At 39.1% G+C, this 112,874-nt stretch overlaps 3 protein-coding genes and 1 long non-coding RNA gene across 10 annotated transcripts; 1 reads left to right on the top strand and 3 right to left on the bottom strand.

Moving 5' to 3' along the window:
• Positions 1 to 8,094: 8,094 nt before the first annotated feature.
• On the bottom strand, positions 8,095 to 28,089 carry RIBC2 (RIB43A domain with coiled-coils 2). 3 transcript variants are annotated; one of them, XM_062634925.1, is made up of 7 exons: positions 27,905 to 28,089; positions 24,104 to 24,185; positions 22,281 to 22,625; positions 21,516 to 21,634; positions 13,101 to 13,328; positions 11,389 to 11,555; positions 8,095 to 10,433 (listed from the first exon to the last, which is right to left on the bottom strand). In XM_062634925.1, exons 1-7 carry the CDS (start codon positions 28,019 to 28,021, stop codon positions 10,352 to 10,354), a joined length of 1,140 nt encoding a protein of 379 aa, XP_062490909.1. In that variant the 5' UTR covers positions 28,022 to 28,089; the 3' UTR covers positions 8,095 to 10,351. The 3 variants fall into 3 exon arrangements, with proteins under 3 accessions (XP_062490909.1, XP_062490906.1, XP_062490907.1); XM_062634922.1 differs by lacking the exon at positions 24,104 to 24,185 and having other exon boundaries at positions 8,130 to 10,433; positions 27,905 to 28,032; XM_062634923.1 differs by lacking the exon at positions 27,905 to 28,089 and having other exon boundaries at positions 8,130 to 10,433; positions 24,062 to 24,160.
• Positions 28,090 to 28,200: 111 nt separating this feature from the next.
• On the top strand, positions 28,201 to 62,390 carry SMC1B (structural maintenance of chromosomes 1B). 2 transcript variants are annotated; one of them, XM_062634929.1, is made up of 25 exons: positions 28,201 to 28,456; positions 30,110 to 30,298; positions 30,828 to 30,940; positions 31,920 to 32,123; positions 32,479 to 32,717; positions 33,191 to 33,446; positions 34,823 to 34,963; positions 37,219 to 37,301; positions 38,298 to 38,505; positions 41,009 to 41,194; positions 42,749 to 42,928; positions 43,946 to 44,092; positions 44,702 to 44,839; positions 45,336 to 45,452; positions 47,719 to 47,825; positions 49,712 to 49,853; positions 51,270 to 51,415; positions 52,575 to 52,728; positions 54,155 to 54,253; positions 54,971 to 55,127; positions 55,860 to 56,014; positions 58,202 to 58,353; positions 58,605 to 58,674; positions 60,871 to 60,981; positions 61,256 to 62,389. In XM_062634929.1, the coding sequence occupies exons 1-25, from the start codon at positions 28,348 to 28,350 to the stop codon at positions 61,358 to 61,360; spliced, it is 3,708 nt and encodes a 1,235-aa protein (XP_062490913.1). In that variant the 5' UTR covers positions 28,201 to 28,347; the 3' UTR covers positions 61,361 to 62,389. The 2 variants fall into 2 exon arrangements, with proteins under 2 accessions (XP_062490913.1, XP_062490914.1); XM_062634930.1 differs by lacking the exon at positions 60,871 to 60,981 and having other exon boundaries at positions 61,256 to 62,390.
• Positions 58,309 to 71,090, bottom strand: LOC134172109 (uncharacterized). 2 transcript variants are annotated; one of them, XR_009967831.1, is made up of 5 exons: positions 70,965 to 71,090; positions 69,103 to 69,219; positions 64,056 to 64,255; positions 62,472 to 62,597; positions 58,309 to 58,428 (listed from the first exon to the last, which is right to left on the bottom strand). It is a non-coding gene; the product is annotated as an uncharacterized LOC134172109 (long non-coding RNA). The 2 variants fall into 2 exon arrangements; XR_009967832.1 differs by lacking the exons at positions 69,103 to 69,219; positions 70,965 to 71,090 and adding an exon at positions 66,559 to 66,627.
• Positions 71,091 to 81,552: 10,462 nt separating this feature from the next.
• On the bottom strand, positions 81,553 to 89,292 carry UPK3A (uroplakin 3A). Of its 3 annotated transcripts, none has more exons than XM_062634920.1 (6): positions 89,083 to 89,292; positions 88,104 to 88,259; positions 85,187 to 85,463; positions 83,929 to 84,011; positions 83,319 to 83,451; positions 81,553 to 82,470 (listed from the first exon to the last, which is right to left on the bottom strand). In XM_062634920.1, the coding sequence occupies exons 1-6, from the start codon at positions 89,132 to 89,134 to the stop codon at positions 82,386 to 82,388; spliced, it is 786 nt and encodes a 261-aa protein (XP_062490904.1). In that variant the 5' UTR covers positions 89,135 to 89,292; the 3' UTR covers positions 81,553 to 82,385. The 3 variants fall into 3 exon arrangements, with proteins under 3 accessions (XP_062490904.1, XP_062490903.1, XP_062490905.1); XM_062634919.1 differs by having other exon boundaries at positions 81,553 to 82,473; positions 89,083 to 89,291; XM_062634921.1 differs by lacking the exon at positions 81,553 to 82,470 and adding an exon at positions 82,530 to 82,887.
• Positions 89,293 to 112,874: the final 23,582 nt, after the last annotated feature.

Below are 112,874 nucleotides of genomic sequence, written 5' to 3'. Positions count from 1 at the left end.
CTGTGCCTCCCTCATCCCTGGCGGTGCTCAAGGCCAGGTTGGACAGGGCTTGGAGCACCCTGGTCTAGTGGAAGGTGTCCCTGCCCACAGTAGAGGGATTGGAACTAGATGATCTTGAAGGTCACTTCCAACCCAAACCATCTTATGATTCTATGACTTGCTTGTTTCCTATGGAAATAAGACTTGTGCAGTCACAGAGCCCACATAATCTATCTTGCATTCCTGCTTTCTCTTCCCAGTAACACACTGAATCTCTTGCCAGTTTCAACCGAAATAAAAGGAGGTAAAGTTTTCAAATATTAATTCCTTTGAATTTCACAAGTTGAGCTTGGAGAAGAAGAAAGAACAAAGCCAATTGTCCCATTTAGAGAAAAGATGCAGCAGAAATTCCACACTGCCATTCAGTGTAGCTTTGTAACTAGTTAGCCAGCACACTTGCAGGTCTGAGTAAACCACTCTGCTTGTGGTTATGTGGCACAGGAGGAAAAGTAGGAGTTTTATCACAAAATTGCATCATCATAGGAGAAGTTTAAATCCCATTATTTCATTTATCAGTGAAGTCTTTTCTATTGTTGTACCATTCTATCAAAGTACAGGAAGTCTCATATGCTGGAGACCTATTGTAAGAACTGACTTTTAAATGGAGATGTGAGCATTACTCAAATGCTTTCTCTTGATAATTGCCTTCAAGAAAATATCAACCATCCAGAATAGCTAGTTATAAACGATGAAGTTTTCCACTAAACTGAAACATATGAATTAATATGCAGAATACAACTAAACAAACATTTAAATTCGTAGTAAGGCAGGTCAATAACCCTGGGACAATGATTATTATATGAGCATCCTTAACAGTCCATTTTACTAAAAAATAATCTAAAATAACTAGAGAGAACTTATTTTTGTGTTGGTCAAACTAGGTATGTTTTTATTGTTCATTAGCTTTTTCTAATAAGCTATTCTTTTGTACTGAAATGTAACAATAAAACAGTCTTATAGTACTGAAGGAGGAAGTTGAGGCCTTTCTTTTTTCCTAAGCCTTCAGTATGTTGAGCTACAGATTATAACTTCAGAGCATAAGAGTTTTATCTAACAGAAATTCAAAATGTATTTTCTTTAGCACAAATCACATTTCCAGAAGACAAAAAAGGGGAATTTTCCTTTAAAATCTTTTCATCCTTAGTTATGACTGACAGAGGGGTTTTTTCTGCTCCACTCTGATGCATTTCTTCATAAACTGAATCATTTTACAGTTCTGTAGCTTATTTATAGACAGGTTAAATTTAAAACTGATGTATTCCAAACTGAATATGACAAGGGCTTTTGTCTTCAGTGAGGATGCAAAATCCTTTGCTTCCTCAAGGTATACAATTCAAAACTTGAATTTTATCAGCAAGGGAGGAAAGAAAATTCAAGTCAGGAGAACGGTGCTATGAGATCCTCTCTTTTTCTATACTATTCACTTTTTGTGCTTCATTTATTCTAACGTGGAATGTAATTTGAAATACAGGTCCATTTTATAGCCTGTGATTTTTCCATCTCTATGCAACCTAGGTCTTGAATATAATCATGCAGAAATAAACTTGAAGATTTCTGTTCAATGTCTGAAAAAAGCATCAAGATCATGTGAGGATTAAGTCTTTCCAGTGTGCTTCTGTGTTAGCTGTGTTAAGCCTGTGCAGAACATGCAATTTCTTGTCACACTGCAAGATATAAACCACTAAATCAGAAATGAGCAAGGAAAAGAGTAACAGAGGTGTGTGTCAAACCATGACATCTTTGCAGAATACTAGTGAAACAATGCACCTTGTAAACTACAGAATATCAGGGACACACTTCAGAGTGAAAAAGAAGTTACAGATACTGTCACCTTTCAATGTCTTGACTTTGGTACATGCTGCTTCTCATGTTTTGGGAGAGTGGTCACATAACTGTAAATTATTGTATTAAGTATTGTACATATGAAAATGTACTGCACATTTTCACTCTCAGATCCTGGCTGCAGCCAACAGTGTCCATAATCACAATCAGAACCTCAGCGATCTCTGGTCTATTTTGTTCATAAATTATATCTGAAGAGGCTAAAAATTGTATCTTGTAAGTCATATATGAAGAGGCTCAAACTTAGAAGTATTAATTTTTAGTTTCATAACTTACTCCAACTTTCACACAGCCATGCTTTGCTGTTTCTGATTTTTCATCATTTATTATTTACAAAATTATTTTTCTATTTTTTTCCATTCTGTTTCTTGGTTAGACATCTGAATATACAGATGATTTAGTTAACTAGCGTGGAATCGGTTTTCCCTTGTCTATTACAAACCTTGCCACTAATTCATGTCTCAGGGAAATTCTATCCCATCATCTTACAAAAAACTATAGTTATATTCTAAATATGATGCTAACAATGGCTTACAATCCTAGTACTCAGTGGCAGGTAGGAATGAAAAAAGCCTGCTGTTTTGTTAACTCCACAAGGTGTGCTAATATTTTTCAGGAAGCGCAAGTCCTTTATCCGTATACATGGGACCTGATGAAATTCATCAGCAGGTCCTGAAGGAGCTGGCAAATGAAGTTGCTAAGCCACTGGCCATTATATTTGAAAAATCGTGGCAGTCAGGTGAAGTTCCCAATGACTGGAAAAAGGGAAATATAACCCCCATTTTCAAGAAGGGGAAAATGGAAGACCTGGGAAATTACAGACCAGTCAGTCTCACCTCTGTGCCTGGCAAAATCTTGGAGCAGATTTTCCTGAAGGGCATGCTAAGGCACATGAAAATGACAAGGTGCTTGGTGACAGCCAGCATGGCTTCACTAAGGGGAAATCCTGCCTGACCAGATTGGTGGCCTTCTATGACGGGGCTCCAGAACTGATGGACAGGGGTAGAGCAGCTGATGTCATCTACCTGGACTTGTGTAAAGCGTTTGACACTGTCCCACACGACATCCTTGGCTCTAAATCAGAGAGACATTAATTTGATGGATGGACCCCTCGGTGGATAAAGAACTGGCTGGATGCTTACATGCCAAGAGTTGTGATCAATGGCTCAATGTCCGGCTGGAGACCAGTAACGAGTGGTGTCCCTCAGGGATCCGTGTTGGGACCGGTCTTGTTTAGCATCTTCATTGCTGACATGGACAGTGGGATTGAGTGAGCCCTCAGCAAGTTTGCCGATGACACCAAGCTGTGTGGTTTGGTTGATACCCTGGAGGGAAGGAATGCCATCCAGAGTGACCTTGACATGCTTGTGAGGTGGGCCAGTGCCAACCTCATGAAGTTTAACCATGCCAAATGCAAGGTCCTACACCTGGGTCAGAGCAATCCCAGGCACAGCTACAGGTTGGGCAGAGAAGAGATTCAGAGCAGCCCTGCGGAGAAGGACTTGGGGGTGCTGGTTGATGAGAAAATGAACATGAGCCGGCAGCGTGCACTTTCAGCCCACAAAGCCAACTGCATCCTGGGCTGCATCAAAAGGAGTGTGACCAGCAGGTTGAAGAGGTGATCCTGCCTCTCTGCTCTCATGAGACCTCACCTGGAGTATTGTGTGCAGTTCTGGTGTCCTCAACATAAAAAGGACATGGAACTGTTGGAACAAGTTCAGAGGAGGGCCACAAGGATGATCAGGGGACTGGAGCACCTCCCATATGAAGATAGGCTGAGAAAGTTGGGGCTGTTGAGCCTGGAGAAGAGAAGGCTGCGTGGAGACCTCATAGCAGCCTTCCAGCATCTGAAGGGGGCCTATAGGGATGCTGGGGAGGGACTCTTCATTAGGGACTGTAGTGACAGGACAAGGGGTAATGGGTTAAAACTTAAACAGGGGAAGTTTAGATTGGACATAAGGAGGAAATTCTTTCCTGTAAGGGTGGTGAGGCACTGGAATAGGTTGCCAAGGGAGGTTGTGAATGCTCCATCCCTGGCAGTGTTCAAGACCAGGTTGGACGAGGCCTTGGGTGAGATGGTTTAGTGCGAGGTGCTCCTGCCCATAGCAGGGGGCTTGGAACTAGATGATCTTAAGGTCCTTTCCAACCCTAACTATTCTATGATTCTCTCTATAATTTTCATATCCACACACAATTTTGCTAACTAAAACGTGCAGCAAGCAAACACTTTTTAAATGAGAACAAAGTGTTCTTCAGCTTTTAAAACTGAAATATACATTATATGACAAGTTTTTTCCTATTAGCAGTATTAGTGCTCATGTTAATTTAGTGGCTTTTTGAAACCTGTAGAGATTTTTCATTGACTTTTCAAATCTGTTAAAAGAGCTTCTTGCATTTTTACTGTACTGCCATTTGCTGACTGTTTAGGTCTGTTGCCTATTCTTTCTAGATCTTAGAATGCAACACAGGTCTGTAAAAGCAAAGCATTTACAACCTTTTTCTTATGTTTGTGTGTTTAACTTTTCACATGTTCTTTCATCATTTGATACGGGTAACCTAACGCATGAGGTTCTTGTAATGTCATCTCTTTTTTGCTTATATAAAATATACCTACCTTTTTAAGCCTTATGCAGAGCTTATTGAGGAGAGGGGCAGAACAAAGCAAAAAACAACTGGAAAAGATACTGGATGAAATTTTGGTTCCACTCAGAAGTTAGGTTTTCACATATTATATACCTTTTAAACATACATAGGTATACGCCACCAGAGATCACTTATTTGAGCCATACATGATTAATACTCTCAGGTTTGTAAGAAACGTTATACATTACTAAGCTCTCAAAAATAGAAAAGCTAAGAGCCTTTAGACCATGCCTTAATGCAGTTCATAGCTGAAATAAGCTATTTTCCATCTCTACAGCAGCTGTATAACACTTGGCTACCCTTGGAAGAATCTCATTCTTCAGTCATTTGAGCTTCCAATGAAAAACATTTTCTTTGTAGAAAAAAAGCTTATGATCTCTGTTGGAATGAGCTGTGTTGCTGGCCATCCTGCCGGAAAGCATAGTATTCTTTTTGTTGTTTTCTTTTTAAGTCAGCAGGAGCTAAACTTTGAAAATTTCACTTTCATTTATGTGTATGTGTGTGTATCTACACTTACACATTATAAACTCATATATACAGTAGTAGGCTAAAATCCTTGATCCACTGCAATTTCAGTTATCCTGAGTCTAGACTTGGTACTCACATCTCTCAGCTGGACTCAGATAACTACAGATATAGGAAGACCTGAATCTCCCAAAAACTTACAATTCAAACTGTTCATTGCTTGACTGGACTGTTTTCCCAGCAGGAGCTTGAACCTGGGAAATGACAACAGATCCTTCTGCATGTGGTAAGACAGACAGCATTTTCCAGCTAGATGGTTTGCTGGAAACTGCTGAGTAGAGTAGCAAATGGGTAAAATAATCAAACTCCAAATATTATGTATCTGCACAGTTTCTTTTACCTGAGTTTTCTCATATACTATGGTATTAAACTGTTCATGAGTTTCACTGTTTTCACATCTATGTCCTCACTCATCCTGACTCCAAAGCAGTGTCATTGCTTTCAAGTATTTGAACTGATTTTCATGACATCTATTTTAATATAATTTAATTGCCAGTGACAGGCATTAAAATAGTAACTAATATTTTAATATTACCAAAGAAATGTTTTGCTTTAAAAAAATGGTAGTGTTTTTATGTAGCTGGCCATTTCTTTGTCAGTTTTTCCTGTATATGCATTACTTTTCAATCCTCGTTCCTTCCTAGCATTTTCAATTAAGGAAGTGATATGAATTAACTCTTAAATTATACTGATGGAAAAAGGTCACATAAAATTTGATAAATCTCAAAGCAATTTTTCCTTTTTATATGTTGTGTTATAGATAGCTAGTACTTACAGTACTCTTTTAACATGTTTCAAACAGCACCACTTGTAACAGCAAATACTTTTAAGAAAGCCAGAGCACATATTGGAGTCCTGTTTTCTTTCAAGTTTCAGTGATGGTGATGTATCTGTATCCTCAGTATTTCCACTCTCTTGGATTATTGCAAAATGGCATAATTAGATTAGATCATATAATATTACAAAAGAATTACTTACCCTTATCCATCTTTTCTATGTATAGAAAGAAGGGGGCTATTAGGTTTTGGAGCTTAGCATGAGTATTTTTTGCTGTGTTAACTGCAATTGGGCAACTTTTACTATGACGTCTAGTGGCTGCTGTTTATTTTCCGTGGTTTCTTTTACAGGCAACATTTTTGTGGTTTCTTCTGTGAAGAATTAGGATTGCTAGTAAGAAGCTACAGGAACTGGATTTCTCAGGGTGAGAGTTTACTATAATTTTGTTAAGCAGCACTGCATTTCTGAGTTAAGAGCATCAATAGCAAAAAAAAATTTAACAGTAATTCTTCCTTTCCTGACTGGCAAATACTCTTGCCATACTCATGCATCAGTGAAGTAACTAGTGCATAGTTCTCTAGACCTGAGACAAATATATATTCAAACGGTACTCACTTTTCATAACTAGTCTCCTGTACATGTTTTGATCAATCCTCCTGGCTGACAGGTAATCAAGAAGAACTATGGCTTTAAACTGCAGTAAAAAGTATCTTTCTGAAGTCAACCGCACAGAACACAGATAGTACATAGTACATCAGTACATTAGTAACATGTCTGGCTGTGCAATGAAGTCCCATGTAATAACTATAGTAATAAAAAAAAAGTACTGAAAAATTATTCAAAGATTCACGCAATAGGCACAGCTATAGATCTGTAGCAACAGAAATTTACAGAAGAGTAGCAATATCTATTTAATAAACTAAAAACTAATAAGCTAAATTCATATTTAGATAAAGTTCTGCTTCCAAAAGCAGCATCTATCCTGATTAAACAGTCAACTGAAGTACTCCTCATACTACGTCATCAGCCTTTCATTGAGTAGAACGTCTACCAGATACTCAATTTTTCCTGCTTTCATGTGCTGTTATCTGAAAAGCATTTCACTCCATTAATAACTGCAACACTGTATGACAGAAACCACACATACAATTTACTGGAACAGACTGAACAGTAGATTTTTCCCTAATTCATAGAGGTTATTTTCTTGCTTCAAAAATGCAAAGTACAATTTTGTTGTATTACAGGGCCAGGAATGAACATTCCGTCACTAAATGCTTTTGTTTTTGTTTATTAGCATTACTGAAGTAACATTAGATAAGAAGAAAATACTAGTAATGTTTCACTAGTAGCTGCAAATAAAATTTATTTTGTCTTTGCAGCAGGAAAATTAGTAAAACTTAGTAACATGCAGTTTATTCTTTCAGAAACTGATTTTTTTCTCCCAATTTAGAAACTATTTTTTTCCAGTTTTAAAATCTGTGTCCCTTTGTCTATGAGTAATTTGCCATGTTGATTTGTAAATTAAATTTGTGATTAAGTAACAGATACCACAAAAAAAAACAAACACCTCAGTAATGGAAGCCAACAAACATTTTCAAACAGCACCTACTATCTGTTAATGCTTCTCTGATACATCTTGTCTACTTATTTCAGTATTCACCCGTAAGTGTGACATTTCAAAAGCTGAAAATACCAGTCCACATCTTTATTGTTATAGAACCAAATAAGTTTGAGAAGTCACCTACTATGTTGAGATACGTCTACTGAAAATATGAATTGTTTCCATGCAAAATAAAACAAGTTGGCATAAAATATCAACAACAATCTGACCTTTTTCACTTTATTTTAGGCATGTTTTCTACAACTTGACTGTGCTTTTTTGTTAACATTCAAAATAAATTTCAGGTTTTGCATTCTGAAACAAATAGAATGTAGTATGGTTGCTCTTGCAAATATGACTGATTATGCTAAAAGTTTTCCATGGAATTTAGTGATGGCTGATCCTACCCAATTATTGAATTGGCAGAGTCTCCTTACTTGAATTTCTATCTAAGGCCTATTCATAGTTTAACTGAGAAATTTATCATTTTTGTAAATTCACATAAAAAGTTTTTATGCTAGCAAGTAGGTAAATATAAAAAGGCTTTAATCATACAGTCCTTCCTTAAGGAATAAAAATGTCATCTGACTAGGTCCATCAGTATGTTAAAACTGTACAGCTGTAAACACATACTCGTATAAAGGTGGACAAAAGAAGACAACTTCATGAATTTTTCAACACTTTATTAGTTTTTTTGTTAGTTAAAAAAAAAAAATTAAAAATCAGAGCCTGAAATATTCAATGCAGATACAAACCAACTTGTGGTTGAACTGAGATTACCAATTCAATACAGTATTTGTTAATACTACAAAGACATCCAGCCATGTGTGAATCCCAGTCTGACAAATAACTGGATCTCCAAATGCTAACACATGAGAATCTCTTGAATACGATCCCTTCTTACTTCTTTGTAGTCTGGCTCATCATTAACAATGCAAGTGTGATCCTCTCTCAGCTTTATCTTCCAGCTTTTCTGAATAGCCCATTCTTCAGTTCCTGTTCTCCAGCAATGCTGATTTTCTACCTATTTCTATCTATACTGCAATTAGTTCCAGTTGTATTAATATAGTAAAATTAGGACATATCTTTTTGCTATAGATTATCCTGTCCCAAGACACTTTTTTATCCCTTTTCATGTTTTCCTTGATTTTCTTCCTCCTCTCCATTTAGAGGAATTAATGATGGTCTTTTCCAAACTCCTGTTGTTATCACCTGGTTCAGAATGGTAATTAGGCCTATCAGCCTGATCCCACAGGGCCACTATTTCAGCTGAGCAAGCAGACCTCTTTTGAAAGAGCTCCCTTTCAAGGAAAGTAAACAGACCTGTTTAAACAGTCCCCTTTCAAGGAATTCTTCCTTCAAACATCTCAAAATCCTCCTAATAATCTTGAGAACCATACAGTCTTCATTATTTTTACAAAGATGAGAATAACTCATTAGAGTTTACCTCAGCCTCTGTTTTTTTAAATGCCTTTTCTACTTAGCTTGGCATAGTCATCTTCAACCTGTTTCACCAGAATTGTTACCACTTATCCTGATGCAAAGAAAAGCCAGCAGACTGTATGCCAATGTCAACAGGATGTTTTTACCCCAAGTTTACATTCCAGATTCTGGAAAGCTACACAGACTTACTTTAAGATTTATTCTCATATATGGCCTCTCTATTTTTATTAAGGGTTGACAGTCCTAGAGGTTCTGGATGTTTAGCTGAATCTCTCATCTCTCTCTCATTCTTTTTCCTGTTTTAGATCACTAAGTCTTCTAATCTTTTTTCCAGTCACCTGTACGTCATCGCTTTCCTTTCTGGATTTCATTTTTTCGTTATCTCCATCATCCATTTCTCTTGTGCAGTTAGTTTCTTACATTGATTCTCCATATTTTCTTCCCATGGGCTTTATTTGCTCATTTTTCAAATACCATTGACTGCCTCTTCCATTGCTAAATAAATTCTGTAACCATGAAGCTAGGAAGGAAACTCTTTCCCTGAAGTACTGTGCACAAGCCGAGATTTTTCTCCTTGATTTTGTTTGGTGCATGCCTGATTCCTTTTCTGTCCACCTTCCATCACATCTGTAAACTCTTCCTACACTTTCCCTCGGAGGCACACTGCCCTTAAATATTCTCTGTTATTTCTAATGAGTGGCAGTGTATGCAGCAATACTTTCCCTCATTCTTTTCCCTACTTACTATTACCCACATTCCATTTCTGTGTCATGCCCCTGCTATAACCACCAGGGTAATTGTCAAAATCTTCTCTTCTTACTCCTAATATTCAGGAAATAAAAGCAGTAATTTTGACCAACTTCTCCATTTCTTTCTCTTTGCTTGCTTTTGTGTCTGGCTGGATATTTTTTTACTTAAAAAAACCCCAAACATATCCAAAACCCAAACCAAATGAACCAACCAACCAAAAACAAACAAAAAAAAAAACCAACACCAAAACCTAAAAAGAAAATCAAAACAAAAAGCCCCCAAGCAAACAACCCCAAAACTTTCTGCCTAGGTCATCTTTCTTCCCTCCCATAGAATCTGCTAAGTGTGCACCACTTGTGATCCATGTCAGGCAGCATTCCCCTCTGCCCAAGTGCATAAAGTAGCATCACATTTTAAACTGGGATTCCTTTACAGAAATGGATTTCCAAAGGCATGGATAATGTAAACCTCACAGTTAAGCCTGAGACACAACAGTCAAACAACCTACTACTGAACTATTAGCACTTCGTTAGAAAAGCAGTCAAGTTTAAAAATTAGGAGTGTTTTCCTCTTCTTAGAACACATGTGGCCTAGCAGACTCTCCTTTAATTTGAGTGCACTGTTTGCACAGGGTAGGAAACAGTTAAAAATAAAAAAACATGGGATTGCTCAAATAACAGTTTTAATACGTCTACATACTTCTCTATATTTCAGGTTGATTTACCCAGAATGTCATCGGCTAGTTGTATTAAACTGTGCGAAATACTCGTCTGTTGGATAATTTGAATATTCTTCTTCTTTAAGATAAATGTTCCTGGCAATAAATTAAAAAAAAAATGCAGTTAGTAAATTTTTTCTCATTATGATATATAGAAGTAACCTGAGAAACTTGAAGATGTTATGCATAAACACTCATAAATGATTATAAAATTCAGAACTAATAATGGAATTCAATAAACTAGGTCTTTCCCTCCAAAATGTATGCCACATCTCAATATAGGAAACTTCTTTCAATCCTAAAATAACCTTTGAAAAATCTCACAGTGAAAAAATAAATTAACACAATTACGAATTTTGCTTTCATAAGAAGAAAGCAGCAGGTACTGGAAATTCTTTTGTAAAACCAATGTATGCATGCATTTTGGGGAAAAAAGAAACAACCAAACAAAATCAAAACCAGAGAAGACTGAATCACCTGGAGTTTTTTTTCCTTCACGTATTATCTTCCTCCTTTCCCATTACAGCAGACACAAGACCTGTCCACCAAGGCATGTCCAGCTCTTAGCTAAAGAATCGCACAGTTTTGTCATACACAAATGGAAAAGCTCCATTTTGTTCCGGGCTATCAAAAACTGGCAGTTCTACTGATGCCCATCCTTTTTTGTTTCAGAAAACAAAGGCAAATTTAAGAAATACATACTGTTTTACACCTGATAAATAAACTTCCTACATAGACAACTGTATTTATTCTCTGTTTTGCTATCTACATAAACCATCTGTTGTCAGTGGAACACTTTTAAGAATTCCAACTATTAATTCATACATGTAAGTCAGTAAAAATCATAAGCTACTCTTTGAAGACTATTTAAATAGTACTGAAAACCACACTTAAGCTGAATTGTTCTTTTTTTCCTTTCAAGTATAAAGTTGTAACAAGAGTATTAAAAAAGTTACAATCAATACAAGTGAAAAAGCTCTTTGAAAGCCAAGGTACTGTGTTAACGGTAAAGAATTTTATTTGAAAAGAAGAAAACTCCTCTGGTACCTACTTTGATTTCTGCTCCTGAGACATGTCTGCATTCATGTTATCTAAAGCTCGGCGCCGTTCCCGATTCTGTCGTTGTAGATGCCGCTCTAAAATCAGCTGCGCTCTTGCAGTGTGTATTCTTTGCCTGTCCCATTCAGCATCAACTCGGCGTTCCTCCTGGTTTCGTCTCTTCAGGAATGAAAAAAAAATGCTTAATTTTCTCTTTGTTCAAAGATGAAACAGTATATATAAAGGCTGATTGGTATATTCCTCACAAACTTGCTTGCCTTTACTGAACACTAGGGGTAGCATTTGAAATAGGAAGAAAAAGCACTTCCAAGCTAGGTGGGAGCTCATGCATTATGTGGAAGTAGGATACTGCAGATGAGAAAGCCATCCTTTTCTAGGGAGCAAGACAGACTCCTACCTCTGCACAAGAAAATTAGGGTTTGCTGCCTAGCAGAAGTTAATCAATCAGTAGTCCTCTCTAATGTATGACGTCTCTCAAAAAACCCAGAGCAGCAAGACAGGTTGGTTTGTGTTTTTTTTTAAAGTTTTTATTAGCAAGAGTTGTAACTTCTTGAGGTCAGAAGTTAGTAGACATCAGTATGGTTTGTAATACAGCTAACATGGTGTAATAACTGAGCCACCGATGCCAGATGAGTAGACCCAAATTGTTTTCCTCTGCCCCTGTTACACTATCACTTCCTCACTTCTTGTCTGACATCATACTGAACTGATTCAAGAAACCAGGCTGCAAAAAACTCCCTTTTCTTGGAGGGGCTCATTTTCTGCTAGCTTAACTGCTTGAATGGGCTTACTTTAGGGTCACAGGAAAGCCAGGAAAACAACTCCCTTATCTTCATCGTTAAATTACAGCACTAGATAAGACATAGTGCAGCATAGGGCACTTTAGGGATTAAGAAATCAAAAATCAACAGCTACATATTAGCTGTTATGAATCCAGCCTCTGCACTCAATGTCTTATCTAGCAGTAGCTTCCTACTTCACAATACCTAGGCCTGTATGCTCATGTCTGCACAGGAACAATAGGTTTCTTCATTTTGACTGCCTGCTTCCATTCACCTTTAGAGCAGCAATTTTTTGGCAATATTTAGTTTTTCTCTTGTAATTCTATCCCAGAGCATGGCTCACAGTCGTGTGGGACAGTAGAAAAGAAATTCTTTCACATTTATGAACTTTTAAGACTGTGAAAAGTGCATGAGCAGTATCATTGGACCTGCTCTATTTGTCTTGCTTGAGCACCCCTGAGCCCCTGAGCATGAGAACACTGCTCTGGTCTGCCCTGCCTTCAGCCACTGCTCATGGCTCTTCACCTATGGAGCAGCCCACTCCTCTCATTCCTTGTAGGCAGCTCATGCAGTCTCGTCCACTCCTGAGCTGCACCATGAAGCCTAGTCTCGGGCTGTGAAAGAATTTTCTCCTCAGCTAAGCCACCACAGAACATGTCCTAAGATCGCCAGGTCCCTTCACTCTGGGCTGCACAGCAACCTTCCTCCCAGCACAACTCCAGTGCTCCAGCCCACTTCTGATACTCCATGACATTTCCCAGCCGCTTCAGAGACACTGTGTTCAGTTTCATTTGGGTAAAATTCATCTCAAAGGAAAATAGTCTTACAATGGGACACACAGGGCAAGCAATAATATTTTCTTCTACAAACATTGTCTATTATTACAACCAGGAATACAGAATGTGCAAGTAAGCTTAAATACCAGTTTCTCCAGAACTTGTTGCTGTTGAGTATCACGGATTGCCCTCAGCTGATCCTGATTCATTCCCTTCCATCGATCTGTGATCACACGATGTGTGCCAAAGGAACTGATTGCTTGGTCAGGATTTTCAGAAAGTAGGTCTCCTTGAAGGAGGCTGGAAATTTCATTCATGTCATCTTTCATTTTTTGATACTTTTCCAACTTCTTTTTCTCAGCTAGTTCAGCAGCCTAGAGTGAGTGAGAGAAGTAAGAGTTTTTCCAAGAAGGAAACAAAGGCATCAACAAAGTCAGCACTTCATAACAGGTTTCTTTCCAACTTGCATACAGTTGTCAATAGCATCACTATGATTATGGTACTACTGGCTAAGATCAAAAAATCTAATGGCATACATTTCTTCTGTATTGTCGTATCACAAATAGCAAGTAATTTGGGGAGAAATAATTTTGGTTTTTAAGAAAAGACAGGATTAATAAAAAATAATTTCACATTTACCGACAAGCAAATACCAGTTTGGATATTTGGAGGCCAGACACAATATGGAAAAAATTTATGATAAAAGTTCACAAACTTGAATCAGTGGCCTTGAAAGTCTCACCTCTGTGCCTGGCAAAATCTTGGAGCAGATTTTCCTGAAGGGCATGCTAAGGCACATGAAAAACAACAAGGTGCTAGGTAACAGCCAGCATGGGGGAAATCCCGCCTGACCAAATTGGTGGCCTTCTATGACGGGGCTACAGAACTGATGGACAGGGGTAGAGCAGCTGATGTCATCTACCTGGACTTGTGCAAAATGTTTGACACTGTCCCACACGACATCCTTGGCTCTAAATCAGAGAGAGATTAATTTGATAGGTGGACCACTCAGTGGATAAAGAACTGGCTGGATAGCCACACGCAAAGAGTTGTGGTCAATGGCTCAATGTCTGGCTGGAGACCAGCAACGAGTGGTGTCCCTCAGGGATCGGTGTTGGGACTGGTCTTGTTCAACATCTTCGTTGCTGACATGGACAGTGGGATTGAGTGAGCCCTCAGCAAGTTTGCTGATGACACCAAGCTGTGTGTTTCGGTTGACACCCTGGAGGGAAGGAATGCCATCCAGAGTGACCTTGACACACTTGTGAGGTGGGCTGATGCCAACCTCATGAAGTTTAACCATGCCAAGTGCAAGGTCCTACGCCTGGGTCGGAGCAATCCCAGGCACAGCTACAGGTTGGGCAAAGAAGAGATTCAGAGCAGCCCTGCGGAGAAGAACTTGGGGGTGTTGGTCGATGAGAAACTTAACATGAGCCTGCAGCATGTGCACACAGCCCACAAAGCCAACCGCATCCTGGGCCGCATCAAAAGGAGCGTGACCAGCAGGTCGAAAGAGGTGATCCTGCCCCTCTACTCTGCTCTCATGAGACCTCACTTGGAGTATTGTGTGCAGTTCTGGTGTCCTCAACATGGACATGGAGCTGTTGGAACAGGTCCAGAGGAGGGCCACGAGGATGACTTGGGACTGAAGCACCTCTGTATGAAGACAGGCTGAGAAAGTTGGGGCTGTTCAGCCTGGAGAAGGCTCTGTGGAGATCTCATAGCAGCCTTCCAGTATCTGAAGGGGGCCTAAAAGGATGCTGGGCAGGGAATCTTCAGTAGGAACTGTAGTGACAGGACAAGGGCTAACAGGTTAAAATTTAAACAGCGGGAGTTTAGATTGGATATAAGGAAGAAGTTCTTTACTGTGAGGGTGGTGAGGCACTGGAATGGGTTGCCCAAGATTTTTTGAATGCTCCATCCCTGGCGGTGTCCCTGCCCATGACAGGGGGATTGAAACTAGATGATCTTAAGGTCCTTTCCAACCCTAACTATTCTATGATTCTATATTAGATATTAAATCTATGTGAAGAGTATGGTTAAGCACTCAGAACATCCAAACAGAAAAGTGATGTCTATGTGAAGCCTGAAGAGGCAGCCTTGAATCTGTTCTCTTTGCCGACAGAAAATGCAAACTTGAATGATGATCTGTAGTACCAGAAATCACAATATGCACTTCCTATGGAAAACACTGTCCCTAATGACCACTATGAGTTCATAGCCTCCTATTCAGAGGAAGTTTTCCCCTTGGCAAAACTCCAGAAACCAAATATGGTGATTTTACTTTAAATTACCTTCCAAAGAAGAATTTGATTAAGTAAACTAATTTGAAGTACAGTGACAATATATATGCATCATCCATTTCTAATCATGTCTCATTCTTCTGTAATGCATGAGGTAAACCATCTGGAAAAATGTATGGTGCTCGCTTCCATCTGGACAGCAGACAGCTAATCTCCTCTTTGCCAGGGCTCAAAAAGCACAGGTTACCAGACCTGTGTCTCACATACGTAGCTTCACACATTTACCTTGACTGTAACAGATCAGTGAATACCTCTCTCTCCAAGTTTGCCCAAGATTATCTCATGCTCTGTTAAAAAAAAAAAAAAAATCACTGGCTTGAGAATACTCACTGTATGAGTTAAATACAACAGCTGTCCACTTTTCTTGCCAATTAGCAGTTCACTGTTTGGCATACACACTTAGGAAATGGATGAGGACAAATGAAAAATTAAGGCTTAGGCATCAAGAAGTCACAGTAGGTAAAAATAGCGTTCTGTGGCATATAGGTGAAGTTGAAAAACAGTAGGCAGAGTAACTAGAAGAGATAAACAAACATTATGGAGTAGAACCCTCAGCAAGCACACTGATCTATGCCACCAGAGGAGACTGCTGACCTGGCTTTCTCTCTACATTTATATTTACAGACTTTGAGTTTGGATGACAGGAGTTGTCCCAGGCATCAAGCCTGAATAGTCAAAGTGTGACTTCTATTTGTTCCATGCCAACATGCACAACCTGTCAGGGACCGTTCAGAAGAAGAAATAACAAATAACACCGAGAACTGTATCCTAGATTAATAAATTTGATGGCTGAAAACAGCCTTGTGGTTTCCATTAAAATAACAAAAGTATCTGATGCACAAAGAAACTAATAAAAGATACATCTATTATTTTTAGAAGTATAAATTACCTAAGCCACAACTGCAACTTCAATGATGCAGAAAACCTCATACTTAAAAATACTTAACAGCCATCTAATAGGAACATACACTTTGGAGCAGGAAAATAAAATGTCTACTTTTAGACAAGTGGAAAAACAAGCAAGTAAAATTTCAAGTGGCAAAGCATCAACTTCAGATCTAATAATTACTGGCTCTGCCATCATAACATGGAATAATACCTTGGAAACTAAAGGCCATGTTTTCGTCTCATTGAAGTCAGTGAGTATATTTTTTTACCAGAACTTTAAAGCTACACTTTTAAACCAAAATGTGTTTCCCTGAAGTTGGGTTTTTCCTCCAGAAGAGTCGATAATAACTTGAGAGGAACTACAACATTACAGCTTCCAAGAAAAAAACAAAACCCTCAAAGATTTTCAATCATCCAATATTTTGGGAACATGGAACCAGAACATAGGGGTATGTACTTGTAGCTTATTAATACTATGAAACAAGCAATTATTTTTAGTTCTGAAAACATTCCAGAGTAAATGACACTTAAAGTAATTTTGGATAGACCTTACAGAATTATTGACCCTGAAACTGAAAATGTATAATTTTTATTTAGATCATTTTAATGCACTTTGATCTAGCAATAGATCAAAAAAAAAAAGCATTGACACATTGTAACCCTAACCTTCTCAGTAAGAGGAAAAGCCTAAAATTTCTGAACTGCCTGGAAATCTTACTGGAGGAAACTCTCAGCTGTACACATAGCCATGACACCACAAACAAAAGATTTTAAACTCAGAAAATGTATCAGATTTCACTTTTCAAGTGGAATCCCTGATAAAATATAATCCACTGGCGTAGCATGGAAAGAAAACAAAACAAAACCAAAGAGATGCACAAATACACACTCATTTATTTTAATTTATGATCCAACATTATACATCTTCCCTACTACTAAACGCTTCCTTTTGCTGTTAGATTCAAGTCATAAAGTAAAAGAAGAAATGCACATAGAAGAATTAACAGGAATTCACATGCTTGTAACAACACCAAGCCATAGAATTATAGAATAGTTAGGGTTGGAAATGACCTTAAGATCATCTAGTTCCAACACCCCTGCCATGGGCAGGGACACCTCACACTAAACCATTTCACCCAAGGCTCTGTCCAACCTGGCCTTGAACGCTGCCAGGGATGGACCATTCACAACTTCTTGGGCAACCCATTCCAGTGCCTCACCACCCTCACAGCAAAGAACTTCTTCCTTATATCCAATCTAAACTCCCACTGTTTAAATTTTAACCTGTTAGCCCTTGTCCTGTCACTACAGTTCCTACTGAAGATTCCCTGCCCAGCATCCTTTTAGGCCCCCTTCAGATACTGGAAGGCTGCTATGAGGTCTCCACACAGCCTTCTCTTCTCCAGGCTCAACAGCCCCAACTTTCTCAGCCTGTCTTCATACAGAGGTGCTCCAGTCCCCAGTCATCCTTGTGGCCCTCCTCTGGACTTGTTCCAACAGCTCCATGTCCATGTTGAGGACACCAGAACTGCACACAATACTCCAAGTGAGGTCTCATGAGAGCAGAGTAGAGGGGCAGGATCACCTCTTTCGACCTGCTGGTCACGCTCCTTTTGATGCGGCCCAGGATGCGGTTGGCTTTGTGGGCTGTGAGCGCACACTGCCGGCTCATGTTAAGTTTCTCATCAACCAACACGCCCAAGTCCTTCTCCACAGGGCTGCTCTGAATCTCTTCTCTGCCCAACCTCAGTCTCAGTTGTGTGAGGAATTAACTGCTGCCAACACTGGACTAAAGGAACACACGGCTTCTGAAGTGCTTTTCACAGAATCATTAGGGTTGGAAGGGACCTCAGGAGACTGACCATCCAGTCCAAGCCCCCTGCCAAGGCAGGGCCACCTAGAGCAGGTTACATAGGAAGGTGTCCAGGCGTGTTTTGAATTTCTCCAGAAAGAAAAAGCACAAAGATCACAGATGACCAGAGTGACCTCTCCGGGATCTTAGGCACTTGTGAAAGAGTATTATTAATCTGTGTAGTAAATACAATTCCTTTGTATTTACTATACATAGACATGACATACTATACATGACATAGACATATTACATGAGATACTTATCTCATAGCAGCGAATTGCACATCCAGCACATTCAACCTAGGAATTTTGCTTAGCAAGGTCTGTTAAAAAATCAGTATGTGCACTATTTTCCCTCATGCCTGAAAATGTGATAAAAGTTGAAATAATGATGATTCTAGACAGTGACTATGAAGAATAGGATAAAAGTGATAAAAGATATTTGCACACCACACTTCAAAGAATGACAATAAGTTCCCATTCTTATTCTGTGTTTAGGCATTCAAATATTTCATTTCAACTGAAAAAAATGCTCTAGAGTTAATGCAAATACATAATTTACTCAAAGCCTGAAAAAAACAAAACAAAACAATTGTTTCCCTGAAGTGGCTGCTGGCTTTTAATGTGTTAATAACAGTGTAATGTTGAGTATATATGGAACCAGAATAATGCCATCAAATGTCTGTAATAACAACATTATCATAAAGTTATTAAGCTATTGTGGTATGCCCAGGAATAAATTCTAAGGACATATGGTCTATAAGACTGTTAACAAGTCTATAAATACAATGTCATTAAGAGATCCTCTGTAATAATATCCTCTCATTTTCTTAGCATTATCTACAAAGTGTCTTGGAAAGGATTCAAATCCTGTGCTATATAAACCAAAATGACTCTGATTTCAAGAACACAATCAGTGTATCTATCACTGTACTGCTAAACTGGGCATTTCCAAGTGTTATTATCCTTTCTGAAGAAACCCTTTCTGCAATGGTAAGATTCTGCTATGGAATCACATCAAAGGCAGTGAAAAATACACTTTCTAGTCAGGACTTCAGGTAGTCTTCCTTTCCGTTACCTAGCTTCCCAAATTAAAATGATTACTACTTCTTATGAATAATTTCAGCAGGAATAACTGACAGCTTAAGCTAGTAGAAGTCTTCTCTTATACCAAGGACAAAAGCATTATTGGTGTCCTGGTTAATACATACTTAGATGACAGAAAACCTGAGAAGAAGTATAACATTAATTTTCTAGAAACCACACACATATAAAATGTTCACAGTACAGGGTCCTTCACTACTGGGAAATATGGTACCAAATATATCAATTAATTGTCCTACTAACTAATTCAAGAAGAACAAAAAGAACCATTAAGATAAGCTTCTTAGCAAAAAAGTCACTGGCAGTGGTACTATGTATGGAAGCTGAACCACTGTCACAGCGGACAGCAACATCAAATCTTGTACTGAAGCAGGCTGTGAAGAACTGAGATACCTTCACCCATCTGCTGGGATTTTTCACTAACTGACTAGCAGATTGGCTAAACCATGTTTCTCCTGGTGTACATCACTTGCTGTGTTTTATGTTTTGTTTGTTTTGCCTTTTTTTTTTTTTTTTTGGTTGGTTGGTTGGGTTTGTTGTGTTGTGGGTTTTTTTATTTATTTTTAAATATTTTATTCTTTACACCCCCTAAAGATACTGGCAACTGTAAGGTCTACAGAGGATGGCCATGGAGACAGTGGCTGATCCAAAGTCAAATTCTAGGAAATTTCTTCCTCTCTGAAGATGCACTCCCATACTAGACTTTATCCAAATTACAATAACTGAAGACTGCCTTAGAAAGGGTAGTGTTACTTTCTCCCCTCCTTTACTGTCACCTCAGACTGTGCATTCACACCTCCCAGTCAGATCTAGCAGTCACACATTCTAGACCAGTTAATTTTCTTTTGGATTTGAGAAATGATCCAACACATCCTGAAGCTTCATAATCACAATCCTGAAGCAGATCAATTGGAAGAGACAGAGAAGAAAAAAATGAATGAAACTCAGAGAACAGGAAAAAGGAGTTCCTCTCTTGGCAGCCACCAACAGCTAAGGCAGATATGTGTATAGCAAAATGCAGTCTGAGACTGCACCCTCAAGAGGTTAAGGTCTTCAAACTGGCTGCTCAGAATGCTGAAACTGCTGGAGACTCCCGTTCAATACACTTGAGGTCAGATACAGAGATTTATCCTGTGGAGCGCATTCTCAGGCTGAATGCCTTAGTTTCCTGTCATGGGAAAAAGATGCATAGAAAATCCCTTCATAACATAGCTTTCTCTTAAAGTCAACATCACTGAAAGGCCTGGCAACCTGAAACCTCTGGTTTCTATGTTTCAATAAGAAGCAACAGGAGACTGTTGCCCTAACCTCTACTATCACACCCTTATACTAGAAAAAAACAGACCAAGACTTTTGAATATATTTAAAATGCACACCAGTTGTGTAGAATGTATATGCCCATACATTAAAACACATACCACACACAGACCTACCACCCTATCCCCAAACCATATCACAAATTCAGGAATTTTTCCATGGAATCAATTTATGTGACAACAATTATTTGGGATACTACTGCTACCCTAAATGTACCAGCCACTTAGGGTACTTTTGCAGCTATTCATATAAAATACTGTTCAGTAGCCACGACTTCAAGCAGCAAAAGCCTTTTCAATTACCATATGCCAAATGTTCCCTAAAAGGCTCAAGCAACACTTACACTTGCATGCTTATATACTTAAACAAAAAGATACTGTAGTTGATGTGGGTAATTTTAATATGGCTTATTTTGACGTGACCAAATAAATTTAAAGCTAAGTCACACCAAATACAGTTTAACCAAATTAAAAGCCTCCATGTAGCCCTCTGAGCTGTGCATATAATCTGCACATAAAAAAAAATGAAATATATCTTTGCAGTAAGGTAAAGAACTGAGGCATGACAGGTAATGGTACTAAGACAGATAAAAGTTCATGTCCTGTTTCAACAGGTTCCAAAACATGCTTGGTAAACAAGCAAGAGACGTGCACAAATATCAAGGAATAAGTGCCAAAAACAGTGGCTGAGGGGAATTAACTTCAATAAAGACAAAAAACCCTACTGGTAGCAATGGGTCCAAGCAGAAAGAAAAGCAGGCAGACACAGCTAAGATAATCTGACAACTGATATAAAACAAGAAGGAAGGATGGGAGGCTTTTGCTGTTTTGCTCAGTTTACAGACTGGAAGTCCCTGAAAGACTGGGGAGCTATTGCTGCCTTCTAGTCAGGAAGCTGAGAACTTGGAGAATTTTGACAGAGGGTAAGTAGCCAGACAATAGCTAGATCCTTGGAGGGGACAAAGCAACCTTGGTAGTTAGCTGCTAAGAACCTCTGTGAAAATACCATTACTCATTGTACTCTTGCACATCTTAGTTTACTTCTGTCTCCACTTAAAAAAAAAACACAACAAAACCAACCAACCCAACACTAATTTACCTGGCTTCTGTTGAAATCTTTAGTAGCTGCACAAACAGCACGCCTGTTTTCTTCTTCTTTCTGTTGTTGCTCCATAGTCTTTTGATCAAGTGCAATCCTGTATTTGTCATGAAGATCATCTAAATTAGATTAGAATTAAATTTAGTCAATATTCTTGGACATAATGTGCTAGAGAAGTAAGCCAATATAAGAGAGAGAGGGAGACAGACAGGGGAGTTCCAGGCATCGTAGGCTGAATTACATAGGATTTCCAAATCCTACCACCAAAGCTTTCCATCTTGGAATTTCAGATGACTCATTAAGTCATTATGTAACCCATCTTGTCTTAACAGTATAGAAGTTAAAATGAAAAAGTATGATAAGTACTGCAGAAAAAAATGTTTCACGACAAGCTAGAAAATTTGGTACTATTTGGTCTGCTATAGAACAGTAAAAACTGGACAATTTGGTCTGATGAAGTAAACATACCATCTGGCATGCAAAATACAGATGATTTTTCAGCATGCTCCAATACATCATTTGAGGCATGAAACAGAAATGAAATATTACAATCACATGTTATTAAATATAGACTTCTTAAGTGTGATAACTGAATACATTACAGCTTGTGAAGTAAAAACTGCTGCAGTATTTCTAAAAGTTAAATACTGAATACACTAAAATACTGCTATGTCAGACTGACACAATGGGCTAAACCATATTTTTGTCAGATACATCAGAATTTCAGAAAAAGGAGATTAAAACCTCATTATCTTCCTTTGTTACCTGCAAATTTTTGATCAGCTAATGCATTCTTTAAGTCTTTCTGTTGCTGAAGAGACCACTCTCTTAACTGCTCCTTTTGAAATTTCATCCTCTGATCATAGTTTAAATCTTCACCCAAAAACTTCTGCAAGCCAGATACAGTACATCGAGGATCATCGTCTGAAACTCGAGCAGGTCTGTCCTTCTTTAGGGCTTGCGGATCATTCAGGTCAAATTCACGCCTCGTTTCTGGCTTCTGCAAATTCTTCTGAAACTCACTGACAGCCTTATTTATGTTTCTGATATCATTTTTATGTCGTTTTTCTAACATACACATGATCTTGTAATTTTGCTTCATTTCATTAGCTAGAGAAAAACAAACCCAATGAAAACACAACTCTTAGAATTGTACATGTAAAACGGAAAAATAAAATTTTGAAGAGGAATAAATAGTATCTAAGTCTTCAAACTTTTATACCTTAGGAAAGAGTACTTCATCTATGAGTACCAGCCCAGCAAACACTCCAATGCTAGTTAACATCTACTTTCAACATACTTTCATTTTTTTAGGTATCAATTCTCTTATTAATGCTACAATGAAATATATGCTTGTGAAGCAAAGACAACAGTAAGAACTTCTAGAACTGTGAGGTTTCATTTGAATAAAACTTGTAGTAACTCATGAAATGGACTGTATGGTAATTCTTCCCATTTACTTTAAGTTTATGGTCACAACTGAGATAATACTTTTGGGCTCCAAATAAAAGGAATACAGATAGTTGTTTCATAGTTCAAATCATTTTTCTAACATCGCACTAAAATAATTAACAGGCACCAACAGTTTTTGAACGGCTTAATAGCTCTTGCTCATTTAACCTACATAATTTAGTTTGAAAGAAAAACAATCTCATGCTAGCCATTTTAGCCATTTAAATATAATTCACAAGAAAAGATCATTTCCTCTGTTGACAGACTACATATTGGTTCCGGCAGTTTCCTAGGAGTCTGTCTGACAGGTATTCTGCCAGGAAAATCACAAGCAGCCCTTGAAGTACAGCATGGAAATTGGCAGCTCCATTCTAGCTCTTCTTGGAACCCACAGAGACCTCAGTCTGTGGGACCTTTTCACATGATATCCCAGGAAAGCATTCCAAACACAGAGGGCCCCAAAGGGTTTTGAGGTCAGGGGACACGTATGAAATATTTGCATATCTGTGTGCTCTGACTTAACAAAGACTCCTACGTACAGCCTTGTTGTACATGACTTCTAGTAAGAATAATCTATAGAGAATTCTATACAGTCTGTATATTCTACTGAAGAATGGGCAGACAGAACACAGACTTACTCTGCAAGAAAGCAATCAAACAAATTTGCCACTACTGTTCTGAGAACAGTAGTAAGTTGTTTTTTTAATCCTCCCATATCTTCAGGTCTCTAAACAATGTATTTGACAATCACTAGTGTTTTAAAAGAAAACACTGAAAATTCCAGCCCATGAGGAAACGTATACCAGTTTAATCATCTCAATATAAATTTCAAGATACTGAGGAAAACACATGTTTTACCAATACAAATATATGAACTTAAATAGGACTACACATTACAGAATTCCCTTTGTATGTCTGAATTTAGAGAAAAGCCCACAAATTTGCCTTTTTTATATATATATATATCTATCTACCTATATATGTATCTTGATTGATATAGCAAGATTCAAGGAGAGAGGCTCCATTTGGAAATAAATATGGCAGCTGGAAATATATGAAGGCAAAAAGAAAGCAGGAAACAGATGTTATATTACATTTATCAATTCACAGAAATATCACTGTATCTATGAATATACCAAGTTCTTCATTTCGTGCTTTTTCAGCTGCTTCTTGAATTTTCCTCTCCTTAACCTGGGTATCCAGTGCATCTTTATCAACCTATTAAAATGAAAAAAAAAAAAGCAGCTCTGAAAGAGATGCTAGGATTGAACAATTACAGGCACTGTCAAGCTACACTGATTCACAGTTGCACAAGATAGATACAAAGGCACTACCAACGGGGCGTATACACAACACTATTTAATGTGAGTGACATAAAAAGAAAACACAGAAGCAGTAATATTCCTGTTTGCTTGCTTCACTTTAATAATGACAGGCATATTCTTGCACCAAATGAGAATTAAATACCATATTTACATGATATATAGATCTATAAGCATTTTAAGCTGCATTACTGAGAATATGTTTTCCCCATTATAACTGGCATTTTTACTTCTTCTTGTTGTTCTTTTGATTATAAAGCGGGTAAGCATTTTGACAGTCAAGATGACAGGAAGGTGTAATAGTTCAGATCTGAAAAAAATACAGGTGGTTCACTAAAAGCACTTTGGAAAAATAATGGGGAACAGAAAAGAAATTTTCTAATTTGATAGAGCTGCCATGTAGTTTCCTGTAGTTGCCAAAACACAACACCGGGTGCCATTTCAGATACATGCAGGCATCTACAATGACCCAATAGGTGGGGTACGGAATATTCACATCCCTGGACAGCTGTACCTGGAACAAAGCATAATACCCTAAATCGTACCATCAAACAGCAGCAGCCATCTACATTTTAGGCAAAAGAATCAGTATCTGTATTTGTTGACAAAGGTGGTAAATTAATAAGCAGAAACCTGGATTTTATTTCTTCTTTTTTTTTTTTTCTAAACTGGTCAAGTTACCTTTTGTCAACAAACAATGACAATTCTCCAAGAATATTTTGATAGTCTTTGCCTAAAACTGTTGAGATCAAGACAGTAAGGCCTAACCAGATTATGGCTGAAAATGCACATTGTTAATGCTGTAAAGGACTACCGATGATACCAATTAGGAAAAGAATTCTACAGAGTATCATTGTCCAAAACCAATGGTGTAGTAGGTATTAAGTATCAACTCATTTAGAGGTCTAATTTCAGAAACTAAGCTTTCAGTATAACTATAGGGAACATTGTGAAGAGAAATTCAATACGACTTCATTAGTAGTTTCTGGCAATGTGCAGGAATTCAATGTATTCACTTCTGTGTGCAAGTTTAGCTATGCCGTCAGCTCTCTCCCATTTGAACAGCTTTCACTTAGTAAGAACACAACCCTAAACCAACTATTCCTAGTCACATAAATCTGCAGGTTTAACTTTTAAACATTAAAATAACTAATCCCTTACTACAAACAGATTGAAGCAGCTAATTTCTAGGGTACTTGTATTTATGCATAACAGTTCATCTATAAATGGAAAATAAATTTTCACTTGGACTACTTATCTGAACTCTTTGAGGAAATGAGTGAGAGATTGAGGATAAATTATTAAATCTGCAAGTGAAGAGGGTGGCACCTTACTTTTACAATTATCAGATGAGGAAACAGATACAGAGGTCAAGGTAATAATAAAACTAGCAATAATCAAGAAAAAAAACCCTAATATCCTGGTTCCCATTTTCTTTTCCAGTCAGTATATCATCTCATGCTTTTAAACTACTCAATCTTTGCTTACGGATTTGTGGTGTCTAAGTCAACTATTGTTTTGATTTTTTGTCAGAGACAGCCGCCCAGCTAAACTTGTGAGAAAGAGAAAGCAAAGAAGCTAAAACCACACTGGAAATAATAATAGCGTGTCTCCAGATAAACTTGTTGACTTTTCATACTTTGGACTTGGCCCAACTTCAAAGCACTTCTTCTGTCAGCAGTCATTTTTCAGCCAATGAATAAGGTACATCAAATGATGTTAATAAAAATATTTACTAAATTTTTCCAATGGGCTCTCCTTGATTTCAGATGTTTGTATCATGTAAACGGATATATCAAAACCTGTCTGATATGTTAGCTCTGTGAAAACCTTTAGGAAAGTCTTCAGATGGTGTACTTCAGTATTGCTCAATACACCAAGATACACTATTTCTTTTTCAGCTATTCCATTAGTTAAGAATTTATGGTTTATATTTAGTTTTTAAAGCTCTAGTAAAAACAAAAATACCAGAAATGTGTTTCCTGATGATGAAATTCAAACTATCTTACTATACTCACCTCACATTACTTGAAAAAAGGTTATTAGCTCCTTCCATTTATTGTTTATATGCGTGTGTAAGAATGCTGTACCAGGTGGCTGTGTCCTGTTCGTTAACTGGTAACTGCTATATTGCTCTGCAACTACGATGATCCTAGCACAAGCATGACAAGTACAAATCCAAGGTGCTGTCAGAGATAAAGTGAAGATATCTTTCCACTGACTTGAGACACATTTCCATACTTGAGACAAGATGGATCAAAATGACATCTGCTGCAATTCTACCAGTCCAAAGAAGTCAACAGACTAATTTTTACCAGTTCTACATTTCGTCCTATGCTACTTAATTCTACAGACAGAATCACAGAATCATTAGGGTTGGAAGGGATCTCTGGAGAGCATCTAGTCCAACAGCTCTGCCAAGGCAGGGTCACCTAGAACAAGTTACACACGAATGTATCCAGGTGGGTTCTGAATGTCTCCAGAGAAGTAGACAACCCTCCTGGGTAGCCTGTTCCAGTGCTCTGCTACCCTCAACATAAAGTTCTTCCTCATGTTGAGGAGAAACTTCTGGTGGTTTAGTTTATGGCTGTTGCTCCTCACCCTATCACTGGGCACCACTGAAAAAGAGTCTGGCACCGTCCTCCTGGCACCCACCTTTGAGATATTGATCTGCACTAATGAGACTCCCTCTCAGTCTGCTCTTCTCTAGACTAAACAGGCCCAGCTTCCACAATCTCTCCACTTAAGAGATGCTCCAGACCCCTGATCATCCTTGTGGTCCTCCACTGGACCCTCATCAGTAGCTCCTTGTTTTTCTTGTACTGAGGAGCCTAGCACTGGACACAGCACTCCAGATGTGGCATCACCAGGGTCAAGTAGAGGGGGAGGATCAGCTCCCTCGACCTACTGCCACACGCCTCCCAGTGCATCCCAGGATACTATTGTCCCTCCTGGCTGCATGGGCACACTGCTGACTTACAGTCAATTTATCGTCATCCACCAATACTCCCAGGTCCTTCTCAGCTGAACTGCTCTCCAGTAGGTCAGCCCCCAGCCTGTAGTGCTTCTTGGGGTTCTTCCTCCCCAGGTGCAGCACCCTACACCTGCCTTTGTTGAACCTCTTAGGTTTCTCTCTGCCCAATTCTCCAGCCTATCAAGGTCCCGCTAAATGGCAGCACAGCCTTCAGGTCTATCAGCCACTTCCCCCGGCTTTGTTATGATCAGCAAACTTTAGCCCTTCATCCAGGTCTGTCTTCAGACATTCAGACAGGCACTCTCTCTCACACACACAGTGACAGCTGCCAAAAATAACTGCCGACGATACCTAGACGACAACAACTCGATTTCACCAGCGACTTTTTTACAAGAGCCTCAGCCCTCTAAAAGTCGCAAAGAGGCGTTTGCTCCCCGTTTTCCTCCCTATCTGAGGCGCTGAGGTGGCGCGCGCTCCCGCCACCTGTTGGGGCGACCACTCTCCTCCCTCGCCCGGAGCCGGGGCCCCCACTCCCTCTGCTGCCCCCTCCTTTGCCCTGCCCTAGGGTTTACCCCCGCCTTAGACCGCTCTCCTCAGAACCATCCCTCCCCGCGGTGCCGCGGTCGGGACCCAGCCCTCACCCCTATGGTCCGGACTCGAGCGTTGAAGATGCGGCTCTGCCGCTGCAGCTCCAGCTGCCGCCGCCGCTCTAGGGCAGCGGCCTCCTGCCGCTCTTGCTGCAGCACCAGCTTGCTCATGGTGCCGAGAGTGCGCGCGTGTCCCCGCACGGCCGGCAGCGAAGCGCGGCCGGGAGAACAACACACGGGGTCGCGATGGGAACGGCGGCTCCGCCCCCTCGAGGCTGCGAGCACGAGGCGTTGGGGGCGCGGCGTCGGTGGTGGCGGCTGAGGGGAGGCGTGTGGGGGTATGGGGGAATTGAGGGCAGAGTGCACGCGGAGGGGATTTTCCTTCTCCCGGAAGATAAACCAGTAAAATACACTGGTTGAGTGTTTAAGGCTTGGGGTTGGTGTGGAAAAGCGCTGGAGCTAAGGGTTTCAGCTCCTCGCCCCTTGCTGTTGCAGCGATGGGTTACCTCAAGCTGCTGGTGATGAAGGATTTCAAGTCGTGGCGGGGGCAGCAGGTTATCGGCCCCTTCATGAAGTTCAGCTGCATTATCGGGCCGAATGGATCAGGTAGCAGCGTGTGTCTCTGCGGGGGGCTGTTTCTCCAGTGTAGCCATAAGGATTGAGGTTTCAGTCGGGGGCTCTTACCACAGGCCTCATGGGGAGGAAACAGTAGGAGTTCAGGTGCAGGCACAGGAATAGGGCCAGCATGGCTGCACTGAATGGCGGAGGTGGTTACAGCTTGCTTGTTGAGGAATAGAGTTGCAGGGCTTGGTGAAGGAGAAGTAAAGGCTCATGGGCCTGCTTAAAATCCCTTTACATGCACCCAAGGGGATGGTAGCCCAATCAAAATTTTGAAGGCTTTTGATCTGCCATTACTTCTTCAACTGGAATTACAGATTTTTTTCCAGCATGGAGGGGCAGAGGTGGAGTGGTTAAAGGAACTTGATTAAAGGAATTTTAGGTTTTAGTTGCCTTCTCTTTTCACCCCTTGTAGAATGAGCTGTTTTGAAACAGTGCCCCATGGCTTTGCCACTCCAAATTGTAGTTTGACTTACTAAGGCCACTTAAAGATGGTTTACTTCAATACTTTAGGTTGTAAACTGTAGCAGTGGAAAGGTGCTGCTTTATTTGAGTCTGTGGGTTTTGCCATGTGAGTAAATGCCTCTGGGAAAGCGATAGTAGCTTTGTAAGATGGTAGCTGCTTTGTAGTTTAACCCACAAAAGCCATAGTTTTTACATGCGATTCCAGATCGTTATGGGGTTTTATATTATGTTTGCCAGAGAGCAGTATGGTAGGAGGTGAACATTGTCGTAACAGAGAGCCAAAATGGGATTAGCATTTGGTCTTACTTTCTCCAGTCTGTTAATGAAATGTTATTTTATGAGTTAGGTATCTAGATACTGTTGTTTTTTCACTTGCCTACTTAAGTCAGACCTATAAATGTAACTGTTATTTAGAATTCTTATATTGTTTATCATCCTGTCCTCACTGTTCCATACTGGAAAGTCTCAAAATTATAGATACTTTTCCAGGTACACTTCCTGGTAAATCTAAATACGTTTCATAGATTAATCTGGGTGAAAAATTATGAATGTTGTGCTATCCCTGAATTGTGTATTTTATGCACCTATTGTCCCCTTAGTATGCTTCCTTTTATGACATTTTGGAGAATTAAATCAAAATGTTGCCAAGTAGCAAGGCTGAAAGCAGGAAATAATCAAGCTCTCAGCAGAAATGCTCAAGACTAAAGGGGGAAAACAGAGAATTAAATGAAGAGAATTTTTTGCCAAGGAATATCATCAGAGAACTTTGTTGCTGTGGTGAATTGATCTGGGAAAGTATTTGCGTTCTCTAGAACACTGGGGTTATGTTGGAAAAGTTGTTATGTGATAGTTTATGAAGCAAGCTTCAGTAACTGCATTACATAACGGAAAACAGAAAATCAGGATTACGATGTTGATCGCTCAGTTTAAGTAAAAACCTCTAGGGATGGATGCCTGTGTAAGAAAACTTTGTTCAACAGATCAGTTTTGTGATTATTTTTATTACAGACAGGCTTATCTGCTGCCAGTGTATTATTTCTTTATTATGTGTAATATTAATATTACATTAATTAGTAAAGACTTTTGCATTTATGTATGTGATTTTTAGTTGATTGTTAAATGTCTCCTTTAATTTCTGTCATGTCAAAGCATTTCTTTTATTATTATTATTTTTAGGTAAATCTAACATAATGGATGCTGTTAGTTTTGTGATATGCGAGAAGACGTCTAATTTGCGAGTTAAAAGTGTTCGAGAACTTATTCATGGAGCGCATGTTGGAAGACCAGTTTCTTCTACTGCTAGTGTGCAGATGGTATATTGTGAAGAAGATGGGGAAGAAAAAACATTTTCAAGAGTTATCCGTGGTAGGTAGTAGATTCTGTTGCACATACTTTCTTTTGTCTGATGTATAAAAAATGGAGACCAAGAATATTCAACTTTGAAGTTCAGATGCCTAATATTGTTGTGTATTTGGGTTGATTAAGCCCATGAGTATCATGATACTTCTTACAGTCCTTCAGTAGCATTTTGATAGCCAAGTGTTATAATTGAAAAAACATACTGAGGCAAAGTTAAAAAATTAAACAAGTGATTAATACAAGTTCTTTGCTCCATACTTTGATCTGTTGATATTCACTTGAAATATGTAGATGGTATAGGCTCTAAAAAATGGGATCTGACACCTTGCTGCAGGCATAAGCACTTAAGCATCTGTTCATACCTTTTGGAAGTATGCAACCAGAATTTTTATTGACATGACTAAGAGAGTAATTGAAATCTCTTTTATTCTTTAAGGAAATTGTATAGCTAAATTGTTTACTAGTTTATTTCATTTCCTATGGATTTTATGTTGTATTCATTTTTTAGTAATTTCTTTTTTCTTTCCATCTTTAGGTAATTGTTCTGAATTTCTTTTCAATAATAAGTCTATCAGCCGATCTGCTTACATATCTGAACTTGAAAAAATAGGCATACTTGTCAAAGCTAGGAATTGCCTGATTTTCCAGGTAAGCATTTAAGGTACTTTGTAAAGAAAAGAAGATCTTCCAAGATTATTTCATAGGAATACCTAGTTACCTGTTTGACAGAAAAGAGGGCAGCCTTAGATAATTTCAAGCCAATACATCTTTTCCTGACCTTGGCCAAGATTACATGACTACAAAATGGAATTAATGGGGGTTTGTGTGTACATGAGCACACTGGTAAGAAAGAAGCTAGTCTGGAAGAAATTAAGTACTTGTGTTATCAAGACTACATAAGAAAATGTGGTGCTCTATTTATAAATGTTTAGTATATTAAATTTTCAGAGTATTACAAATAAGAAAAGATAATTGTATCTTAAACCACTCCTGTTAGTTAAGATAATGAAAATTTATAGTAATTTTTGTAAGGATTGAAAATCCTGCTGGGTTAGTTCACAAGTATTTAACAATATATGTCAGAAATGCCATATACTTTAAATTAATATATTTCACATGATTGTCTTCCTTATAGTTGCTGAGGAAAATTCCCAAGGAAGAACTGAGTTTTTTTGCTTTTACAAAAACCCTCTATATGGATTCCTACTGTGAGAATGAGGGCATTTGCCCACTGTAGAAACAGAAAAAAAGTCACAAACCCTATTTCCTGTACTTCATTGAAAATAGTAACTCCTTCAGATCAGTGAAGATTTGAGTAGCTCATGCATGGGGAAATCTGTGCTATAACTTTGACAGTTATGTAATCTTGTAGTGCATTAATTTCAGCTGGCTTTTGAAATACTGGGAGGGTGTTAATTTTTTATTTAAAATGAGATTCAGTTCTTTGAAAGAGTCTAAGAAGATTTAATCTTGTCGTTCTGCATATTCATATGTTAGGTTGATTTAGTTTGAAGGTGTTTTTCATAGACCTTCTAAAGCCTCTCTTCTAAGACTTCTAGTGACATTGTAAAACATTTAGTTTTAAACAATGCTGCTTTTTTTTTTTTTTTTTCCAATTTGTTTTTAGGGAACAGTAGAATCGATTGCGATGAAGAAGCCACGGGAGAGAACTCAACTTTTTGAACAGATCAGTAATTCATGGGAATATGCTGAAGACTATGAACGAAAAAAGAAAAAAATGCAGCAAGCAGAAGAGGATGCACAGTTTAATTACAACAAGAAGAAAAGCATTGCAGCAGAACGCAAGCAAGCAAAGATAGAGAAACAGGAGGTAGCTCAAAGTTGTTCCCTTTTTACATGTTATTGGATTTTACATCTTTTTATGAACTTAAATATAGGTTTTCTTAAAAACAAAAATCTTGTGTTGTTTTTCAGCTAGTATTTGTTTCGGTATGGTACAATAAGTATGAAAGGGTACGGTAATATAATTAATATAAAATATGAAGTAAATGAAAGTGTAGGTTTTCCAGTCTAATTAAGTTCACTTACGTAATTTTTATGATTAGTGCACATTAGTGGAATACAGTTACTGGTATATCATCTTATATTACTTTGGACTCGAAATTAAACTGCTAATGATTAAAAATCCTATTTATAAACCGCAAATAAAATTTTTATGTTGGTAGGCAGAGCATTACCAGACACTTATCAAGGAACTGGACGAAGAAAAGATAGAGTTGCAGCTTTTCAGGCTTTATCACAATGAAAAAAACATTTACTTTCTGAAAAAGAGTTTGGATGAAAAGAGCATGGAGGCTAGTCTCAAAAAAGAGTCTCTTTCTACAGCAGAGGATGCATTTAGAGCCAAGAAGAAAAGGCTTGGTGTACTAAACAGAGACCAGCAGAACATGGAAAGAGAACTGAAGTAGGTTTTCTGATCACATTCTTTGACAGTTGAGCTAAAGCATAATTTGCAGTGGGAATTGTTTGACAAGCGTGCATTTCCTGTTACAGCAGTTGGGTGATATCCCATGTTATGGAATTCAGTTTGGAGCAGTTTACTAAAGTAATATCTAGACAGTGATTTAATTTTTTAATTCCACCACCATGCCCAGGTTGTCAGTAATGTCATCATATAAATACTTGTTTTCTATTGAATTTTTAGAAGGTTTTATTTCATTAAATTTCTGTTTTCAGTGGATATTGAAAAAAAAATCAACTGTGGGTATGTGACTGCAGTGACAACTGATAATTTGTTTGTGTGGTTGGAAGGGGGTTATTCCATTTCTTTTTTGTTGAGCTTTTGTTGGTTTGGATGTGGTTTGTGGTAGTTAACTGTTTTTTTTATTCTGGTTTTGTGGTTTGGTTGTTGGTTTTGTTGTTTGTTTGGTTTTTTAGGACTCTGGAAGCATCGCTGATTCAGCAGAGACCCCTCTATATAAAAGCAAAGGAAAACACTTCCTACCAAATCAAGAAAGTAGAAATGTCAAAACAATTGCTAAGGGACAAGGAGAAATCCTGTGATAAGGAAAAGCAGAACATAAAAGAACTAGAGACAGAATTAAATGATATTGAGAAGGCATGGAGAGCATTTGAGAAGAAAGCTGAAGAAATATTGCAGAGAGCAGCAGATACTGAGCTAGGAGAAAGTCAGGTGAATTGGGAAACCAAAAAGTGCTGTTTACTAGTGAAGCTCAAAAATCTCTACTTAAGACAGAGAAACTGTTGTTTGACCAGTAACCTGTAATTTCTAATGATCCTTTTGTTGTTAAGCTCAAACAAAAAGAAAATTACAACTTTTATTTAGGGACTGTTTCATCAGCAGAAGAGAAATGATGATGCAGCCTGTTAGGGGAGTGGGCTGTCCCCTTCTGGGGGCTGAAGTCAGATCTCACAGAAGTTCCAAATCTGGAACACTTCTGGGAAGTAAATCTAAGATGCATAGATATTTAGAAATTCACCATTGTGAGATTGCAAATGATAAGCACCTCTCCTAGGGTGCGAAGAATGTCTGCTAAACAATGTGAGAAGATACCATATTGTATGAATAGTGAAGTAGTGAATTCTTGGTGAACTGGAAGTTGAGAAGGGTTTGATGGAAATTTCAGAAGGGTTGTACGCGGGAGCTGTCATCTGTATATTTGGGTTGTAGCTACATGTGGTTATCCATGGTTAGGTTGTTTGGTCTGGTTTGTTTTCCCCTTCTTCAGAGTAATATTTGATGTAATATTTGAGTAATGGCTTGTCATCTGGGGTACAGAAATACGCCTTCAATTAGGGAAAAAGAAGACACTGAAATTGTAAACAAGACTTTGTAGTGTGTGTAGCATCTACTGTGGGTTAGAATCTGGAAGTGAGCTATTTTAAGTTACTTTAGAAGAAAAGGACCGCATCACTTTGCAGTACATTCATGTTTGAAAAAGCTATTTTTGCAACCATGTGGCCAGAAACACTTTTAAAACTAAGTGCTAGCTTTTCTCCACTGCCTCTTCCTTAAGATTGTTTCTGATCAATCAAGGGAGAACCCAGCAGGGTTGTTTTAGTTTGTTAGTCTTCTCACTTTGAACTTTAGAGACATTTGGTCATCTAGAAATATCTTTGCAGTATTGTTTAAACTATTTATAGTTACCTTAAAAGAAAAAAGTATATATACAGATAGATACAACATGAAAATTGGTATTTATAATACCAAACAGCAAATTTGCACTGATTTTGGGCTGTGCAGAAACTTAGTGTTAGTCTTAAGATTTACTGTGAAGTACTGTAAAATACAAACTTCCCTGAAAAATAAGTCAGTAGAAGCCTAAAACAAGACTGTAGGCAAGAACTATTAAGTGCAAGTTTTGTATTGAATCTCTCATAAAGTATAACTTTTTATAGCACAATTAGTAGATAGGTTTTCTGGAGAATTGGGTGGTTTTCATACTCTTAATTATGATAAAGGAGGCAATTATTAATTGAGAGTATAACTGAACTTGAACCTTCCCACTTTCAGTGGAATGAATTTATTTGTTTATTCTGTTTGTCCAGTTGGAGCGTTACAAAGAGCTAAAGGAAATAGTAAGAAAGAAAGTAGCTACTCTAAACCAGCAGCTAGAAAAGCTTCGTTGGGAGCAAAAAGCAGATGAAGAAAGGCTGAAACTTAATTGGAGGAAGAAAAAAGAAGTTGAGGTATTTGCATCAAGCTAAAATTATGTGTTAAGGAGAAGAATGTTTCTCTACCTTTCCCTCTGGTATAAATGTCTGTATAAATGCTTTGTCATGAACACATCCTCAGTGAAGGAGTTACATTGCAAATGTTAGTTTAGTTTTCATGTTGCAACAGGCTTAGCAAAATGGCTTCTAAATTTGTTCTCAGAATGGCTGTGTGAGTCTGCACTGAGGATTTTGTTTTGAAAGCTTTGCCTCTAATCTGATATAGTTATGCAGAATATATGCTTGACTCTAATCAGTTCCTGGTTTTGTAAGTATATTTTTTGAGACGCTCTGCCACTGTTGGACCTCTGTATGATACTCACACCATTTAGATGCGTATTTTGATCACAGCTACCTTTTTGATGGAAATGTTTTAAGGTCAGTTGTGCATACAAGTGTGTTGTACTTGGAAAAACCTCCTTCTTGTCCACTCCTCTGTTGCCCTTCAGAGGCAGGGTTTTTGGTGTGAACACATATCATTGCTGTCATTTTGTCTCTGATTTCTTTTATCATTGCAGATCCACACGTGACAATAAAATACCTACATTTTTGACTGTGACTTGGTCACCATGCCTGAAGTTTTCTTAGAAAAAAATTATTTCCCAACTCATAGTTCAACTTTGCATGGGGCTTCTGATAGAAGTAGAAAGGATAGAAACTCAGTTGATAATCTGCCTTTTGCTGAAAAGGATAGAAACTCAGTTGATAATCTGCCTTTTGCTGAAAACTCTGCCATATTCAGTGTTCTGGGGGTTCTTTCTTCCCCCTCTCCCCCACCTTTTTTTTTTTTTCCCCTCCAGACTGTGCTAACTTTGCAGTTTTGTCATCTACTAAGGAGTCAGAGAGGAACATGTTTAATTGTAGAGTCAAGGTTTAGAGGAGTCTCTTTATGTTGAGAAAATTTACAAATCCATCAGATGAGACTTTCTAATTTCTGAGAGTTTCTAACACCTCATTCTTGTAGATATAAACTTGTTTGTATGGAAAAGTCTATATTTTACTGTGTATCTGTGAGGATGTAAAGTCATTCTTGCCATGATATCTAAGTTAATGATTGTACATCCTTTTTATCTTGATAAAATTCTACTTTTTGAAGTACTACTTAGCAGGAAAACCTGATTAGTATCTAGAAGTGAAATAAACTCTATTGCTTGTGTGTCTAAAACTTGGCAAATCCCTGTTGAGAAGGAAACAAGGAATAATTGAGAGTTCATAAAATGCATGCCTGACCATTCAGACTTGACATTAATTATCTGTACTACTGGCAGTTGGTGATCGCTCTTCACAATGCAGTATGTGTGACCACATCTAACATGCTCAGTCCGACTGTGGGCTCCCCAGTACAGGAAGGATAATGATCTGGATTGAGTCTGGCAGAGAGCCCCCAAGCTGGCTGGGGCTGGAGCACCTGGCTTATAAATAGAGGCTGAGAGAACTGGTTCTGTTTCACCTGGAGAAGAAAAGGTGAAAGGGAGACCTTATTACTGTCTGCAGCTACTTAATGGGAGGGTATGAATAAGAGAGTGTCACGCTCTTACTAGAGTGGTACCTATAGTGATAAGATGGGGGACAACAGGCACAGCTTAGAATTCTGAATAGCTATACGGTAAACTATTTCATATTGAGGGCAGTCAAACATTGAAGTGGGTACACAAAGAGGCTATGGACTCTCCAAATGTTACAAGGATTTCAGAATTAAGGCTTATTAAAATGTGTAGGTAACTATTTTTTTTTCTTTTACATGCTTTAGTTAATGTCTTTTTATTCAATTTGAGTAACTGAGAATACTTGTTTCACTCTTAGTTTTTTAGTACAGTGCTGTTGTATCAGGTTGGAACCTCTACGTCAAATTTTTAATGTGTCCTTAGGAAGAAGCTTCTGTTAATCTTGTGCCAAGAAAAGTACCTTTCTTTTTTTAACACCTGTAATTTACTAACAGTATGTTTAAAGTTGTTTTATTTGATTCTGTTTTATTTGATTCTTTGTGCTGAAGAGACTTTCTCTGAACTGTAGCCAAACATGAAAAATCCAACGACATTGAGAAAATAATTATTCATGGTGCAATATGGCATTTACTGTTGAAAAGAGGTGTTACTGCTTCAGCATGAAATACGAACAAGTGAGGAAAAAAAACTGTCTCAGTATTTGTTCTGAGTTCACAGTTTTGCCTTGCTGTAAAACTGTCATTTTCCTCTGGTTTGTTTTTAACACATCTGTTTGTGATTGCATAGGAAAACATAAACCAGACTGTGGAACAGGTAGAAGAGCATAAAAAACGGATAGAGAAGTTGGAAGAATATGCCAAGATATGCACGTATGTTTAAAAAATGAAAAGCTAATTGGAATTCTGGCATATTACATATTCTCAGATTGACATAACAGGTTTCTTATTATTTCTTAATTCTTTTCTGTGCTTTAAAATTTTAATCCAAATGAGAATTCATCATAGTTCTGATTAATATTTCAGTTACTTTTCCTGTTAAAATAAAGCAGGAGGTCTGATGCCTTATCCATATTTTGTTTGAAACTAGTTTTATAATTGCTTCAAATTTCTTGTAGGTGTGTAAATTGCATCACTGTGGGGCTATTTGTTTACAAATTTTGAGTAAGAGGGCAGAGTAATACTGCAGTGGTGCTGCTCTGGAAAGCATTAATATTTATGTTGCATATTAGCAGCTCAGGTCTCCGTTCCTGGGTCTTGTCTTTGACTTGATTTTTACTGTCTGAGCAACCTGGTGACTTTTGATGGTAGCCTGTGTTTTGTGCAGGAGGTCAGAGTAGATGATCTGGAGAGATTATTTATTTTTTTTTCCCCCAGCCAATCTTTTTCTGTGCATCTGGAATGTGTGCTTTGGCTTAATGCTGTCTGTGTACTGAACAGAGTTCTGTCATGGACTCAGAGCAGCAGACCCACTGTGATTGGTGTGATGTAAAAATTATTTTAATTAAGTACTTGTAGTAGAGTGCAGTAAAGTCTTAGTGATTTTGGCAAGTGTGTAAGGTGAGTAATAATTTTGCATGAGAATTCTCAATCCTTCTAGTTTTTCCAATACCAGACCTTTTATTGATGCAGGGTAAAATGATACGGTTGTATATTACACAGGCAAAACCTCTCACTTGAACTCAATTTTGAAACCTTAAAAATAGCTTATACTTCAGAATGCAACTTGTATAAGTAACTTCATACAGATACTTCAGGTTTTTAATGATTTTTGTAGTTTGTGACCATAGAATGCCTTTACTTTCATAACGTAAAAGCTTGTATAAATGAAATAGTAAATTGTTTTCCTTTTTTTGCTTCCTTTTGAAGTGAATCATTAGCAGAAAAAAAGCAGCAAGAGGAAGTACTAACTAAGGAAATCGAAAATGCAACAATACGAATGGCTGAAGTGAATGAAGAATTGAATAAAATAGTTGGTGAGCTGCAGAATGCCAGAATGGATTACCATGAAGGAAGGCGTCAGCAAATGAGAGCAGAGATCCTGGAAAGTCTCAAAAGACTATATCCGGATTCTGTGGTAATTGAATGGCCTCATTTAAAGCCTTATTTTAGAAGCAAGATTTGAGAGTTCTACTTTAGACTGAATAAGCAGCTAGAGTAAATGAGACTGTCTTGAATATTCTTTTAAACTTTATGCTTGTTAGGTGTACTTGGTGAAATAGTATTGCTGAAAGAATAGCACCATAAACTGTCATTATTTTTCACAATTACCAGAATATATTACTGATTTCATCAAAGAATAATTTTGATCTCTTGTGTGATTTTTGTGCCATTTGTTTCCTTTTTCTTTCTGGTTTTATATTCTTCTGTCTTCACATATATTTTTGACTGACTTATTTTGAACAAATGAATGGGAGGGTTATCTGAGAGACCATTTATTCTATAAGGAATGCTTCTTCCAAAGGACAATGTTGTGTAGGTGCATGAAATTTTTATTTTACCAAATGGTCTGTCTTTGCTTATCAGTTACCATATTTTACTTAAATTAGTCCTTAGTAATGCCATAAAGTGTTCTGTGTATTGATTTTGTGAATCGTGAGCAGACACTGATTGTGAGGCATATTTATACCTTTTTATTGACACTTAAAAAAGTATTTCCTCCAATGTAGGCAGCGATCCTAAATAAGAATTTTTTAATGAATCAATTGAATAGTTGGTCTCTGAGTATGTCAGTATAATCAATCCTTTCTGATATATGTAGTTGAGCTGTACAAGCTGGGAAGGTCCCCCCTCTTCTCGTTTTAAAGGTTACATATTTGCTTCCTAGTGCTGCCATAAGAACATAAATGAAAATGAAAGAGAATATTCTGAACACCAGCTCTCCTTTAAGCCAGCAAGGTGTCAGCAGTCTGATCCAGTTCTTTACAGAGCTGAAAAGCAAATCCTTAACCTCTTGAAAAAACAACAGGATCAGACACCAGGTTCTGAGGTTTTACAAAAGACCAAGGAGTGAAGAACAACAAAACTTTTCAGCTGTTCTTCAGAACCTTTTAATCCATGTTAATGAGATGTTAAAAAAAATTATGATTTTGATATGTGTCTTTTTGCTCGCTTTTTGTATTGTACCCTATTTGAAAAGAGCTGGATCAGACTGGTAATACCTTGCTGGCTTAAAGGACAGCTGGTATTTAGGATGTTTTCTTATTTTTCCTTCAGGAGCTGCAAATTTAAAAGTACTTACAGATATGATGGCTTCTAATATGTAAAAAATAGATGAGTAAAATTGGTTATATAATCTATCTGATTAGAGAAAGTCTAAACAATACTTGCTTCAATTACCCTTGTTCCTGCAATAGTTCTCCCAACACCAGCATATAAAGTGATGATGTCTTCTGAGCTGCTCCTTAGGCTCAGGTTTACAGAACTAAATACTCAGGCAGAACTGGAGGAAATCTTGGTGTCTGTCTTCTGGATTTCATTGGTGAAAAATGGCATACTGCTTTAAAATACCTAGATTTTATGTCCATCTTAAAGCTTCCGTTCTGATAAAATAATCTTGTAATGGTTGGTGAACGATCCAGGTACTGAAACAGCCGTGCAGTTCTGGGATTCCACATGTATGAGTGACGTGCATTTTCATGGATTTTTCTGATGAACAAAGTGACTTTTATAGCGGATTACTTTTTTTTACAATTTAATTTTCAGAATGGCATTCCTACATTGGTAGTTTTAATTGTAAGGTTGTGATTGTTACAGATTCAGTTGGGCTGTCAGCCCATCTACTTGGGTGTTTCTATCTGCAGCTCAGGCAGATGTTTTCATGTAAATATGGCATTCCAGCTGGATTTAAATGCCTGTGTCTGAAAGTATATAGATCCTCTGTATAGTTTTGAATGTCTTAAAAATCAAATTTATATGTTAAAATGTTCGGAATATACCTTTAATTATTCAGGGAAAGTTCAACTATACCTATAATTACAGAAATGGAACAAAACACCTTCAGTGAGAGCATGTATAGCAAAGAACCAAGTCGTTCTATCTGTGGTGGTGGTATATCAATATATGGCAAAACAGGTTTGATGCTTTGGACTATGCAGTAAAAGAAAAGCAATTCTTATTCTTTTCATGCTACTAAAGAAAGAAGATGCTTTTTTGGGTTAAAACTGGAACAGTGTCTCTGTTGCTACCATTTTCCAGCTAATAGTTCTATTTATTTAAGACCTTATTGTCATTCAAAGATCTTAGTGTCTGTTAGATACTTCTCTTCCTCTCCAGAAAAGAAACTTGGCCGACTTCGCTGTTGTCACTGTCATGCTTTTGTGTGCTAAGTCGAGTAAAACATTGAGGTGCGTAACGTTAATCTTGAGGAAAAAAGTTAAAACCCTCCCTTCAGATTTGAAGGCATACTTTGCAGTTTGGATAGATGACTACTACAATTTTTCTGATGTGCAGCTATTGTAGGAGAGTGCAGCTCGTAGATATGTGACATTTTCCTCTTAATACTTCAGCATCTTGCATGCAGAAATATTATTTGATATCTAAAGTAACATACTAATATTTCTTTGTATTTTTATCTTCAGTTTGGAAGACTGATCGACCTGTGTCATCCTATTCATAAAAAGTACCAGCTTGCTGTTACCAAGGTATTTGGCAAATATATGACTGCTATTGTTGTTGCCACTGAAAAAACAGCAAAAGATTGCATTCGCTTCCTAAAACAAGAACGAGCTGAACCTGAAACTTTTCTTGCTCTGGATTACCTCGATGTAAGTACTTTTTTTTAATTTTTTTTTTTCTTCTGTCATGAGCAAGTTAATACACTTGTAAATCTTTATCTTGGCTCATTTAAGCATAACTAAAATAGTCTTAACTGTTAGGGGAAAGCACTTAGGAGGTGAACTTCATGAGGTTTCTGTTGACCCATTTCTCCGGCCTACTGAGGTCCCTCTGGGTGGCTGCATGAGCCCCTAGTGTGTCAGCTATTCCCTCTATTTTTTTGCCATCAGCAAACTTGCCCAAATGTGGTTCTCCATCATCATTCAGATAGTAAAGATGTTAAACAGGATTGGTCCTAGTTCTGATGTGGCAAGTTACTGGCCTCCAACTGGACTTTATGCCACCAATTACCACCCTGTGGATCTGTCTGTCCAAGCCAGTTTTCAGTCCACCACACTGTTTGTCAGCCAGTCCATATTCCATCAGCTTCCCTATGACGATCATGCAGGAGACGGTGCTGGAAGACTTCCTGAAGTTTAGGTAGACAGTATCTGCTGCTCTCCCCTCATCTGCCAGGCCAGTCATTTCATAGAAGGCCATCAGGTTGGTCACACATAACCAACTTGGTGAATCCATGCTGAATAGTCCTCCAAGACTTTTGTTATGTTCCTGGGAATGGTTTCTAGGGTTAGATGCTCTATCATCTTCCCAGGGATCACGGTAAGACTGACTATCCTGTAGTCCCTTGGGTCCTCTTTCTTGCCCCTTTTTGAACACAGAAGTGACACTTAATTTTTCCGCTCCTTAGGCACCTATTTCACTTGCTATGATCATTCAAAGACTGTTGAGTAGCCATGCAACTGAGAAATACTAATATGTTTCTTTAGATACCAGATATGACACTGCTTCTAACTGCCTGTAGGCCTCATCCACTCTACTCATTCCAAGCACAAATAACAGGCTGGGCAGGGACTGGATTGAGAAGAAGGACTTGGGGGTGTTGGCCAACAAAAAACATCAGCTTGCAGTGTGTGCTTGCAGCCCAGAAACCAACTTTCTGTCGGGCTGCAGGAAGAGGAGTGTGGCCAGCAGATCGAGGGAGGTGATTCTACACCTCACTTCTGAGACCCCACCTGCAGTCCTGTGTCCAGCTATGGGTACCTTAACATAAGAAGGATGTGGAGCTGTTGGAGAGAGTCCAGAGGAGGGCCACAAAGATGACCTGAATGCTTTAGCACCTCTCCTGTGAAGACAGGCTGAAAGAGTTGGGCTTACTCAGCCTGGAGAAGAGAAGGCTCTGGGGAGACCTTAGAACAGCTTTCAGTGCCTAAAGGAGGCCTAGAAGAAATCTGGAGAGGGACTTTTTGCAAGGGCATGTAGCGACAGGACAAAGGGGAGTGGCTTTAAACTGACAGAGGGGAGATTTGCATTACCTATTAAGGAAAAGATTCTTCGCTCTGAGGGTGGTGAGACACTGGCACAGGTTGCCCCATCCCTGGCAGTGTTCAGAGCCAGGCTGAATGGGGTGTTGAGCAGCCTGGTCAAATGGAAGGTTATAACATTGTTATAGTTGTCTATCTAAACATTGCTTACTTGCTTTACAGGTTAAACCAATCAACGAAAAGTTAAGAGAGATAAAAGGAGCTAAAATGATGGTGGATGTTGTACAAACTCCATTTGCTCCACTGAAAAAAGTGATTCAGTTTGTGAGTGGGAATGGCTTGGTCTGTGAAACAGTTAAAGAAGCAAAACAAATAGCATTTGATGGACCAGTGAGGTTGAAAGTAAGAAGCTGAATTTTGTTTCATATGTTTTTCACTGCAGTTATGTATTTGATGCCATTTAAATAATTCTTCTATAAACATCCCACAAAGTATTGCAGAATTATACTATGCTGTCTAGTCTATTCCCACATAAATAAGCCACCCCCCAGATATTTCACATGGTTATGTTTTCCTCTGTATGATAGTAGGTTTTAGTGATTTCCTGGGAAAAGGAGGCAAATTAGATAGTGTCCAAGTACGTTTCTTGGTATGGTCCTCGGGGTGAAAAGGAGGAGAAGGAGGAGTAATTCTGTTCTTTAAACTGTCTGATTTAACAATACAAACAATCTTACTAGCTTTTTTATGAAGGAACTCTTTCAAAAATTATTTAAAATCTTTGACAGAATGTATTAGTTGTAAATGCAGACTGTGTTGTGTGGGCTGAAGCTTCTCTGATTTTTCCTGCACTTCTTTCTTCTTACGCTTATCACTGTTGCTGTAGATAGTCTGTAGAAACCTTTTATGCACTTGGTAAACCTTTTAAAATCTTCATTACAACAGTCTTAAGTCAAAGGTGACTGTGAAATCATTTTTACTTGGAATCAAGTCACAAAACCACCTATGTTCTTTACTAAAATTTCTCCTTTCTGTTTACAGATGAGCTGCTTTCCTCTACTCCATTATCACATTGCTTTTTTTACTCTACTAAGCCAGACATAGCCTTCGAAGTTGTCACTGTATACACAAATGTCTCATATTAATTTCCTAAATAAAATGAAGTTATACCATTTAATTTCCTTTTCTGATTAGTAGCAGTAACACCAAAATGTGACTAGTGCCAAGAAACAATGGATTTTTTTTGTAGCTTCATGTATCTCATGTTAGCAGGTTTGGAACAGGAAAGAATGTTGGAGTCCCACTAAAATGTGGTTGATGCTTGCTTAACCACCCTATCTGGGGCACTAGTTCATGTCATGTTTTGGCTGCTTTGTATTCAGATGTATTTGATTTTAATTTTATTTTTCTTTTGTCTTCCAGACAGTGGCTCTTGACGGAACTTTATTCTTGAAGTCTGGAGTGATTTCTGGAGGATCAAGTGATTTAAGATTTAAAGCTAGATGTTGGGATGATAAAGAAATTAATACAATGAAAGAAAGAAGAGATAGCTTGATTAATGAGCTAAAGGTAGGTCTCTTAAAAAGCACTTAACTGCAAAAAGCATAAAGGATTTAAATCATTTAATTCAGCTATGGGAAGATGATTTTCTAAAAGGTAATTTTCAAAACTTCCAGAAGATGCAGACAGGACGTAATAGTTGTTTATCCTCTTCTAGTTAATAATAATCAACTGGGGGTCTCTGTTATTTCCTAGTGGGTTGGTTCATGTATGACAGAGGTGGAGAGCCAGGACAACACTGAGAAAAGTTTCAAGGAAAAAAAGCTGTTGTTCAGAGTACCTGAAAACTTTTAGTGAAGAAGATGCTAGATGCTGTCAATGTAAAAATATTTGCACAAACCAAAACCTGTCAGTGTAACATGATTTATCATACTTGAGGTATTTTGGAAGAGGGATAGAGCAAGAATTCAGGAATTTGTAAATGTTTGCTTTCTTCTGAGAAATAAATCTGTTACAAAATTGGTATCTAATATTACAAATGTTCTCAGCATTTGCCTTGAATGGGGCCTATGTCAGTGAGGCTAGCTTTATGTAGTGCATAAGTCTGAAAAAGAGTAATTTCCAAATAAGTCATGGTTTGTTTCAAATGCTTTTTCTCATGTTGTAATATTTTTCTAGGACTTAATGAAGATCAAACGTAAGGAGGCTGACTTGAAGCAGTTGTATGCTCAATGCCATGGAACACAGACACGACTTAAATACTCACAGAGTGAATTAGAGCTTATTAAAAAGAAACATCTCGCTAATCTCTACACGGTATGGTACTAAGCCTTTATAATTTTTGTGTTTAATAGTTGCATTTTTTTGCCTAAGCTGTAATTACTAGTGAAATAAAAGGAATTAGAAAAAGCTACTTAAGGAAGTAGTATTCAAGTTCTACATACAGCAGTTATGACTGAGGAATTAATAAAATACAAAAAACCTCCACCAAGATTACAAAGTAATTTACGTGAGGCTTGTTCTCTTTTAGGTTTTAAATTTGAATTTCTGGTAAGATTGGTTTATCATTTAGTCTGTAAGTCAAAACACACTTTAAATGATACTTGGGTAACTTGTTTTTCTGCTCATGAAAACTGTAATGGTTGCATGCAGATTGGCAATAATAGTGGGTAAGTGGCATTGTAGAAGAAAGTATTCAGTGTTTTTAATCAGAAAAATACAGTTATTCTGGAACAGAACCTTCTCTTATTTTCCAGAAGGTTGACCATCCTATTAAGAAAAATTACCATCTTTTTCCTTTCTTTTTATCTAGGAGAAATCAAAACTGGAAAGTGAACTGGTAAATATTGAGTCTCAGCATGATATGCTGAAGGAAGCAGTAGCACAAAGAAAAGAAAAAATAGAAGAATTTCAGAAAAAAATTGATGAGGTAATGCTTCCTGTCCTAGTCATGACAGCTTATGCTGTTGTACTGCAGAAGCTTCCTTCTGTTACTGCTGACTTTTAGAAAGTGAGCAACTTTTAACTTTGTAAACAAGATGTATATGTAAAATTTGTGACTTTCTTAGCTTGATGTGCAGTGTTTGCAGCTCTGTTTCCCACCCCCCTGCCTTGCTGTCCCTTGCCCAACCAGAGTAGCAGCAAACACCAGGGTAGTGAGAGATCTCATTGGCAGCTCAAACTGAGACAAGTATCACCATCCCTGGAGGTGTTCACAGACTGCAAATGAGGCCTTTAGTGCCATGGGTTAGTGGTGGCCTTGGCAGTGCTGGGGAGTGGTTGGACTTGGTGATCTTGAAGGTCTTTTCCAACCTGGTTGATTCTGTGATTCTGTGAAAAGGGTTATAAGTTACTCCAACAATCTTCCTACATTCTTTGCCTTTCTTATCAAGGTAACTGTGAACAGAGGTGCAGTTGGATCTTCGTATGTATGTATCAAAGCTTTGCAAATCAGTTTCCTTAAAATCAAAATTCTGTGACTGTTACGTGCCAAACACAAACCACCCAAATCATGTACTTCTTGAATATTAGATTATTAAATTAAGCTTTATATATATATATGCTTAATGTATAAACTATAATTTCATTTCATTTGACATAGGAGAAAATTTTTGAGTTTCAAGAAGTTTGGTTGGTTTTCCCCCACCTTCTCCTGGTCTGCTAATAAATATGATTTACACTTCTTACTGTTGAGCAGGCACAGTCCATTGTAGTTTGCAGCTTTAAGCTCTAAGTTCAAGCTTCAGCTGTAGATTAAATCCCAGCAAATTACTCTCTAGGTTTTGGGGTAAATTTTGATACCAGTTTATTCTTTCTCAGGCTCCTAACAACCAAATTCTTTGTAAGAAACTGTAGTCACAGGACCTCTCCTTTTTGTGGAGAGATATTTACGCAGCATGATTGCTTGACTGAACTGTAATTTTCCTTTGGTGTGAAGTCTTCCTGGCGGATGTGGATCTGTGACAGCATGTATGTACACTAAACTCTGTAAGCACCCAGAAGAGTTGCAGATCTCTCAGTAATCAGTGCATCCACCAGTTAGACAGTCCTTGCATATGTGACTGTCCTCCTGAAAAGCATTCTCACTGCAGTCATGGCAGGTCCCATTCAGTGTCTTAATGGAAATCCTCTATTGATCTCTTTTAATTGGAAGATCCATCAGGTCTGCAACCCACATGCAAAATAGATCAGGCATGCTCATGCCATTAGGAAGAGAGCTCTGTGTCAGCTTTCTAGAGCTGAGAACGGTTCTCGGCACTGCTAGAGCGCTTTGTTCTGAATTCTATGGATGTCATGTCTAGATGATGACCTGTTATGCCAGTGTATACTAGAAAAGTAGATAAAGAGCAGCACAGAGTGAGGATTCCTTTCTTGAGAAGTAGCCAATATCTGTGCTTTATTTTCTGTGCACTCTTACTATTCTGAGAGAGTGGTATGCATGATGATTGTAAAGAAATTCCTTATTTCATTGGGTTTTGGGTTTTTGTTTGAGGAGGAAGAAGTTTTGAGGAAGGAGGGGTGTTTTGGGGCTTTTTTGGGTGTTGGGGGTTTGGGGTTTGGTTTTTCTTGGCTTTTTTTTTGGTTTTTTTTTTTGGGTTTTCTTTTTTGATTGTCGTTGTTGTTTGTGGTTTTGGGGTTTGTTTTGTTTTGAAGATTGTTGTATGCTTGTTTGATACCTGGTTAAACCTGCCTGCATATCAAAACAATATAAATAATACTTAGGTTTTGACCTATGAAGTTAACCCAATGGACTGAACAAAATTTTAAGTTGTCTTTCAAATGCTGTAGGCTGTTGCTGTTTCTTTGTTCAGTCTTGCCGTATACACTGTACCTACTCTTTAACTGCTGAAGTCTTTCATTAAAATTTTAAGATTGGTTTTGGCTGAAGCTTTTGTTAGTATTTGCTGTATAATTAAGAAATAAGAGATTCCGTAGCAGGTCTTTTGCTGTGGCTTTGCTATAAATGGAACATAGTAATTAACATTTATGAATCACTTGAAAGGACTGGAGCAAAGAACCGAGCTACACTGGGAAACCTGATGTATCTGATTAGTGTCCTGTATACCATTCAGCTTTCTCTTCCTCATTGGACGGAGAACAACAGACAGAAACAGTAAACTGAAGTGATTGTCTAGATGTTTGACTGGTTGCAGGATAGCATGAAAAATTTTTGCTCCATTTCTTTTTGTTTGAAGGTTGAAGATTCTGTTTTCCGGGAATTCTGTGAAGAAATTGGTATAGAAAATATTCGTGTGTATGAACAAGAACATGTGAGACAACAAGAGGAGATTGATAAGAAAAGGTGGTATCTGTAACTGAAATGTTAAAAAGTTATTTGTATTAGATTGGGCACACCGGCAAATTCCCTCCATCACAGGAAATACCACAAAAACCTAAAAGATTGTAAAAGGTTGTATTAGCACTGCAAGGATTAGTGAGCAGTAGCACTGCAATGGTTTGGGTTTATCTGACAGTTAAAGTCAGTGATAGTTTGCAACAACCTGGAAAGGTAACATTTGCTATTTTGGTAACCCTGTTGTAGGAAAATAAAGCAAAAAGTATTTTAATAAAATCCACATAGAAAAATGGCATAGAAAAGGATGGTGTTGAGGCTCACTTGTATATTAAAAAGCTTAAAGGAGAGCTGGGTGTGAGATGAAGTGATTTGGTAGAAGAATATACTATTAAGGAAATTAGGATATTTTCTCACAGGCAACCTCAACTGGTGTTCCCCTCTGACAGGCATATGTCACAGGCCAACAAATTTAAAGAATGAGAACGTTAAAATGAACTATTTCTTTGTACTACAGGTGTCATTTGTAGGAAATACGCCTTTTCAACATGACTAGTATAATGGGTAGTACTGAACTCCATTTTCTTTTCAGCTATCTCTTCAGCTGCTAAGAGATTCACTGACTGGTTTTCAGAAAGTAGTCCGAACATGTGTTTGGTTAGGGCTGCAGTGAGGTAGTAATGCAGTACGTTTAGTTCCAGTTAAAGCACCTGCTGGCTGAAGTGATTTGGTCATTTACTTATGTTTGCAAGAACTGAAGTCTGGTGAAGTGTATGAAGCTAGTAATAGAACAGTGAAAAGAGGAAAATTTTGCATGGCCTTGTCTTAGACAGAGTGCTTTGGGTTGGAAGGGACCTTCAAGTTCATCTAGTTTCAACCTGTCTGCCGTGGGCAGGGACAACTTCCTTTAGAGTAAGTTGCTCAAAGCCCCATTCAGCCAGGGATAGGGCAGCCACAGCTTTTCTGGGCAACCTGTGCCAGTGCCTCACCACTCTCACAGTGAAGAATTTTTTCCTAATGTCTAATCTAAGTCTACCCTCTTTCAGTTTAAAACTATTCTTCTTGTTCTATCACTACATGCCCTTATGCTATGCTGCATTGGCCTTGCTGCTGCCCTGCCTTGCCAACATTAGACCTGTAAGCCTCTGCTATGGTGTTGCCTTCTTGTCCAGGTTTAAAGAGCCTGGAGCTGGTGTTGGGCCAGCCCTTTTGCTCGAACAGCAGATGCAGCACCAGTAGTTAATCATTTGGTAAGCTCAGAGGCAGACAGTAACAGCTGAGAGGAGACCTTTCTGTAAATAGCTGCTTCCTTCAGTCCTTTCTCATAGCAAGACATGAAGAAGTTTCTGCTGTTGTACCCCTATAAGCAAATACAGATCTCCATTGAGAGATAACAAGCAAGGCTCAACATGGCCTGAAAAACTCTGGTCTCATGCTTCTTAATTGCCATCTATTAACTTGAGATAGTTTTTTTCCAATACTCAGATAAACATACATGCCAGCTGACCAGGAAGCTTGCAGTGGCTGAACAGGGAGCACAGGCATTGGGTAAATACGCAGCATCAGTGTAGCTTTTGCCCAGTTCATATCTACATTATTTACAGGTATATCATTCATGCTGAGATACTTGAACTTTTAGTGTCACTTTCCATATTAAACGTGGCCACACTGTATGTTGTATTTTTTTTTAAACTGTTACCACTGTATTTTTGTAGCTTTCAGTATATCCACAGGATGTGGTGTAGTGGAATCAATGATGCAGATGCATGCAAATTTTTGTGTTCATATAGAAGATATAAAAATGCTATCTAAATAGTCAAAATGAAAATCTGTCTTATAATAACTTTAAATAGACTTAGTTGTCAGCCTGTTTTGAAATAATGTACTTTGACTAGACTGGAATTTGAAAATCAGAAGACACGACTAAATATTCAGCTGGAATATAATCGTGATCATCTACAAAAGTTAACAAACACTGTCAGCAAGTTGAGGGAGACTGTTCATAAAGATGAAGCCGAGATTACCAGGCTACAGAAGGTAACTGTAACAGACATCTCTCTACCTGGAACTGAGGAAAGAGTGCATTGAATTAATAATCTTGAATAAACATAGTTAATGCTATTGAGTAATTTTTCTAAGGTTTAATTTAGTACTGACTTTGTAAATTTAGAAAAAATGCAGTTGCATATTGTCATTTTAACCTTGGATTACCTGTCATATTAGGGGACTTACAAATTACTAGTATGTAGTGTTATCCTGTGCTTAGTTTATATGAAAACATACCATATGACTAGCAGCAGTGGCTGAGATTCTTTAGAAGATTCTAGGAGTAATAGTAAACAAGTCCAGTGCTTTGCATCTTTTAAGGTACTTCACAGCCTTTATAGATGTGAAGTACTTCACAGCCTTAATAGACTTAAAATAAATCTGTGAAAACTAATTTAGATTTTTAGTTAAAGTAATTTGTATGGATTCCTCCTTATAGCGTTCTTTACTTGTAAGTAATTTTTTGTTATGTTGATGTTGCTTGTGGTGCACTGGAAAGTGAGGGAGAAAAGATAAGTAATAGTGCTTTCATAAAGAACAAAAGTGAAATGTGAAACTCCCCCAAAGTGGGCAAAAAAACCCACATGCATCATTTGAACGCTGTATTTTTTAACATTAGAAGATACGTATTTCTGATACTGAGGAAAAACAATAGACCTTTAGTCATGTACAGAAACATGTCTGACTTCATGCCTGTGTGCATAATTCTTCTGAAATATGACTTTGAACAAATTCAGATGGTTTTGTCCTGGAGAAGGATTATTGGTATTAAATTCTGAAGGTACTTCGGATACTGCAAGAGCAGTGAAGTCTTGTTTAGATTGCCATAATACTAGCCTCTTAGCTAGTCTCATAGTCTCTAGGACCATGTCTTCATGCATGTGGCATTAGATTTACCATAGTCTAGCACCTAATTTCTAGCTATTTAGCAATTTGCGTTATATAGGGGAAGACCCTTCTAGAGTACCTCCAGAGATTGTTTTCTTCAGGTTGCCTCGTGATTTCTCTTTAATGAACAATACTTTTTAAACGATTTCAGATTTCAGGTTACCTTAGGTGTTGCTGAATACTTTGTAAATGTATGGCAGGTGGGATCCTTCTTGCAGGGATAAGGGACTAAGAAAAAAGGAGTAGCCTACAGATTTCAGGATCCGTGCTTTGTTTGATGGCTGCATAGTTTACTCTAGTACAGCCACAAATCCGGAGCTGGCTGTCCCTGTGTATGCAAAACATCTGGATATTCCTATGTATAAGACGGGCAGTTTTCCCAGACCTTTCAGATTTTGTGTTGTAACACATTTGAATGTATTTTAACAGGTTTGAACTTTAACTCTTTCTTTCTGTATAATCAAAGCTCCGTATCAAGATTTTTGGTGAAAGGTTAAAATTGTAAATATTTCTATGCAGGATGAGGAAAAGCTTCTAAAAAAAGTGAATGAAATTGTGGAGGAGTGGCAACAGTTTAAGGATAGATTAAGTGCTCATAAATCCGAGGTTACAAAAGCCCAAAATGAAGTTGAAGAGTTCAGAAAGACATTATTAACTCTTAATAGGTAATTGCTAATTCTGCTCCTAGGAAAATGATAAATGTAATATTTAGAAGAGTTGTAGTGATCAGATGTTTTAATTTCTCTTGTTCTGTTTTCTTATGAAAGATTAATTAGAGACATGGTAATTTGCATTTACAGTATGCATTAGTTAAAGAGAGTTTCCAATTCAGCATTTGGTTCCCAAAAGTGTTGTGAATGAGATTATTTAATGAGAACCATTCCATAAACTGTATAGAAGAACATTATTATCTACCTCATGGTAGGTCTTGTTGTGATTTCTGATAAATACGTAGTGACTTCCAATAAGTAGCTTACAACTTGGGGGGGGGGGGGCATATTAAGTTTACTGGTAGTTTCATATTTTTCTTTGAGTAGTACGATTGGTTCAGTTATTGAGAAATTATCTTTTTTTTTTGGTCCAATTTCAGCATTCTCATTTTCTCCAGGCCTTTCAAGTGTTGGATACCTTAAACTAATACTAATTTTAGGTCACTGTTTTGTCCTTCCTGTTTTTCTAAACCAAGTGCTTTATTATTGATGTGTTTCATGTCTCTTAATCAGGAGCCTGTGTTTAAAGACAGACATGTTGGCACAGTATGGCTAGGGAAACTTCTGGAATTTTACACAAGCTTTCAGATTATGTGCCTAGTAATTTTATAGTGTGTAATTTTTACAAAATAAGGCAGTTGTGTCTCTGCCTTACTTAGCAACTTGATGCTATCAAAGGTATTCATTGCAAAGAGTCATGTATTTCAAACAGGGTAATGATAAAAGATACTTGATTAAATTTCCAAAGGGTCAAATTTCCATGCATATTCTGCAGAGCTGAACAAAAGAGAGTTAATTTGCAATTAGGAAGGGTGGATATTTGAACATGCTGTAGTGAGAACTTGGCAATATGCTGAAACTAAGTCTGTGCTTGCAATAGTGAAAGCTAATACAGAACAGCAGAGTGTTAACTTTGCCTGCTGGAATAGCTTGTGGTTCCAAGGTGTCTCTTGAGTGATTTTGGAGAATGAAGGGATTGGAGGAAGTTAAGTACAGTTTTCCTTTATGTTTGATGGGATTATAGAGGAAACTCGGTAACTGTTTCTCATGCTGTATGGCTGTGGATGTTAGTGGCTTCTGCTCTTTAATTGTTCTGTATCTTTTGTCTGTGTAGAGAAGCTACAAAATTACAAAAAGAAGCTACAACTATAGAAACTGCTCTGGAAGAGAAAAGATTGAGACGACATAATATGCTTCTCGAATGCAAGGTGCAGGACTTGAAAATAAAGTTCCTATCTGGATTACTGGATGACATCAGTGAAGTTGAGGTACATAAAATGTTTATAAAAGATGTATATCATGGACGAGCAATTATTCAGTCTTGAATTTAGAGATACTTAGTTTTTCCTTACAGGCCTGTTTATCTTGGACAGTAATATTATTTTCAAGGATTTTTTTTTATTTATTTTTGTAGACAGAAATATCGTTGCAAGTATTTTTTACTTTTGCTTGAAATGTGTTCCTGTGAAATATGTAAAATTGCTGTGGTAAAAGAAAATCAGTATGAAGGAGTATTTGAGATAAATACTTCATTTACTAAATGTAAAGGGACACACAGGGGTCACTTCAGAAATGTAAATAAATATGGTGTGTACATGAATTGGCATAATCTTTGGTTAATCATCCATAATATAAATGCTGTCTAAAATTGTCCTTTTGTCTTCAGTAGATACAAATATTCACAGCAACTGGGGGTAGGCTTAAATAGAAATGCTCTGCCATCAAGGGATTGACCCTCATTATTTTTCTCAGTCTTCCCGCTTTTTCCAGCATATCTTCTATGAGAGGAAGTTAAACTTTCGCCATTGTTTCAAAATAAAATAGCTAGGGGTTTTGAAGGACTTGTAGCTAGCCTGTGAATTTGAAAGGAGTCTTGCTGATACCACTCCTTAGAAAAGTAGCTTTTCTGGAGGATAGGTGTGAATGAGTGGGTCAGAAGACAAAATGAATGCAGAGATGGGCAGTCTCTGAAGGGAAAGGACTGCCAATCATCAGAGTATGTAGACAGCTGAGCTCTTGATGTTAATCAGTAAGGAAGAGATGAAACTGAGGAGATGGGCAGTAGGAATAACAGCTTAGATTCCTAATGAATATCCCTGAGAAAACCACTGAGATCTGGTTCTGAGAAAGAGTCTTGGTGGGGAAAGGGACTGACTACAACAGGCAGCACGTGTTCCATTCAGCGGAAAGCAGTTGCTTGAAATCCAGGTGTACAGTGTCCAGGAGATATTCTGCTTATGCTGTACAGAATTGATGCTACTCATTGCTTCTAAAGCCAACTCAGACTTGACTTACACATTTCAGAGGCTTTACTTAAAGGGGCTTGAATTATCATGGAAATGGAAACCTTTCCAATCAGAAGATTTAAAGTATGCACATTGTTATAAATGTATTATAAATAAATTACTGCTGCATTCCTCTAAGCTTCAGACTGAAATAAATTAGCAGATGTTTTCATCTTCATTTCAAAGGTATGGTTTTTAATTAGACTCTGCTGTTAATTCAATTTTGGCTAGGGGAGGAGCTATGGAGTAAGTTTACCTCATACTATGTTACCACTGTCTCTTTGTTTTATATCCTTTTAATGTATTGCTTTAATGGTTTAAAATTATATTTATTATATATATATTATTATATTAAAATTAAATTTATATTTGTCATATTTATCAACTGGAATGTCCTTCCTATTTATAGCTGGGACCTGAAACAGAAGACACTCAGACTACATCCAGTATCTATGAAAGGGAAGAGGCAATTCAGATCGACTACAGCAGCCTAGCAGAAGACCTGAAGGTAGTCTCTTTGTTTGAAGTTATTAGAGATTAAGTTTTTATTTAAAATACTTTATTTGTTGAAATTATTTATTCTTCAACCTAGTCTCTAAATCACTGTTACTAAAACCACTGTTAAGCTTAAGTGCCTGTGTATTTGCATTTTGCTTTTGCAATCATACATAGTACTAACTGTATGGGATTTCTGGATAGATCAATTTCCCATATAACTAAATTTAATTTAAAGCTTTTCTAAACCATAAAAAATAGAATGATAAAAAGTAAATATAACTGATTTTTTTTTCTTCCTCCTTCTGCATTAAGTTGCAAGACTCTATTTGTGTCAGAGGCTGGTTACAGAGCAAGGGAAGAATCTGTTACCACTGGAACTTGTTTGAAGACAGATTTGCAATGAATTAATCAAGACGTTTTCTTCACAAATAAAGTAGTGAAGCCAGCTAATCCTCCTCCTGTGTTATATTTTAACCTAGACTTCTAGGCTGAAGGGAATTTGTGTCTGTTTCTAAAGGTCTTTGTGGAACAATACTTAAGACCTTGTAAATTTATTCTGAGAACTAAGGCTCAGAGTGGAGTTTCATGCTTATTGTGTTTTTTAGTTAAAGCTATTGAGTGGGAGGGGGAATTCTTCCAGAAACCATGGGTGCTTGCTGTGTATGTTGAAACTTCTTGGAGTAAAAGCAGATTTTACTGCTTTGGTGTTTTTACTTTTTTCCATTAGGACCTAGAAACTGATAAAGATATACAGGATCATCTGAACCAGATGCAACAAGAAATAAAATCTAAAGAGAGTACTTTAATGAAGACAGCTGCTCCAAACCTGAGAGCAGTAGAGAAATTACAGATAGCTCGGGACAAGTTCCAAGAATCAATATATGGTAATGCTGAGTCTTTCTTATTAACCCATGAGAGTTTTTACTCTAACTGAAATTCCTCTTTCCGGGGTTGGTCCTGCTGCCTTTGCTTCTTTCAGGTAGTAAGATACCTTTTATGCTCAAGTGTTCATCCTCAGTTGTCATTATACGTAAACTGTTTATTAACATACTCTTAACACTGCAGTAGTTTATTGAAATACGGTTTGAATGATTGGAAAGGTATTTTGTTTGCTAAATGACATAAAATATTTTTACTTATTTTCTAAATAGTACTCACTTTAATCATAAAATTATTATTTTTTTTTCTTAAATCATTGAAGGAACACATACATGTTGTCCAGAAGTCAGATATGAGCATTGCTGCAGTTACTGTTTCCCTAAAAGAGCACTGCAGACATTACATATTAAGAAAACCAAGGAGTTCTAAAGCTGCAAAAAGCAAATGCTGGTGCTGCTTAAGGGTGCCCAGCTTACAGAAGGAATTGGGAGAAGAATTTTATTCATTGCTCCAGACATAAAGCAGATTTAATACATCCCAGCTGTTCAGTTTTTGGGGCCTCCATTTGAAATCTAGAAGGAAATTCAGAATGTTGGTATATTCCTTGTATCTGCATTAGAATCTTTTTCTTCAATAAGTATTTTCCTTGATGCTTATTATGGTACACAACATATATTCCTTCTGTGTATTTGCTCAGAGGCTTACTGTGGAGTAATTTCAGTCATCCTTTTTCATAGCTTTTGAGACCAGCAGGAAGGAAGCTAGAACATGCAAGCAAGAATTTGAACAAGTGAAAAGAAGGAGATACGAGCTGTTCAGCCGGTGCTTCGAGCATGCCTCTGTAGCTATCGACCAGATCTACAAGAAACTTTGTAGGAACAGTAGTGCTCAGGTGTGTCATGGGCTTGGCTTCAAAGCCGACTTGATGTTTTGCTATCTAGAATAAGAGAATTAGCAACACTTTTGGTTTCCAGTGACATTTTCAGTCCTGAAGAAGAAAATTACCCAAATACAGACTTAGAATTTTAGGGTCAGAGAAGTAATAGCTGCATTTGCAGCTCCTTATACCCTACTTAAATAGTTAAAAAAGATAAAGCATTCACAACTTTTTAATCTTTGGAACTGTTCCAGTATTACTGCTGGAAATAAAGAGGAAACTCCCAAATGTTTTGGTTACATCAAATCATGTAGGTGGTTGAATGTTTAAAAACTCAGGCTTGAGCTCTTTTCTGTCTTAAACGAGATTTTGTGTTCTCCTGTCAAAGTCAGATACTCAATGAACATCTTAAGTATCTTTAAGTATATCCTTTCTGCATGTAGGTTGGACAGGATAATAAAGCATTTCCTTCTTCTTGATTACTGGGCACATACCTTCTCCCCTGGACTGAACACCAGTCAGATCTTGACTTTGCATGACTCTGAAACAATGAGTATTTTCCAGATGCATTGCCAAAAATAATTAGTTGGGTGCTTGCTTTCTGAGGTTTGGGATGCTGTGCCTTGAGTTGAGCCATAGTGGCAACGTGGTCAAGAGATTATCCTGTGATTAGCTGGGAAGCTAAAACTGCCTACTAGATACAAACATAGCACCTGAAGGAAGCTGATCTGATTGAGCTGGGAGAGAAGTGATTGCTCTGTATGCTCTGGTTAGATAAAGAAAGGATTAGCTCTGAGTTTTGCCATCAGAGGAGGTGGCCTAGGTTGCAGCTTGAACAGATGCTTTTTAAGGAACCTTAACAACTATTAACAGGAAATTGCCTTTAATATTTCTTAATATATTAATAACATTTATTAATAATGATTTACTGTCCAGTCTACAAAAGAGAAGCTTTGATCAATTAATTTAACTTCCAGAGATTCTGGACTTAGAGCATTCATGCACTGAATATATTGCTCAGTAGAATTTATTTCATCAGCACATTGTGTGCTAGGCATAATTCAAAAGAAACTACAGCCTGAGAAAGTGCTCATAGACAGATTCAGTCCTGGGTTCGACACCAGTTCTCTTCCATTCCGCTTCTGTGAAGAGAGAAATGTCTTTCATATCTTGATGAGCAAAAATATATGTACCCTAGTAAGCTATAAAATGATTTTTTGCTAGTAGTGTCCATACATCTGAAAACTTCCATTGCATAGATAGATGCAGTGGCACAGAACTGGGAGATGTGTTGCAAAATATTTGACATGCTTACAGTCTGAAAAGCAGTGTTATTTCAATGATAGGCATTCTCTCAGCAGAGAAAGAGGGGAATATAAGTGTACATCAAACAAAACAAAGATCCTGCAAGCACTGTATCTTGCTTCCACCACTTTTTACCACAGAAATTGTTTCAAATTGAAGTATGTGTAGTGGTGTGGGGTTTTTTTGTTTGTTTTTCTTCCACTGTAAATATGAGAAGAGTCATTTGAAATGAGTGTCTCTTACGGAAATTTTATCTGTATCCGCTTGTGCAGAAGGGAAGAGACTGAATTATTCTCGTTTCTTCTGTTAAATGGGAAACATAAACCATGTAACAACAGACTTATCCATCATTCTTTTTAATGGTTTCATAAAAATGGCCATTCCTTTAAGATAATGCTTTTAGTTTTTGAACCTGGGAACAAGGATACAAAGAGGAGAGAAAGCCTACCTATATTAAAATCTTTCTCCACCTCAAAGGAAGATTTTGTAAAACTAATTTTCACAAAAAAAAAGTGTAATTTTGGAAGTAGATTTACTTCCAAACAAAAAAGAAAACTCTTTTGGAAGTCTAAATTTTTAGTAATTAAAAAATTAAAGCATTTATATGAAAGGTAGTAAAATTGAGCTTATTTAGTGGTTGAGAGTTTGTAAATAACAGATACATGGAATTGCTCCCAAGGTGGTCTTGTTAATCAGCCTCCTGGCTCATGGTTCATTGAAAAAGGCATATTCACTGGGGAATTTTATAATGCTGCTCTCCAGTATAGATGAACAGGGGTTTCCTACTGTAGTACTGGTAGTTCCAACACTACCTCAATCAGTATTTAAACCTAAAAAATACCCATCTTGATAATTGTATAGCTGTCACTGTTAATAATGAAATATCTGTGTTTCCAGGCATTCCTTAGTCCTGAAAATCCTGAGGAGCCTTACCTGGAAGGCATTGGCTTTAACTGTGTGGCTCCAGGAAAACGCTTTATGCCAATGGACAGTTTGTCAGGAGGTGAAAAATCTGTGGCAGCCCTGGCCCTTGTGTTTGCTATACACAGGTAAAAGTAATACTAGGCTCTTACCCAGGTATGTGGCTAAGTAAGTGGCAGGAAGATAGTGTTATACTTACAAACCTGTTGGGAAAAGAATCTGCTAATAGCGTAGTCAGACATTATTAAAGTCCTTATTCTTTACTTGTCATTACTTCTTACCAAAATGTTATGATAAAGTAAGAGAAATCTGTAAAGTACTTAGAATGTTCATTAACGTTTTTGCATCTAAATGCAAACTACTATCTTGTTTTCTACAGTTTTCGGCCAGCACCTTTCTTTATTTTAGATGAGATAGATGCTGCCCTGGATAACACAAACATCGATAAAGTAAGTTGGTCCCTTTCACTTTATCTTTCTATCAACAATATAGTGCTATCTTTTTGTATAAGGATGGCTACTTTTCATTATAGGTTGTTGGTATAAAGAGATTGGTTACGCTGTCTTAACCTGTTTTAAAATATACTGAGTTTATTTAAATCCATGAAGGCATGCCATGCTGTGCCATGTGTGATACAGTCTGACAGGAAGGTCACTGGTGAAGTGCTGGTGGGTTGGTTCAGTTGGAATTTTTAAGGCCTTTGAGTTCCCTTACCTCTAAGAAGTATTAAAGAGTGCATGTGCCTGTTGGAATCGAGTCATTCTATCACTGGAGTATTGCTCTTATCTAATTGGCCAACTACACATTAAAACCAATGGGAGGCTATCATTCCCATTGGTTTGGCCACATGAATTCTTGCTTGATTAAAATACCTTTCTGTCCTCCTCTTAATTTCTCTTCCCCTTTTTGCTAACAACTATTCACTGCAACAAAGCATTATGATAGAATAGAAACAGTACATTGGCAAGTTGTATGTTTATAAGATGTATATCCAAGAAAATAAAGAACATCAATGCAGAAGTTTTAAGTATTTTAAGTTCTGGTCTAATGTATATTTAGGAAAGTATCATCTATAAATAATACTTCATGGCCAAAAGCAGTTAAGCTTGGATTATATTACATATCAGGGTTAACCCTGAAATTGCCTTAGTACTGTCTGTATTAGGCCTTTCATTGAGTCCTTGGGGCCCAGCTAATCTGCTTCCTGCTTTCAAGTTGAATTGTGCTTTTGCCTGTTCTGTGATCATCCTGGCTAGAGCCGCTCGTCTGCCATGAAGCTGCAGCACACCAGCTGCACCACCCTGGGTGGTGCTTGGATTACTGCCCTTCTGCAGTCCTCTGCCTGCCTGCTCTGCCCTGGCCAGGTGCAGTGCAGAGGGACTGGGGCAGAATGACAAACAGAGCTGCTCTTTTCCCATCAACAGCGTGCGATACAGGTGGTAATGTGTAATGTGCTTGGAGAGCAGCTGCCCTTGAAATGCCGGAAGACGTTGACAGAACATCTGTTTCCTAAAAAATTCCTTGAATTGGCTTCAATGTTTATCTAGGGATTCTTATAAGGAGAGTCACATTATTATTTGAGCATGTGTGAAAAGTGTTTTAAATTGCGGAATGAGCAAAAGCAAAATTGCCGTGATCTGCAGGTATAATTAATTTTTCCCTGCACCCAGAGTCTTTCATATCTTGTTCCTTATCTCTGAGATACAGTTGTTAGTGGAAAGTACCACAGCCTTCAGACAGAGGAATTAAATACTTCAAGTGAGCAAAAAGGATGCATGGTATATATGTTGCTAGTACTCACTGGTATCCAGGTTTTCTGAATCACAGAATCACAGAATGGTTTGGGTTGGAAAGGACCTTGAAGATCATCCAGTTCCAGCCCCCCACCACAGGTGGCTCAAAGCCCCATCCAGCCTGGTCCTGAACACTGCCAGGGATGGGGCATTCACAACTTCCCAAGTCTTTTTCTGCCCATTCTTACTGTTTATGTTGAAGTAGATCTCCAATAATTTACTTGTAATTGCACTGTAAAATGAATGTGAATCATGTAACTCCCTAAAGACAGTGCTTCCATTAAGAAGATGACTTCTATATCACATCAATAAAACAGTGCAGGCAAAAGTTGCATTAAAAATGTACAGGTTTTCCTTCATTCAGCATTTAATTTATATTGTGGGACACTGCCTTACTCAGTCACCAATTTATCAGTTCATGTTTGTCCTTTATTTTGCTGGTAATTATAAAAAATGATGCTTTCTGCAGTGAACTAATACATTTTGAGGACCTTAGTATACTGCCAGTAACAATGTTTTCACGCTTTTTTTTCCTGTTTGGGAATTTCCACCTTTCTTTGTTGTTCTGTGAAGTGCAATATTTTGCATTGACACTGGCCTTTTTCTGTACCTTTACTCATTGGAGTGAATGATTATTTTCTTGAGCATTTTCACAAAGCAAATGTGAGGGGTTGTCTTAGGAACATGCAAAGTGTCTGTCGTAAGACTATTTTATTTCTCATTTTATCCATGCTTCCTAACTGAGTTACTGAATTCTGGAGCTAATGTAGTTTAGTTCTTCCCTCATCATTCCCTCATTACAGCATGGTTTAAGTCTGCCAGAGCTAACTAATATTTGGCTTCTTCCCAAAGGTATCAAGTTTCATTAGAGAGCAGGCACATGAGCAGTTACAAATGATAGTTATTTCTCTAAAGGAAGAGTTTTATTCCAAAGCAGACGCATTGATTGGAGTGTGTCCAGAGGTAACAATTAATTATTACCAACTTTTGTTAAATAGTACACACTGGGGTTTGTTGAAGTACTGATTTACACTTTAAGTGTTACTCCAGTGAATCATGTATGTAATTGTGTTGCTGGATTTGAACTACCCTATGTTCAGAAGTAAGTGCAGGTGCTGGCTTGATGAAAAGATCATTTTGGTAACTCAAGCTTGTTATTGCATCTCACAGTAATTTATGAAATGCTTATTTCAAATGACAGAAGTGTTTTCAATTGTATAATCTTTCCTTCTTTTAGCGTGATGACATTATGTTCAGTCGAGTCCTGACTTTGGATCTTACAGAGTATTCAGACACTGATGACCAGGAAAGAACAGAGACGCACAAACGCAGTTCAGAATAAGGTGTGGATGATTGCAGGGCCAGGTGACAACAGCGGCAACTGTGTTTACAGGTGCCTGTTATAAAGCTGAATCTGCATGTGGCCATTAGAGGTTGTTAGACAAATGTTTCCCTTTCAAATGAAGCAGTTTTCTAGAATGTTGAAGTAACTGTTATTCATTGATACAGTTCTGTTAACAAGAGAGTGCCAGATGTTGTTCCTGAAGTGCAGGTAAGCCTCTCGCTTTTCTCATGAACAGTAACCTGCTTAGCCGTATCCCCAGTGCACTGCTTAGACGCGCACTACCACTGGTCAAGACCTTTTGCAGTCTGGCTCTTCTATACTGCAGCTCCATCCATCTGCCTTCATATAGGATTATTTTCTGTTTCTTAAAACAAGTTACTGGAATCTGCCCGTTGTCTCAGGTGATTCCTGTGCTGGCCAGTAAGACTTCAGTCTTCCGCTGCAACCTTATGAAAATACTAGTTACTTTACAAAAGCACACGATACGTCTCTATAAGCATTATGCAACCTGGAGATATTTCACCTGTGAGGTATTTCACCCCACCCAAAAGTGGAAGAAATAAAACAGCCTTAGAAAAAAGTCTGTTGGTTTGCAGTTAAGACTGTTATTACCTAGTTATCCCAGTGAAGCCCAGTTTATTTTGATGGCCATGCTTCATCCAGGGAGCCAAGTTAATGAAGTTGGTTATGGAACACTGAGAGAGGCTGAATCACTTCATCTGGCTTATGTTTCACCTCAGTGTATGCTGAAGAGCTTCATTTGGTTTATGGTTGTTCATAATTAGATCTTATGTTCATATACTAGCTTCCTTGTGTAAGCAGTACAGCGGACATCTACTTTGTAATGTACCCCTGATACTGTGCTTGTTGCACACAACTGGTGTCTGGTCAGGTGGGGTTGCTGCATGGAAAGGAATGATGTGAGCAGTAATAACAGGTTCCTCTGGGAATGTTTCAACAATGTAAGTGTGCCAACTTATATTGTAGACAGATGTATGTCAAATAGTAATGTTACTGCCATAGTCTATTAAATAAAATAATTTACTCTGTAAGTCATGAATTAGCATCAGTCCCTTAATTCAGGCTCCATTGACAGATGTGGAAATACTTATAGTAGTCGGAAGGATGAACAGAAGAGCAGCCTCTGGTGATATTTCAGAGCTCTTCGAGCTACATCAGATGCTGTATTTCAAATACTGAAGTTTGGGTTGGTTTTTGCTTATTTAACTATTTGCTGAAATAGGAAAATACAGCAAAGAATTGAATGGTCTGAAGAATGGTGAAAGGTACATCTTTTAGGTACTATACAGCAGTGGTCTGTTTAGCTTTAAGTATTTTATTAAGGGAGTGAATGCCATCATCAGAAATGTCCTATCACCATCATTACACAGGACAAGAAATGGTCAACAAGTGGGTTTTTTTTACTAAATGTCTTCCATTTATACTTATTTTTAAAGAGCCACCCCCAGTAGAATTGGCAAACATCGTTTGACATACCACTTTGTAAGTTAGCTCTTTCACAGTGCTCAGGTAATAGTAATGGGGCCTTGAACAAGTTACTCTTTAATTTAACAGGTAAATGGAACAGCCAAGTTTCAAGGTGTCCCTTTTGACTGTATTTCAAACCCTAAGGTAGCTACAAAGCAGTCCCATCCCTAAGATTCTTTGATGGGGGAGGAAACCAAAACCAGGCACTTCTACCTTCTTATGGTGCATGTTAGGAATTAAAATAACCCCTTTACTTACGCATCATCTACTTTTCAGCATACAAGTAAGTGGCACTTGAGTCAGGGGAAGCTATTGTACAAGTTGCAGTGCAGCAGTGACTGCAGGGACAGCAGAACTGCCAATGCTAGGCATAAGCTTCCCTCACCAAAGAAGGGAATGTGATTTCCTACCCTGGATCTGACTGCAGGCACAGGATAAGGAGTTACATAGGCATAAATAACTGCAGTAATCAGTGTCATAAATAGCTCATCTGATTTATTTTGCTGCAACTTGAAGCAACAGTTTGTGTTCCAAGCTGATCCATCAGCATCCAAAATACCATGACTATCACTTCTCAAAAAAAACACATTCATGTTGACTAGAGAAGCAAATTGTAGAGGTGAGAGTCTTTTAGTGCTGCCACTAAAAGACTTAACTTTCAGAAGTAATGTATGCATAAATACAGTCTCTCAAAGGGAAAGGATGAGTGTGGTCTATATTCAGGCTGGTCTTGCTTTTGATTTTTACCTTTAAAAAAAACCCAACAGATCAAGCCTTGAGAACTGATACTTGAGATCCTTAGCAATTGTACCGCATATAAAAAGCCAAGTATGGGTTTAGGAGAGAGGAATACAGTGTTCATGTGGTATGTCAGATCACTTTTCTTGGCATAATGTCTTCAGGTCTTTATCTACTTAAGGGACAAAACCCCACACACCACAAAAACTTGACCCATCTCAGTAATTAGTCCAGAAAGAAGCATGCACCTTACTTCTAAGCTCTTCATTCTGTACACATACATACTAGAGAACAAGCAGAAGCTGTTTCTGTGACCTGGGAGTAAAGAGTTGACATACCATGATTCAGATAGCAAGGTCGTGACAGGCCCACCACTTCCACTCCCTGTACGTCCACATTTTGGTGGTGTGATGTGACCTCCGCAGGCATAACAGATCAAATCCATGGGGAACATAAGCAGAGATACCTGACTGAATCAACCCTCCAGGACTGCCAGATACAAATGTGTCAGTGTCAAAACAATATGGCCCTGAAGGTGCTCGCTTGCAGACACTGAGGTAAGAGGCAGCTTAGAAAATCCAAGATGATTACCAGTGCTGGCAACTGGGTTGGTAATTTTATCATTTTAGGGCTGAGACAATTCAGTGGTAGGTGAAGTAACACCACCTCATCAAAAAAAACCCTAAGAGTTAATGTGCTCAATGATTGGAGTAGTTCAAATTAGGTAAAACTTGCATACTAGAAATTGTATCCAGATACATACTTACATACTAACTGGGTTTAATTCTGCTGCATTGAGACTATCCATTATCTGCTTGCTGAGAGAATTGGCAGCATACTATTTGGATTTAAACAATGTTTAAACTATTTCCATAGAAACCCACTTCAAACAAGTCAGCTCTTGTGTATATGTATGTCGTGTCCTTGCTGGTACATCACTATTGCATCCTTTTCTCCCTGTATGATCTCAACATGCTGACAAATGCAAACAAATACTCATGGTAAAGGTGTAAAATACGCACGTTATCATGACATGAGTTCTGTAACTGTGACACAACACTTCTGATGGCTTGGGAAGCTGCATCGAAGCTTGTAAGCAGCCTTGTGCTGACAGAGCCCTGAGGAGTTCAACCTCCAACTGCCTAACTGCCGTTCAGCTGATGAGAACAGAAAGCCCTTCATTTTAGAGAAAACTAGAGGAGAGTTGTGGGTATGACACAAGTAATTCCTGAGAGATTCAAATGTTACCTCTGTTGAGGCTTCATGAAGAGCTTGGTCCAAGTGGCTTGAAGCACAGGCAGAGAAAACTTGCAACTGCTTCTGGAACAGTTTTAGTAGTGTGGAAGTGCCCACAGAGCAACGTGTGTGACTCTCAATCTTTACATACACAACACATTTACAGCTTTAAAAAAGAGAAGGCTACAATGCACAATTTTTATTCCACTTAAAACCATGGAAATTCTCAGCTCAAAACTTTCTAAGCAGCAGATGTAAAACTGTAACTTGACAATTACTAATTGTCAGTCCGCTGGGCTTGCCAAACACCATTTCAAATGAATTTTTGAAAACAGGACTGTCCAATCATTTACCTAATACATGTCTGATGGAAAGTAAGCACAACTGTTTCAAAGAGACATTTACAGTACTTCAAAAGAAACAAATTCCTGGTTTTCTGGGAAAAGCAGTAATATTTATTCTCATTTGTTTTTACTTTAGGAGACACAACCATAAGAACATTTGTGCTTGTTCTGATCAAGGGTTCATCCTGCCCACTCTTCAGGTGTTACTGACCACAGATGACTCTCCGAGGTGTATTTGGTTCTACGTCAGTATTCACCACACAAGCTAGCACAACAACTGTTGTTGAGAAAGTCTGGCTTTTATGGTTACTTTGCAAATAAGTGAAAATGCATTCAAATCATACAGTGATGACACTGTACACAGTCAAGGATTTAGTAACACCCTTGACTTGCAGAACTACCTTTACAGATTTCTGATTCCTGTTAATCTGGTAATATGGATGTAATATGGAAATAACACCTTTTATTTCACAATCCGCTGAAACCATAATGTTTTACATGAAACGGCCTTAGCCAAAGCAATTAATAGACATGTAGATAAGGTTGCTAGCTAATGCCTACACAGGACACATTGCTGAGAATCCCCATGCCCTCCTGCTACATTCAGCACAAACTGTTTGTTTACAAAGTGCTTAACCAAGTATGAAGCACTCAGTTGAGAAACTTATTTCTGGGATTAGTTCAAGTTTTCAAGCATGATGTTCATCTCGTATCCAATTTTCAGGGATGTATTTCCACTGTATTTTCAGATTTTCGTTAAGAGTCACTTTTGTATAACCTTTGTAACATAAGTTACCTGGATTTCTGTTCACTTTCAATTGTTGATCATTCTGATGAATCCATTGCTGAGCCCTAAGTAAAACAAGCCTAATTCTTAATGCTTCTACCTTAAAAAAGGTTATCCATGTAGCTGAGAAATACTTGTGTCTTTATTCAAGATAAAAATTGTCATACTCACTAAAAATTTTAAGCAAATTAATGCATTTCTTGAATTCATTTTTAATTTGACCACATTTGTGGAAGACAGACTTCTGCAACACGTGATGGTGAGAGGCTCTGTGGCAGCCACCTGGCTGCTCCACCTGACCACATGAGTTTTTAATTTGCAAGTATTTTAAATAAAACTTTATTTCTGTATCATCTCTACTGTCTTATGTCTAAAGCACAAGAAGGACTGCATCTTGGCACGAGAACCTGGCTACAAAGTTTGGCTACTTAGAAATCCCCAAGTTTCATTACATTAATTATTGGGATTAGTTTTTATGAGGATGTATTTTTTGTTTGGCTTTGAAACATATCTTAGTTTGTGGTTGTGGACATTGCAGGCTCCAGACCCTAATCCCTCAAATAAGCATTCTGCCAGACCCTACAGTTTATAAGGCCACTTACCGACTGTCAGGTTCACATGCTAGAAGCTAGTTTGGAAGCAAGAGGCCTATGGTTGGAGACTGGAGAGAAACAAAACAATCACCCTATGGCAGAGGTTCATCAGCATGTGTTTTTTTTTTTTTGAGGAAAACAACAGATCTCTTCTGCAGATGCACCCAGCATGTCTTCTCAAATAGAAAAATCTTTCCTCATCTTCTCCATGTTCCCTTCCTTCACCGATAGCATCCTACAAAGATGCTCCACCATCATCTGAAGAATGTCAGCGCTTTCAAAATTCAGAACAATAACCTATCTAGAGCAAAATACTTCAAAATCTAGAGAACAAGATTATATATGGAAAAGTTATGAACTTGCTTTTTGGAAGCAGAAGCTGTGCCAATAAGTGGCAGCAAATATCATTTAGTAACGGCTAAATGGCTACAAATGATCAAGTTCGAATCTCCATGCCTTTGAATACTGAGCAACTGTGACGTCTTGAATATTCCCTTATTAGGTACAATAAACACTTCTTCAGTGATCATGCCTAGAAAAATAGGTTTGGGGCACCAGCGTTCAACACTGGTTTCCTTTTAAGGCACACTGGGCTAACAAAAGGTGTGTGCACTAGCTTTTCAAAGAACCTTTCCTTGTGGCAGCCTGGAAATCGTAGAATCACAGAATGGTTTGGGTTGGAAAGGACCTTAAGATATCTACTTCCAACCCCCCTGCTATGGGCACGGATGCCTCGCACAAGACCATGGTACCCAAGGCTCTGTCCCCACTGTAATCCAGGAATGCCTGGAGGCACTGAATGGGAGCCGGGTCTGTACTCCAAACACAGGGGGGTTCAGACCAAATTCTAATTGCATATGTTTCTTCCTGGCCAAGAAAATTTTGTTTAAGCATCTACCCATGAAATAACAGCTCTTTTCACTGACTGAAACGTCAAGGTAGCGCTTTGACTGAATAAAACGGTTTTCCCAGGCAGTTCAATACAAGGAGACACCCCAGAAAGTTGAATACGAAGAAAGCTCCAGGCAAAGGTAAAACCACTTTCCCCCATCTGTCCCACTCCGGACGATCTCTGGAAGCAGACGGCGGCACCGATGGTCCGTATCAGCAACCCAGATCTGATGCTGCCGGCGCTGCGGGAGCATCCCCTCCCCACAGCTTTTACCGCCGGCTGGGAAACAGCTGCCCCGAAGCTGGAGTCCGCCCGGGAACGGTTCCCGCCCGTTGATCTGCTCATACAAATGAGCCCGCTGGGAGTCTGTATGGAATAGAAGAACCTCTTCTCAGCTCCAGGAGAAAGGGAACCCATAAACTTGAAGATCAGTGGTGTTAGTGCTTCTGACAGCATTCAAGATGACAAATTATTATTAGGGAAGGAGAAAGCAGAACAAAGCTCACATGAAAAGATAAATAAGCAACAAAAAGAGACTGCAGCTACCTTCTGTGGCTATACAGCACGCTGGGCTTGGTTGCCTGGATTTATAGAGGCGTAAACGGGGGCTAACGGTGTGACTCGCAGTGACAGCAGAGCAGCCCTTTACTTGCAATTCACTTTTGAGAGCCAATAGCCAAAGCTCTCTTCTACTTCAAACTGCTTGTCTTTTTGTTTTGGTTGATTTTTGTTGTTTTTTTGTTGTTTTTTTGTTTTTTTTTTTTGGGGGGGGGGGAGAGGGTTGGTTGGGTGTTGGTTTTTTTTTTGGGGGGGGGAGGGGGAGGAGGGTTGTTAGTTTTTAATCTCTTCTAATTGCTTACACCCAAATTCCAGTTGCAAAACTGTGTTGAAAATGCGCCATTCTCTTAACTGGGGTTTTCAAAACTACTCATGGTACCATCTTAGAGACTTTTGAGGACTTGAAGTTCTTACTGGCATAATAGGTTGCCCAGAGAAGCTGTGGCTGCACCTATCCCTGGCAGCATTCAAGGCCAGGTTGGACAGGGCTTGGAGTAACCTGGTCTAGTGGAAGGTGTCACTGCCATGGCAGAGGGGATGGAACAAGATGATATTAAGGTCCCTTCCAATCCAAAACCTTATATGATTTTGCATATCTCTAAGCTTTCCAAACATAGATCTTAAAAGATTTTCTTATTTTCTCTGGTCAGTTTCTTCAATTGTTTTGGGATGCAATCAGGATTCACAGGTTTTGCATGCCTGAATGGTAGATTTGACTGTTCTCTTTTGTTCATTAAATGTTAGTGTTTTATCGATATAATGGTATAGTTTCAGGAAGAGTTTTGGTGAGGATGGCCAGTTTTGCAGAGAAAACAAAACCCCGCTGTTTTTACTCCATATTCGCTATTAATTTTGGCAGGAATAGTTGTGCTGGCTGAACTGACTTCACGAACTTCCAATTTGTATATTAACATTGTGTCCTTGTGAACTGTCCATGTAATAGTCCCTAGACATCTCTTCTCATTTTGTCATATTTTCTTACATTAATATATTGCAGTGTCCCTTAGAACGCTTCATAAGGATTTGGAGACTCATAGTGATAAGGAAGATGGAGAATAGGATTAGAGAGAATGGGAAAGGAGATAAAAAAAAATGTAACTCACCTGAGACCCGAAGTCTGGTTGAGCTAGCGAGGCTCTGCAATGCTTTTAGCTCTTTGCCTTGCACCCTTCGCTCCTGCCAGTCAGTCAGCGAGGTATTTCGTTCAGGGTTCGGTAAACCTGAAGGTCAAAGATGTTTTAGGAGCAGCAGATGATATTCTTCTAGTTAAGCCCCAGTAACTATGTGTGAAATCCAGCTTGGAATTCCGTTTGACACTGTGTTGTAATAACATTAGAATATATTACTAAATAATTTACTGAATACTCATAATATTTTTTCAGCTGTAGATAGGAGTCACAAAGACTTGCTAAATATTTTGCTGAGCCTGAGACTCAAGGTCAGACTCATCCTGTAGATTTACAGTACCTAATACCCTTCCTTGTTTCACACAGATTTTAGAAGTAGTATAAGAGGAAATATTTGTGAGGAAAGGCCCTTGAAAGCTTTTCCATTTCTCAGTCTGAATCAATTCCTCTGCTAAATGTTATTACCTTTTCCTGGAAGTCTTGCTTCTTCCATATCCTTAGACTACAATAACCATTATTTTAAAACCCCAACAGTGCCCCCAACAATAATAAATTACATAAGCTCTGGATTCTTTTCTGAGGGGTTAGGAAAGTCACTAAGGACAAAGATTGTCATCACTTGCCAATCAAATAAGGTACAAAAGTAACCATATAAAATACAATCAAAAAGGAGGTTTGCCATGCTTTTCCAAACATACAACAAGAGGTAACAACATTATTTTCTATTATATTTCCTTGTCATTGTTTGAAATATATATGACAGAGACAAGCAAAAACCATTACAAGAAAAGCAGCATAAAGTTTGGTAGCAAAAGTGGCAGGGAGAAGAGGATGCTGCAGTGTGTTGAAACCTGTAAGCTTTGAAATAGGAAGGAGTTTCTTTCAAGAAGGAATAAAGAAAGGCAAGTATTGTTGCTACAATCAAAAATATAATCATTACAGAATCTTACCACTTATTCAACCTGAGATTTCTCTTTCACATTATAGAAAATTCAGATATTTCTCTTAAGTATACTAAACAATAAGTTAATTTGGTTGTTTATTTTGGGCTTTCTTGCAGACTTTGGAAATACTACTCAAAGTGATGTAATCAGGATAAGAAATGCAGCTGGTGGGTTTTGGCTGGAAGGAGCAACGCATCTGATTTATTAGTCTGTGCTTTTATGCACTGAGATGTGATGTTGATTTACTTTTCACATCTTGCTTTTTAATAAGTTATGATAAAGTAAATATAAAGTAAATCCTAGTTTACATTATGCCAGAACCTGCTGGTTTGAAAGAAAGCAAGTAAAACTTGTAATGAAAGTTTATTGAGCTTGCTGAAAGGTATCTTAAAGATACTAACTCATGTCTTCATTTTTTTCATAGCAGGAAGCTGATTTGCCACTGTTGATTGAGATAAAATTCCTTTTACATGAACAATGGAACTTCTAGTTACTCCTTGACAGGTGATTATTTTTTTCTACCTTGGAGCTGACTGGATCTTACTAATTTGTCATCTTTGTAAACAGAATAATTTATAAAATGTCTTGAAGAACAAAGATACTATCAGAAATTTAAAGTATGTTTTCAAAGGCTAGTGTCAGTTCACTTAGAGTTTACCTATGATTAATGTGGAGATTAATTTTCAAGGGCAACCTTTGACTTCCAGTACTGTTTGTGTATAAGCCCTGTAGAGTGACATGATCTGTAAAATGATTTGGTATGTAACTGCAGGTGTACTCTAGAGAGAGATTAGTTTTAAAACGGCCAAATGACAAGCACATCTTCAGTGACAGATACCAACAAGGCCTCTCCCTACTTACAAGAGCTTTAACTACAGGCAAGTTCTGCATTACCTTGTGGCCACCTCCCACACCATCAGAATTGCAGTCAGTATTCTTCCGTGTGTACAATTTCTTGCTGCTGTCAGTGACACAGGGAAGGGATGATAAGTTACAGCTTCTCAGGAAATTTTTTGAGGTCTCTTTTGCACAGTAGTATAAGATTTAATAGTATAATAGTTAATAATTAATAAATATTATTTAATAAATAATATTTAGTAGTAAGATTTAAAAGGTTTCAGGAACAGATTTTACTCTACACAGAACACAGGACAAAATGCCAGATTATAAATTATTGTATTTAACCCTAAAAGGGAGCATACTACCTGTTCAATCCATTTACCATGGCTTTTTTTGCTTTTCCCCACAATAAATTATTCCAATAATTAACAGTTATTAAATTATTATTGAAATGATAATTGTAAATTAATATAAGCCCCCTTTTCCTGTAATAAAAATCCATTTTCCTATAATAAAAGTTCATACAAATAAAATGGTTTTATAAATAAAATCCAAGTAACATTAGCATCAGCAAGAGTGTATTCATTTCTGTATAGGCAAATATGGAAAAATACATATTAAAAAGGTTAAATGATGTGGGAAATTAGCTCTGTTAGCTGCAGTCTTTCTGACCTTGAATTTAGTTTGAACTGTTTATAACAAAGTCTGAATATATGAGTTTGCTCTGAAAAACTAAGGAGTTGTCTTTTGCATCTCTCTGACAAAAAAATATCCAAACCAAAACCCAACAAAACAAAGGAGCTCTGTCACAAGGTCCTGTTCTGTTGCTGTTCTGAACAGCAACAATGTGTGAAGCAGCGTGAAATGGAGATAAGCCATTTTGAAGGAGAGGCAGAACTGTAATGGAGGAAAGAAGAAAAACAAAACCAAAGAAAAGACAGTAGAAAGAAAAGGGGGGAGGGGAGAGAGAGAAGAGAGAAAAGGTAAAATTAAATGAAATATTATAAAGACTGGAAGGAATGAATTTAAATCAAGCATATTACTATAAAGAATGGGCAGAGAGGAAGCCAGACAGGAAGTTGCAAATACTCACATTATATACCTTTTTTCCCCAATTCTCTTCCCCATCCCACTGTGGAGAATCGAGCCAGTGGCTGCCCAGCACTTAGCTGCTGGCTGGGGTGAAAGCATGACAGGGGTATAGATGAGGTTATATGTATTTGTAATTCATGTGAAGTCAGGATCAAGTCTACAAGGGAAGCTGCAAATGTAGCACTTAAGTCCAGGGATGTAAGCCAAATTAAATCTTACTTAAGCAGCAATGTTCTTTTTATCCAGCCAGCTGCTATGCCTTGTATACTGCAGTATGCCTAAAGGGAAATGAGGCATTATAGAACATTTACATTATGTTTGCTTGGATTAATATCACCGACAGATGAGAACCATATTATATATCATATATGATTTTTGGTGTGAGATCTCAGTTACAGATCCTATTTAACGCATGTTGTAACAAAGTTTTTCACTATAATGTATGCTATCATTCCAATAAAGACTATAGGTCCTGGCCCAGGAATATTGGAACACTTACCTTCTATTTTTTCATCTGGGAATTTGGGCCTTCATGCAGAACACTCACAAGAAAGAAGACATTCATGTAGAATTATCATAGCAATGCCTTCAGGCCTCAGCTTTTAACTATTTGAATACTGTGTAACCCATAAATGCTTGAAAAGTTATATTATGAAGGTCCTGCATTTACAGAGAAAAAAACAAAAGCTATATGGTTACTTTTGAGTTTTAATATTTTACTAGAATATACTACAATAGGAAATTTCTGTAAGAAATTTTCAATATTATTTTATTACGTGCATTGAAGTTTTTTTAACTAGATGAGGCATAAAAGTTTCCAGAATCTCCAGTTTTACTTGATTTATTGTGCAAGTTATCAACGCCAGTACTGACTCACTTTGCAATATGTCTCTCTCTGGAATTCCTCATTCTTATGAAGAGACAAGTTGAACTGGGTTTATTCTGCTAATGCAATCTTAATTATAGAAATTGCTAGTTAGTTTGTGGGTAACTTTTTATGAGTCAGCTTTCTAATAAATGGCTGCCTTCTCCTTCTATATCCCTTCCTGGGACTCTTTAGCAATAGAGATGAAAAAAAAATTAAAACAAAAATAAAAAAAAAAAAAAAAAAATCAAACCCAATTTACCTCTCAGAGTGTTCCAGGCTGAAAAATTTCCTTGTGAGAAAATGCAGACGCCTAAGGTAGTTTCACCTAGGTGTTAGTCCCTTTTTTTTGTGGGGAGGCAAGATAGTTAAAAGGTTTTAGTAACAGGAATGTCCCAAGATTTCAATCTCATTCAGGCTCATTGTTCATTTTCACTCAGTATCTCCTCACCTGCTAGCTAGAGCAAATACTCCACACCAGGAGATGCCAGAGCTAGAAATCCTGTGCACTGGCACTCTTATATAAAAGGCTAAGATAAGATTTGGTGTCTTGAAGTGAACCAGAATTGTGATTAAAGCTTTTCAAGAGTTTTAGTACAAAAAGCCGTTGTCTTCTCTACTTCACTCTTCAACTTCTCAGCAAACTAAAAAAAACCTCAAAACCCCATAGTCTTTTGAGTCTTTCTCCACAACAGAAAATCTGTAGAATCAAAAAAGAAAATCTGTATTATCACTAGACCAGACAGTATAAGGGTATACACTCCACAAATACCGGTCTGGTTAACATTTATAAAGAATATTTACAAAGAGGCATCCCAGAAATATTTCCCAGAAAGGCATCAGAATATGTTGTAGCAAGGCAAGGCTGTTATTCACAAAAGCTCAAATTCAGTCTGCAGTCATCATGTTGTGGGCTGTGTTCCTGTTACACTACAGAAACTGGTATTTGAGCAACAGGTTCAAACACAACAATTAGTATATGGAGAATAGGCAAGTCAGTAAGATCTTCTTTTCGCCCATACTAAAATAAAATTCAAGGGAATACAAAAAATGGTGCTATTCTCCTGGTAACACAGAAACTTAACTGACACAAGTATTAATACTTGTGACTCAGTCAAATCCCTTTAATAGTTTAGTTCTGTTTAGCTTCCTGCAGTAGTTTTAATTAAATAGCTCCTGTCTGTGTGCCTAAACCATTCCATGACTTTATACAGGAGCATAGTAGGTTTACAAGTCCAGTTCTGTATTTTAGCTGTATTAATAAGTAGTAGAAATCTGAGCTGCACTGATGGGCATAGCACTTGCTTTCCGACGTAAAGGCTTTGCAATGAAAGCATTATGTAAATATTCTCATTGTTAATATAAAAAGGGTCATGTCTTTCAAGTGACTGAAAGCGAGAACAAATGATTTAACTAGAGGCTGGAAGAGCATTACAGACTTGAAGAAACCTACTGCAAGGTTTGTATACAAACAAATTTAAATAAATAATTTGCATAAGGATTAAAAGAACAATACAGTAAGGTTTAAGCCCAAACACTAAGAAGCCAGAAAACATAAAGGCAAATATTGCCTGTACATCCCTGATTTGCTTCACCATGGACTTGCATTATGACACCTCTTTATAAGAATACTTACTTCTTTCCCCCATCCTTTTGGGAACCAAATGAAAATAAATTGCAGTAAATTACTTTTTAATCAGCGCAACTAACAAGTGTCTTTCCAATGGGTAGTTACAGCCACTGGCTTAAAGCTAGGTTCATGCTGCTTCTACTGCTAAGGGGACCAGCAACAGCAACAGCAACAGCAACAGCAACAGCAACAGCAACAGCAACAGCAACAGCAACAGCAACAGCAACAGCAACAGCAACAGCAACAGCAACAGCAACAGCAACAGCAACAGCAACAGCAACAGCAACAGCAACAGCAACAGCAACAGCAGCTCCTGGCAAAACACAATTTCCCTCTATCAGAACACTTCCCTCTACCCAACTGCATCCATGGCTGCTAATTAAATGGAATCGTAATTAGCTTTGAGATTACCATGCTTCACCCAAATCTGGCTGGAGGTACCCCACAGCTCCAAGAGCTGTTGGGGGAGCTGGCCTGTTTCCTCAAGTGGTCAAGCTGAAAAATAAAGGTGGAGTTAAGCTCCTGGCCCAGGTATAGGCAGGGACCATTCGCCTCAGCAGGGTTCAGCTGTTCTTGATATGTTTTTAGCCATGGTGGCTGCTGGTCCGCAGCTGGAGGCCACAGGCAGGTGTGGGCATAGTGGTCCTGAGCTGCCCACCACAACAGCCAGCCCCTCAGGGGCACTGCCAGGGGCTCTGGAGCTGAACTGGGCGCTGCAGAATCTGTGGGTCTGGAGCTTGGCTGCCCATCACAGCTGGTAACTGCTCTTGGTGCCTTTCTCTTACAAGATTAGTCCCTTCACTGCTTCTGTACTGGTCTGCCTGAAAATCAGCACCCACACCCCAGCCTGATGGCAGGAGCCATCTTCCCCCTGTGCAGCCACAGTGCCGCCATCTTGGGAGAAGGAATCGGTGTCCCTGTCAGCCCACCAGCCTCCTCTGCAGCCTGAGCTCTCCACCCCTGCTTCTTAAAGACAAGTGTTTTGTATTTTATCCAAAACACCAGAAAAATAGCTTCCCCAAGACCATCAAGTGGAAGCTGGTCGTGCAGCAGCCTGGCATGAGGCATATAGAGGAGCCATCTCACCTTCAGTCCCCAGGCTGCTGGATTTATTGTGCCCAGTGCTATATGTGACAGCCATAGTGCACCTCTGGTGTCTCCAGCTGGCTCTTCTATCCCCATTTTGGAGAGGGGGCACTTGAAAGGTGAGAGCAGAGTTGGATGACGGGATGGGAGATTGCTGGGTCTTACTGGGGGCTTGCTTAGCCCTTCCCACATAGAAATACATTAAAATATGGTTTAGCTTGTTATGGTTTGCTTTTATGAGGAGAATAACCTGAGGTAATCTGTGCTCTGTACATATGCTATGTCTTTTCACTTGCTCACTAACGTGAAATTTCAAGCTCCTGTGCCCCAGGCACTGAAGGAAGAAACAAATAGGACAAAACTATTTTCATTAGCCTTGATCTTGGAACATGTGTTTAAGTCTATTTCATCGAGAATTTTTTAGTCTGTTGCAAAAAGCCTGCCAGAATGGTTGGATGTTGGGAAGATCATAATGTAGCTAAAACAAGGTTTCTTTAATAGAAAATGGTGGGAAAACTTAACTAGGTGTGTTATTGTCAGTGCTATTATAAAAGAGATAGCACACTGGGTGGAGACATGGTAGAAATTCCAAATTACTTGTGAAGAAACTTCAGTCAAGAAGAAACAGTGAAATATTTTACCTGACTCCTACTTTCAGATGATCAATATTATACATAATATGTACTGAAAATACATATAGGTAATACATGGAGCTGATGCAAGATATAACTCACTGGGTATTTAGGGCTTCTTACTCTTAAACAGATGCCCCACACTAGGCTACAGCATATGATCCCATGAATCCTGCATTTCTTTCCTAGCTGCTCCTGGAGGAAAGGCAGATCCAAGTTAGTTTTCCATCTTGATCCCTTGATTTTCTTTAGCCTCAGGAACAGCAGGAACTGGGGTATTTTAGGCTGAAGCCTGAATAACACCCCTCAGCCTTTGCTGGCAGCTCCCAGTTGTCAGTTTGAAGCAGCCACACAAACCATTTGTGTAACACAGTGTAGTAGGGGTGGCAGTTCTTTGAAGAGGAAGAGAGGAGTAGACATCACTGTCCCATTCTTGGAGGGCTTTTTTAACTGGAAACAGCTAATAGAGAGGCAATAAGTTCTTTACAATGTTGATAATTTTTATACCTTTCTTATAGATATTCAATGAACTTTACCAGAGTTCATTGTATCTTTATTTCTATATAATTTCACTTACTATGAGAAAATTGTTATTTTGACAATAATGTGACTTGTGGCTAGGAGAAAATTCACAATTTTATTAATTAAAAATTAACATGATTAACATTACTGCAAGGGTGGTGAGGCACTGGAATGGGTTGCCCAGGGAAAAGTTGTGAATGCTCCATCCCTGGTGGTGTTCAAGGCCAGGTTGGACAAGAGCCTTGAGTGACATGGTTTAGTGTGAGGTGTCCCTGCCCATGGCAGGGGGGCTGGAACTAGATGATCTTCAGGTCCTTTCCAACCCTAACTGTTCTATGATTCTATGATTCTAAGTCAAACTAGAGCACTAACAGTAAGAAAACCATAAATGTCTCCTGGTGTTTTATCTTGTTGACTAAATGCATTTATAGATTTACTGGGTTGTCTGTTTTCCAACAGCTCAGAAGTGGCCTTAAAATTCTCCCAGAAGCCAGTGCTTCTCTAGGCAGAAGTCCAGGACTTGTGGGATGAGTGCCCAGGGGGCATTGTAACTGAAACAATATACAGTGGTTCTGTTACACATGATTCAGTGCTCAGTGTAGGTGGAAATAATGATGTTAATATTCCATTTCTTAGAAAATGGTGCATAACATTGGGAATGTGCCAGGTATGTGCAATACCTCAAGTTTCAAACACAACGGAGGAATAAAGAAAAGGAATATATGGGCTTGAAGTAATAACATGTATGATATAAATGTTTACCTTCAAGCACGTCTTCTTCATCCTGGGATAAAGCATCTTGAATGATATAAATGGAATCCTATGTTCCTTTTATGATATTTAATTTCATGCTAATAACGTGGTGTATAAAAGCACAGCAAAAATCAGTCTTCTCCATGTATGGGATCTCAATCTTTTCTCTGTTGTGTGGAACAGATTCTGTGGTAGCAAACAAAGCAGCGCTGGGCTATCCTAGTCTCAGCAAGATTTGCTGTCTGTTTGCAGACCAGATAGCACAATGAGTTCTTGTTTTTTGCAAGAGGGGATCTCTTAAATGTTACACAGTGCAAATAAGAGGAACAGTATACACACAAGTAGGTCAACTCTTGATGCCTTGTGTCGCTTCATAGTTCCTTGGAAGTGTAATTGTGTACTCAAGCAGAAATAAGCCCCTTTAGAGATGAACTCTGTGCAAAGTGCGTTCTGACTTCTAGGACAGTTTAAGCATTGCCTGTCATAATACCCTGCAGCTGAGGCACCTGTCACATCGTCTTCAGAGAAAAGTAAAACTTACCATGTTGTGATAGTACTTGTGTGGAGGATGTACTTTGTATTATAGTTTATATGTGTGGCAACTCTACTGCATAGCTTATATACTCTATCCTATATGTATTTTTTACTGTACAACTGTGCATTTGTGAATAGTTTATTTCTGTGTTGCAAAACACGCTTGGCTCCTGGTGTGTATATATGGGTATGTAAACAGTGCGATATCATAAAGCTTAGGTTGGAAGAGGCTTCTGGAGATCTAGTCCATCATCCAAAGCAGAGCTATGTCAGACTGCTCATGGTTTTGACCAGTCAGGTTTTGGATATGTCCGAGGACTGAGAATCCACAAACTCTCTGGACACCTGTACCAGTGTTTCACCCCCTCATGGAAAATGAGGGTTTCCTTATATTATTGCATATACATTCCTTATCCAGAATAATTAGTTGGCTTATCTTCAGGTTTTTTTTCTTTGCTGTGCCCTATTTCTGTTTGCCATCTGTGGGAGAAAGCCTTCTCTTTTCATCAGCTTTGTAGTTTTTTCACCAAGGTCACATATTCTAACTGTGGCAGTTTTTAAGTGATTAAGCCATTGGACAGCAGAGTTTGGGCCTAGGTTTTAAGCAGAAAGAGAACTGCTAAGATGCTCCGGCCTTGTTATATTCGTCACCAGCAATGCAAAAACCTCTGCTTTGTGGCAGCAGTCACACCACCCAGGGCAAGGGTCCAGGCATCCCAGCCCACAAAACAGAGCCCCAGCAGTCAACATGCTAGCTCCATCTGTTGGTGAGGGCACCATGGTCTTACATGGGTCTGTCGTGTCCGGATCACTGCACTGGGATCTCCCTCACCTGAATGCTGGGTAAGTCTCAGAAATAGAGAACGCACCTTCCTCTCTCCAGACTCTAAAATGCACACTTACGCACCTGAGTGGACCATGGTTTTCATGTGATGTGCAAGTTAACCTTTGCCTTCCATAGGTACCACTACTCCTCCGATTCCAGATCGGCACTATGAGAGCCAGTTGTACCTTCTTCTCTTTGGATGGGTCTCCCTGCCCTTACCACCAAGGAAATAAGCTATTCGGATACTTCAGGGTTAATCTTCAGGTTTTCTTCATTAGGTAGAAGGCAGCACTATCAAGACTTGTGCCAGGTGGCTAACACTGACCAGTCACCTGTGGTTTGACTGAATTGTAGGAGAGTTCAGGTGATGACTATACTATGTTTTAAGAACGTATTTGCATTTAAAGTTTGCAATAACAGCCAGTTTCTGCTTCACCCATGCCTTCACCAAGCTTTCTGCTACAGCAGATGCTACTAACTGGGATATAGTGCTTGTCAAAGCTGCTTTTCAATCACTGTTTTACTAAATACTCTGACACTATGGGTGACCCCATCTGGTACCCTAGGAAGCATATTTGCTATGCATGAGAGGGCCAATCTGCAGTAATGTCTACATAAGGGCTTTTGCTTGTAAATATAGTTTCAGAGGATTTTGTTTTAAATAAAAAATGATAGCCCACTAATGTAGGTGCATTTTGCAACTATTGAGCAGTTCTATATGAATTTGGAAAGCACATAAAAAGTATTAAAAAATTCTTATTATGCTTTATAATGTGGTTCTGACTTCTTTCATAATTCACCTTTACAAGCAAATAAGTTGTATCTCTTTTTTTATCTTTATTAAAGAATAGTCCTCCTTTCATCCAAGTTTCAGCATTATTGGAATTTTAATTCAGATGTATCTTTAGTTTATGACCATCATTCATTTTTATTTGACATTCAAAGTAATGGCCAGAGTGGGCGGGGAAGAGGAAAACTGGAGTGGGAGAGGAAGGAAAAGGAATTCACCTTTGTTGAAAGCCCAACATCATAATTTATCAAGACCATAAAAAGTAGTTTATTGTGCATTTTTCAGCTAAAGATGTGAATGCCTAGTGAAAATCTGAGTAGTGAAATAGTGAACTGTAAATAACAGCACCAGCAAATATGAGACAACGCTCATTGTTAACGTATTTCAGATGTATAGCTTGTGGGCTTTTTTATTTCAACAAAAGTGTAAGCTTAATTTGCATTGGATTTATTGCTTTTAAATCAGTCATCACATTCTATTGAGTACTACAGAATAATTTTACCCAGCATAGGCTGGAAGAGCACCCTTTTCCTCACTACGGGTTATCAGAGAACTACAGCTAAATTTCTATTATCATAACTCATTTTTATTTCTTATTGTGGGTTGTCACATATTTTGACATACCACTGTCGCTTTTATGAAGGTACTCACAAATCACTATCTTTAGCTAATTCCCAGCTGTTGGAAAAGTTCGTTTTCTGAAAGGTAAAACCAGAAAGAGTAATTTTAAGTACACTGCATCTATTCAGAATGTTTTCTATATGAATTCAGTAAGTTTTGGAAGAACTCCAAAGTAAGTCTGGTTGTGCTTAAACACGTGAGGGCCCATTTAATTCAATGGGCCATTGACGAGTTGGATTGAGAACGGTCAGTTGAAGCTGAGGGCTGGCCAACTCATAGACCAAATGTTAAGTATAATTTCTACTTAATTATAGGCAATACCTTATGTGCAAGTTGTTACAGAATTTGGGAGAGGCTTGCTATATTACTGTTTTATTCACTCAGACATCACCGTATCAATTTTCAACATTGCTTTCTTTTGCAAAAAATACCTTACTTTCCCTCCCCGAGAGCGTAGCAGAAGCTTTTTAGTTGCAAGTGCAGCTGTTAAAGGATCAACATAAATTCTCATCACTGAGATCAGATCTACAAGCAGTAAAAACTTATCCAGGTGAAAACTAATCAGTTATGTGAAAAGTTTAAGTAGCCTCAGGCAAAATATTTCAAGTCATAATGGTCATAGAACATTTAAGAGATTAAATTCCCAACGGCAGTATGGACAAGGCCCCTCTGCTTCAAGAGGAAAATGATCGGCCACATGGAGGTGAGCCATGCTATGTCACTTCTTCTCAAGGCCAAAAGAAAAGGCTGTGATCTATTTCATTTAGAAGTGTGGATGTAGCCAGGGATCTGACTGTTTGCAAATTAAATGTGCCATTTGGGTATAGTCAAATCTATCATAGAATGGTTTGGGTTTGAAAGCACCTTAAGATCATCTAGTTCCAGCCTCCCTGCCATGGGTAGGGACACCTCACCCTAGACCATATTGCCCAAGGCTCTGTCCAGCCTGGCCTTGAACACTGCCAGGGATAGAGCGTTTACCACTTCTTTGAGCAATCTGTTCCAGTGCCTCACTACCCTCACAGTAAAGAACTTCCTTATATCTAACCTGAACTTCCCCTGTTTAAACCCATTACCCCTTGTCTTACCACTACAGTCCCTATAATGCATTCTGAATTCTATAAAGAAAGAAAGTTAAGATCTTTTAAATGAAAGACATGAGAAGCACAAGAAGAAATATGAGCTATTGAACCAGGCCCATTAGCAGGATTAAACTAAAATCAGCTCTCTTTTAAGAGAGAGACAAACTGCTTGATGTGCATGTCTTAATAGATACTGTCAGAAAACAGACTGGATTATTCTAGTGTTGTATTTTAAATGATAGCTGTACATGCTGACACACAGACTCAAGCAACTCCTTTAAACAAAATGGAAAACCTTCAGTTATAGAATTATGGCATCCAACATAATGTATAGACTGTCTACAGCTGAAAGGATACTTACATGGCTTTATTAATATTATTGATCCTACTGTTAGATAGCCTGATTTTACACTGGGTCAGAGCAAGGAGTTAGAGTTCTCCGTTACATACAGGGCAATTGGAATTTGCTTGTTTTCTTTTAGGGAAGGAGATGAAAAAAGGAAATTCTTGTGACACAGATAGTCACTAAAATCCTGAGGATGTAGTAGTAGCTCCCCACTGACTAACCCTTAATCTCTAGTTTTCTTCAAGGACATTTTCTTCTGTAGCAGCCTGGGTTTTATGTTCCTAACCAGTTACTATAGCAAAAGGTTGAAATACAAACAGCAAAATCATCTCATTGTGAGAAGCAGATGAGAGGTCTGCTTACTCCAGATAAGACATATGTACTAGACAGCCTCCAATCACACTAGTGAAGTTGAAGGATCTCATGAAGATTCTTTTCTCAGTCTAGGCGTTTGATATGTGCTTTACAAGGCAATTAGCCAAATCAAATCTTGTTAGGACAAGACAAACTATCATGTACTGAAAGACTTAAAAAAAAAAAAAATTGTCCTTATTTCATCTGTGCCATTTATCTTCCATTGTCTGGTTGTATTCTGTAGCTTGTTTTGGACCAGTGTTGCATAGAAGAGACAGTCCCATAGGTCTAGCACCTGTAGCAATTCAGTGGCAATTCCACTTTTGACTTGAATCAGGTTGTTCACTCGGAGCTTAACTGTGGTTTTGGTTCACTTTGTTGGATAGTCTGAGACATTCTCCTTGTCTCTGCAGAAGAGTCTTCTGATCTCCTGGTGGAGAAGTGAAAACCTTTATTAAGTGTCAGTAGAGACTGAGCAGAGCCTAGAGCCTACTGTCACAACACTTTTCAAAGGCTGATTGCTACTGAAATAATTTAGGATCAGAGAGGCCCATAGATTATTATTTAATTTTTTTTTTTAGTCATTTTCAGTGCAGTTTTTGCTTTCCACACCTTTAATCCAGGAGAGCCTGGCAGTGCTGACTGAATACAGAGCACTCATCACTTCCAAGTAAATGAAATAAGTGGGTGTTAACAGCCCTAATATTCACCATTTCTAAAATTCACTTAATTCTCTCAAAAATTCAGCTTAGGTATATAAGACTAAAGAACATGCATAGACCAGTTGTGTTAGACAGCTCCAGCACAGCCTTGCTTATTAAATGAAAGGGGTAACTCACTTCTCCTGGAGATGAGGGAAATAAATTAAAAATCAAGGTATTAATTAGGACATTATGTAATCTTTGCAAACATCTGCACTCCTTAAGACGGTTTCCAAACTCCTGACTGGATGGAAAGCTGCAGCATGTAAGAAAGAATGTACAGGCTTAGAGTATGTGAAACTTTAGTAAGAACTACTGGGGAAAGAACTAACAGAAAACCAACAATAAAGTCTGGCTGCTAGTAAGCTTAAGGCTATATAACAATTACAGGATCTGCTGATCTTAAGGAAAATTTTGATAAAGTAGCCTTTTCCTGTTAGCAGCTTCAAAATTTGGAGGCCACCATCTGGTCTCATCTCAAGACCAGCAACAGTAGCTTGGAGACTTGGGAAAGAAGGCTGGTGACAGAGTTTAGGTATTCTTACCAGAATCTGTAAAGAGTAACAGTACTTACATGACAACAGAGGACACAGAAGCAAGAAAGCCAGCAAGCAGAAGAAACATAAGAACACTTAGGATCGATGTAATGACAATCATGCCTCCACTCCTTCGACCAGGCCAGGTATCAATTTTCGAGGGAAGTTTAACTGGAACAGCATGGAAATAATGTTCCTATGATCTATTTTTGACCATGAACACCACTACCAAATGTGAGAAAGCCGGTGATTTAGGAAAGGTTAACTGATTATGTCTCTATCTGAAGTCTTAGATGATTTATGGGAAACAGGTTTAAGAGTCAGAGTCAGCATTTAGGGTTTATAAGCTTTTCTCAGCAGGTTAGCCAGTATAACAAGTATCTGTATTACTGAGAAATGTCAACAGCACCAGATACCACAACACACATCAAATCTGAGACCACATGTACAAACTTTATCTTTACTAAAGGAATTATTTTGAAGTACACAAAAGTAGAAAAATATTCCACATTTAAATCTGCTAACTCCAATACTGAATGTCTGACAAAAATGTTCAAACTGTAGGAAAGGCTAGGTGTTGCTTATAGAGCAACAGTGTCCTAAGGCAGCACAGCTACTCAGGAGAGCTGAGCAAAGCCAAAGACTTACCTCGTCTGGTTTTGATTGGGTCAGACCAGAGAGTTTGCTCTTTCACAGTTCCTTCTGTGGTATCTAGCAACAAGTATTTAAACCTGTGAGGAGAAAGTGTTAAATTAGGTATTTGAAATTTGATCTTCCTTAGTAGCATTTTTAAGGTACAGGATTAGCTGGTCAGACTTCAGGATTTGTCAAAGCAAAAGACTGAGACCGTCAAAGGTAACAGAATATTTCCAGACACCTTTTAAAAAAAAAAGATAGAATTACTCATGGGAGAGCATTCTGTGCCATGTCATGCACAGTTTGCACTTCATTCCTGTGGGCCTCGGCAATGATAGCTTTCCAGATGATAGTTTTTCCCAGCTTGCTATTCCCTGTTGTGAACAGCCTCATTATTTAGGACAAGTGGTTTTGATTTCCGTATGGAAGTCAAAGGTTTTGTCCAACAACAGAGATCTTTGGCACTTTTCCTCCTAGAGGAGAGACTTGAAGAGACAGGATAACGCTGTTTTGGCAAAGAAATTAAGTTTCCATTCCACAATAGTTTGAGATTTCAAAAATATCCCAAAGAGACAAGACAGTTTTTGCAAAACTGAGAGCCCATAGTGTTTTGTTTGGGAAGCATATTAGGTCTCCACAGAAGATGCAGCTCCATGTGACTACTATTTTTACTATAGCTTTTAAGTAGCTGGCAACAGCAAAACAAGTGTTTTGTGTAAGAGCTGTCATGGTGCCTACGTTTCCTAGACGGCCAGCTTCATCAGGCAACAGGGGTCAGACTAGCCTGCAAGCCACCTGGCCTCAGTGTGAAGTCTCCTGGAATATTAGGGCTTCCTGGAGCTGGAGACCAAGGAGGACTTTGGCTCTCCAGGGAGCCATCAAAACAAAGCAAGCAGAGCCAGATCAACCAACATGAAATACATGGTGAATAATCTCAACATCATTTTCTAGTCAAAATCCTTTTTTACCAGCATTTTCTAATTAGAGGCTGTCACTGGATTACCTACTCCAACACACATATAGATCCAGCAGTTCACACATGGATTTTCCTACTGATCTATGAATTTAACCTGATAGAGCTCACCACTGCAAACCACCTGCAGGGTGCTAGACCAAAGCCAAGCGATCTTCATATAACTACCTTCGCAGCAGATCATTTCAGTTAGGGACTGGTAATTCACATAATACCATCACGAACATTACAGACTCAGTGTTGCTTTCTGCTATGTTTTAAGAGCAGTATTCACTTTGTAAGAAATGAGAATTATACCTGTATGTTGTGTCTGGTGCAAGAGGTGGGTTACAGATACCTAGGAAGTTTGGGTCATACAAACAAGTCCCATCATCCCCGACTCTGAAGAGGTATTGTTTTAGGACATCAGAAACTTTGTTAATGTCTCCTACATCAGCAAGTTTGGGAGGCGATGCACAACTGGGCACATTGAACAAGGCAGCCTTGTAAGGTCCAAGCTGCCCCCCTCTTGTCTGTTGGAAGGTGCTGTCAAGTGGTTTGCTGCTGTTGATCACCAGGGAGCTTATTGCACTTGCTGCAAGAGAGAGGCATTTTAACAAGGCTGTTAGAACTAGTTCAACCCTTCCTATTCACCCTGTATTTATTTGGAAACTTGCACTTCTACCCCAAAAGTCTCAAAAGGGAAACCAAAAATCTGCTGTGTAGGGATCCTACCTTTTCCTCCTTATTTGTTGCTGAAGCTCTTTACACTTGTCTCTCAGAAGCTGGGAAGGATCCACAGCGTATCTTAAAGAAATTCTTTTTTAGTAGGCACCCTCCCAAAATTCCTGTTTTCCAAGGAGAATCTGGTGGAGCAGGGAAGAGGATGGCAAAGGCTGCTCTTCCACCATTCCACACCTGGCTCCAATAAGCATCCATTAAGTCCTGCCATTTCAGATTTGATACTATAGCCAGGGCAGAGCTCCTACATAGTCACAACTCTCCTGTTTCCTGGAGCAGAAACCCTTAGACCTCTGGTCACACAGCACCTGGACCTCCCAGAATCACACAGTATGCAGCCCACTGGGTAGGGACAGCATAAACAAACACAGTATCTACATTTCTGGCCAGCCAGGCATGTCACTGCTTCCAGACAGCATGCCTTAGGAAATGTGAAAGTCCTCACAGCTTCAAACAAAATATGCACCTGCACCCAGCCCTACAGCATAGCTCAGAAGCCCAGCTGCAGCTCACAAAGCTTTCCTGCTGCAAAGCCAAGGGCCAAGTCCCAAGAGATGCTCCCAAGTTCTGCAACTGCAGGTTAAATTTTCAGGCGGGGGAGGGCCAGGGCACCCCCTCCAGCTGTTCAGTACCGTCAGCAGCAAAACAATGGCAGTTTTTCCAAAGCTGTGGTACATTGGGAACTACTTCCACTTGGAAGCATTCTGCTGTGCTCCTGGAGATGAGTTCTTGCAATTGCTTGGTTATAGAAAACTTTTAGCTATGACCCAATGCAAATTTAAGCCTGTTAAAAGGGAAAAGTTTCTAACACAGGTTAAAAATACATCTTAAGGATCAGCGCTCAAGTTAGTTGAGCTCTGGCAACCTTCTCTTCAATGGGAGCCAATCTGCATGAAGGCAAATACTAAGATATGCTCTATTTTTAAGCTTGCTTCCCCAAATAATTATACTTCTCACAGATGGGTTTTCCTGCTCACCCAGTGTCCAACCCTGTAACTCTTAGCCTGGCTCTGGTGATAAGTAAAGTTGGGGTTTGCTGCTGCTGGGTTTTGGTTGCTTTTTAAACTTCACTAGGTAGATTAAATGTGATGGTAACATTAAGAAGAACAGAGAACAAATTTATAATATTTCTTCAGAAATTTGCTAGACCCTTAGCTTTGTAGTATGCTGACACATTTCCATACTAGTAAAGCTGAACATAAGGTGTTAAGAAAATCAATTTCTCTTTAATCTTCCTTCTCCCTGCTCCAGGAAGCATCCAAGGCTGAGCCAATGTGCTTCTCTGCAGACCAGATACAAATCCAAACAAAATTCCTCTCAGTCTTCCAAGTAACAAGTTTGCATCTGCTTGCCTTAAATACAGCAGAAGAGATTTCTCCATATAGAACCCCTTTTGCTGAGATTCACTCATCTGTGTAGGAAGCTTTTGCCACAGAATCAGCATAAGTGGGGTGGTTGATGTAATTTGCAAAACAAAACATATTTGCAGGTATAACTAGACATCACTAGACTTTTATATGATTATAATGCACTTAGTCTGTTTTAGGCTTATGCACACTTGAGTCATGGGACATGTCTCAGGTGGCCATGCATTCACAGCTGTCTATGTTAGCTGTATGGGATGGTGTCCCCGGTTACAGCTTCTACCTGTCCACAGCCACTTCCTACCACCTTGTACATAGTGGCAACAATGAGCAGTGAAAATTTTTAAGACTGTTCTGTCTGCTGGCCAATTTTCACTACCATTCTTTTGCCTCTCCCCAGCAAGATCTCTTCTTTACGCCTCTCAGCAAAGGAGACTCCATACAGCTCACAGGGGAGAAGGTGTGATATAAGGAAATAATTTATTTCTATCGGCTTATGGAGTAGCTCTAGCTGCTGTTCAAAACAGTCTGCCAGAACAGCAGGGAGCAGACAAGGCAGCTCTTGGTCACTGCCAGCAACATTTTATTGAGAAGCAGTTATGAAATTCATTTCATAACTGAACAAATGGACCAGACATATTTGACCACAAGTCTACCATGACTACAAAAAAGAATGAAGTCATTGCAAGGGCTGGCTACCTCAACTATAAAATAAAGTTACCCAGTTTTTCTCAGCAGGTTTACTTAGGGGAATTCAAGCTTTTATGCAAGAAACTTGTGTTCAGACAAAGATAAGGTACTGGACTGTGGACCACTTGGTTTCATTAGCAATATTTGGACAAACATCCATAGTTAACAGTTCTGCTCCACACCTATTGAGAGTCAACTAGCACAGTACTAACACTTGCTATCATTAATCAGCCCCACTGAAGTACTAGTTATTTGTATTATATTTTTTAATAACACTTCAGAGAAAATTCAGACCAGAGGCTCACCTTATACATAGCTTACACCTATAGATTTTTCTCTTTCCCCCCATTCAGATTCACTTCCATCAAACTGTTGGGAGCTGCACTCAATGGCCACATTATGCAGTTATCTTCAAGAGAGGCATAATACTGGATACTCACCCGATTCCTTCATTGCATATAAGTAGATGGCATAAGATTTATTTGGACGCAGTGAGCTGTCAAACATACAGAAGGGTTTTTCTAGAGAAACTGTAGTAAGTGTGGGGTTATTTGCAGCAAGCCGAGAGGCTGCAATCTGAGGCTTCAGGCTTTGATCTAGAAGAGAAAGTTACTCAAAAAAAAATATGAAAAAGTCTTTCTTCTCTTGCCCCACAAGCTCTGACACAAAAAGGAGGATCTGAAAGAGCTAACTACATCCAAGCATAGAAGAGGGGTGTGAACTGCAGATAGGCAGGAAATAGCTTACCTGACCTGTGAAAGTTCGAGATTTGGGAGTTTTGCTTTAATGCAAAATGGGGAACACAAGGATTTAGGGAGATAAGAAATGTTGCTTCTCAAACATACACATCCAAAGGACAGAAGCCAAGCCTCATTATGGAGGAAACTTGAACTGCTGTCTTTAGTGTCCTATGTACAGCTGCCTCCAGTGGCAGCATCAGAAGTTCTACAGTCAGTTCTCAAATCCTTTGGCAATAAGGAGTCCTTAAGGTTTGAAGACCAGACTTTTTAACATACAGAATGAGAGATTTAGCACAGTTTTACGCAAAGGAAAACTGTCTGGGTGAGGCACTGGAAGGAGCAAGTAGTACTAAAGTCTGTGTCAGAAACTTCGTCCCTCCCCACACAAATTAATCCTACCTCCAGTCTTTGAGGAAGGATTAACTAAAAGACTCAGCAGCTCCTTGTCCTTCCCAGCCTATCTGCAGTAGAGTCACTTCAGCAATCTTCCAGCAGAATAAATGTTTGAAGCCCTAAACTTCCCTCCCAACACAGGTCCTAGAGCAGAGTTGACACCCAAGACAAAACAAAAAAAAAAACCAATCCCAAACCCCAACAACATAAGATAATCAAAAAGGGAAGCAATACAAAGAGAGGGACAAGAGAAATGGAGGAAAGACTGCAGATAGATGCCTTTTACCTGCACACAGCTGTCCCAAGCAGAATACTAGCACAACCCAAGCGTTGCACATGCTTCAGCCCTCCAAAAACTTGCCACAAAAGGAAAACCAATGTTTTGATGTAGCTCCAACTGAAGAACTCCCACATTCACTCCTTCCCTGAAATCAACCACACCTGCTCCTTCCCTCAATGTCCCTGTGGTTAGAAGTTACCTGCCCCTTCAGCACCTCTTTATATGCTTGTTGCCCCTCCTGCTCAGGTTTCACCAATCCTCCAGCTAGTATCTGCTCCCAGGTGAGGCAGCTTTGTGGCTTTGATTTCCAGCTCATGGGCATTAGTTTTTCCCCCTCACCTGTATCATTGGTAGGTGGTTTTGCTCTTTACCTTCTTCTGTCTAAAAACTTCTGACATCTCTCATGGAGGGAAAATTCAGAACCGAGTATCTGAACCCTGCATCATGAATGGTTCTAGTTCAGAGCTCTAAATCTGAGAGCCTTAACAGAGGCTAAAATGGCCATCTGAATTATGTTTCCTGGGTTACATCCTTAAAAACATAAACCTCCTGCTTCTGGTTAACCCTAATGCGATTCAAGGTAACTTCATGAAGAGCAAATCACTGGGAAATCTGAATCTGAACTGTTGTATCAAATTGTTCAGCTAAGAATATGCTTGATGAGTAATTGCTGGTATGAATGATCTATTGTATGAAAGCTCAGCTTACAAAATTCTTAATCACCCACTTAAAACAGGCTGAGGGGAAAAAAAAAGTATCAACAAGATTTTACAGAATTAATGGGGCTAACATGATGTCACTGCAGCAACTCTAGGTTTACACTAATATCACTAAAGTTACCAAATGCATGTCCTTTATGGTTATGCCATGGGCCTCAGAAATCTGTTTGAAATATGTAATCAAGTGATTATAATGCAATTTCCTCCCCATATGTGTTTCATTTTGTTTCAAATTCTGCACGTCATCTTCAGTGTTTTTGGTTTGACTTTTCTTACACTGCTTTTGAGGGAGAATATTGAATACAGGAGTTACTCTAGATTTGCACTGCTGTAGAATAAGTTGCATTATTCCTTCTCACTGTACAATGCACTCAAAGCCTGTGCTGGCATAAGTACTCTGGCAAATCAGATTAAGCCAAAAAAGAGCTTACCCTTCTGTCTTTTATTCCTTGGAATTGGATTTTTAACATTTATACTAGGGGGGTTAGTTGTACAAATTCGGTACTGATCAGCTCAAGAGTGAGTTTATCCCCTCAAACAATATGGTAATATACAAACCTGTGAGATTTCTGACTCTGCAGTAAAAGCAGAGCTTAAGAACAACAAGATCTTCTTTCTCCATCATAAAATCAATACTTTCTCCAAACAGTGATTCTTGTAAAATAGGATCCTGAATTCTTTAATTCTTCAGTTGTTTGGGGTTTTGGTGTTGTGTTTTGTTTTTTTTTCCTTAAGACAGAAAATAGGCACATTATTTGCCTAATTTAAAAAAAAAATAGACATCAGGACATATTGAATGGCAGAGAAAAAGAAATATCATGCTTCATGGCAAGCATGCCACTTGCATGTGTTACAAAATACTCTTGCAAGTTTTATAAGAAGGTGCTGCTCCTTCATTCACTTGTTAAAGCATCAAAATGAACAACAGAAAAATAAAATCAATTTTAAAAATCAACAGATTAAGGCCCAGAATCACAACAACATTTTTGATTTAAAGGTAGCAATTCTTGATTTTAGATTGACAGCTCTCAAACAATAAAACCAGCAGTTATTACCAGTCAAACTCCACATGAACTTCTTGGAGTCTTGCCGGGTGAAGAGCTGGCAACTGCTCTATGGGCTACAGTCATGCAGGTGATTAATTTTACAGCAGCCAGGAATATGCCATAGAACTGCCCATCACAAAAAATTAATCACCTTGCAAAGTTTCAGGATGATAATTTTAGCCATTATTTTTCAAGAGGTTGCTTTTTAAAGCCATCATGATTTACCTGAGTTCAAAACCGTCTCATGTTCTGGTGGAATTCAGCAGCCACAATAAGGGGGGATAATGTTGCCTGTGCTGCAGGATTTTAAAATGGTTGGGTTTGTTCCATGCTCAAAAGAATCACAAACAAAGGTAGGAAACTAACATGACAATAAACTCTCTCAGCTCCATCTGTGCTGGCAGATGTGTCTTAAATTAGGACCAGATCTCATCCTTGCTAACATTTGTGTAATCCGTATTATCTCCACTGAAGTCAGGGGAGCTGGTCTGGATTTAGAAGATGTTTCCTTGAATAAACTTAACCTCAGCATAATTACAGTATTCCCTGAAGGAAGCACAAGAGAAGAAATAAGTGTAAATTCCTATGTCTTTGTTTAAGCAGCAGTGCCAATTTTCATGCTGTATGTTGCCTTGTGGGTAATTCTGGAGTAATTTATAGAATCCTATAGAATCCAGTTTGGATCGATGGCTCCATGAGAACAAAATTTGCCTGTATCCTTGGCTTTCCGGGGCTGTGTGTAGCCCATAAGCATCTGAGAAGGAATCATAGAATACCATGTTGGAATGGACCTCAAGATCACCTGCTCCAACATTTCTAGGCAAAGCATGACCTAGGCTAGATGTCCCAGTACCCTGTCCATCTGAATCTTAAGTGTTCAACATCAGGGAGTCCACCACTTCCGTGGTAATATTATGTGGATGCCCCATCCCTGGCAGTGTTTCAAGGCCAGGTTGGACAGGGCTTGGAGCAACCAGGTCTAGTGGAAGGTGTTTCTGCCCATGGCAAAGAGGTTGGAACTAGATGAGCCTTAAGGTCTCTTCCAACTTAGGCCATTCTGTGATTCCGAGTCTATGTCTATTCTAATGGCTGATTGCTCTTATTGTGAAAAATTTTTCTCTTCTGTCCAATCGGAGTCTCCCCAGGAGTAACTTGTAGCCATTACCACTCATCTCCTCTTCAGAATGTAGCCTGAAGCCTCAAAATGCCATGAAATGTATGGAAACTTCCAGGATCCAAAGTCCAAACCTTCTTTACATTCTCAGTTGTGGGTGTAGTTGAGATAATCTTGCATACTCTGCTGTGCTTCATCTCTCTGATCCACTACAAGGGCTAAAATATGTCTGTAGAGACATTAGTGTTTAATAAAGAGATTAAAAAGCATGGTGGTGACATCTACCAGGCAAGAGATAATCTAATCCAAAAGGTGAAAAAGACAAATAAAACGTGGAATCTGTTTTAAAGTATTTTGAAAATCCTCATTAGTTTTCTGCATAGCTACTATTAGTTTGTAATTTCCTGCAGACATCCTGGTGGGTGTAGACCTTGAGGACTGAGCTGAAAGAGGAATAATGCCTTTGTGAATTAATTCTTAGGAAGTATTCCACAAATATAGAATGTCTTGAAGAGAATGCAGAGATGGTTTAAAAAAATTCTGATGAAACAAGTCAATGTTTGTGAGAGTGCTGGATTGTAAAATATGTGAGAGTGAGGACAAGTTGGAATGAGAAACAATGGAAAAGTTTTTCCTTCCATCCAGTCACTTTTCTTCAGACATAATCTGGCAGGAACTATAACCACCTCTACAGCTCAGTCTTAATGCATCATCTGGTCTGCAGAGGTCAACCGCAAGGGAAGCAGCTGTCTACTGGTGTTACAATAAGAGCATCTGTCCGTCTGAAAGTGGCACTGGAACCGAAAAATCTATTCAAAGGAGTTACTAGTTAGTGACTACCAGCTTCAGAAGTGGTTGTTCTGGTGGCTGGTATTGGTAACAGATTGTCATGGGCATTGCTGGGAAAACCGAGCTATCCTGGCAGTGGAAAATGTCATCTAATGGTAAATAATTTTCAGCCACTTCCACACTGTATTTATAAGGCAGCAGATGAAAGGGGGAAATGTCCCATTTATTTAGGGAGAAAACTCCTTGCTGAAGCAGGAGGTGAAATACCTCTTATGACATTTCTTTTTAAGTCTTTCCAGAATACTTCAAGGCAGTAGGAGATTAATATCTCACAAGATCTGCTGCACAAAGGCCACACGGATGCCTGGTACTGGCATCCAGTTCTGAAATCTCTTTTTGTCTTTGGTTTCATGGAGTATTTCTGTCCTTTGCTGCTGCCATAGGGGGCATTCACTTCTGAACATAGAATCTACGCACCTATTAATATGGCCTCAGGATTTATTTTCAGGGTCTCTCTTCCTCCTTTCCTAAGAAAGCACGTACAGAGAATGAATCTTCGGAAGAGGCCAGCAAACCACTTTCTTAAAAAGGGACCAACCGATGTGATGGAGATAACCCCATCCTACATTCACTCAGCACAGGAATGTGCTGAGTGGGGGTCCCATCTGTGCACAGATCGGAGCAGAATGACTCACTGAGCCATTGATTTCTTTAAATTAGAAATCTTTCATGTGTCCATAAGGAAATATGAAGGCTCACTTAGAAAAATGAAAACCTGGAACTTATTTCATCATCTGGTGACAATTAATTTTGTGCAAAATCTGAAAGGTCAAGCAGTGGAAACATCAGGAAGGTTAAAAATAACTTTCTACTTAGGAAATCAGGGCCACACCGTTGCCTAATATAAATTGGCATGGCTCCATTGAGGTAAATTTCTTACGAACAGAAGAACCAGTCCTTCTTGCATTCCTCTCAAAAGTCACGTATAAGATCTTATCACTGCAGTAAACCCTGAACAGTCACAGAACACTGAAACATCTGCAGCTTGGAGGAGCCGGGGTGAAAATGAAAGGCCTCTTTGTTACACAGAAGTTATTGTTTTCTTTGCTGAGGAAATGTCCTACTATCTACAGTTATCTGCTTGAACTTTCCTCTCACACTGTAAAGAGCCACAAAGACATACTTCTTTTTATGAAAGTCCTGCAGTTTGCTGCAGCCTTCTCAGAACTGCCTCTTGTGATGTATCATTTGTGCCAGGCAGGTCAGAGTAGGTTGGTCCCACATCTTTCAACTTACAAAAGGATAATATTTTCCTACTTCAGTGAATCGACTGCTGGTTGAGTGGCTTGCTCTAAACATTAGTTATAATGAGGAGTAATACTTCCGTAGAAGAGGAAGAAGAGAAAGGGTTTTGGTACTTCAGAGTGATTGGTTAACTGTGTAGTACCTATGGCCAAAGTAACATGGTTTTTGATGAAGAACTAAGCAAAGATGGCAGGGAATGGAGTTAATATTCCTGGCCTGTGAATTGGCTGCATTCCCTAAGCTGCAGTTTCTGTTAACTGGCTTTGTGCAGAAGTAACTTGACGGTGTTGGCATGATGTGGGTCAGCACAGTGACCCTTTCCGTGGCTGATGTGAGGAAGCAGGCCTCTCTAAGCACTGGGTGTAATCCCTCACCTTTGTCCTTAGGTTGCTCTTGAGTATTTGTATAATGGAGCCCTTTTAATTTAATCTTACCAGATAAATAAAATTCAGCTAGAGTTTGCAGGCAAGAGTGAATTTTAAAGATATGAAACTTGATTAACATTTGAGGTTTTGAGAATGGTCTCTCTGTGATGGCTGATGAGTAGGCTCTTCCCTCATAAAGATTTTTTTAGAGCTTCAAATACCTCTCTAAATCTAGAGTCCTGAAATATCACTTCATGAAGCCAGTTTAATACTCTTGATACTCAGCTGAACTTAGGTGCCACAGCCATGGTTTTATATGAATGTGAAGTACAACATGAGGATCCTGTACTGATCAGTGTGCCAAATTCCACTGCAGTCAGACCAGGGTAAAAGTTTTCTAACAAAATGGTGAATTAAGTTCATAATGTTGTAATTGAAAATAGAAAAAGCTTTCTGTTAGGACTTCCTTTACTCTCTGAATCGTAACCCACTAGCTAATTCATCATTCCCAGAAGGGCAGAAAGTACATGCTGGTTTTGACTACAGTCTTCATGTTGAGCTGAAATGGTTTATGATAAATTCTGATAGATGCTGTTTGAAGTTAATCAGAAAAAAAAAAGCCCAAACCTAAAGCAGAGCTACTCCTCAAAAGAGGTAGATGAGTTAGATGTTGCTTGGTCTGGATCCTTGTTCTTCAGACAGTATCACAGAAATGCCCCAGTCATTTGCCTTCCAAGAGGTGTACAAGGACCCCACTACCTATAACAAGAGGTAGCCAAAGGCAGCAGCACATGGAAAGGCTGGACCAAATAGAGTTACTGGACTCTGTACAAAGGGGTGCCTATCAGCAGTATATAAAAAAAAAAAAACCAAACAAATAGGTAAAGGCTTTTTCACAGACTCATTCCAGTGATTTAGAAATATTTCATCAGGAAGGCTACAATGCAGCCTGATGTGAACTTATTTTTAAGTATACCGCAGTCAGGATAATCAAAAAAGTCAGATTAGAAAATGCCTATGTGAAGCTACATGGATCAAAACTACTGTGATCTAGACCAGAGATGAAGCAGACTATGTGATTCACAAACTCAGGAATATAGCATGCACAGTTTTATTTGAGAACAAATTTTTGCTCATTTGAAGACAAGAATGGAGTCTGATCTCTAGTGCTGCTTTTGGTCATGAAACAAAAGCACGGATGACTTTGGCACCTCATTTGCTGTGCTGGATTTGGGATTAATAGCAAACATTCATACACACTGCCTGCTAAAGCACATCCCTAATTAAAAACTCCTGAAAATGAGAATGAAAAGGTACTAAATAGACTTTTTCAAATGTGTAAGAGCTTTTCATCCTTTTCTATTCTGGCTGTAGTTCTTGTTCTACCAGACAGGCCAGAAAGGTTTGTTGCTGTCTTCTGCATTTCACGTATTTAACATTTTTTTCCCCCTCTCTCTGTTGTTAAGCATTCAAGAGAAAAGCATAGCTCCAAGAAGGCATTTCTATGTGGTAGAGTTATTAAATTTCCGCAGAGGTAACTCTAGAAGTCCAGCATCCCAGGTCATTATAAATATTAAGTGGCCATGTGTTATTCCAGCCTGAAATATTTTTAAAACTGGGAATGAAGTATACCCAGATTCTCCTTTCATGGCAACTGGTATGATGAATGTGTTACCTGGTGACTGTGTAGAAGTAATAACAGGTAATCAGTAAGTTGCTGTAGTTTACCAGCTTCCAGCTCATCAGCTGAGCCACCTGGGCTGGATCTCCCAGGCCTTTTTAGAGTGAAATGAGTTAACTTAAACCAGTTAAGTTAGCCAGATATGTCATGTTTCATTACACATCTGCAGCAGTGTAAGGGCACATTACACTGCCAATTACTGTTTATTATTTGATGAATGACAAGGCTTTAAAATGGGGAAATTTGATCATTTGCAACTATCTGTACATATCAATCACAAATCAATCCCACTAGAAATCTGAAATGAAAAGTTCAAGCAAGCTTGACTCACTTCCTAGCTCTTCTAGCTTAGAAAAGGATTAAGTTTAGCTTAGCACTCATCCAACCTGATGACTTCATATCAACATCTCTGCTGTTTCAGTGCCCTGACTAGTAGCGGCAAGACTAAGGTAGCTACAAAAATCCCAGGTAAAAGCTCCAAACTTGTACCCAGATCTCAACCAGGTAAATCTTCTGTCCTGATGCTTATCTACCATGCCAATCCTTTAGTTTGTTCACCTACTAGAGGGCTGCATTTAGACTCATGTTATTGACACATTTTGCTCTACTTTGTATTAATCTCAATTCTTCTAATTGCACATCCCAAGAAAGATTGCTTATTACAGATCAAACTTTCTGTAAGTGCATTTATAGCTCACATAAGCCTAACGTCTACTCTTTAGAGTCAGCTCTCCTAAGTGCAATGGATGTACGGAACACAACATAGGTACTTAATGAGAACCATCCAGCAGCTCAGGCATTTGCAGCTGTATTACACAACCATAGTCCTCCTTGGTCAAAGCAATTTTTCTACTAAAAGCTGATTAGTGATACTGACATGCCAGAATTTAGAGAACATTTGTATCACAGGCCAAATGTTATCATGCGTGGCTTTCTACATTAAATACTGAAGTACCTTACTAATCAGAGCACAAGAAAAAACCCAAACCAAAACAAAATAAACAACAAAAAAAAAAACAACAAACCCAAACATTTTAAAGCAAAGCATATAATCTATCTAGTTTTATAAGAAGTCATTGCCACCATCCCAGTTGTATTACCACAAGGCAATACACATCTGTCATCCAGGAGGACAGCATCATAAATCCAACATCATGAACATGAATACCACTTACAAAGCCAAAAGGAGATGAAGCCAATGGAGCTACATAAATTTATACCAAGTGTTATATCTGTAAGTCTCATCCAAACAGTAATCCCTCTTAACTGACCATAGTCCCTCTTGAATGTTCTGCAAACAATGACAGAGAAAGACACAGGGAAGGGACGGGCAGAGCTGTGTTTCTTTTAAAGAGAAAGGTTAGATGAAAGACATGGTACAGCACATATGTGAGGAAGGCAGATTTCTCAGCTTGCTAAGACTCCCATGAAAACTAGCGACTGTCAGAAAACGAACCTCCTTCATTCCAAGAACACAGCATAAATAGCAGCATCTATATAGGAAATGCAAGCAAAGCCTTCCTGAAATAAAGCGCTACTCTGCATGCACGAACCTCTCCTTGGGGAAGGAGTGAAAAAGGGAATGAACCACACATGACAGATGTTCCTTGGTACTGCCAGTATTTCTTTAGAATGGACAGTTGACGAAGAAAGGAGAGAATGGATCTTGCTGAAGAGAAGGTGGGGAGAGAAGGTGGTGGAATAAAAATTTTGAAAACACAGAGATGAGAATCAAAGCAAATCGCTCCATGGTGTCAGAAACATAGAAAGAGACAAAGCTCTCCATGACTAATGTGAAAAAAAAGCCAGCACATACCAAGTCAAACAGTTTTTCTCTACCTATTTGTCAACAAATTACCTTACACATACCTGACACAGGGACTTGCTCTGAAGCAAGTGCTGATCTCCTAAGCAGCATGCCTGTGACTGCCACTGCAGTTCCCCTATGTCCCTTTCTGCTATCAGGGAGCAGAGACTGGGTAAAGCTAAAGCAGTGTTGAGCCTTCAGCAGGCTGTGAGAAAGTGACAGCTCAGGTAACGTTGAATAAAAATAGGGCTGCTGTAGGAAGCATTTGAAACTTACAAAGTGGTAAGATGGTAAAGGTGGTTTTGAAACAAAATTAAAAAAAAAAAAAAAGAGGAAGTCAGGATGGTAATCCACACAAATACTGAGTTACAGAAAATTCCACAGCAAAGCAAGTTGTACGAGCATTCATAGGCAAGGACAAGAGCTTGGAATTATATACATTTTTAACTTGAAGCCACAATCAGTAATAGAATAGAAACAAAACCCTTAAAAGTTACTGGAAATTCTAATCTCTATGCAGTGTTCCTGTGTATGTTATCTAGACATGGCCTGTCCCCTCCATCTGCCACACAGTTCAGAGATGACTTCTAGGTGCTCCACGGCCATCCTTTCTGACGCTTGCCTGTACTCACACCGTGCCTTAGCATTTACCCACCAGCTGGCACTGCAAGTCCGAGGTTTGCCTGTGGCTCGGCTGTGGCCCAAGCTTTGCAGCACAAGTGCCTTGGAGGTCGGGCAAGGACAGTTCTAATGCCTCTTTCCAAGTCCTCAGCTTTGAGATCTGCTTTACTTCATTTTAAATAATTAGTGAAACAGGCAATAGAAAAAGGTTTCTGAAGAAAAATCTAGGATTAAAATGGGTTGAAAGAGCATTGATCTCGGGACTGAGAGCAAATGATTGCAGAATCCTGTGATGGTGACAGGAGAGAGCAGGTTACAAAGTATAACACTGAAAAGCAGGGTAAACAAGTCTTTTTCTGCTGGCTGCAAATGATGTTCCAATGAATTTGTAACAATATGGCATTCAAACTATGTTTTTAATGGTTAAGAAATGATACTACACATTTTTTAATGGAATAATTTACCGATGAGTAGGTGCTTTATGTGAACTATTTGTCATTATTACTACAGATGAAGACCTTGTGACTGTACAGATTTTGTTCACTGACATTTTTACATCAGTGTACCATGCTCTGGTCCGATGATCTGAGCCACAGTCTGAAAGTCAGGATTTTGGAATAATCTCTTTGATATTGGTTAGCTGATAACAGAAGAATATCATTTCAAGACATATTGTAATTACAGTTTTATCGGTGTAAGGGGGAATTCAACATTGTCAGGAATGTAAACACACATTTTGTGAAACTGTATGTTAGAATTTGACCTTTTTTCTTCCACATCTCAGTCTGCTGAGAAATGGCCCTTGTTTGATATTCTTCTGGTTTACAGGCATCCAAGGATATAAACCTAATGAACCATTTCATGTTGGAATTTACACTGTAATTGCAGAATAGGCTAGTATCTCCCAGGAAAAATCACGTATTTTCTTCCAAAAAATCTTTTCTTTGATTGAAGTAGTGACATCTGATCCAAAGCCTCCTAAAAGAAGAGAGTCCTGCATCTTTAAGGATATGACAGTCTATTTTGATTTGAAAGACGTGCACTATTAAAGGTGAGCTGTAATTCATCTTACCAGCATCCTGAAAAGCTTCATCTAAAGAAAAAAATAGTCTGAGGAAAGAGAGATTTTTGTTTCCTACAGGGCATATTAACTGCACTGACCATTTTAAAGCATTCTTTCATCCACCGAAATATTTATGAGTGAAGTTAACATCTCCATTAACATTTAATATTCTCCCTCCCCTCTTGCAACAAAATACTAGATGATGGATGAAGCTATAGCTTGAGGGCTGAAGACACAGGTCTTAGTGATAGCAATCTCTCACCTTTATATAGCACTTTCTCATCCAGATGAAACTGGGCACTAGAGCCAGCTTGCTTTACAAGCTAGCTCAGAGCTCTTGAAATTGGCCAAGTTTACAGTGACTTAAAGAGAATACTTGCTGTCAGTTCTAATTTAAGAGCATATTTGTGTGTGCTCAGGTGTACACATGTTTATTTGCTCATACTTCAACCTAGCCTGCAAGAATTCAGTTCTATTGGCTGGCTATATAGCTCCTTTCAATCTTCCGGATCTTTGAGATCTAAAGTCATTGTAAACCTGGGCTTCTAGACTTATATTTACATTATTTTAATGAAATACAATAATTGCATTTGTATCATGAGTTAAATGGGTAAAAAATGACTTCACATATAAAGCTTAGTTATCTAAGCCAGAGAATTTTTAATCTGTCTTTACTAGAATTCTATTTTGGACATAAAATGAGTTATACAAGCCTTGAATTTTAGGATGGAGGTCTTTCTGGAATGAAATAATGTTCATGATATAGAGACATGGCACAGAATACAAATACCGTCTAAGTAACAGGGAAGGAAAAAAAACAACATTGAATAAGATAAACTGCGTACACTTCTCCATTATGTATATCTGAGGTTGCTGCAATTAATATTTATCTTTCTATTATCTTTCAGCTGGACACAGAAATCCCATGAGGGATGCTGTCTTCACTGTGCAAGTCTCTATACAAACACAGAAGAATAGCCTCTCCCTTGAAAAGCTTGCAGCATAAATAGGTAAGTGAGGAAGGAAAGAGATGTGCACAGAATATAGTTGCTACCAACAAAGAATGATGTTCTTGAATATTGTTGTCCCATTAGTGACATTACCAGAAAAGGCCTGGATGTCAGAAAATGAGGTTTGATCTCCAAATGACCCTTCAGATTTATGGCTTGCTTTAATTCTGATCTCTGAACAGTTTGGTCCATATTTCTCCTCTCCCATGGTAATATGGTCTGTGTCTGTGGGAGAGCTGTGCAGGCAGCATGCTTCTCCTTTCATGCAATCCAACTCCACAATGCCACACTGGAAGACAAGGTATTTTCTCCTTTTCCCCATAAATGCTTTCATTCCAGCTCAAGCTTATAAATTACTCAGATTAGACAGAATGGCTTTACATCATGCATGCAGAGAAACATGCAGGGTTCATAGTCTCCATTTTGTGCACAAGAGACCTGTTTTATTGATCCAAACCTGGATTTCAGGCCTGACCTTATTAATCTCTCTCCTCAGGACCCATCTTTCCTATCCTTCTGAATAAACCCTGCAGAAGGTAGTGATTGCAGGTAGTACTTGCAATTTGCTGGTATTGCGAAGATAAAAAGCAAACAGGAGGTGAAATATGGTGCTGGGAATCTGAGAACAGGCATTTCTAAATTGCCGTCTTCCCACCAGGGGAAGCAGAGGGTCCAGGCCATTGGGTAGAATCATGGTGATGACACAGGTCCATCATCAAGACAGGAAATCAATCCACAAGTCAGGATCAGGTCTGGTGAAGATAATCAGGGTCAGACAGATCCCAGTGACCACCAGGCAAGTCCATGATGATAGAGCAGGCATGAAGTTAAGCCAGAAAGTCAATACACAGGTCCAGTTCAACAGGGTCCACGGTCAGGTAGGAGCACAACTAGGCTGAAGACTAGCATTTCTACCACAAAGCTCAAACACAGGCTGATGCCACAAGGCCAGGCTTAAATAGATTCCTAGGCCAATGAGCAGGGGGTGTGATGGAGACTCCAGGTGAGGCTGGCAGCCACATTAAGGCCTATTTGTACCCTCAGGGCTTTGACACTTCCACAGAGTTGTCTCCATTTACAAAGAAATGAAGAGCATGAAGTTTGATTCATATACTGATATTATTTCTTTTTATAAATGGCTCAGTTCAGAGATTTATAAGCAGAAGACAAAAAGTGTATATTTCAACTGGAAGAAAAAATATACATTTAAACTGTGTGCCACTTTGTTTATTGACTTATAGCTGCCATTACTGTAGGAGTACAAGGGAAGAGAAAGACTATGTCTCCCTTGGAAACCCATATTCAATAAAGTGGGAACATTTCAACACATGTAATTGATTTATACTTCAAGCAAATGAATTATATCTTTTCTCCACACTCCTAAGCTGCTTGATTGTAAAGTAATTGCTCTGCTTTCAGGAGGCAAAGAGAGTTACAGTTCCAAGGCTTACGTCAAGGCTGGTAGCCTCAATGCCACATCAAAGCCACACAAAGGTGGCTGTGAGTAAAACCAGATAAATGCAGTGATAGTCGGTCAGCATGAGCGCTGGCCAACTGAGACAATATTTATGCATATGCAGGGAGTGTATTGATTTAATGTTTAGAAGGTGGTCATTTGATCAACCAGAACTTGTGTTTGTTTGGTGAAGATGAAGGGATGGGGGGCTGTGAAGGTCCAACCAGATGCTCTGGCTGAAGACACTAGCTCTGATTTCTTACTCCGTGTTGCCACCTAGTGAATCCAAAGGTGATTTCATGTCTGCTCTGCATTTGGTGTTTTAGGAGCTTTTTTTTTTTTTTTTCCGTTTGATATTTTAGTTTATTTTGTTTTCTGAGGCAAAACAAAAGGAAAGCCCAGAAAATGTCACCATTCCAGGGAAGGAGTGGAGAGAGCCTTTTCTGGCACATTTTCTGATGTTCATCTATATGGCCAAACACAGGCAAACTCAGGACAGCTCTTAGAAGCTCACAGGCTTATAAATTTTGCCTCATGTTGCTTTAAGTGCACCCTGGATTCCTCAGGTGTGCACCTCACCATTCAGTAGGATCTGTAGTTGCTTCTTGCTGTCCCACACAAGTTTACTCCTCATCAGCCCATACCCCTTGCTTATTTTGGCTTCTTTCTTCCTCTCTGTTTCTGTTCATCCTGCCCTTGCAAATCTTGGTCTTCATGCTGCCTCCCTTCCACTCTTCCTTACTATGAGCAAAGCACCTTCCCCATATTGTGTTTGGGAAGTATCTCCTTCAGTCACTGTCATGTGTTTTGACAGGAGTAATGGAACTCCCTTCTGATCAGTCCTAATTCTGCTCCCTGCCATGGCCCTGAAACATCAGGTAAAGGGCATGATACAAGGGAAACTTCTGGCTAATATGTTAAACTTGTCCTTGGGACCTCCAGTTCCTGAATCTCTTCTAGCTTTCTGTGTGACTTTGGCAAGTCACTTAATTGTCACGTGCCTCAACTGCTCTATCCTGAGAATGCCTGTCGCCCTTATCCTTTGCACTGTGAGCCTACTTTAACAATTAAAAAATGTGGCAACATGAAATAGACATCACAAGACTTGTCAACAGATAGAGAGTATCCTATATCTGATATGACTGTGACAATGTAGACCTTGGGCCCACTGTAGGAGAGGATCTGGTTTGAGACCATCTTAAGAACCTGAATGTGCACAAGTCCATGGGACCTGATGAAATCCATCAGCAGGTCCTGAAGGAGCTGGCAAATGAAGTTGCGAAGCCATTGGCCATCATATTTGAGAAATCATGGCAGTCAGGTGAAGTTCCTGATGACTGGAAAAAGGGAAATATAACCCCCATTTTCAACAAGGGGAAAATGGATGACCCAGGGAATTACAGACCAGTCTCACCTCTGTGCCTGGCAAAATCTTGGAGCAGATTCTCCTGGAAGGCATGCTAAGGCACATGAAAGACAACAAGGTGCTTGGTGACAGCCAGCATGGGGAAATACTGCCTGACCTGTTTGGTGGCCTTCTATGATGGGGCTACAGAACTGATGGACAGGGGTAGAGCAGTTGATGTCATCTACCTGGACTTGTGTAAAGCGTTCAACACTGTCCCACACAACATCCTTGTCTCTAAATTGGAGAGACATCAATTTGATGGATGGGCCACTCGGTGGATAAAGAACTGGCTGGATGGACACACGCAAAGAGTTGTGGTCAATGTCTGGCTGGAGACCAGTAACGAGTGGTGTCCCTCAGGGATCGGTGTTGAGACCGGTCTTGTTCAACATCTTTGTTGCTGAGATGGACAGTGGGATTGAGTGAGCCCTCAGCAAGTTTGCCGATGACATCAAGCTGCGTGGTTCAGTTGATACTTTGGAGGGAAGGAATGGCATCCAGAGGGACCTCGACATGCTTGTAACGTGGGCTGATGCCAATCTTATGAAGATCAACCAAGCCAAGTGCAAGGTCCTACACCTGGGTGGGAGCAATCCCAGGCACAGCTACAGGTTGGGCAGAGAAGAGATTCAGAGCAGCCCTGCGGAGAAGGACTTGGGGGTGTTGGTTGATGAGAAAATGAACAGGAGACGGCTTCAGTGTGCACTTGCAGCCCAGAAAGCCAACCGTATCCTGGGCTGCATCAAAAGGAGTGTGACCAGCAGGTCCAAGGAGGTGATCCTGCCCCTCTCTTCTGCTCTTGTGAGACCTCACCTGGAGTATTGTGTGCAGTTCTGGTGTCCTCAGCATAAAAAGGACATGGAACTGTTGGAACAAGTCCAGAGGAGGGCCACGAGGATGATCAGGGGACTGGAGCACCTCCCGTATGAAGATAGGCTGAGGAAGTTGGGGCTGTTCAGCCTGGAGAAGAGAAGGCTGTGTGGAGACCTCAGAGCAGCCTTCCAGTATCTGAAGGGGGCTATAGGGATGCTGGGAGGGACTCTTCATTAGGGACTGTAGTGACAGGACAAGGGAAACAGGTTAAAACTTAAACAGGGGAAACTTAGATTGTATATAAGGAGGAAATTCTTTCCTGTTAGGGTGGTGAGGCACTGGAATAGGTTGCCAAGGGAGGTTGTGAATACTCCATCCTTGGCACTGTTCAAGGCCAAGTTGGACAGAACCTTGGGTGACATGGTTTAGTGTGAGGTGTCCCTGCCCATGGCAGGGGGTTTGGAACTATATGATCTTAAGGTCCTTTCCAACCCTAACTATTCTATGATTCTATGACACTATATATAATATTCAACCGTCTGCACTAAAACTGTGCATTTGTTGCCATCTGACTTGCCTTCCCTCATTTGTTCCACTATTTTCCTTATGCTTTGAAGTTCTCAAGGGCAACATGGAGTACAGGGTAAGTAAAAAACCCTGCATTTCTGCTCCTTAGGAAGAGTCAATAGACTCAACGTAGCATGACAACAATTCTATTTCAAATAGCAGCCTTATTAATTTGTATCGGCACCTAAGAGATTCTTTAGGAGACAATGCATTTTACAGATTAGTAATTTGATCAACAAAACAAAGATCTCAACAAGGTAAGTATTCAAATAAACATCCCTTGTTCAATTTATTACTAAATGAATCAAAAAAGTACACAAGTGAAATACCCAAAAATCTCAGAAGCAAGAATTCACCCCTTAGAAATGGCAATCATTGATTCAGCTGTATCTTGAAAGGGGAAGGGTTTGGTGCTGCAGAAGTGCTTCATTTAAAAATTGAAAAAAAAACCCCTGCTGATTGAAAAAAGTTAATATAATTAAAGGATTTTTTTTTTCTCAAAGAAATCACACATTAATTTTAAGAGAACAGTATTTCTGGAATAGTATCTAAGAATACATCTATAGTATAGATATAGAGAACATGTAGATATATAGGTATCTATAGATATATGTCTGTAGATATACAGAATATATCTAGTCTTTCCAGAATATATCTAAGACCAAGAGAATTTATTAGCTGAAGTCAGATAATTAGTAGGGGTTTTCATACTTTGCACTTCCAAGGCATTTTAGATCTGAAGGTTTCCATACTCAATACTTATACAGAGTTGTGTCACTGCTACATATAAAAACGTCCTGGTACATGTTCAGCTTCAGAAAAAGTTCTGCAATGTGAGAACTTACCTATCTTTGAGGCACACCGAGGACATCCTATATATAGGCACATTCCAGTTATGTTGTGTAGGTACTTATTACCAGGAAGTATGTAACAGTTCTGTAATTTCATTTGCACATAAGAGTTTCTTCTCTGGTGGCACCTGTATACCGCTGATGCAGTGCAAATGAAAGTAGTGTCATTCCCTTTATGACAGGGAATGGACACTGCTGATAAAATTGCAAGTGACACTAAAACTAGCAAAGAGATATATAGTGATAGAGGTAAAGCAACACACAAACAGAGCCTGCTAAATACATAGCCAAATGCAAATATTACATTACACATCTGAATGAAGAAGGTAAGCCTTGTTTATGGGATCTCTGAGCAGGACTGAAAAATCACAGAGACAAATGAACTCACCCTAGAGACAAAACTGCCACCAGGATGCTGAAATATAAATGACTTATGTCATTCTTTGTGAGTGGAAGTTGGGACAGAGATATTTTGACTAAAATATTAAGACAGCATGGTGAAGATCATTGGAAGTAATAATGTCTGCATAAAAATCCATGGACAGTGAGAAGAGCGTGCAGCAAGCTCACTGCCCTGCCTGGACTTCAAAAGAGCAGACTTTGGCCTCTTCAGGAACCTGCTTAGTAAGGTTCCATGGGATATAGCCCTAGAGGGCAGGGGGGCCCAAGACTCTTGGTTGATATTCAAGGATCACCTGCTACAAGCTCAGGAGTGTTGCACCCCAACTAGAAGGAAGTGCAGCAGGAGGGCCAGGAGACCTCCTTGGATGGATAAGGAACTGCTGAGAAAAATTCAAAGGAAAAAAGAGGCTTATAAAAAGTGGAAGCAAGGACAGGTGACCTGGGAAGAGTACAGGGATGTTGTCCGGGAAGCTAGGGACCAGGTTAGGAAAGCCAAGGCCCAGTTAGAATTAAACTTGGCTAGGGATGTTAAGGATAACAGGAAGGGATTCTACAGGTACATAGCAAATAAAAAACAGACTAGGGACAACGTAGGCCCCCTCAGGAAGCTCTCGGAAGAACTGGCTACACAGGATTTGGAGAAGGCTGAGGTTCTGAATGACTTTTTTGCCTCGGTCTTCACTGGCAAAGGCTCTGACTGCACCACCCAAGTCTTGGAAGGTAATTGCAGGGACTGTGAGAATGAAGACCTAGGGCCCACTGTAGGAGAGGATCTGGTTCAAGACCATCTTAAAAACCTGAATGTGCACAAGTCCATGGGACCTGATGAAATCCATCCTCAGGTCCTGAAGGAGCTGGCAAATTAAGTTGCTCAGCCACTGTGATCATATTTGAAAAATCATGGCAGTCAGGTGAAGTTCCTGATGACTGGAAAAAGGGAAATATAACCCCCATTTTCAACAAGGGGAAAATGGATGACCCGGGGAATTACAGCCCAGTCAGTCTCACCTCTGTGCCTGGCAAAATCTTGGAGCAGATTCTCCTGGAAGGCATGCTAAGGCACATGAAAGACAACAAGGTGCTTGGTGACAGCCAACATGGCTTCACTAAGGGGCAATCCTGCCTGAACAAACTGGGGGCTACAGAACTGATGGACAGGGGTAGAGCAGCTGATGTCATCTACCTGGACTTGTGTAAAGCATTCAACACTGTCCCACATGACATCCATCCATCCCTGGCAGTGTTCAAGGCCAAGTTGGACGAAGTCTTGGGTGAGATGGTTTAGTGTGAGGTGTCCCTGCCCATGGCAGTGTGGTTGGAACTAGATTATCTTAAGGTCCTTTCCAACCCTAACCATTCTATGATTCTATGATAAATTTTTTATGACAAAGATTTCAGCTTGTCCAAGCATTATGCATGAAGAGAGAACTGGGTTATAGCATATGAGAGCCTCTGACAGAAGAAAAGACCAGGTACTCTCATATTTTACTTTCATCTAAGAGAAAGGCAAGAAGAAATGAGAAAGGAAGATGAAGCCTGGTAGACACAAAGCCTAGCAAGTCCTTGTCCATGAAAAACTGAGAGGAACTTTTTAAACACATACATAAACTAATTGAACAAGCCATGACAAATAATGCAGTAATGAATCACTGGTGAATTCCAGTAATTATTGGATAACTGCAAGGCAGAAAACAGAGGTTCATGGGTGATGCATCAGTGGTTCAAAAGCCACACCCCATGACATGCAAGCATGAGACTGAAATCATTTAATGCTTCCTTCTGGGTTTAAATTGCACATTCTGAACAAGAATAATTTTCAGATTTTCTGAGCATAGTAGCATCTAAACCAGTGTCATCTCTTTTCCAGCCGTTTCCCAGTGTTGGAATGGTTACAATTTGTACTAGTATAGATACTGTTCCTCAGGATTTAAACTTTAATATTCAGACTTTATTCCCTCTTGATACAGGATCTGATTCAATTTTTACTTAGAGTTCTTGGTTCACTTTATTTTGCATCCAGTACTGTAACTGTGTTACATCTGAGCTAAGAAAAAGCTGGCCTTTAATTATAGGGTTTTTTTGGTTTCCACTAATTAAGAATTTTTGGAGATTCAGATATTGCCTAACAAAATAAATTACTATTCATCTCAGTTTTTAAGAGATACTGCCTTTGTATAACAGTTCTTCTAGGTAAGGTTGTAATATATTTTTTATAGGAAGAAAGGGAATACTCTGCATCTTGAATGCATTACCTGTAAAAATGGACTTATATGGAAAGAGAATAAAAGAGCTGAAGTCTCAAATGGAGTGAGGTGAGCTGTATAAATAAAGAAGAGCCTAGCTCTTTCTCTGATGTCCAATATTCAACTGATGCCAGCATCTCAGAAAATCTTTCTGCTTTTTATCCTATCTTTCTTCCAAAGGCAGGGGAAATTTATGTCGTATAGAGGAAAATTTGTGACTGAAAGAACATTAGAAGACAGCTGCTGTTTTGTCCCAGAAATTTTTGGTCTCCTCTGGTTGGTTTCCGTGAAGGAGCTGTTAACTGGTATGAAAAAGCAATGGCTCCCTCTAGTGAATTGCACTCCCCACACAAGCAGGTGCGCAGCCATTGGAACCAATTTTTTTCTGCCAGAACGCCTAAAACTCTTTCACCAGATCCAGTACAATCACATACTAATTGCAAAACCAATCACCAATTTGGAAAAGCTCAAAATGCATCTGTATCTAACTACATGATGTTTTAGTCGTACTCTGTCCAGGCCAGTCAAACCATCCATTCTCCTACATCCAGGATGAGAAAACATTGGGCTTCTTGAAATTATGCTTATAAGAATAGGCTTGAGGAGGTGTCTGCAAGGGGTCCAGTTAAGCTCCTATTTTGTCTTTCCTCACAAACAACAGAGGATCAGGCCCAAAGAACTTCAGTTTCCATTTCTGCTTCTCTGTCAAGGAAAAGGAGAAACAAGAGTTTAAGAGGTATGGAGGAAAAGATTTTTAGCAGAGGCTGCAAACTGTTGTGCCTAACCAGCAGTATTGTAAATACTCCTCTGTCTTTCAAATTGTTCATTTCTAGTGCACAACCTGTTTTCTTCTCTCATTCCAGCTAACGTTACCTCTTACTTTCTCCCTCTTTCCAAGCTCTGAGCTTCACCTTTCTCTTTTCTGCAAATGACAGGTACAACAGAAACAAAAGAGAATTGGTGTATCTGTTTGTCCTTCAAGATAAAGCAGACTCCTGAAAGGAATCACCAGTTATTCTGTACACTGAGATATGAACTGTGTCTTCATGGCTGTTGCTGTTTGTGCTGAATAAACCCCTTGCAAAAGCTTTTAGTGCACCTATAGATACATAATTGTTTCCTTGTCACCTAGCTAATTTATTGCTTTTCCCTTCCGAATTGATATTAATTAATCAAGGTTGCAGCCTGCAAGGTGCTGAATGACACGCTGCATGTAAAGCTGTCATGAAAAGTGAGTTTCCCCTGACTGTGGAACAGGATGAGACAGCAGCTAAACTGGAAATAATATTCCTCAAAGTTAATTCCTGTGATGTCTTAGATTAACACAGTAATTCTGAGCTTCCTCAGAGAGAGATGTATAAATGTATTTACTGCTAGCAAGCACTGTTCAACAAATGATTTTATGGCCATCTTTGATAAGTGTTGCACAATTTGGAGTATGAATTCTACTATGGGCATATAGAAAGATTCACATATCCTTCCTATGTGGCATTGGATAGAATTAATCAGGCTGAAAATTAAAGTTTCTTGGGCTGCCTCACCTACTGTGGGGTGGGGAAGACATCTGGGAGTCGTGGAAGGGAAGCCAAGAGCTGAGATTCCAAAAAATGTTGGATTGGTTAATGCTAAACTTGGAGTGAATTAAATTCATCATAAACTTGGTAGCATTCTTAGTGCATTTGCACAGTAACATATTTTACCTTCAGTTGGGTAGTAAACTAGATTGCATTAAAGCTAATGAGGGAAGGAAGAAATCATTTTATGAGCAGGCAAAGTAAGGTGTGCTGTCATCAACTTCAGAAAGTCTACAGAGTCTGCAAAGGAAAAACTGAATTGTAAATCTTCAACTCAAAAGATTATTTCACCCTTCGACTACAAAACCTGGAAATCCACTAGTGCTCTGGAAAATCTCAGAATGCCTTCTGAAGACAAGTACCTCTGGAAAATATTTGTTCATATATATAATGAATTCCTATTAAGTGTTGAGATTGTCACATAACCCATCAGCTTTATCCAGGGAAGCTGGGTAACACATGACACACGAAGAAAGTGAAGCCAAAGTATCTCCTGTGATAAGCATGCCTTTGAACAGTCCAAGAATAAAAGGAAAGAGGTCAATCAAAGGAATCCCTCTGCTGAACAATACTGAGGAAAGAAAAGTGAATTGATTTTAATCTAGAAAATATGTACAGCATGATCCAGGACTAACAGGGAAGGAAGAGCCTTGTTCATGACCTCAGCAATGTTCATCAGCTTGAAGGGCAGAGAATAATGTCATTCTAGTTTTACTGACCATGTTTCAACAAGTAGAGCTCTTCCATAGCTTTGATTTTTATACTGAATTAAGAAGACATTATCTGTGGAAATGATTTCTGATAATACTAGAGGTGGTATAGTTTGAGAAAAAAAAAACAAACCCTGATGTCGTGGTTTAAACCCTAGCCAGACAGCTTGTTCACTCTCTCCCAGTGAGTGGTGCCAGGCTGAAAGCAATCGAGCCCCCTCCCCCCCCGCCCCGAGGCTCTCCTTTTCCCGGCTCCTGTGAGGGATGGGGAGGAGGATTGAACGAGTGCAACTCCCATGGGTTGAGACAAGAACAGTCCAGCAACCAATGTACAACACAAATCACCATCGCTACCACCAACAACAACAATAAGAAAATAACAAGGGAAGAGAATACGATACCACCGGCCAAGAAATGAGTCCCACCCGGAAGCCCGTGTCCTTCTGGGTAACTCCCAGTTACCCCCCACCCCAGGCATGACGTGCTGTGGTATGGAATACCTCCCTGGCTAGCCCGGGTCAGGCGCCCCGTCTCTGCTTCCTCACGGCTTCCCCTCCTCCCTGGCAGAGCATGAGCCTCACAAAGTCCTTGGTCAGGGTAAACATCACTTAGCAACAACCGAAAACATCGGTATCACCAGCACTGTTCCCGGGCTGGAAGTCAAAACACAGCACTGCACCAGCTAACACAAAGGAGAAACGTGACTGCTACTGCTGAACCCAGGACATTATCCACCCCTTATTCCATACCATTCACGTCATGCTCAGATCCCACATATTCAATACACCATCGCTCTCCCCACATATATACATCCATATACACACAGACCAAGAGAAAGAGATCATTTTCTTATTGCATGGACCAATCCCTATAATGCTGCTGAGTCCATTCGGTCCATGATGTCAGGTTCCATCTCTTGTAACAATCTTTCAGGGCAGGAAAGGCTGCGTGCAGTATTGGATCTTTGCCTTCTGGTGCTGGTCGTTCCTTTACTGTGGAACTCATCTGGTTCATCAAAGTTCATTCTCTGTTGGGATGATGGTTGGAGGGAAGTCAGGGGTAGTCGCTGGTGACCTGGAGACATCTAGTTGATGGGCTATAAAAGTATTACACAGCAGGCAACAGCATACAATTAAATTCATTGTCTGTTTTCCCCTAAAATCGAATCCCCTTGAGGTATACATTGGACTTCCCCATCTTCCCGCATTACCCACCAAGTATATCCAGGTCCCTGAGCAAAAGCAGTCCCACGAGTGGGTTTGCCTTTACCTGAAGCAGGAATAACCCAGACTGTCTTCCCCAGCAAATTCTTCATATGCACCACGGGAACTTTGTCCCCCTCTACAATATATAAAAGTTCTGACTGGGCTGGGCCAGCCCTGTTGGCAGATCCTCTGGTGTTGACCAACCAGGTGGCCTTTGGTAAGTGTGTATCCCAATGCTTGAAAGTTCCCCCACCCATTGCTCTCAGTGTAGTTTTTAACAGCCCATTGTACCATTCGATTTTCCCAGAGGCTGGTGCATGGTAGGGGATGTGATATACCCACTCAATGCCATGCTCTTTGGCCCAAATATCTATAAGGTTATTCCAGAAATGAGTCCCATTGTCTGACTCAATTCTCTCTGGGGTGCCATGTCACCACAAAATCTGTTTCTCAAGGCCCAGGATAGTGTTCCGGGCAGTGGCATGGGGCACAGCATGTGTTTCCAGCCACCCGGTGGTTGCTTCCACCATGGTAAGCACATGGCGCTTGCCTTGGCGGGTTGGTGGCAGTGTGATATAGTCAATCTGCCAGGCCTCCCCATATTTATACTTCAACCATTGTCCTCCATACAAAAGAGTCTTTAACCGTTTGGCTTGCTTAATTGCAGCACGTGTTTCACACTCATGAATAACCTGGGCAATAGTGTCCATTGTTAAGTCCACCCCTCGGTCACGGGCCCATCTATATGTTGCATCTCTGCCCTGATGGCCTGAAGTGTCATGGGCCCACCGGGCCAAAAATAATTCACCTTTATGTTGCCAATCTAAGTCCATCTGAGCCACTTCAATCTTAGCCGCTTTATCCACTTGTTGGTTGTTCTGGTGTTCCTCAGTGGCCCGACTCTTGGGTACATGGGCATCTACATGACGTACCAGGTTCTGCACCCGGGCAGCAATATCTTTCCACAGTGCAGCAGCCCAGGTGGGTTTACCTCTGCGTTGCCAGTTGCTCTGCTTCCATTGCTTCAACCACCCCCACAGGGCATTTGC

Source organism: Pezoporus occidentalis, unplaced genomic scaffold (genome assembly GCF_034315485.1).
Source record: "Pezoporus occidentalis ecotype Australia unplaced genomic scaffold, CSIRO_AGI_Poc_V1 ctg44, whole genome shotgun sequence".
Classification (NCBI taxonomy): Eukaryota; Metazoa; Chordata; class Aves; order Psittaciformes; family Psittacidae; genus Pezoporus; species Pezoporus occidentalis.
The sequence above is the reverse complement of the archived record's forward strand: the minus strand, read 5'-3'. Positions and strand labels throughout refer to the sequence as shown.

What these genes read in the sequence shown, in the direction of transcription:
- RIBC2 (XM_062634925.1), bottom strand. Translation starts at nt 28,021, where the DNA reads ATGAGCAAGCTGGTGCTGCAGCAAGAGCGGCAGGAGGCCGCTGCCCTA. An exon ending in AGCTGATCAAAAATTTGCAG is followed by an intron (nt 21,635 to 22,280) that starts GTAACAAAGGAA and finishes AATCTAATTTAG; the next exon opens with ATGATCTTCATGACAAATAC. An exon ending in AAGATTTCAACAGAAGCCAG is followed by an intron (nt 13,329 to 21,515) that starts GTAAATTAGTGT and finishes CACTCACTCTAG; the next exon opens with GCTGCTGAACTAGCTGAGAA.
- UPK3A (XM_062634919.1), bottom strand. Translation starts at nt 89,134, where the DNA reads ATGTGCAACGCTTGGGTTGTGCTAGTATTCTGCTTGGGACAGCTGTGT. An exon ending in ATATGCAATGAAGGAATCGG is followed by an intron (nt 85,464 to 88,103) that starts GTGAGTATCCAG and finishes TCTCTCTTGCAG; the next exon opens with CAAGTGCAATAAGCTCCCTG. An exon ending in TCTGTGTCCTCTGTTGTCAT is followed by an intron (nt 82,474 to 83,318) that starts GTAAGTACTGTT and finishes CTTCTCCACCAG; the next exon opens with GAGATCAGAAGACTCTTCTG.
- SMC1B (XM_062634929.1), top strand. Translation starts at nt 28,348, where the DNA reads ATGGGTTACCTCAAGCTGCTGGTGATGAAGGATTTCAAGTCGTGGCGG. An exon ending in GAGGAGATTGATAAGAAAAG is followed by an intron (nt 47,826 to 49,711) that starts GTGGTATCTGTA and finishes TACTTTGACTAG; the next exon opens with ACTGGAATTTGAAAATCAGA. An exon ending in AGATTACCAGGCTACAGAAG is followed by an intron (nt 49,854 to 51,269) that starts GTAACTGTAACA and finishes ATTTCTATGCAG; the next exon opens with GATGAGGAAAAGCTTCTAAA.